The following is a 140,188-nucleotide window of genomic DNA, read 5'->3' as shown; positions in this document are numbered from 1 at the left end:
CCTGAACCCAGTCACCCCAGACAGCAACTACACAGCCTCTGTGGCCCCACTGCCTTTGACTTTGACTTGTCAGTAAAAGATAACCTTTAACTCGACAAGCCACCGGGGACCGGTCTTATAAAAAGCCCTAGCTTAGGAGAAACTAAAGGAACGTCTATATTCTGGGATCTACTTTAAGTTTTCTGTTTTACTTTTGTCAGTATTCTAAGTATCATCTTCTTGTTACAGTTTGATGCTTCATAAACCTTTATAGTCCATCTGTTTTGTCAGCACTATGCCCAAATACAACCTTAAGCTTCAGTGTTTGGATTTTTTTATAGCGCAATTCAACGTGGGCCAAGTTTTCCGTGTCAGAAAAGTAGGAGGGAGGTAGTAGTGCAGAGAATGCTCGTGAGCACATAGCTGAGGAATGTGGGCGTGGATGCCTGCCAAAGGCATATGCGATCCTTATATCCCTCTGGGTGCCAGAAGACAGAATGCGGTTAGACGGCTGGGGCCACATCAGGACACAGATGTAGCGTGAGGACACGTTACTGTACACGGAGTACACACTCTCTGCCGTGTGTGTTCTGGCACATTGGGTTCCAACCACTTCTGAATCTAAAGAAAATAAAACAGTTGCGTAATGTTTTTTTTTCTAGTATTCCAGGGTGTATTTGACAATTAGAAGACTTTCTGTTCTGCAACCAATAAACATAGTTGTTACTTTCAAATACTTATCCAGCGTGCTTGTTTCAGTTTTTCAACTCAGGTGTTTGTGAATTTGATAAAAGGTCTGTCTCTATGCTGATTGAGATAAGAGATGTGTTTTTACTCATAAAACCATTTCAAATACTCAAGCAGCCTTTAGAAAAGACATTACCAAATCCTCTTAAAACCTAAGAGCTTTTAAGGCAATTTGACAGAACTGACAATATTAATTAAAACATTTCTTTCTCAGCTTTTAAAGCAGAGGGAGAATAAAATCACACTGGAGAAACTGCATTTTCTGCAAATATGTAGTGTGAATTCTGAGTGCTGAATGAGTTTGTTGGGAGATGTTCAAGTAGCTGAAACTGAGCTGAAAGTTTAAAACAGCAAAGCACTTGTTAAAGTAGCAAAACACTGGCAAAAAAGTAGCAAAATGCTAGCTAAAAGTAACAAAACCTTTTCTAATACTTAATACTAAGCAAGGCACAAAGATGCTCAAAGAGAGAACATTTCATAAAATTAAAAGCAAACCCTGATTAAGAGCTGGAATAAAAAATAATATAGAAATAGCATAAAGCATTTCTTTTTTTTGCTAAAGGATCAGCAGTATTAGCATTACTAGTAGTAGAATTAACATTAGTGGAACTAGCATTAGCAGTAGTAGTATTAGCACTAGGAGCCACAGAATTAGCAATAGTAGTAGTAGTAGTAGTAATAGTAGTAATAGTAGTAGAAGTAGGAGAGGTATGTTGATTAAAAAAACAATGTAAGGATTTGAAGACATATTATTGTATTTTAATAGAGAATTTGTTTTGTAAATAATGTTAAATATTTTTAAAATGAAGAAAGTTATAAGAAAATCAAAAATCTCAGAGCCTATCTCGTGAATGAGCTGAGTGTTTGGATATATGAAAGGTTAAAATAGCAGAAAGTATGCAGATATACTAAAATCCAAAAAATGTATAGAAAAATTTTAAAAAGGTAAACAACTGTGTGAATGCTGATTCCGCATTCACACAACTATCTGAAAACATAAATCTTTGGCTTTTACTGTGAAGTACTGTTTTGATCTAATCTTTCAGTTTTTTTGTTGTTGTTGTTGTTGTTTTGGGGTTTTTTCTGAGTTATGGGTCACATGTCACTGCGTCATCCAGGGATGAAAAGAAAGAATAAAACCTTGTTTCGCATCAAACATATGATGCATCCTAAAAATGTAAACAAGGCAAACACAAAACCTTTTACAGCTCATAATGTACTTTGTCACACTTATCTTTACCGGATCCCATACAAGCCTGGACGTGCCAGGGAGAGTATGTGTACTCGAGATGATTCCTCAGGGCTCTGCCGATGACACAAATAGGTCTCACAGAGACTTTGGGCCCAAAAGACACACGGCAAAGGGACATGTAGCTAATGAAGAGTCAGTGAGGATGACAGAAATCATGAGCCACCAGCTTCAGAGGAACCATGGTTTCATTGTGTCAAAATTCACCCAACTGTTTTTTTCTCTTTATGATTGTCAAAAATCTTTTTGCTATGTTTTGTCTAAAAAATGTGTTTGAGCTTGTTTTAAATAGTATTTGCACTTTGTAAAAGGAAAATAACAGCTGCAACATCTTATATAATGTTGTATTTTTAATGTTTTGTTTTTACTACAGACAACTGACTATTTTGTTGTTCTTCAGTCTTATGTTTATGGACTGTTCCAGGTAATTTGCCATCAGTGCATGGTGTATTGGGTTGCAGAAAAACAATACTTTTGTGAAACAAAAATGTTGAATGTAACAGGCTGTAAGTGTATTTGTCTTTCAAACAATATACAGTTTTACTGTTCAGGTAGTCCACTAATAAACTATTTTCTTAAATTTATACTGAATCTCTTCTAATGTCGTTGTTCTTTTCAGTACTGCATTAAAGTGTGCAGTGTGGTGACGTCTATTGGCATAAATTCTGAATTGGGAAAAATTGCAAGAAAAAAAGGCAAATGTGATGCAACAGGATAGAGGTACTTTGTAGGATTGTGTGATGTGCATATGTCTGCACAGTGGTGCAGTTGGACAGCGCTGGTGCCTTGCAGGAATAAGGTCCTGGGTTTGAAACTCAGCTGTGACTTTTCTGCATGATATTTCCATCTTCTTCTTGTGTGTGTGCAGGTTTTCTTCAGGTCCTCTGGTTTCCTCCCACAGCCCAACAACAACAAGAAGCATGTTAGATTATTTGGTGATTCCTAATCGCCTGTAAGTGCGAGAGTGAGTGATTGTCTCTATGTGGCCCTGTGAGGGACGGCTGTACTCCACCTCTCATGGATGGATGGATTAAGAGCAGCTACATGGCGTGATTAAAGTTTGTTTATAGCAAAGCAAAAGTAACCAAAAAGAGTTTAGACTCCCCACATCCGAGGTACAGTAAATGCAGCATAATTTGAAGTTACAGCTGGGTGGAGTTAAAGATGAGGAGGCTGGTTAATTTTACTTTCAGCTGGTTCTGTTACACACACACACACGCATGCACACACGCACACACACACCAATCCCCTGCAAATCACTTAAGGACATTTTCAAATGTAGAAAGTGGAACTATTTATGAGTTTGTGAGTTGGCAGCAACTTTAAAAAACCCATGTGTTCTCAAGCAACAAAAAATAGTGTATTTCCTCATTTGCTCCCTTTAAAAATCGTTTTGGCTTGCCCAAGGCTTCTTCCGGTGAACACTGGTCTCTCTTTGGTTGATTGAAGGGCTTTTTTTGGTTGCTCTTAATGTCTCTTTAATGAGGCCAAGTAATTCTCTGTTTGGCCTAAATGCCCTGCTGGTATGCCCAAATTAAACTGCACATAAAGCTGCCACTGTGTTCACCAATGAAAAGGTGCCACCCTTCCCAGCGCCTGTAGATCACCTGTACACGGGGCTCCATATGACTGACGCTGCATTGCATGACACAAACATCTACTTTGGGGCCAACAAACATCACAGTGAAACTGCAGTTTTCAGGCAGAGAGAAAAAGACCCGGAGAGTTTGAGCGAGTAAAGGAGAACCAGATGTAGTTCAGCTGTTGGATAAGTTTAAAGGAGGCAGCCCAACACAGGGGTGGGATTTGTGTCCCAACTTGACCTCTTGTGTAGCTCTGATAAGACACCCAACAGTCACGATATACACTGATCTGATTCTTTCCCTATCGCCATCTCTTTTTTTTATCTTTTCACTTTCTGACCATGATGCTGCTCCTCTCTTTGTAATATATGAATTGCTGGAACTGATTAGCCCCATAAGACTGGAGCTTCCAGGTTAGTTACATTCCACATCAGTCTTCGCTCCTCTTTGCCTTAGTACTGTGACACTCTCCGGCTAGAGAAGACCCCGTTAACTCCTTCTGACATTATTTCAGGACCTATCATCATAGCACGAGATATCCATGTCAGAGAGCTTTGTTTATGTCGTGTGATGCAAACAATGTTGGGTAATGGAGCTAGACAGAGCAGAGTCTGTGAGTGTTTTGTTGAAGTGCTGGCCCGCTGACATCTCAACTGGGGTTCATTAAGAGAGTCTCTGTCTTCCTTGCAACCCTGGCTGGAGCTATGAGGAAAAGACAGGAGTGGATTTAAAGCATTTGCTTCTGACGGATAGAATTTGACAGTCTGGGAATATCTTATGACTAAGTCACCATCGCACAGAGACAATAAGAGGCCTTTTTTCCCCAGCTACACCACAGGCTATGGTTGCTAAAGTCTGTCTTTGTGTTGCTAAAAGCTGTTACTACATGCAATGAGTGTCTATTTGTGGCCATTCACTTGGCCTGCCGATGGATTGCCCACAGCCATGTTCCATGATTTATATGAAAAATGGCCCTCTCCACCCAGCCTGGGTTTGTGGTTAGCTGTGACTGGCACGAGACTCATGGCATTTCCTCCACGGTGATAGTAAGAGAGTCACACACTGGTACGCTCATGGATAAACAAGCTCTTGGAAGTCACACAGGATGTAAACATTTAAGTTTCTAGGGCAAAGTTACAATAAAACATAAAAAAGTGGAGGTAAAAAGCTTGAAGTATAACATCAACACAAAGGAAAAGGAAGGAAAGACAAATGTGTAGCTGACCTCCTGGAAGCAAAAGGTCTAAAATGCTTTAAACGTTGTCAAAAAAGACCAAATGGAAAAAGGATAAACAAATTAAACAAACCCCATCTGAATAAAATTAATCATTTAAAATTAGAGAACTGCTCTGACCTCATTTTGAACTGCAATTAGAAAGACTGAATTTATACTTATTTGGACTGTCTTCCAAAATAAACACAGAAGAAAAACAGCAACTCTATATTTCAAATAATTTCAGAAAGTAATAGAAATTCATGAGATTTCATCTTTACACCTCCACAAAATGTGATATAAAAACACAGAATTCTGAAACTATTTTACTTTGTGTGACTGTTACTTCTGGTAAAGTGTTTTAACTGTTTAGGAACAATGGGATTTTTTAAAAGGCACACCTTATTTCTCATGATCCCACAAAGATTTTCTGTCTTCTGCCACCTCAGTTTTCAAGACTGACAACCATCAGTTGTGGTTCTTTGGTTTTCCACTGAATGATGTTTATCCTCAGTTTTACGGTCACTTTAGCTTGTTAAAGGAGCACACAAGATCCCCCCCACAGCTGTGGGAAGCAACACCACTGTCACAAAAGAAAAATATCTGTCTGAGCCCTGAACATGTAAGGGTACAGAGGGCAATTTCATGTCACAAAACACACTATCAAAGACTGTTGATAGACCTCAAACTGGATGCTGGAAGTTGGAGCCAGAACAAAACCAGCTTCCCTGTCAGCTGGTTCCAGTACAGATTTTAACCTCCTCCATGTAAACAAACAGGACACTGCTGTTTGTGACATTTAAAAAATACACCTCAGATAATTTTCTCCAGGTGTTGGCTCTTGTTGATTCGTATGATTTCTTCTGTATGTTCAAAGATGAATTTTTCTGTTGTTTAGTTGTAATTAGTTATTTTATGTTTGAAAGAAAGGTCATGTGACACCATGAATGTGTTTGGGGGAACAGTCAGGACTTAAAGCTCTGTATCACTAGTGCACAAATACTGGTTTCAAAAATATAACTATACCATGATGTTGTTGTTTCTCTTTCAGCTGCTTCCTTCTGCAGGGGTCGCCACAGCAAGCAAACTCGCATGGAAAATTTGGGAATTGTTTTACACCGGATGCCACTCCTGACACAACCTAGGCTCAAACCTGCAGCTGCAGGAATACAAGACTGTGGCACCATGGATCCGCAGCCCCCAGTTTTTGATACTGATTATAAAAACACTCATAAAGACAATAAACAATGATAAAAAAAATGAATGCACATCCATAGAAAGTTTGCAAAATTTGCAAAAAAAAAAAAACCTGACAAATTATCTTGATGTAAAAAAAAAAACCTCTTTACCAGCAGGTCTAATGATATGATATGACAGTCATCAGCCTTTGTTATGGACAGCCCATACCCAGCACAGAAGTCCTGTAACAAAACACCAGTTGGACCCAGACCAGGGAGGCCACTTCTCCCAATCACACTCCTCAAGGCAAGTTTGTCATTGTCTACAAGAGCATTGAAGTCGCCCAGGAAATGACAGGATCCTTAGATGACACTGCTTCTAGGACACCATTCAGGAACTCCAAGTAGATATTGAATTGCTGTTTGGAGCAGAAGCACAAACAACCATCAGAACCTCACTCACCAGGGAGAACTCCAGTACCAAGGTGCTTATCTACAGGCTCATGAGTATCCCTACAGCTGCCCAACACCTCTGCACCTGGGCAGTTCCAAAGAGGGAGAGTCCAGCCCCTCTTCAAGAGTTGGCTTCCAGAGCCCAAACTCTGCGTGAAGGTGAGCCCAACTGTACTGGGATTGCTCAACCTGACACCCAAACTCCAGCAGCGCTTGTTCCACGGAGGTGACATTCCATGTTCCTGAAACCAGTTAATGACGCAGGGAATCAACACACCCATGGCCTCACCCATGCCTGACACTCCTCTCACACTGCACCTGACCTTAACTTCACTCCCCGCAGGTGATGGAACCACATAGAATGCAAAACAGGATTCTGATTTGCTGTTGTCGAGCTGGTAACCAAAGTTAAGTAGGGTTTCTCGACACAGTTAAACAGGTCCTAAAATGGGCACCCTTATTAGTGCGTCATCAAAGCAGCTCATTAGCTCATAGTTTTAAGGTTTAGGTTTACACATTCCAACTTTATTACGTCTATTTATGTTTCAGTTTAAAGTTTACAGTAATTAATTAACATACATTTAATTACACTTAATTTATAAGTTATTTTAAAATGTTGCCTCTAGTTAGGCTAGTTTTATAAGCCAAAAGTCACGAGTTTCAGTGGCAGGAACAGAAACAATGATGTCCCCTCCTGCTGCCACAGCTCATACAACCACCGATGAAATTATTCATCAGAGCATTTAATTCTGTGTCCCCACTACTCATCTGTGTCATGAGGTGTTTCAGGCTTGTTTACATTTTATCTAGGAACATATCACTTACCTGAGCATGGGCCTAATAATATGCATTCAGGGTACGTGTGGGCGAGAACCAAGTATCAGCAGGACATTTGAAAACAACACCATCAACAGCTCCCAGAGCGGCTGACAAACACTGACTCCTGATCCCGACAAAGCAGCATGTGTGTTCGGAAAGTCTGGCAGCGGGTCGCGGGTCAGAGCAGTTGATCATGTTTCCACCACAGAATTTATCTCATGGTTGTTGTGGTTAAAAATGTGTGTTCTGATAAAAGAGATAACGCCTTTGTCTGGTTTGAAGATGTAAATTTATGTTATAGGTTGTCCATTCAGCATTTTGTAATTATTAACTTTTATATAATCAGACAAATTGTTGTACCAAAAGCAAAAGCTGGATTGTTGTTTAAAATCGAAACAAAAACTGAAAAAAATTTCATCTTGGTTTTGAAAACTAGTTTGCGTATGTGTGTGTAAATGTGTGGCGGAGGCAGGGTGTGGGTGTGTGGGGGGGGAGGGGTATATATTTGTTCATTTGTTTTTTCTAAGACATACAAGTTTGGACTGGAGCTGAGCCAGTTTAGAAGCCAGCCACTTTACCTGGAGTCCTGTTGTTGTTATACATGCTTTGTTTGGCTTTGTGTTGCTGAAACCACCAAGAGGTTCCCTGAGGTGGCAAACACTTGTCTGTCTGTACTTCTGAAAGACTCTGCCTTTCTCAAACACATATCACACTTATAACCTGTTTACAACCAAGCCTGTTTATTGAGAGATGTCCTATTAAGTGTTTCCATTGTCTGTCTTGTTAATGAAATAAAATAAAAAGTTATAAGGTCTTTTTTGCAAAACCAACATGTCTAAACAATAAAGTTTTTTGCCATTACTTTCAATAAAATGTGGTTTACAAGAATAGTGGGTCATTGAGATATAATCTAACACATCTCCACACATCATTTTTTTCTTAAAAATAGTAGTTGAAGACATACATTTTTTTTAATTCTGTTATTTCTTTCATCTCAGTATTACTAACAAGTTATACATTATGTTGTCATTTGTGATCATCATCCTTGAAACATATAAGCTCTGCTGTGGCCAAGGATGACAAGCACGTTGTTCACTAAATGAAAAACTGATGATTTGATATCCAGCACTTTAGGTCCATGTGATGAAGTTTTCCAAGGCAAGATAGTGAACTTTTAATTACCCTCTGAGGTGTTCAATGACTATGATAGAAACACTCTTTAAGTCATAGACATGAGAGAGGTACTCACAACACATATGTAACACAATGTATGTCCAGTTTTGTATTTAAAATACTAATATTGTAATGTAAGATGCACTAGTATTTTAGTTTTTGGATTGTGCAGTTATTTTCATGTAATTGGCCAAAAGAAGCATCAGTCTGAGATGGTAAGATCAAAAGCTGCACTTTTCATTTCTTTTGGTCAATCTCTGGTACTATTTAAATAATAATGAGTGTTTTAAGAGAGATAGTCAAAAAGCATCACCACATCTGAAAGAAGATAAAACTGTCAATGATAGCTCAAAGGGGGAAAAAAAGCTGCTTCAAATCCTTCAACAATGAAAGTTAACCCTAATGTGGCTGGCCAAATGTGTGTGCTCAGAGATACTAAGTTATTGACTTAAGGAGTTCAGGGAGGGGCTCTGTGTCAATAAGATGGCTTGCCCCATGCTGGCTACACTACATGGAAGCTGGGTTGTAATTTGAGGGACTGGCCAGGGCATAGTGCCAGGGAATTAGAGAGGCGGGTGGCAGGAGACATTTTAATTTGTGCTGCCATGTGCAAAGGCATGCACCTCTAGCCTGGGTCGGTTCCTGTGATTAGGCCGGCTAGCGTATTCCAGGAAGGGGGAGTACGTGGGGGGTGTGAGGGGCTGGGAAGCAGCAAAACAAGGGGAAATGAAACAAGACCCAGGAAATGCTATTGACTGTTTGACATGAAGTATCTTAATATGATGATGTGACGTTGACTTACCTACTGTACATCAAAACAAAAACATTTATCAAGAAATCCTCATTCCTCTAACTTCTTTTTGTAGAATCTGTTTATATCCTCTGAAAAAAACATATTTACTCTTCTTTTTTTATTTGTCTATTTTTTTAAAGTCTATAAGAGAACATTAAATGGAGTGGAACACATTAGCTTCTTTGTAACTGTCAGTTCAAAATGTAATTCAGTTCAGTTCAGTTTATGTACACGGGCCCAGTGCCAGTTCACAACAAAGTCATCTCAGGGCACTGTGTAAAAGAACAAAACAAAACAAATCTCAATTCAGATCCAGATTTAATTACAGTTAACAGTTAGTACATTAGGAAATGCCAAGTCATAAATCCTATCTATCAATGGAAACCAGCATATTGGTGACAGTGGAAAGAAATGACTCAATTTTAACAGGAAGAAACCTCCAGCAGAACCAGAACCAGAACCAGGCTCAGGATGGACGGCCATCTGCCTCTGGGGTTTGAGAGGACAGGAAAGAGACACAAGCCCAGAAGGGCTGGTCCAGGTGTAGTTTCTATGGAAAGAAAAACAAAGACAAACAGAGGTTAATGACAGCAATAATTGCTAATACAAACATGGACTAAAGACAGCAGAGTGAGGAAATGTGGTCAGTTTGTCCTCCAGCAGGCTGAGCCTATAGCAGCAGAACTAAAGGTTAGCTCAGGAAACCCAAACCAACCCTAACTATAGCATTTATTAAAAAGGAAAGTCTTAGGCCTGATTTTAAAAGTTTCTACTTTTAGAAACTCTAGGAACCATAAATCAACCTGCAGTCTGAGAGTGAAGGACTCTGTTAGTACTTTGTATGTTAGAAGTACAAAGTTAAATCCTGCTCTAAACTTTACAAGGAGCCAGCTGAGAGAAGCTACAACTGGAGAGATGTGATCTTTTCTAACTCTTATCAGAACTCTGGTGGTAGAATTATAGATCAACTAAAGGTAATTATTGGATTTGCATCAGGTACGTATTGGGTCATTATATGCTATGTACTTTATATATATGAGTAATTACCCAGTAAGTACAGGTAAGTATGGGTAAGTACCTTTAAGATTAGTGGAGATGTAATTTCCTAAAATGTTAAACGATACAATAGTTCTGCATGAGGGTCACAGTTAAATCTGAGTCTGGTTAGCTCATCAAAGAGAACCCACTGATGTAATTCTGAGGATGGGTTTGGTCCAGTGGGATGTGCTGCAGAGTCTCCTGGCTCCGACAAGGAGGGAGCACCTTCATGTCTCCGTGGCTACAGCCTCCCATCAAGGGAGCCAAGCAGCACAATCAGCTAGTCTATGAAAGAAGATGTCATGTTCTTAATTTTAAAAATTGTATAAATTGTGAAACAGCCTCGTTTTGCTTCTTACAAATCGAAAATTCACATTTCATATTTGCAAGGCACTTTAAATTCAGCAGCACAGTTTGCCCTCAGCTGTGATGGATCTCAGGTAATCCTGTGTGACAACTGAGAGCTGACTGAATTCACAGGGGGTTTGTCAGGTGTAAAGCCTTAAAAAAATTCTTTGTTTCCTAGACAATGGGATTATGGGATATAGACAGTGAGATATTTCAGAGCAGTCTGGGTGCGAGGAATGACCTTGTGCTCATTAGTGAGCTGTGGGAGGAAGGTAGCAATTACCACACCAAGTCCCGCAGGAGGACACTGGCAACTCTAAAGGGCCTTGTTAGGTGTGTGACACACTGTATGTAAAGTCCTCACTGTGGGAGACCCATGTGTGAATGTACAGGGTTCCTGGTAAAGAGAGGGACCAAATACGAAGAAAAGAGAAACATGATCTCATGCATAAATTTCTAGAGGAAATGACACATTACCCTTTATCTGTAATGACTCCTCTGCCAACAAGGACAGAACGGTCACTTTACTGTTCCGGAAATCATTGTTACCTCCAAACATTTTCCAAACTTGCTGAGTTTTGAAAATTGATAAATGTGTGTATATCTTATATACCTGTAAATCTAACTTTATTTAGGAGTTTCACTCCAGCGTAACACCACAGTAAACAGATGTAAATTGTAAAAGACAGTTATGTTATGCTGTTCCAACTATGTGAAATTGTTTTAAAATTAATTTTTTGTTAGTTTTAACATATTTGGGAAACATACAATATAAATCTTTATAAACAAATTAAACAAAAACAAATGAAATTCTTCCAAATCTCTCAAACATAAAACAGGACAAGATATGGGGACTTCAGAAGAAATACTAAAGTAGAAAGGTTGTATTTTTACAGTTTCAGAACATCTGTGTGCATACTTTATAGCTTGACACATTTTTCATCATAGTCATTTATTTTTGGTTACTTTGAGTTGGAATGAAGTCTCATTTTTGAATTTAACAGAATTCAGTCTCAGGGAACAAGATGCAGCCAAGTGTTGAACTGACAAAACTGTGGTCGTATAAGAAAGTTTTGTGATAACTGAAGTACACCTGGAAGCTAAATAAACTTACAAGAGAGTCATTAATGAGACAAATCTTTAAATGCATTCAAGGATTTTCTCCAAAGTCATGTTGTGTTTAGTTATGTTTTTTGTGTTTAATTATACACTGAAAATACTATATATATATATATATATATATATATATAATGAGCTTTAAATGCAGTTTTTGTAAAAAAAAAAAGTGTTTACATGAAAAAAATAAGAACTTACCCTTGTATATGTGCAGGTTTATAGTTCCATCTCAGCTAACCTTGTGGCAGAACATCCTTTTGCCAATTTTATATATATTTTTCTTTAAAGCTGCTATTTGGTTTAGGTCAAAAGGCTACTAGAAAAGCTACTGGTTTGGCACAGAAACACTTTAAGGTCCTGGATGTTCCTCACAAAACCTCCTTACATGACAGAGGGAGACAGCCAGCGCTTCTAGCTGAGAATAAAAAATACTCATCCCTGCTTGCTAGAAACGTCAAATGATAAAACCTTTTGTGCTGAGGCTTGTCTTGTAAAAATGTCATTTTAACAGTGACAGAATCACTTGAAGTCCTGTTATTTTCCTCTAACGCTTGTTGGAATTAAATCCCTTTCCTTTTTTTCAACTTGTAGTTGTGCAGCCCTCCTGCACCTCCATACAGGTTTAGAGATCATCTTCCTGGTTCCTCATCAGCTCATAGACATTTTTCAATCATCAGACTTTCATTTTACTACAAACACTCAAAAATAATTATTTAGCAATATTTAAATGTAGTTCCAAGTGTAAGTCTTTAAGAATGTTATCCGTGAGCAATGCAAAAATTCAACATTGTTTGTTGAGTTTAAACATTTGTGTCATTTTTAACATGAAATTCAGTGATAGTATTTTCCCATTTAGGTTTTTTTGCTCCTGAAAATTGAATGATATGGCTAATTTGAATATTGTATTAGTCACAAGAAGCCCACTCATACATTAGTCCAAGTGCTGAGATGAAAAATGTGCACCTGTGTGTGTGTGTGTGTGTGTGTGTTTTGAGAGAACCAGAGGCTGTGCATGTGTGCAAGAGCCAATTCAGTGTTGCTAATGACTGCCTTCCCGCGAGCTTAATCAAAGATTTGTACATTTAATTGCTGTCAAGTCAGCTCTCACCACCTGCCACGGCTTGCCACACGTGTTCACCCCCTCTCTGGGAGCATTTCCAGCTCCATCTATCATCCCTGGCTGAAGGCTGAGACAACACAGCCTGCTGGGCAACCTGTACTCAGCCGTCCAGCAGGGCCCAGCCAGGCCTGCGCAGCATGGCCCCGCGGAGCCTGCTCAGCTTGGAGGGAGGTCTGTCAGCACCTGGGCTTTACGGTTCCAAACTATTCCAGGCTTGATTAAAAACAGACTCGTCCAGAAACCGACTCTGAATGAAGTGGGTGAGATGTGTGTTTTTGTTTTCAGCTCTCACAGAGGATTCACACGGCCGCGTGCAACCTGCTCGCAACATGAGCCGCGTTTCAAAGCAGAGGAGTTCTGAGAGACGCCGCCACACATCAACAAAGCTTCAACTACTCAACTAGTGGGCGTTTTGGATGTTATGAGTTAACTAGTCAACATTTTAGGCCCACCAGTTGACTATTTTATGCAGACTGACGAACTAGTAGGGCCAAATAAAGCATCAACTAGTCAGCTAGTGGGCATGTTGGGAGTTACAAGTTAAGGTCAACAAACTTCAACTAGTGGGCATTTTTGGGCGTTACCAGATAACTAGTCAACATTTTAGGCCCACTAGTTGACACACTGACATTTTTATACATATTAGTTAACGAGTAAGACCAAAATAACCCCATCAACAAATCAACTAGTGGGTATGTTGGGTATTACAAGTTAACTAGTAAGGACAAATTTAGTTTACTAATCACCACTTTAGTTGCACTAGTTGACTACCTGATATTTTTAGACACACTGATTAACAAGTAAGGCCCCCAAAAAGAAGTCTCTTGACTCTTGTTATCAAGAATATTAAATAGATGCACAAACCATTTCTGCCAGCTCTCAGACTCTGCAAGATTTATACAGAACTAGAGTACACTAACTAGTCCTGTCTGAGTTACAGGACTGGAGTACACTAACTAGTTCTGTCAGACAAACCTGGTGGTCGTCTTTGTTCCTCAGTACAGCCCAGGAGGGAACGTGGACCTGATCTGTTATCAGCCTCGGCGTGTTTTCCCAGCTGATGCCCACAGGGCTGGTGTGTAAACGCTGCCAGGCCAGCGTGAGCTGCGCAAAGATTTGTCAGGAATGTTCACTAATGCCTCACACCTTTGGATTTGTGGGACTTTTACAGTCAGACATTGTTAGTTTCCAGAGACTCGTGCATCCCAGGGAGCTGTAGTTTAACAGGGTTCAGTATCAAACGGATCTTGAAAATGTAGGAAGCACAATTCTCCAAACTGAGTGAGGCTTTAATGTTTAGTCATTTTTTGCTGGACAGGATCACAGGATATTTTTCTATCGTAAAAATTACAGCTGATGCCTTATAAAACAACTGAAAAGACTTTTGGTTGTAAGGATTCTGATCCAGTCTGAGAAGCAATAAACTCTAGATTGTTTATGCATTTATTCATCCATAAATTCTCTTAATCAAATTAGCACATTCCTCATGTTTTTTTAATTTGATTTATGACTGACTCATGAGCTATTAACATCTATCCACTTATTATTTTTAATCATCAACAGACTGTCAATATTTACTTGACAAAGCCAAACTGACAGATTTAAAGTAAGGGGATGATAAACAGGTGTAGAAACAGACGTTGAACCGGTTTCACACCTGACCAACAAGCACCGCCGAGGCTCAGGTGTTACATTTAATTCAGCGGTACACCAGTCCTTCAGAGTTTGCTAATTATCCCACACAAGGCTGTAGGCGAGACGGAGGAAAACAGGCCTGACTCGTAGGGTGGGATTCAGCTCCACTGTACGCTGGCAAGTCTGGACAAGGCTTTCTGTGGCCTGACGTCTCACGGGGCTGCAGAGCTTTAGGCAAGATGTAATCCAAACCTGCTCCCAGGGGCGCTGGTGCCAGTAAGCAGGTGGAAGGCTACGGCTCCGTCTTTTTGGACTCCCTGAGCTCATTAGAGCCACATAATTTTCACTGAGGAGAGGAGAATAGGTCTAACAACATGTTTTTTTTTCTCTTTTTTTTCACCTCAAATTCTTTCAATCAAGGTTTTTTTTCATGAAGATTTGAAGCTGTGGAGTGTTTGCTACATTTAAGAGAAAGGAAGTGAAGTGCTGCACATAAAGCTATGCTTATGTACTCTTTCCCTTGTTTCTTCCTCCAGAAAAGAAGAAAATGTTTGGATGAAAGAAATTCCTATAGTTAATCAAACTATGTCAACCTTTTTTAAATGAGTTATTAAACCTGATTGAATTTTCAGATTGGGTGTTCAGCGAGTATAATTCTTGTGACTTAAAACCAAACTAATGATCTAATATTCTATAGATTTTCATAGATTGTCTGTGCCGGTGTGTTTGCTCATCTGTATGTCTGTTAGCAAAATATCTTATGAACCACCAAACAAATCTTAATGAAACTCTCAGAAAGTAATCATTGGATGCACGTTTACAGCTGATTAACAAAATTCAAGATGGCCACCACAGCTACTCAACCTTAGCAAATACAAAAATGGCTATAATTCAGCCATTTGCACAGATAGTGAGCTAAAATTTGTTTTTGGTAGTAGCTAAGAGTCATACTCTGAGAACAAATAGATCATCCAAGTGCTTTATTCAAAATCTTGGCATCCAAGGTGGCACAAAAACAAAAACTACACAGCAGCACAGGATTTTCACACAAGAATAACTTAGTTTGTTTTCATAACAGATCATGAAAGCTTTTTTTGTGTAAACTTCTGGCTGCTGAGTTGAACTACCACATTCTCATGATGACTCCTCATCAAGTTTTTTTTTTGTTTTTTTTTAAAGCAAACATTTGATCTGATACGTTTAAGAATAATACACAAAAAAGCCAAATCTGGATTTCTATATGGCTGCTATATGTTTCATCTTTGCGTATAACATGTGCCGACTTCTGACTCAGTGTTTGTTCGTCTTTCAGCCGAACCTGGAGAAAAACCAGTTCAGACGACGGGGTTCGAGGGTTGCACCAGCTGGCCTCTCCTTGGGGAAGAAAAAAAAAAACAAAATTCAGTTTCCAATCTCATATCGTGACAGCAGATGCTAAGTGAGTGGTCTTTTTCACTGACTCACATATTTGGGCCACCCACATATGAGAACTCTAAGCAAAGATCACGCTCCGTCTCCACGACAACCATAATTCATACCTTCAAAATACCTTTTTTTTTTTTTTTTTTTTTTTTACAACTGTTGGACTGTTGCTGTTTTGTTACTTGTTCATTATCGATATCGATGAGGATTTTCTGTGCTTAAGCAATAAACTGAGATGAAATTAAAGCTTGCTGGACAAAACATCTGAAAACAGATGTTTATCACGTTTGGGCAGGCAGCCAGAATCATTAAAGACCCTTGAAGGAATACATATCGCCCAGATTTTAAACTAAAATCATCTTATAAGAAGAAGGAATGGAGTTGGAGCCATTTTGATCAAACTTTAGAAATTAGATTTTGCACAATTTCCTGCCAGCTAGCTCAATATCTCTAAAACTGGCTGAGTTAAAGCCATTTTTGTGTTGGCTACATTTGACTTATTGTGGTGGCCATCTTGAATTGGATTGACTCCAAAAGTTAAAGAGTTGTTGATGTACATCAAATGATTACTTTCTGGGAGGGTTATTCAGATCCATCCAGTGGTTCATGAGATATTTTTCTAACGCACACACACACACACACACACACAGGAAAATCATTATTACCTCTTTATCTTCGACGGTGAGAGATAATCAAGACAAATTTAAAAGAAACGACACAAATCTTCATAAATCACAATGCAAGTGGAAAACTGCTTCATGGAAGCTTGAGCCCTCTTTTTTTTTATCTAACTTCCTTGTGTGACTTCCTATTTCAGGTCAATCACAGCTTCCTTCTTGTGGATCAAAATGGAGAATATCATACATTGAAGCCAAGATAGCATTTAAGAGAAAGTCAAGACCTTTGGAAGTATGAATGGGAGGAAATAGCTGGAGAGAGTTCACCCACCAAGCCAGTCAAGCAAAAACAACAGCCTTTCTCTGCTCCCGTGCACTCAGGTGAAATACCAGGGCTTGTTTTCTTTGAGTGGATTTGATTTGCTGCCATGATTTCAAAGTGACCCCCACCCCCTGTCGTGAAAACACGGCCCGTTCTGGACCCGGCCCCAGCACCCGGCTTGTTGGGACAGCTGCTCAGATGGTCTGGGCCCTCTGCAGGTTCCGTGATTCATTTTCTGAGTCAACACCACGAACTTGAGCTTTAACCTCAATGCAGCCGTGATTCACAGGCAGATTTGTAAATTTGAATGATTACTCAGATTTATGTGTGTGTATCTGACACGGCCTGTGAAAAATAAATAGTTTTTTTTTTTCTTTTCCAAAAATAGAACACTGCAGTTTTAATTCTTGTTTTTTAGACATCAGAATTTTACCAAAGAAAGAAAGAAAAGAAAAAGCAGTAAGGTGCTTTTCTACCACCTGAAGTGGATAATTACCATTGCTTGTTGCCTGCAATGAAAGAGCAGCTGATCCGGTGAAACAGCTGACACCCCCTCCCTACCTCTCAGAGAGGTTAAACCAACAGCTTGTCAAGGTTCAGTGAGTGTAAAAACATTTACATACCCAATTCATTTCAGCCAGTAAACATGGCAATAAATTTGCCTTAGAAAGCAGAAGTTTGTCAATTTTGTTGTTCTTAAAGGGATAATCTGGCCATTTTTAAAGGGATGTTCTGACAAATAGTTAATAATAGCTAGTACTTTATTGGTCCTGACATCAGTCAGAGCACGGAGTGTGAAGAAAAGGACAGAAGTCTTCCTGGCCAAAGGAAGGCCAAATTTCTGTAGAATTTCAAAATTTTAAAACAATTTTTTCTCAAAGCTACGCTGCATTAGCTAACATTAAACTTCTACACTTTTGTGTGTCACGGTTTGTTTAGTTTGTCGCTGTTTTTTCAACCAAACAACAGCTATATTACTACGTAAATGTAAGCGTGCCCTCAGTCTCTCACCTTGCTAGCCATTAGCCTTGACTGGAGGAAGACTTCTGTCCTTTTCTCCCATTAAGATATATTAACTGGACACAGGATCAGAAGCAGAAACTTAAAGCCACACAGGACATGCACTCCCTAGTGGCTGGCTGCAGTACAATTTTTAAGTCATGTAAACAATTGGCTCTTTTTCCTAACTAAAATATTTAGACAGATTCTCATTGATTCTTGTAGTTCTCACCTTGTGTATGTTCAAATATGCACTTTTCCAGTACAGTTAGCTTTAATGAACTTTTTAAGGTTCAAAGAAAAGTGTCATGTTAGACTGTGACTGACAGTGCCACAGCCTGTTAGTGAGCTGGGACAGTGTGTCTCATGAAAACATGAAATGACTCTGCAGAAGTCAGCCTGCAGTGGGAGAGAACCCTCTCCTTTTTCTCCTGAAACGGGACATTACCAGCACAGATCCCAGTTACACCCATATGACAAACTGGAGAGCAAAAGACTCAGTGTGGCTGATCTGGATCGTTCTGGTTCTGCTCCTCTCCTGCCCAGCTTCCAGCCAGGACCTCCTTCACCAGTCTTGTGTGGGCTGGGATGGATTAATGATGTCAGGCCAGCCGTTTTGTCATGGCCCCTCCCAGTCTGCGTAAAAAGCCACTAATCACCAATCTACCGTTTTCTGCAGACTGCTCCGAGTCCCCTGCTCATGCTAAACATTATTGTTGTGAGTTGTAAGTCTCGTGAATCATATTTTCCATCGACATCCTACTCATTCAGGCGCTACAATGGGAAGGAGTGGCTCTCTGCTGACACACATTCCCACACATTTCTTCATCATCCCTTGTGCAATCAAATGTAGCTTTTTCTCCTTCAGTTTCAGATGTGTAAATTTCTCTCATGACAATGCCTTTGAAAACTCTACCAGTGGGGAAAACAGTTGGAGACTTTTTTAAAAAATAGATCCAACAGTGACTGAAGTCACGACCAGACGTGTTAACGTTTTGATTGGTCATAGATGTCTGTTCATTAAAAGTTGAAATGAGGAAAACCCTGGGATGAAATAAGTAGCCATGGCCAAGAGGGAGGGGTGAAACTCCTCTTGCCTCCTGTCAAAAGTCGGACTTGAACCCACAGGGAACTGTTCAGTTCATAACCACTTGATTGCCAGTGTTCATGTACCTTCTGGACTTGTATGCAGAGCCCAGTGGAGGCCAACAGCTTGATGCTGTCAGCACATTAAAAGGTGTGAATGTGAGTTTTAAAATCTCAGCAGTGTGAAAAGCAATGATTCAGAAGCACAGACTGGCAGCCAAGTTAAAACCTAAATGATAAACTAAGTTCTTATAATTTTATGTACAGCCCAGTACGACTTTCATGCTATTTTGCTTGATCCACCGTCAAGGGAAAATTCAACATAATGCTCTTGTGTTTGCATGTGCCGCTGTGATTCTCTCACCGGCTAAGCTCTCTGAGTGTGTGAGAGTGTTTGAGCACACACTGTAGGGAGTCAGCACACAGGCTCGCTTCACGTGGTTTGAAAGGTGAAGGGCTATTAGGGGAAAGGTGAGTTTGGGACTGGTACTTTGGGTTATTCTGTGACTGCTTCACTGTCCTGCCCCTCTCAGGCCTCAGGTGCTGCCTGAGCATGTTTCCACGTTATGGATAAATATACTTTAAAGGTGTTAATGAACTTTGAAAAAAGAGAGTAACATATACAACAAAGGATCATGGATCGAGGCTCCAACTTGCGTCAATAAGGACTCTGAGCCTCAGCACGACACATGTTTAGTCATTTACAAAAACAGGATTTTTCTTATTTCTTTTGTAAGAATTAATTCTAAGAAATGCATCAATAAACAAATAAACTAAATATATAAATCAAACTGATGGTCTTGTTTGTTTACAACATAGTAAATAACCTAAGAAAAGAAATACAGACGCTTCCGGCTTTGAGTAACTGAGCCGTCGTCGTTGGAGTCCAAATTTCTGACTCCCTTAAAGCACACACTCAAGGCGTTTCCCACGTCTCTTTTAGGATACCACAGATTTTTAGATTAGACTTAAGCACTTCTTGTATCTCTTTCATCGCTTACCCTGTTGTCGGTAGCCTTTTGCTTTCTTGTCATAAAACAAAACCTTTGGGATTTAGGAGTCAACTATTCTGATCAAGAGCCTGAAGTCGGCCTTTCACGAAGTAGGCTTTTATCCCATCAACCCTGCAGAGCTCCAGAACTACAGACATGGGTATCTTGTTCATCCATGAGATGCCATAGATCTTGCAAAAAATAACTTAGATGGAACTGGTCCAGTTGTTTTATGTGACAACAATAGTTCGTCCAACTTTCACTTCTGTAGAAAAGTGTTGGGAGCACGACAGTCTTGTGCAGAGGCATATCCCTCTATCTGATCAAAACTGGTGTTCAAGTCTGCCAAGGGTAGCACTGGCTCTGCCAATTCTTGCTGTGATCTCATTATCAATTTGACTGCTTTGGAAAAGAAACTCTACTTTCAACTGTTTCAGCTAAAAGTATTAGTTGATTATCGGCAACGGTTCAAACTGTGTTTGGAGGAATGTGGCCAGGTCTCGGCTGAACCATGACCTCTGTCTTTGTGATGCTGGTGGTAAAACCATAACAAATTGCTGCTTTCCCAAAATTCAATTGCATCAAAACCTCCTGCCGTTGCATCACCGTCAACAGAGCAGGGACAGATTAGCCATGACCTCGGTGACTATATCAACCCTGGTCTTTCTTCCTCTGCAGAACACATGCACTCTCACACAAACACACAGCTCAGCCTCATCATGAGTGTCACGAGACTGCGCTTTGAAGATGGCCGAAGCAAGGCCACACGAAGGCCACCGAGAGCAAAGACACTGTTCTCTCTGTGAGTAATGATTGACAGAATATTGGATTACTTACAGAGACATTAGTCATGATAAATTTGTCGCATGTTCTTGTCCTCTAGTCTGTGAGTGTGAACAGGTCTGCCTGTCTCACAGGTTTCTGAGTATGATCGTGAAGTGGCAAACTCAATGAACTGAAGATTTGTTGTTTTATTTTTTTAAATCACTTCAGTGTCTTAGCTAATGATCATGAAATCAGATGAGAAAAACAAACAGCAAGGACATTTTTTTAACAACACAAGGAAAACTGGGTCATTAGAGGCAGATTTTGGACAGCGCTCAGTACAAAGTGTTCATACCAGTAAAAGCAAACATGCTTCTGCTGGGAGGAAAAGCTTACACAATGAAATATAACAGCCACACGCAATACTGTACAAGCATTCTGGGGCACCATCAGGGGGTCCAACCTTTTCCTAACAGTGTGAGGGCAAAAGCAGCTCCATCATTGGCTAATCTTTGGCCAGAAAGAGCCAGTCAGCTCCGTGCTCTCCACTCATCCCACAACTATCCAAACACTGAGCTGTTAGCGACTCCGATATGCTTTGTTTATCAGGCCACCTGGACATGCATCTGGTCAGCCAGGGTGTAGGCACTGCCAGATGGGCGTGCATTAATAACCGTATCTTATGTGTCAAAATCACAAATGACAAACGGTGACTTTAGAGGCTGCTCTGAAGCCTCAGAAGCTGCATTATGTGGAGTGGAGTGAATGAAATGCTGATTGGGGTGATGGGAAAGGCAGACAATCAGAGAAGCAAATTAATTAACGAACACTCCTGTTTCAGGTCAGCACTTCACTGAGCTCTCTCTCCTGCTAATAGACAAATTACATAATAGCCTCTGAAGAGAGGGAGGTTTGACATAAGGTAACCTCTCGAAATAACAAAAGAGATGTAGAGCAATAATTGCGAGGCACTGATATGAAACAGGAGGCATCTCAGCTTCATAATGAGAAAGATGATCATATTACATAACTAATACATTTATTCTAATGGCTTTAATCAGAGATGTAAAGGGAGGGATGGAAGGTTCAATTCAAACTAAAAGTTGGGGTAGGATGGTGAAATAGAGAAACAAGGCCTTTTCTGAGTACTGAGTAAGACTGATAAATTAAGTTTTGGAGGAATAAGTGTCCACTTTTACAGAAAGCTTTGTGTTCAGATTTTAAGAGAAGAGCACGGCCTGAGGCGGTTGTCCTAATTGAGAATGTACAGGACAGAGTGTGAAACAAGGAGCCTCATCAAAACAGATAATACATTAACACCACGAACACTGCTGTGCTTACTTGGAAGTTTAGTGTCACAAAGTCCGTCATTTCGTAATTGATTTCCAGCAACTTCCTCTTGGATGGGGTAGGGGTTGGGGGGTATCTGTGTGAAAAGCTCAGAGCTGCAAACAGGAGGAGATTTTCCCTGAAATGTTACGTCACTGACAGAGAAACGTGCCAGTGGTGACAAGATTTTGGCATGTCTTAAAGCGGCAAGTTGATCTTATTTCTCATCTGTGCGAGGTACATTTTAAATTTGAATTTGCGCATTAAGTGTCCTACAACAACAAGCTGTAATAAAATAATACTACTCAGCCTTTAGCAAATATATTCTTTATAAGGACTTCAGATAATTGACTTTATAGCAGTGAATCAACTTAAACTCTGGTGTGACACAAACTCCTTTCTTCTATGGTAGAAAAAAATAGAAATATTGCATTTTCAGTTACATAAACAGCATGAAGGCTGCTGAAATTTGATCAAGAGGCTGAAACACTAATTTAAAGCTAAAAATAACAAAAAGCTTGCCAAAGCTAAATGTAGCAAGAGGTAGTAGCAAAAGGGTAGCTAAAAATAATCAAAGGTTAGCTAAAAGCTAGAAGCTAAAAGTAAGAGAAGGCTAAATACGAGCTAAAAGAAGCAGCTAAAAACTAAAAGTAGCATAAGAAGACAAAAAAAGAAGCAAGATGAAGCCGATTTCAAAGAGAATAATGTTTTTGAATGAACTGAAGAGATCTTAATGTAATTCTATGGGGAATAAATCTATAAAGTTAAATATTTTTAAAAATACAAAAGTTACAAAAAGCAAAAGTCATTGCACCCATCTCCTGAATGAGCTGAACCTTTTGATTTATGAATGCTAAAATAGCACAAACTATACTGTAGTGATTACAGTAGATTGAAAATAAAAAAGTATGGGGAAAAAAAAACACAGGAAGACAGTTGTGTGAATGCTGACTCAGTATTCACATCATAATTATTCATTCTTAAACGAGGAAAAAAACAAACAATATTATGTGATTTCTTCGGCCTTTCTGATCTTTTTTTTTTCTTTAAAAGTTCCTTCTGAGGCAAAAGATAAAACTCAAGCTGAAATAATAGTTTTGACATTTATCACTAGCTACTGGAGTGTGAGAAAAAAAAAAAAAAAGGAATAATGCTGGTATTATCCTTTAACCCAGATTCCTGTTGGTTTCATGCTCCAGCGAGCAAAAGCCTGGTAACTGGTGTCATATGGAGCGGATGATGGGATGACTGTTCGCCGCTGTGCTCACTACTACCTGCCTTTAAGTGGTGACTCCATCACACCTCACATCTGCCAACTCATTAATACAATCAGTAGGAGGACAAGGCTCCCACATGCTGAACCGTGCATGTATTCACCCAGAATCTTAGTGGATCATTACTCATAAAGTGTGTTATTATTCAATGATCCTGCATCCCAAACATCACCCCACCTTGTCTTGTTTTTGTTTTGTTTTTTTATACAGAAGACTGCTGAGTAAAATCACTCTGGCTTGAAAGTTTCTGTCCAGCCAAGCAGACGTGGAAAAAGGGAGACGGACTATTTAAAGGATTTAACAACGTCGCCCAGATGCTGAACTTTGTGGTATTTCATTTATTCCCAGTACTCAATGTCCCGGCCAATGATATCCAAGTAACATCCGGCAAACTGGGGAAATCTCGGGACTCAGTGCTGGCAGTGCTGCCAAGATCAGGCTGGCTGCCATGAACCTTGATGTCAGATAACAGAAATAAAGTGCTGCCTCTCAGAACAGAACCAAAAGTCTCTTATCTTTCCAGCTTCACTGGTGTTTTATTGGAGATGATGAGGATCTTCAGAGATCTGATAATACCTGAAAGTGTCAGTTACAAAGTTTTCTGTTGACAGATTTTTATGGAATAAACTTTGCTACTTCGTATGCTAGTTATATTTTTAAAGATGATTTGTTTACCGTGCTATTAACTGAGCCAAAACAATCATAAATAAACAGAAAAGTAGAGGTTTTTAATAGAAATGCTGTCGGTTTTAAGGGGTATGAAAACGTGGAGAGTTTTCAAACACTGATAAAAACAAGACATTAAAAAAAGAATTCAAATTCAACATTTTAAGAAAACCTTCCTCATAACTTCCCCAAGTATCCTCTACCATAAACACAACTAGAATTTGGAACAAACAAAAATATTTAAGAATCTGTTAAAAAAAGAAAAACATCTGAAAGTTGAATTAAGTGATGTAATTACATATAAACAAACCATTTGCCTCTGTCCACAATAATCAATTTCCAATAATAAATGTGTTTTAAATGTCAAAAAAACTTCTTCAAATGGTTAAAATACCTTTATTTCCATGGCACATTCATCTGGACCAAACTTTTCTGCTTTCGACCCACAAAATTACAGCAGCGCAGACTGAGGACCCTGATTATGACTGGTTAAAGTATAAATGTTGCTAAAAAGTTAAAATATTATACATACAGGCTCAAATTTATGCAAACTCCTTCACTATAAACAATGATATAACAGATCAAATAGAAATATAACAGACACTGAGACAAACTATGTTTGACTGTTTGTACGTTTTGTAATAAAATATATTTTCAGTTGTCGTTAAATTGAATTAAAGCCCGTTCCTTGGTGTTTCATGACCCACAGTGGGGTCCTGATCCTAAATTTGGGAACCAAAGACCAGAAACCTTTCAGCTTGACTCACACAAGCCTTTGACCCCAACATGACAAGTTTAAGCACACAAACATTGCTGATAATGATTTTAACCAAAGATATAATAACAACACAAACCACCTCAACATCTAGATTACTATTCTAATAATTCATGACTACTATATTTTTGCTTTGTGACATTTATTGTGAAATATGTTGAGTTTTCAGTCTGATTATAGAGATCATCTGTGATAAAAATTTTAATTTCAACTAACTTTTGTCAGAAAGGAGAGGCTCAGTTGTTGAAGTGACCCAGATCATTTCTAAAGGCGAATTTGCTTATTTATAAAACAAAGAAAAGTTGCCTCATATGTCAGTATATACAAACAGAATGTTGTGGAAATAGTGAAAACCTTTTTGTCCTGTTGTCAAACAATAATGTGTATAAATGGCCCAGTTGTCCGTAAATGTAACCTCATTCTTGCAGTTAAAAAACAATCCAACTCTGAAGGTTGAGACATTTTCCGTTTTATTCCTACAAGTCAAACATGGTAATAAAATAAACATGCTGTTTGCACTGAAGCCTCTGAGGTTTCCTGCTGGAGCTGCTGCTGAACTTTTCTCGACCACTTCTGTGTGTGTAAAAGAAGACGAGCACCGTTATTTGGATTTTTCTTTCATTTTATGTATTGTTCAAAATTTCATAACATATACAGGGTATATGATTCTTGTACAACAGAAACAGGTAACACAGAATACCTGCACCAGTTAAACAAATGTATCATACACATGGCGTGTGTTTTTTCCCCAAGCACACGTGAAGCTTAAATTACATTTTAACCTTTCTGAGGTCAACAAGCCACTTCCCACATTTCCCAAAAGGAGAACTACTTTTATTTACATTTGTGTTAATATGCTGTACAAATTACACGTCTGCCTAAATGATCTGCAGGACAGTGAGGTGAAGTAAGGTGTCTCAGGACAGCAGAGTCTGAACCTGCTGGGGTGATCTGGGTACCAGGACTTCTGGGTCCTGGTAGGCATTAGTGGGGCTGGTCAGAGCTGCATAAACTTCTCCATACGCTCTGCACACCAGCTCTGTGGACTGACGGAAAATCTGCTCCCTGCAAAAACAGATCAAACTCATGAGAAGCTGACAAATGTTTCTGTGGTTGTTTTAAATCAGTCTGAATCAGAAATGCAAAGTGCTGTTCGACTTAATGACCGATCGGAGCTGAAATAAGAGTTTACTTTCTTCCCTTCAGTAACAACTGTGTGCTCCTGTGTGGTGCATCCTGCCATCTACAGACACTCACCACCACATGGAAGTACAAGAAAAGGTGAGAGCCACAACATATCACTCAAATAAAAACTTTCATCGTTTAAGCCTCAGTTACACAGTTTACCACAATAAATATATTATCACTGATTATCAGATGCAATATATCAAAATATTCATTGAAGAAAGATAAATTACCTTTTCCCCAAAACATGCCGGATATACATTACAGCAAACAATTTTATAAACCATAAAAAAAACAATCAGATTTTATTTTACCTGTTAGGATATTTCTTGTTACTTGATGGTGAGATTTTAAAACCATCAAATTTTCATTATTGATTTGAGTTCAGCTCCTTTTATAAATACACAAAAAACAAAACATCATACTACGGGTTCCCAAATGGTGAACCGTGGTCTGGATTTGGGCCCAAATGAAGTCTCATCTGGACCCAAATCAAGTGTTAAATTTCAGTGGATATATTTTGCAAGGTTTTTCTACAATATTTATTTTAGGCAGCACAGCTTTCCCCACATTCACGGTAATTCATTTTAGGTGTTGCAGCTTTTCTATAATTTAAAGTAATTAATTCTTTTTTCTTTGCGGAGCAGCTTTTCCCACATTTATGATTCATTTTAGTTGGTTCAGCTTTTCTGACTTGTGGTTTTCTCACCCCACAGGGAAGTACACACCTAAAAGGCAATATAGTGAGTGGCTTTCCTTAAAAAGAGAATNTATATATATATATATATATATATATATATATATATATATATATATATATATATATAGTGGGCTTTTTCTAGAGAAAATCTTCTTTAGGCAGGCCTCACTGAGTTTTAACTGAAGGCCACTGCTCTATATCAAATTAGAACATCATGTATGCAGAAAAAGAACATTATTGAGGATGTAACAGTCGGGCTGAAGAGCCCAGTGAGAAGCCTTGAGGACACAATAGAAGCGACTTGGTTGTATTCCTCTCAGGCTCTTTGAATCCATTTTTTTTAAATTGGCCCAGAGAGAGGCTGGCTCCCCAGCAGAGTGTAGAACACCTTATTCCACAATAACACAAATGTGGAATGAAGGGGGGAAAAAAGGGAACATTGCATTACCTTTATTTGTGTGCTCCAGGAGTGTTTTCAGATATGTTTTTGTGTATTTAGGTGAGTGGAGAAACCGACGTGCGAGATAGCAGGATAGAGAGAGGATGAATGATTTCAGGCAACCAGTCTGAGTGAGAAATGGACCAAAAGCTAATTAATGGCATCCTGCACATCAGCTCCCCCATGTCCATTAATAGAGAACATTAACCTGAGGTACAGAGTGCTTCTCAAGCCTGCTGCACTTCCCCGTAAGCATAACTCATAGAAAGAACCCTCCAAAGCAGCAGCCGGATTGAGCTAAAAGCATGTGCGTTTTCTGATCAGGAGGACAAATACAGCCAGTCCTGTTGACCATTCGCTCATTGTGTAGGTGGATTTAGCAATTTAGCATCCAAACTCCATGTGCATTTAGTCGAGTGTTTTGTTCAGGATGCCATAATGATTGCATTAAATCCGGAAAACTAATGAATGTTGACTACTTTTAGGCAAACGTGCCCATTCTATTTTTAGTCCTCCTGAACACGCTCTTCTCCCGGTCATTGCACCACATGATAAAGCAAACATTTCAAATGACGTCTTATTATTCTGTGCTCGCTTTTGCTTACAACAGAGAACGTGAACGCGGTGGACTCACTTGACAGCTGCACTTAGGAGGAAGTTGAGCTGCGGCATCACAAGCGTGTCCGGTGACGACAAGTACCGGTCAAACTGGACCTAATATTTCACGGACAGATAAAAGCACGTGTTTATTGACGGGACGCCTGTAGATAAATCTGCTTTACTAATTCATGTTGGGTGCTCACCATGGCTGCTTTCACAGAAGAGTTGTCCATACTAGGGAGGAGGGACAGAGGACCCTGGGAGAAAAAAAAAAATCACATCATCTTACGGTTCACGTCAAGGACACGGCATTTCAAAAGAAACAAAACTGACTCTTAAGTAGAGAATAATAATAATAATAATAAAAAACCTCTGTCCCCTCTCAATGTAAGATTTTAGATTAAATCTCTGGCCTGAAAGGCAGTGAGCAATTTGCATTCCTTCAAGGAATGTTACGTCTTTAATTTAAAAGTAAGTGAAATGTTTTTCCAAAATGTAAACTTGACATAAGTAAATAAATGTCTGACTCTGTGTAAACCACATGAGGTACTTTTAGGGTAATTAACCATCACTCACCATTCAAAATGGTTACATTAAGTCAAGCTTAAATGCCTAAATTGCCAGCATTAAAACTAGCAAATAAAAGAAAGTACAAGGTTCATTGTGGTGGAGCAGCCCCTAGAGAGGTTTTACAGGTTATAGGCCCTATAACAAACAGACCGAGACAAACTCATCTGCTGACTACAAGACCCATTAAAAAGTATATCCTTGTTTCATCTTATGTAACATGGATTCATCCAACATAAAAAGTGACGTTTAAAGTAGAACAGAGATGTTGGGATTCTTGTTTTTTGCAGACATCTGGGATTTAGTCAGACATTCATATACACAACCTTTAAAAAAGAAACAAAAAACCTAACCCATACCACCCACATAGAGAAGGCTGCAGAAGAATGATAGTTTGTCACTAAGCATTGCATTGAGCTGCAGCAGCAGGAACAGGGTGTGGTGTGTCCTTACACGACCCAAAGTCAAGATTTGCCGGCTAAACCACAACTATGAGTTTCAGTCAGCCCAGAGGCAAAGTGTGTTTAAAAAAAAAAAGAGAGAGAGAAAGGACAGCTCTGGGACATCGGCTCACTTATCTGCACAAGACACTTCTGGAAAAGCCAATATATTTTAATAGAACATGACACAATCTGTCTTTCCCTCTCCTTTTCTCATCTGTAAATCTGATAAAAACGCTATTATGTTCCAACAAAGACGCAGGTCATGTGGTAACCATGGCAATAGTAAAGCCTATAAATACTTCCAAAGCCCAATGAGATACTGTAAACAATACTTCAGGGTCTGTATAATATATAAAAAGGTCCATTAGAGGGTCTGAAATGGAAAAGTTTGAGATGAAAATAGACACATATGTGAGACCTGTTCTGAACTGTGCTCCTGCACACAGTTGTAGATATAACTTAGTCCAGCTCTGGTCAGCACGTAGGACGCCTGCTCGTTGATCAGCGTATCAAGGTGAGCCTCGATCTGAAAAATGAGAGAGAGCGGCTCAGAGTTGATTCCATGCATTGTGAACCAATGGTGCTTATGTTTAATGGAGAATTAACAGTGCCGCTGATAATGAAACTTCTAGAGGAGCTCTTGTGGTCCTCAATTAACAAAAGAGGTGCCAAAAATAAAGGGATGGATGGCGCATTTGAGCAGGAACAACAATACATGAAGCACACCCTTTCATGAGACAGTAAATTAAATCTTTTTAGTAAAAGATTTCAGCTGTGGATTTTAATGAAAGGGACAAGAATGATTAACTATTTTTTTATGAACAATAGGCCTACAGACAACGTGACAGTAAGCTGAGCCATCACGGTGGATAAAGGGGTTTTATGGTTCATCTACTCCTGTCTTACTATGATGAGATGTAGCTTTACTTTCATTATTATCTTAATGCCCTTGATGAATGTAAAAAAATAAAACAGACACATAAAAATGAGAAATATGCACTTTGTGAACCCAATTCTAAAAAAGATTTTGCATAAAATGTAAATAAAAACAGAATGCAATGATTTACAAATCTCAAATCCATAATTTATTCACAGCGGAACCCGGTGAACATGTCAAATGTTTAAACAAAGAAATTGTACAATATTTTAGGCCAAAAATGAGGCAGTTTTGAATCTGATGGCAGCAATACATCTAAAAAAACTGCCTTATTTGGGATGATTGAAGCATCTCCTCTCCTTTTACCATCAGTCTGTAAACACCTAGAAAGTGAGGAGAGCAGCTGCCGGAGGTTTTGGAGGGAATGTTGTTCTATTCTTGTTTAATGTAAATTTCTGTTCAACAGTCCTGGCTCTTTTTTTAAATTATTTTTGTTTTTACTGATTTTTTTGCTTCATGATGCACCAAATGTTCTCAGTTAGTGAGAGGTCTGGACTTCAGACAGCCAGTTCAACACCTCGGCTCTTCTACTATGAAGCCATGCTGCTGTAATGGAACCAGTATGTGGTTTAGCATTGTCTTGCTGAAATATGCAAAGGCTTCCCTAAAAAAGAAAAAGACGTCTTGATGGTTCCTTTCCAGATAGCTGCCTATGCCAGTGCTACTAATGAACTGTGTTTACAGACAAAGATGTGTGGATGTGTTCCTGAGTCCATGCAGTGATGTCCAGAACAGAACCAGACCTGTTCTTAATGCAGTGGCATCTGAGGGTTCAAAGTTCATGGGCATCCAATATTGACTTTCAGTCTTTTGTTCTTTGTGCTCAGAGATTTCTACAGATTCTTGAAATCTTTTGATAATTTTATGAACTGTAGATGATGGAATATTTAAAGTTTTCCTAATTTTCTGTTGAGGGACATTATTCTGATATTGTTCCACTATTTTTAGATGCAGTTTATTGCAGATTAATTTAGAGAAAACATGTTCTAAAATGAATAAAATGTGGGTTTATGAAATCATTGCATTCTGATTTGATTTACATTTTACACAACGTCTCTACTTTTTGCAGAATTGGGGTTGTATATATGTGTGTATTAAATGGGAGCAGACCTGGAACTCCAACATCTCAAGCCTCTTGTCGGTGAACTCAAAGAGAGCCAGAGTGGTTTTCATGACATACAGCGAGTTGACCATGTATGTAGCCATGTCAGCGGTGCCGAGGTTACTGGCTGACACGGTACACAACTGGAGCAGGGGATCCAGGATGCAAGAGAGAACCTGCAAAATATAGGATGACACAGAATGTAGCAAAACCTACTTCACTGTACCTTTTTAAGCATGAAAAAGCTCACATTACAGCAAATGCATGTTTTCCCACTTCTAAGCTACTAGCAACATGGTGGTGTGGCACAAAATGAATCATCTGCTGTTTTTACTTTGAATATAAAATGCTCATTTTGAGGCAATTCAAAACAGGTTTTATATTTGTTTGACTTAATGAAAACAGAGTTACTGTATGGAAAGAAGATTGAATTCTTGCCAATAGATCACAGAAAATGCTGCACTGTGAAACTTTAACAGGTTCAGACTGAAAAGATGTTTAAAGGGAGGTGAGTTTTTTTTAAGAACATTCATGTTCCAGAAAGACATTTTTACCTGAGCAAAATCAGCCTGGCGAGCATCAAGAGGAATCACAGAGGAGTCATGGGAGGCCAGCACCTCCCTGAGGAGGGACAGGGTCTGATTGAGGGATGCTGTAGGTCCAAGGTCTGGGGGGGGCAGCTCCACCTGCTCACACACACAGAACCAGGAGTTGAAGTATAGGATAGAGCACAAACAAGAAAAAAAATCTTTAAGAGGTTAGCTGAATGAATAAACTAACTCCTTATAGCATGATTAAAGCAATAAACAAACCAATTGAGCAGCATTTTAATCAAGTATACATCTGAGCATCAATTTGTAGAGCTTTTGTAATGAAGAGGGTTGTGATTTCACCGAACCCCGCACAATGCAGAACCGCGCAAGGCCACCTTTGTGCACCTAATAGAGCAAATTATGAAAAGGCTGTGTTCCTGGCATTAGCTGGAACTGACACCAAAACCCTGAGGGCATCCAATTTGATTAACACCAAGCTGCAGAGATAATTCTTGTAACTGCTATCGATCAGCACACAGGCACAGCGTAATGTGGAAGAGCTCGTGCCCGTGCTAAGGTATATTTGGATGCCAATTTAACTAAACAGCAACAAGTAAAGAGTTTCTTGGCAGCTAGCACCGTTTCGCTGCTGTGGCCAGGAGGCTGAAACTGTTTACAAGCACAAGTGTTTCAGAAATAGCCTTGTTGACTTTGAGGGTTTCAGACAAAGAGCTAAAATACACAATATGTGTCCGCAGGGAGCAACACTAAACTTCACTGCTGGGCCATTTATGCTTTTTATGAAAGAACACAGCAAACCAACTCTCCTTGAACAACAAGGCTGCTTCTTTTATCTCTTTTTGTACTTAAAGGTGTTTTCTAGTAGTCACTTTCAAATCAAATAAAAACACTCGTACGCCACCTTGTCCATGAGTCTGCTCGCATGGAGACTCAGGCTGTTGAAGAACATCTTCTTACTGAGGAGGTGCATTTCCTCAGTAGTGATGAGCAAAGAAGCAACACTGGTCCCAATAATGGAGCTGAATGAAGATCAAATTAGAAAACGATTGGATGGAATTTAAATGATGGCTTTTTAAAATTATTATTCTAATTCACTCGTCTAATTTAGTGCTCACCAAAAAAATCATTACCTGAATTAAGATCTTTAAGTTACATTTTTAAATAATGGTTTGTCCAAACAGCATAGCAAACGAAAAAGATGTAAAAACTTGTATTAAATAAAGCAAATCAAATAAAAGTGTTACGTTAGATAAAAGTTGCTGGTAAGTCTGTTTCTAAAGCAAATGTTAAAACACCTGATTGTGTGGTGGTAGAACTTCAGCAGATTCGACAGCTTGTAAAGCAGAACAGCACCCGGCTCTGCCACAATGACTTGTTCTATCCGCACCTGAGGAGCAGATCGATAGCAAACAAGTGAGTCAATGAGTAAAACCTGAGAGCGCACAGTATGCAATCACCAGTAAACGGCTCAGGCTTTAATAGGACTGAAAAGTGAATTGGCTGCCCACTTTCAGCGGCCTGCAGACTCCCTCTGTGATGTGCCCCACCACTTCTTGCATGTTCTCCTCCGCACCTGAAATAAAACTGGCCAGGGTCAGATGAGGATAGGCACATCAGCTGTTATAAAACTATTAAGTATACAACTGCAAACCTGATGCCAATTTGGACATAAACTTAGGTAAACATTACAGGGACACATTCAGGTAATTAAGAATAGTGCTATCATAACAACTCAGTGTAAAATAAGTAAACAATCCCTGCTTAAAAATGCAAAATCCAAGTGTTTTGTTATCTTTTTTTTGACTCTGAACCAGATGAGGAACATCGTGCAGCGTATCGTACCTTGTAGAGTGACTTGTTTTAGCAGAGCTTCTAGATGCTCTTTTTCTGAGGCGGTTGCTTGGTGCAGCCAGGCCAGCATGTCCCCAACATACCTGACAGAAGGAGACCAACTTTGTTTTACAATGCATGCTTAAAAACAACCAAAGTTGACCAAAGTGGTGTGCAATAAACCCATTTTAAATTAAAATCAAATACAACCAAAAGAGAGATGTTAAACACAGAATATAAAAGAAAGTACAAAGACAAATCTACTTAAAATAATTGCAAAGTAAATGAATGCGTCTCTAATCTGTATAAAAACCCACCTAAGATTAGTACCTAGGAGAGCGACCATCTTACCATGTCACAATTATGGCGTACTTAGGAGATGGCTCATCAAGTTTTATATCTATCAGATAAAATGTGTTTCTGTTACATAAAGGTGGAAAAAACAACATTTAGAAGTCTGGCAGTTAATTTGCTCTTGGGCTCCCCCTACAGCTGTGGTATGTAACAGCACTGAGTCAAAAACTGACACTTTTGTGTGCAATATAAGTTGCACATTATATCATATACATGTTTTTCAAGCTTGATGAAGCCTTAAAAAGGTTCCAAACTTCAAAAAGTTTGGGCTGATATTTGCAAAACATTTTCACTGTAGAACTTTTTAACATGGAAATTTGATACAAGACTGAGGGGTCTTACTGAGTCTTCTTCTGTGAGGCAGGGCCGAAGCCAAAAATACCAGAATACTTTTATTTTGGTCTCTAATAATGTAACAAGGATGTAGACACTGCTGTCTTAAACTTGTGTATTTTCATTGGACGTAACAAACAGAGTTCAAGTTAATGACTGAAGTTTGTAAAACAAGTTGCAGCGATGCATTGGAAATAAATGTTTCACTGCATCGGTTATGATGTATGTCAGCCTTTTTATACTCTAACTTTATTTAGTTTTCTAAGATTTCATTTTTTAAAAACACATTCAAATGTTTTTTTTTTGTTTTTTTTCTCCCCAGACATCACCCAAACAGCCTCTTCTGGAAAAGCTCAGCTCAAACTGTAAAGGAAAGTTGTGGTTCATAAATGACTGCGGTTTCCAGGACAGTTTCAAACTTGGGAAGAAGAATAATGAATGTCATCAAAATGGGTCAGAAATGCATAGTTTCAAGGCTTGCCTGCTCTCCGGAGCTGCTTTGTGATTGGTGAGTGTGAGGACAATGAGGGGTGAGAAAGAACTTGATGTTCTCAGAACTATAAAGTGGAGGTGATTTTGTGTTCCACACCGAGCTGGTATTCTGAGAAAATCACCTGTTTTTGCTCCTGGGCACAGAAAGAAGAGGATAAGGCCTGACAGGAAACGTAAGCAGACTCAGGCACTTTGTAACCTTAACGCTGACCAGTTTGGAACTTAATCTGATTGACTTATACTTTCAGCCTCCCTCACAACCCGGGTGAGGCATGGGAGCTTGCCCAACCAGTTTACGTGTGTTTTCTGGACTTGGAGAAGGCGTTCGACCATGTTCCTCAAGGTACCCTGTGGGGGGTGCTCCTTGAGTATGGGATTGGGGGGTCCGTTGTTATGAGCCATTCAGTCCCTATACGAATGGTGCGAGAGTCTGGTTTGCATTGTCAGCAGTGAGTCGGACCTCTTCAGGGTGAGGGATGAACTTTGCCTGGGCTGCCCGTTGTCACCGATTCTGTTCATGACTTTTATGGACAGAATTTCTCTGAGCAGCCAGGGGGCGGAGGGGGTCCAGTTTGGTGGCCTCAGGAACGTGCCTCTGTTATTTTCAGAAGATCTGGTACAGTTGGCGTCATCGTGCCATGATCTCCAGCTCTCAATGGAGCGGTTCCACAGCCGAGTGTGAAGCAGCTGGGGTGAAAATCAGCACCTCCAAATCCGAGGCCATGGTCCTCAATCAGAAAACGCTGGACTTCTCTCTCTCTCTCTCTCTCTCTCTCTCTCTCTCTCTCTCTCTCTCTCTCTCTCTCTCTCTCTCTCTCTCCAATTTCCAGAAATATCCAAGTCAAACCAAATTATTTCAGTTCAATGTTTGAGTGTATTTTGACTTTTATTTGTACACAAATTAATTTGTGATTTTAAAGGTGATTCCATTTGATATTTATATATATATATATCCTTTGTCACTTTTAATGGTTAAAAGAAAATAGCTATTTATATGGGACAACTTTTTTTTTATATCAAGGGCAGCTTGTCACTTTAAGCCATAAGCAAAACCAACACACAAAATGCATGAACTTATTTTGTGCAAAATCTTTCTTACCCTTTAAATTGTATTATTTATAACAGTTGCAGTTTTTATTATTATGATTAGGTTACAACATCAAGATGGTTTAGTTATATATAGAATTGAACACAGTTTGACTTGGTATGAAGCCATTCTGCTGAAAAGCTCTGCCTGAAGGCTTAATTCTCCTGACTGCATTTGTTTTCCCAGAATCCACCAGAAGTCCCCATTTGTGGGCTTTTTTTTTTCTTTTAAATTGTCTTCCAGCTTCCAGAGGGAACGTTTAAATAAGACTGGAAATGTACCTCAAAGGGTCATGTGAATGCATCTCGATGGGCCGTGGAGTACCTCCTGGCCCACCGCGGGTCAGGGCGTCGATGAAGCCTCGAACCACAGCACATCTGCGTGCGGTCCCGAACTCGTCCAGGGTGTACCTGAACAAACAAAAGAGAAAGACAGGAGCCCCGGAGCTGTTGTGAAGACTCTGTGGTCTGCTTTTAAAATCAACAATGTAGGCAGCGTTTCCGTAAGGAGTGAGTTTGGAGCAGTTGTGATGACTTGGCAGGAACAGCGTCTGTGACAGACTAAACAGAAGATAGTGTGCCGAAGAGCACTGGTATCCAGCCTCAACAAACCCAGCCGGAGTGTGACCTTGGACACCGTGTTCACAGGAGCAGGTGCACTTCCGACAAACACAATGCAGACAGAAGAAGTGTCGGCCATGAACACACATGAAAACACAGGGTGTGAAGCTTTGTTTTGCTGCTTTAAAGGATAAAATTAGACTCAAGGTAAGGTTCAGGAAGTCGTTTGGAACTATTTGTTCTAAAATAAGAACAAGTTATTTCCTGCTGGCTGTTTACAATTCTGATTTTTAAATGATGTTTATTTGTTTGTATTGATTTCCTGTTTCAGTAACCATCCAAAATGACCAGGTCTTTAATTCACAAAACAGGCAACTGAAATAAAATAAAATGTGAAAAAGATGATGTGAAAGTTTAGAAGTACAATAAGGAAAGTGGTATGCATCTGGACTTTATAGATTTGTGTCGCTACAGACGGCTCAAAACCATTTTAAATGCTTAATGACTTTATGCAAAATAATAGGTTTGCCTTCATCTACTTGCTTCTGTTTGCAGTGAGAAATCAAAGATGTCAAAAAGACCTTCAACAACAACAGTAAAAGATTTACCTTTCAAAACTAATTTAGACAATTTGTTCCAAAACACACTTATCCATTTAGGTATTTTTTAAAGTAAGCTTACATCTTACCAACACGTGAGGAGCAATTTCTGCATGAGGAATGATAAAAAAATGAATGTTTTACATTTATTAAAATTACTTATTTCAATCATATTGTTATAATTAATTTTTTTATAAAGTGCATTAATGCTGATTAACATAGGCAAACTGAACACTGAGTCAAATATAACAACTGTCAGAAACTTGTAGGGATGGTTTGGAACTAAAAAATATTTTAACTCTGTTTCCTTTTCTTGTAAAAAATCTGCGACCTCCTTCCCTGCTACCTGCATGGTGCTGACATTTTCCACTGCTTTAGGCTGTTTGCTTCATTATCCTATAAGCAAGAACTTTATTTTTTTAAGAGGAAAGCAGCATAAATGTCCTTAGGTCTCAATATTCACCTGCTAGCGTCACCTGTGCCTGTAAATATAAAGCCTAAAAAACTGCACATTTTAAGTCTGTGTCAGAGACATAAGAAAGGACACGGTTTACAGAGTATTCTTTAAATAAATATGCCTCTGGTTGTAGGAGTTCTTACTTACTTGTAAAGAACAGGGCGATCCTGTAAAGCCTCCATGGCCTGAGTTAACACAGGACTGATATCACACGTCTCCTGAGTCAGTCCTCGGCATTCATCTAGAAAGAGAGCCAGGAAAACAAGGAGAGAAATTGATCTTTACTAAAGAAAAATCATCTTTTTAGTAGCTTTCTAGTAATCGCTTATGTTATGCAAGGCTCATTGTTGCAAAATATGTTTGACCACAACCACCACGGTGGTCACAAGCAAATCAAAGCACCATCAACATTTTCCAAATACATTTTCCCATTATCTTTTTTCCAAGAAGTTAGACAGTTTGCTTATGCCATATTTAAAGCAACTGACAGGCAGCGATGAAAACTGATAAACACGCTCCACTCCTGACGACCTCACAGCATGAAGAAAACACAAGTTTATCTGTCTTCTTCAAAAATGTACAACTCCCTCTGGAATTGAAACACATAATACAGATCCTTGACAAAACAACCTGATGTACAGAGAAACATTCTCTACAAATGGGAAGGTAGGATCCAGAAGAATTTGTCGTGGACTGGAGGTATCAGAGAAGTCAAAGCAAAAATAGTTTCCAAATGATGGAAGAAAACAAGATCTCCTAAGCCTCAACGGCTAAATTAACAAATAATGTGCTCTTTATTTTGTTATTGCACAATTTTAAGTAGGAGGTTTTGGAGGTCTAAACAGTTTATTACTGTTTTGATTTCAAAGTATGGTTTAAATGTGGAAATTTTGGTTTGTTGATATTCTTTCAGCAAAGACAGTCGGAAAATTGACCCCTATAAGGAGACTTACGCTTGCTTGAAAAAGCAACTGTATCATCGAATACATAAAGAAGTAACCTTTTTCATCATGTTAATAATATGGTTTTGCTTGGCCCAAGATGAATCTTTAATGTTTCAATGATTGAAATTATGTGCGATACTCACTCTGAGCCCAGCGGTAGAGCTGCTCGTATGCCGTCTCCTGTAACACCGCCATCTGCTCCATGATCTCTAACCTGAAACAGGCGCACACATCCAATATCATGACCTGCAGCACAGTGTCAGACCCCAACACTGACGGGAATACTAAACCTAGATAGATGATGGTTTTTTTTTGTCTTTTCTGCTTTTAAGGTTCATTTTAAATAGCATAAATATAAGAAAGAATTGACATTTGCTACAAGAGACTGTCTCTAGTTTCATTGGCATTGGAGTGAAAATATGTAGCCGATGTGAGGCTCACCCTGCAGTTTGCTGATTGGTTCTCAGGAGGACTTTCACATCCTCATGTATGTGTTTAACCCGAGAAAGAACTTTGAAGAAACCCTGGAAAATGTAAAGACACACACAGATAATTAATACTAGAATTAAGAGAATATTCAGACTTTAATTGACATCGTTTGGCAAAATAGTTTTTGAGGTTCAGACAGGGCATTTATTACATATAAGAAATGTAACCTTGTCTTGAAACCGACAGCAGAGGACGCCATTAGTTTCTAGAACCTTAAACTCGATGCAGACCCAAACTGTTGGGTCTCTTTGGATCTATGTAACTTTGTTTGTAAAATGTAGGTGGGTCCAAGGAGATTCTGCTTTGATTATCCAGTGCAGATTAGAGCAAACATGTAGCTGTTGAGCTACTGGGTTCCAGATTCATACTAAACAGTTCTGATAAAATAAAGAAATAAATACACATCAATTAGTATGGTTCAAAACTCTCTTACACTAAATGAAACAAAACATCTGTTTTACAACAAGACTTCTTTGTCATCTGTCTCCATGATGGGAAGAAGATTTGGTCAAATAGGTAGCACAGTAAATATAAATATAACAGTGTAGATTTTGTTGGCGAGGAGGCCAGCGTGAGCTACAGCCAGTCACAAAGTCCTTACAAAGTTTAAAAAAAAGTGATGTCAGTTTTTAACAAAAGTAAGGTGTGAAAGTTCTGCCATTCTGCTGTATGAACCCAATATTAGGTCTGATAGTGCTCAAATCATCAACTTCGGGGTCTTTTCAGATTGGGCTTTGCGGTTTTGAATTTGTAAAATAAAATAAAATAAAATAAAGTTGTGCCACATCACTTCCTAAATTATTACCTAATTAATGAAATAACTGTCATGATCTTTCACTGCTGTAATAAGGTTATAAAATTGGTGACAAAATTGTTCGTGTGAAAACATCACTTTAGCAGTTTATTGGGTTGTGAACGCAGATTATGGTGGAAAAACTGAAGATAACTGACATCAGCAAGATAATATTTGGTACTTGATACTCTACCCTCCTGTTCTGTGGCTGACAGAGGATTGTTCTAATTGAATTTACGAGTCCACATTATGACAGTGATTACCTCTGTAATGGGAGCATCTCGAGCGCCTCGTAGTGTGGCCATTTCCTCATTAGTTAGCTGGAACTTGGCAAGGAAAGCTTGAGCAACCTGAGCTCTGACTTCAAGGCGCTGACTGAAGGGACACACAGAGGGATGCTGTCATTCCAAACTCATCTCACTGTTGCATTTTAACATATATTCACAAGAAAGTTTTTCCCCCTCTTTAAATTTCAGGGAGTTTGAATTTTGCCATTTTAATATATTTTGCATTACTTCAAATTGTGTTGGAAGGCACATATTAATAAAGCAAGAACTAAAATGTTTATTAACATAGAAATCATTACATGTTATATTTCTCCCTAATAGTTCCATACATGACTTACTGTGTAGAGATACAAGGAAATACCTACAAACCCAAAACTAAACCTAATAATATGCTGCAGATGAAAGAAATAAGAATCATAAATGGATCACATTATGATGATCCAAACAACAAGTTCTTTATTAAATTGCATTCTTTAAACTTGAGGACTCAGTAGCTTCACAATGTCTTGATAAATGTACAAAACATATAATAATCTCTTTCCAAAACATATACGTGAAGTTGTTCAAAATGAAAGAATTTAAAGAAAAAGGTATGTTCAGAAACTGTACATTTCAGGACTAATATTAAAATGTTGATGTAAATTTGTTAGAGGGATAAATGTGTGGAATAAGATTGTACTGTTCACTACATAACTTTTAAAATGTATAAAAATCAAGTAGTAAACACATATCAGGTTTGATAATTATTAAGAAACAATTCTTTTCTGTCTTTTTTTTTTAAGTTTGTATCCACAAGAACATCTTTTGTGATTGTTTTTGTAAAAAATATTCAAGATGTGCTGCCAGAATAAAAAAATAAGTAAGGGTGCTATAAAATCAAACTTATATCTCCACTTTTTTCTGTCTATATTTTCTGTTCTCATCATTGAATCTGATTCAGGAGTTCTTTATTTATTTTCTGTTATTTTTGTTTTGGGAAAAGACCAAAAAGCAAAAGCAATATCAACATAGAGTTATTTCCCCTCACTCTCTTCCTTCAATGTGTTTTTTCTTTATTGTTTTTGTATCATATTTGTTTTTCTTTGAATAAAAATAGAGAAAAATTGAAGATATTTGTGCATCTTGTCAACAAGGTGTAATTATCAAAGTACTCCAGCAGATGGCAGTCACACTCTGCTCAAACACACGCTCTTAGAGCCCTGAAATTGAGGCAGCAGGGTGGGACAGAGTGAAAACATAATGTGCAGCAGACAGAAGATAAATAATAGAGGGATGCACAAGAGACAAAAAGAAAGAAGTTGGATTCTGGCCAGGTTTTGCTGCTGTCAACAATAGCAGAGAGATCGCTATCATGTCAGGAAGTGCCTCGAAACAATAGCGACCATGGCAACAGCCCCGGTCAAACAGGGAACTCGACACAGGACAACAGCGGGTCCTCCCTCTGTTCCCATCCCTCCATCCACACCATCCCATCTAAATGCACTCCTTTTTTTATGAAAGCGAGGCCTGAGCAGTAAATCACCAGGTTATTTTGGTGAAGCAGAATAACCTGGTGATTATCTGACCTTTGTTTTTTTTCACATGGCTGCAAAACCGTGCTCAGCCAGCTGGAAGTAAAGGGTTGTAAAACTGCTGCAGAAACCTAGGATTCAGTATTTCTCTTCACATCTCAATAACCCTGGCACACAAAAAGGAACTCAAGGATTCCTTGGCTTTGTGTTTTCTTGTGTTGTTTTTCCAAAAACAAAGAGAGCAGATGCACAGATAAACATGGCTGACGTTCTCAGAGTCAAAACTGCAGCATTAACAAAAATTCTTCTTTCACTTTACGGCTACACACAACTGAATTAAGGAAAATGACCTTTGAAAAGCCACAATTTCATTTAGACTATAAAAACTGTTCAGCTTGTATAAATATGCATGATTACAGCACAATAGTAAGCTAATGTAACAACAAAAAACAATGAACGCATTTAACATTATAGTTATACCATTAAGCCAAACATTCACACAATAAAACCACAAACAAGAACGAAGAGACGGAAACTGAATTATGTAGAACTGATTGGTAACTCGGAAGAAACATATAATTTAGCAAAAGAAAATTAAAATAAGAAGAACCAGAACACCCTGATACCCCACGACAATTACAGTGATCTATAGGAAAGAACAAGACATGCTAATGAGGCCATCCAGTGAATTGAGGGATGCATAAATTAGTAAAACTGCTCCACACTGTGCTTGACGAACATTACAATAAAATCTGTAAAATCTTGTCGAGAGACGAGTTGTAGCCTTCGCATCCAGATAGGCAATTTAATCATTAATGTATGGACTTCTGCAGGAAGCTCTTAGAAATGAAAATAAATTATAGCATCATGAATTGTGTCTAAATGTGGGAGTTTTCCTTTTTTTCCCTCACTGTGGTGAAATGTTTGGGTAAACACTTAATTATACAATTTAATTAAGTCACTATGTCAAGTCAAGCATAACCAGATGAGTTTCAGTTCAAAGCAGTGCTTGTTTTCAGTTGTTCTCTGCTGGAAATTCATTTTCTCTTCATGAATTAAATGAGCTTCCCATACTTGGATACATCAGGGGAAAAGCATTTCCTTAAAACATCAAACTTACAACAGATTCACTGGAAGAAAAAAGGAAGCTTCCCTAAATTCATACACACACAGACAAATACATTTGTTGGCACTCCTAAAGCTCATTAAAACAATGCTTTATTTCTTGAGAAAAGTCATTCAGATTTAAGCAACTATCTGATGTATATCTGCAGGCCTTTAGTATATGATAGAGTAAACAAAATGTTGTTTTTTGGGTTTTTTTTTTACAAAGATATGCTAAAATAGTACGGACAGATTTGTAGTTATTATTGTGTACCAACAAATGTACCCATGTCTGTACAGGCCAAGAGTACAGGTAAATCATGACAAGAGTCTGTACAGAACAGGAGATGACGACAGTTAGGGAGTTCCCTCTAAGAAACGAGCAAGAAACTGGAAACAGTGGAACAGAGGGATAATTTTGTGCAGCTCTGTCAGGACATGACGCATTTTTCTCCAGGCTGAAATAACTGAATACCACAGAGAGACAACAGACTTGGATCAGCAAAGTCACACTGTAAAGTTCATGGAGTTTCTGTGGCAGTGCTTCAGGAGAAAATGAGGTTAACAAGCTTATTAGTTCAATATTTATTTGAATCAAAGTAGCATGATAGAATGAAAACAAGTCTTCAGATTTAGTTTGTTCAAACACAGAATTCCAAACTACCAGTGTCTGCTTAATTACCTCATACAGCTAAACTGATCACGGTTATTGCATTTACCCACCACCACAGCATAACGAAGGAATGGTAAAAAAAAACACTTTATAGTAACGAGGGAATTTCCAATCATCTCATAGGATGCATACCATGTAGGTGGATTATTCATTAGAATCTGTCGGGAGGCATTCCAAAGAATTGCACGGAAAGCTGGCATTCACAAAGCTGTTAGTTAGCCATGCACCAGTGTTCAAAGAGTGCATACAGTTACATCAGAAAGCACACAAAAGAATATCTCACTGCCATATTCTCATTAGCACCAAGCTGGGCTTTGATGATGCTCAAGTGTCATATTACACAGGTTCTATTCACACTCATTGTTCTCTCCGGGGCCTCTGCCCTCTTTATTTATTAATGAACTGTACATGAGTTGTGCTGAGAGCATTTGATTTCTTCAGAAAAATGGGCTCAATAACACAAAAGGCTTAATGTCTGATAATTCATCCGTTTGTGCAGGGACTGAGTTGCCAAGAACACACATTTAGATAAATGTTAGTTGATCTTACCAAATTTATTTTTATTGCACTTTGGCGTGAAGCCATCTCGGCTCACTGGAGACATATGAACAGTTTAGGATTACTTGGAGAATGAATCAAACAGTCATCTCCAGGTCTGGCTGCCAGTGGGGTCACATTGTCAACAAAAACATCCATCCGTGAGATGTCCCAGTTTGCTCCACATGATAACATGCTACACTAATGCAAAGATTACACAGAGCACAGCAGGTGAGCAGAATTACATTTCATCATGGAACAACACACAACATCTATTTAGTGCTCTTGATGACAGCATTTTTGAATGAGCCCAGCCCGACACAACGGAGCCTGGTGTCTGAAACAGTTTTCTACCTTTACTTCTGCAAACTAAAAGTTATCTGCAGCTTCATTCTGCTTCATTAGAGTTGATAAATGACACAGTCACTCATGCAGATAAGACAGCAAGCAGCTAGGAACAGTCCTTTACCAGCTACCAATCAGGAGCATCAACGGAGCCTTGAAAACAGCTGCTCTGCTCTCCCAGCAGAGCCGCCCTGTAAGGGATTCTAGTACAGACAGAGAAATCACTAACCATTGTATATATGCCTTTATTTTTATTATATTGTGTCTGTTAGGTAATTAAGATCATCAAAAGATAACTCTAAATCTGGCTCTGAACTCTGTTAATGTAAAAGTAATAATTTAGTTCCGATGCCTGAATCTATTGTTATTTTTACAGAAACATCAAGTGTGAACAGAGGTGGCAGACCTGACCAGTTGTAATCAAATCACCCAAAACAGATTTGTAGTAACAAGCCTGAACAGCCTCAATGAGACAGAAACATGGAAAAAACAATGGCTCTGGACTGCAGAGGCTTATGTGACCTGAAACAGATCTGACCAAGAGGACTGGAGTAAGAAGGTGCAGGGAGCTGAGTGCTGGGTGGCTGGAGGACAGCAGCTTGCCTCTACACTTCCGCTGGCAGCTCCTGGGAGATACAATTGCTAGAGACAAGGTCAAAGCCAAGTGTGCACAAGCTATCCAATCTGGCTGTGGGGTCATTCTGGTTCTAGGCATGAAAATGTCACAGAGATGGACAGCAGGTCCCAGTGGGAGCACTGCGTAAAGAGAAACACAAGAGCTGGGACCGCTCAGGAGGACATTTATGTCAAACATTTGACTGATTCCACAAGATGCCCAACATAAAGCCATACAAAGTCTGAATTCATTTCCTATATGTGCTCACAGGTGGCTTTAGCTGTCATCTTCTGTCATGCTTATATTCAGAACAAATCTTCTCTTTTTTTAAGTCTTGCTGTTGTTTCTTTCATATCAGCTCGTTGGAAAGGAGGCGCTGATGATGTGCCACTGGAGCATGAATTGCTGTGGTACATCATCGCTGTCAGCAGTGTCTTTGGTCTCAAATCTGCCAGTGCCTCTGCCTTTATGTCAACACACAAGGTCACTGAGTACCAGGATTACATCTGCTCCAAATGCTAATGAGCTCTGTCCCACCCACCAAAACTCCCAGAGGATAAAAATGGGGGTAACATTTTTACACTGCAGTAAACACTGATGGACAAAAAGCCTATAATTACCAGCGAAGGTTCAAAAGCAAAAAATATTTAGAACTTTGAATAATATTTTATCTTTGATTATCTCAGGCTGACATACTTTTAGATTCAACTGAATAAGGCGATAACAAATCAGAACTATTGATCACGTCTGAGCAAAGTGCCTCATCAGAACTCCTCTAATCCTAGTGTATCAGCCTCAGATTAGACAGATTATGTTGAGATGTATCAAGACGGTGGGAAAATGCTTTACCCGGAGAGAGGCAGAAGGCATTCTGACAGAGCAAATAAAGCATCAGCTCAAAGATTCACTCTACTTACAGGCAAAATGGCCAAATTTATTGATTAGAGGAACCTAGATTAATCTTACTGCGAGCCATTCAACAAAACAAACAAACAAACAAAATAAACATAGGTATATCTTTCATAGAAGAAGCATAATCTATTTACATGTTCCCTCAGTGTTACGGTGAGCTGAATATTTATAATCTTCATATCTAATTCTACTGAAAACACAACATCAGCAAATCTCAATTCACACTCAAATCTAAACACATACAGCGTACACACAGGGCCTTTGAAGTGTATCTCAAGGCCAAACATCAAGACAAATAAACCAAATAATGTTTCATTAATGATGACTGCTGCCCTCCTTACAATATGTGAGTATACAACTGCAGAAATGATATTAGTCTGCCTCATGAATCTTTTATTCCTCCTCTCTCATCTCTGCTCACCAGCCCTTCCTGTGTTGCCTCAAATCTCTCTTTCACTGATGACACAGGAAGTCTTCAACTCATTAGTGCCTTGACTTTAAAAAGGTCCATGTCTGCTTGTATCAATTTGGATATGTTAAAGAACAAGAAATTAGATTTGTATATAATTGAGCAAAAATAATAATGTTTTAATCTAAGAAGAAATAAATATTTGGTGCAATAACCCTAATTTCTTTCATCACAGCTTTCATGCGTCTTGGCTTGCTGAAATGTAACGTTCATTTATTTCAGAAATGTTTTAAAAATTCTAGACACAAAGTAAAACCGCAAAGGTAAAAGATTCTCTTCTACAGGGTATTCCTCTAGTGATTCATTCAACTATAGTGTTTGAAATATACATGAATGAGTCGTGTTACAAGGTTTGGATTTACACACACACACACACACACACACACACAATTCTACTGTTTTAGAATCAACTCACTTTTCTCCTTGCAGCTTGTTGGTTTTCACAATGAGGTCTTGAGTTTGCTCTTTTGCAGCCTGTTGAAGATGACATACGACATTTTAAAGCACGTTTTAAAATGTCTTTTAGTAAAATTCAATAAGTCACATAAGTAAAGTAAAAATCTGATGTCAACATCGAATTAATAAATTAATCTCTGTTAAATTCCTAATTTCAGTTTAAAAAAATATTCTAAATAACAATCAGGAAATTTATTACCATACCTTTAGTCTGTTGGTCATTTCTTCACAACAAGTGCTCATCGCCTTAACATCCTCGTTAACACTTTCAAGCTCCTACAGAGACAGAAAAGACTCATAGGACCACTACACACTGGGGAAGTATTGGATTAGAGTACCGATTAGCCATTTGTCATTGAAAGGTATCAGAGCAGCAGTTTTTACGTGGCATCAGCTACACTGCAATACAACCGCCGAGCAGCAGCCACAATATGGCACCTGTTATGATGTACAGGCCTGGAAATTAAAGATGTCTGAGCACCAACTGCAGTTTTCTGTCATCGGGTGGTAAAAGATTCTCTAACAAACCACCTGGCCAGCGCCAATCATTCTTTATAGATGCCACAGATGCTATAACAACCACAGATATGAGCAGATATGAACAAATAATCCAGCCATATAAAACTTAATCATTTCTCTCTTCTTCTTCCCCCCCACCCTGGTGCTGTGCGGTCAGTCACGTGACACAGCGCTGACATGAAAAGTAAACACTAAAGGAGCCGAGTGGAAAAAATGTAACCCCATTTGGAAAATCTCTGCAGCAACAGGGACAACACAACTTTATTTTTGCAGAAAAAAAGAGCAATTTCCCTGTGTGAAACTTTTTCTGACAACAATACACAAGTGGTCATTATCTGTTAGGGGTGTTAGTATCATCGTAGCCAGCAGGATAGTGACATAACATTTTTAAAGCATCTGAAGCCTAATTATGAGCATTGCACTGACACAGAGTTAGGCTCAAATTGTTCAGAAGTAACATTATGAATGGAGATGATGATTCAGTCTGGCTGAAGGAGTGTAAAGAACTATTCCCAACACTGAATGTGGTTACAAGGAAATATGTCTGCATTCGTGCAACAAGTTGTAATAATAGTAATAATAATAATGCAAGTATTGCAGTGAGACTTGATATTGGCTGGTCTTTATTTTTAAATTACTTGAATCGGTATCAGAAACAAAAACAAATCTTGATTGGGACATCCCTAACACACACACTCAAACTTGAGAGGTGTTACAAGCTACCTAAAGAAATGTGAGTTTATTACAGATTTTACAACTATCAGTTTTAAAATGACAGAATTTTAACTATATTGGAAGAAAAAAAAGGTATTTAGAAGTAGGTGCCTTCTAAAATAAACACCAAGAAACAGTTTGGTTAAATGTGAGGCTGAATAAAGAGAAAACGCAGAGACTAATTTACAGCGTAATCATTGCGCTCCTGATCAACAACACACTGTTTTGCGTAGTTAAACAATGAAAAGTTAGTGTTCTTTAAAGCAAATAAAAAGGAATTTATTGCGAATCTCTTATTACCTCTTTCACTTCTTTAAATATTCGTGCAAACTCCTCGTTGATGGTAAGACTTCGCCTTTCTATGTCACCTCGAAGATTTCTCCTGGTGCGCAAACTGTTTTCATTGAAGAACACCGACAGCGCCTTCAGAGCCTCCAGCATCTCCTGAAAACACACAAAACGCCATGACCGAAAGTCACTAAAAGTGTTATAACAAGTTTAAATCATAAATAATCAAGATTTACTCAAAACTTTGTAACATATGACTGCAATTTAGTATCATTCTCATTCCATTAAATACATGGCTAAACCAAATCAAACCAGAAATGTTTCGACTCAGTCTACAATAACAAGCTGCAGATAAGTGCACATTAGTAAAATAATACACATTTATCTTGCTGTTGAGATTTAATTGCGACTAAGGGGACTCTATCAGCTCTAATGGACTGATTTAGCTGCTGTTAGCATCATGCTAGCAGGAAAGTAAACTCTTCCAACTCACCTTGTCATTGTCAAGCCTCGTTTCTAATATTTTGTTGAGCTTCCTCGACAGCGGGTTATTGGGCTGAGAAGGCACATTTGAATTCGATGATAAAGTGGAGCTGTCCGCTGTAATTTCTACTTTACTACTAGCCATTGTACAAACACTCGTCCACGTCAACTCTTCCGAAGGCTGTTTTGGTCCGTTTGGAATTACCGTCCGGGTGGAGTCCACATTCGGAGAGCGACACAAGGTTCCGCTCGGTTCCGACTTATCTAATTATCTAAAAGCAGTTTATTGATTTCTGTTGAGACATGACACCGGATAATCTTTAATGTCAGTGCGCAGATATTATTTTTATAAGTTGTTCGCACATCGTAAAGTAGTTGCCCCCAAAACATTACTTTTATTTTATGTTATTTTTTTATTGTAATTTGGAGCATTAGTCATGCAATCCAATCATTTCACTCTAATTCAAACTTTCATGCAAATAGCTAAAACATGTGTTTAGCGAGCCAGGCAAACTAAGACCCTAAATACCCTCAGGAGGGAGGGGAGTGAAGATTAATCTCAATGTGAGTTTAGCTTGCATAACGGAGCATCTCATGCAATTTAAAGCTTGAAACTCCACACTCTCCAGTTTTGAATTGAAAAACCTCCTCGGATGGGAAGCGAAACGTTTTCTCGTACAGTCTAGCTGCTTTGCTGTTAAACTTTTAAGATTTGACATGTCCTTGATGACTGATAATTTAGACCATTTTATTGTAAATATTGTGTAACTAATATTTATTATTTCTGTTGACTATTTATTTATTTTTGTTTGTTTATTGTTTGTTTTGCCTTTTATTTTCGAAATAAATACAAGTAAACCGAGCTAAACAGGTCGTTCCTACTTCTGCCATGCTTTGTATGGATATTTTATTGTCCTTTTATTCTGGTTACCAGTTGATTTTATATTTTATTCTGTTGAATTGTAGACTACAAAGCACTCTGGTTAACCTCATGTGCTTTAGATGTGATATAACTATATAATATATATTTAAAAACTGAACACTGACGCAACACTTAAACGCCGCAGTTCCACTTCTCTGGTTTTCGAGGCGCCCGTGAACGCAGCAGGAGCAGGCAGGACGGGGAGCAGCGCTGGTGCGTTCTGAGTCCGGCCTCTGGGTGGGGATTTGTGTGATTGATGGTCACCTCCCAGGAGTGCTTCATGGACTCGCCCCCTCCCCTCCTCCTCTCTCCCTCCCTCTCTCCCTCTCTCTCTCTCTCTCTCTCTCTCTCTCTCTCTCTCTCTCTCTCTCTCTCTCTGAGCAGGAATGAAATCTGGAGTCCGGTCAGTCCGTCTCTCTGCGCCGCGGAGGAGTGAATCATTTATCGTCGCCTGCGGTGACAAATATTAACGAGGAGGAGGAAGTGATCTGTGTGCGGATACTGCGATCACTTTTTTCATTATCATTATTATTATTTAAAAAAAAGGATTCCCCCCCTCTTTGCTCGATCGTAATTATTTTCATCTTTTTCTCGACTGGAGAAAAGTTTGCGTTCAAAGCAGCTGGAGTCCGCAGATCCGATGGGAAGAAGCTCCTCAGCGTCGAGCGCACCTTGTACCCGAAGTCTCCCAACATGTAAGATTTTTTTTTTACCCCCTTTATTTGTTGTCCTTATTTTCATTCCAGCACATAGTGTGTGTTCCTTGAGGTCACCTCTAATCAGAAATCGCTGCATGTTCCTGAAGAAGTGGCAGCTCCCGCAGGGACCTGAAGTATGTTTCCTCAGCTGTAAGAAATATCCAATATCCGTTTGGGTTGTTCTGCATACTTGGCTGTTAATTAACTTGTCATATGCTGCATTGTTTGAAGTTTCACCACGCCATGTGGCTGTTATATAAAGTCAAAGTTTATTGGACAAACGAGTCTGTAGTTTTTATGTTCAAATATGAGACGACAGGGTGTTATTATGACAACAAAATAAATAAATGAAGAAGTTTAATCACTGCTATTCTTTTCATCCCCTCTCTTGTGTTAAAAATGCATTAAATGCAGACTTGAGCTAATCTTACTTACATTGATCAGATTATTGACTGATCTGAGTTTGTTCATGGCAGTGTTTTGTTTACTAATAATCACAATTATGTTTGAAGGCACTAATAGTAAAACGCTTCCCCTGAACCATATCAAATGGTGCAGTTTGGAAGAGTCTACTCCAGATGTATTGAATGCAGTTATACAAATGCAGGTACGCACTCAGTGTAAACAAGCGGAATCTTCTGAAAACTGCATGGAAGCTGGAGTCATGTGATCGACCTACATTAAGCTGGAGATAGTCTGTGTAGGTCAGGGGTCTGCAGGCTTTGTAATCCAAAGATGCATTTATGGCCTTTCATTTCTTAACTAAAATATCCAGCGCTTCAAAACGTCCTAAAACTGTGATCATCAACTGGCGGCCTGCGGGCCTTTTCCAGTTTGCCAGTGGTGGTGGATGTGGCCCCTGAAATAAGCACAACACAACTCATTAAGAGTTTTTACTGCATATAAAAACTCTATTCCTTATTACATTATAAAAACTATATTATAAAACTAAAAATCCATAACAAATTGTTGACATTTATCTGTACTTTTACATGTTAGGACAACAAAATCAAACTTATGTGAGTCTCTTCTATATTTGCAGAAAAATGAAGTATCCCAATTTTAAAAAAAATAAAGGGTATATTTAAAGTGAATATAAAAATAAGGTCAATTTGTTGAGCATTTATTAGATAATTATTTGTGACTTATTGAATTTTTTAAAATAAAAACAGGGCCCTTCATTTACTTTAACTTTAATAATTGTTTTCAGCAAAGTTAAGCCTTTAACTTTAATTCCTGTTGGTATCAAATAGACCTGCCATGTTTTTTTGCAGAACCCCTTATTTTAATGACTTGTCATCTGTGATGTGTTTGGAAAACTGTGCTTTCTGTTTTCCCTCTCGGCGACTTGCCTTAAAGGTATTTAAAAAATGAGTTTTCTGGTGGTTTTGAGAGAAAGATCACACTGTGGCTGAAAGTTGGATTAATGAGTCTATTAGCACAATCTGATGTGTTTCCGCTTTTATAATATTAGTATCATTCAGATATTTGCAAAAAAAATATTGTACATGAGAACCAAAACCAGCCTTTTCTGTTGTGGTTATCAAAATCATTACTGGAGGGTCAAAACTGCCCTTTTTGATACTTGGTGTTATTCCAAATTATTGGACAGATGATGAATTTATAGTAACAGGGAGATCTATCTGGTTTTCTTGACGTTACATGAGCAACAACTTGTTTGCCCAGATGATTTGTGAGTCAGTGCTCAGTCTGGCTGCTTCTCTTCCTCCTGACAGGGATCCAGAGTCATTGAGAAGGTGAAGACTGCAAGTGTTAAATGCTCACTCCAAGCCTTCCAGCAACACAGCAACTGCTCATCTAACTGCTGTCCCCTCAGTGACCGTGTGAACCACTCGTGGACTGTTTACAATGGCGTCTAGTCTGACGTGCACCGGTGTTATCTGGGCCCTGCTGTCCCTGCTGTGTGCTGCTGCCTCCTGCGTTGGATTCTTCATGCCCTACTGGCTGCTGGGAACGCAGATGGACAAGCCCGTGTCCTTTGGCACTTTTCGCCGCTGCTCCTACCCGGTGAGAGACGAGGAGAAGCAGATCACGGTGATGCTGGAGCAGTGCGGCCGCTACGCATCCTTCCAAGGCATCCCGAGCCTGGAGTGGAGGATCTGCACGGTGGTGACGGGCGTGGGCTGCGGCCTCCTCCTGCTGGTGGCGCTCACAGCTCTCATGGGCTGCTGCATCTCTGACCTCATCTCGCGTACGATTGGTCGCGTGGCCGGTGGCATCCAGTTTGTTGGAGGTGAGCACAGTGATGTTGAGTTTCTGTTTGCCCCTGCAGCCAGAGTCCATGTTGACCTGAGATCACCAGGCGCCTTCTCTGGTGTGAATAAGATCTTTGAATCTTTAGCAGCACATAACCTCTTTTATTACAGTTTGTCGATTATAATACACTCAAAATTCAATCAAATATTGAGAAATTAAAGAAGTTTTAATTTAGCTGAGTTTATTTCAAACTGCTTGCAACACAACATGAAACAAAACCCTAGTGAGAAAAACAAAATCCATAAATATGGCAGTGTTTTTCTTTGGCCATCAGCCCTGCTGTCCTCCCAGAAAAACCCATGTTTTCCTCTGATTCTCAGCTGTGCAGGAAATGAAAAGTCTCCCAGTGAGCTCTTGGTTGTAGCACTTTCTGAAGGCAAGTCTTTTCATATTTTTACTTATAAAACTTTAAAGCAACGCCCACAGTCTTCTGCACATTGGAATTTAGCATAATTGTCTGAAACATACTTGAAAAACATCAAGCGGGATTCTTAATTAAATATCGGTTGTTGTGTTTGGTTTTGCTTTGTTTAAAAGACTAAAATGGACTCTTGCAGCATGGAACTGGAGAAAATGTATTTTCTGTGAAACAATAAGTGCTAAATGAGTTTCTAAAATTTGTTGAAGAACGAATTGGTAACTGAATCGTTGCAGTTGAATCAACGAGAACAGAAGTTAAATCAGCAAAACAGTAGCTAAAAGCTCAAGTTAGTCATAAAAGTTACAAATACCAAAAGTCATACTTCACTATTACTGATTGCTCTAAACTTATGGTTCAAATTACACAAATAAGCAGAAGTAATGAGTCCAAAAAAGAAAGAAGAAGCTGTAAACAAGAAAACAAAAGTGTGAATGCTGACTCAGCATTCTCACAACTATGGTGCAACATACAGTAGAAAAGAATCTTTAAACAAGGACCAAGCTTTATAAACATTTCCTTTGTTTGGATCTGTGCAATAACATTTTTTACCCTTTTTTATGACATTTGGCATCAATTTGTAACTTGTGTTTGTACTTGAGTGAAGTCATGGAAAATCACGGGGGCCTCAGAAGATTTGAAATTTTGCTCTGTGTTGGAGTCCGAGTCAGAATGTGGCCCTTAAAGTTGAAAAGCAGCCCACGCCCGTCCGTCTTTCTTCACAGAAGCAGACTGCTGTGTCCACGCTGCAGAAGCTGTTTTTATTTGTTTGTTTGATTGCGGTAAGCGGGCCCCGGGTTGGCTCGGCACCAGCTTTGTTTAGGTGTGCTGTTGGTTTTGCACATGTGTACTCTCGGGACATGAGGTCTGCGGGAAGTCTTCCACTGAAGCTGCAAATTTCTCTGCTCCAGTTTGAGAAGCTGTGGCGCTCCAGCCCTCTCATTAGCTCAGAAAACGTTTGCTTGCATACCGTGGCTCGCCACTCTGCTGTTTACAATCCCCATCACTTCGGCTTGGATTTAAAAATGGGACGGGACCGAGAAGCAGGTTGCAAGCAGATTTGATAGAGCTGCTGGGCTTTTTAGATGAAAAAAAACAAAAAAAATCTACAGAGGAGTACCACAGAACTCTGTGTCCTAATTCTAAAAGGCTTATAGCTTCTTAGGAACATCAGCATTAATGATGTATAATAAGGAGGATGATTAAGGTGAAGACTGGTTGGGTTACTCAGAAACCTACCCTTTTATATAAGGGAAGCTTCTTTTAAGCTTCACACGCAGCGTTACAGCAAGCTGCTATATTTGGTTGTAGGATTAAAAGAATTTCTGTCTGTCTTTCTTGCTTTTTTTTTTTTTTCTCCAGACTCACAAATCCAGGCACGCATGAATTTAGACAGTGAAGAAACCGAAGAAAGGCTGCGTACAATACAAGAGACGCCGCTCAGGTCTTTTCATCTTGAATGCTAGGGAGCCAAAGGGCAGAGATGTCTCAGAAGGGCTAATTGGAAGTGACACAACTGAGAAGCTCAGTGGGCTGTTGCATGTATTGTCTTCTGTCACCTCTAAAAAGTGCCAAAATATCCAGGCGGGCAAGGGAAGTTGAGAGAGAGAACAAAAAAAATGGACCCAATGATTGAAACATTTGGCATTCACTTCTTATTAACGGAGAATCTGGTTGATAAATAAAGATCTGCACAGAAACAGCCGGAGTGGGGGCTGAGAAGTGTGATCAAATCTCGGTGATTAGCAAGGAACAGGGAGAGGAAGCAAATATGATGAAGAGCAGAGGCGAAGTGAGCCTCGTGGTTCACTGTTTGATCACAGTGGTGTGCTCCTTTTGTGTTTTCTCTGACCCTGTTGTGGACCACTAATGAAGAGCTTTTTGCCAGTGGAGAGGGCAGAGCCTGTGGGCTGCATGCTGCAAATAAAATACCAACTTGTAATTTATCTCACACCCATGGAACAGATTAAAGGTGAAAGGATTTATCAGAGCCTTATCTCATTAGCTGCTGCCCTGTCAAAAAAAATAACTTCACAAAAGCTGTTTTTTGTTGCCGGAGCTGGAGTTGGCACCGTTTTTTATTTTTTTAGAGTTCACTAAAGAGAATTGTTTTAGAGGTTGTAAATTGCTAATAGCTGTGGATTTTCTGTTTCTGTCTCAAACTGTTTTGGCCCAGAAATGAAAGGTTTAATAACTTTATTTGGCTGTTTCTGCTTATCTGCAGTGACACAAACTTTAGTACAACTGAGGCACAGACAAGCGACTCGGACGTTTAAGGATTCTTGACTCGGATTTGGTTGTCAGGGATTTTGTTTTTCGCCCCCCTACAGTGGCCTGTCATGTTTTTTAGGGGCTTCTCAAGCAGAACTACACAGCAGGAAGAAAGCTTTGGGAGGTTTGGTTTTAACAGCCATGATTTAGACACTATACTTTTCTTTTTCCTACTCTGCATTTCTTCTCAACATACATTATCCTGTATAGTCTTTTGTGCCCACTGTAAGAAATGAAATCTTAGATTCACTTCATTTAGTGATGTCAACAGGTTCCACTGAGCTTAATTGTTTAAATATAAAAAAGTAATAATTATTTGAAGCCGTGTCTTAGCTAAATAGTTAATGAAAGGAAATGAATTCAAAAGATTTTGGAATCTCTCTGGCCTAATGCAGCTCTTCAAGAATAAGAAAAGCACTTTTAGACAGTCTTTATTCAGAGTACATCTTAAGCAAAATGGGTAACTTGGATTTAATTAGCAGTATTTGGTTGCTCTTATATCTCATATTATTGCTCCAATTCAACAAAACCTGCTTATTTTGACTGTTAAAAAGTAATGAAAAGCTTTAGATTCATGTTAAACTGCATAGCTCAAACAGCATACAGATTAAATCTTTTAGAGTTTACTGACAGGTTGTTCAGGTGGTTTTGACATTTTGCTATTAGACTGCATAACATTTGCTGACACTTTGACAGCTTCTATGATTGGACATCAACATCTAAATATCGGGGACCATTTTTTGTGTTTTTTCGTATTATAATAAGTTGTTATTTCCATTCAGGTTATTTTTTTCTGAGCAGTGGGGCACTTTATTGTCTTCATGACTTTGCAATGAGTACCTTTTACCCTGAGGCATGACAAACAGATGAAGATCATAGTTTTTAAACTTTATGCCAACATAAAGTTGCTATGAAGTGACTATAAGAGCTGGATGTCATGTTTGCAGGAGGAGGTGATTGGGAAACAATGGATGCCTTTAGTCATGTTCCAGAGAGGAATTTATAAAGAAAGCTGGAACTAGACTGTGCTTGTTTTTATGATGCTGTTAAATAAATTTCATTGTAGAGGTGAAACTGATCTATAAATTATCTCAGGTTTTTACCTGTTCTGCTGGATTCTCTTTACCCCTCACCGGCTTTCCTGTTTATTGTCTTTCTAATCTTTCTTTGTCTTACTAACGCCACAAAGGAACTGCTGTTTTTGCACCAAATAGCTTCAGATTTGTTCAAAGTCTTCAAAATATTTGGAAGTGCTTAACTCCTAGCCGAGGCTGCCTTTTAGATCCGACTGCTGAACAGGTTGCAGTACCGGCTGCGTGTTCTGAATGGGCTCCGACATCTGCGTTTTGTCTCACATCTCAAAATCTCGCCCGAGACGGTCTAATTCACTTACTTTGTGTGACTGGCTTTAAGGGATTAATACTTAGACTTGTGATAAAGCCAGATGCCAAAGCCAATGATAGCTTAAAAATGAAATCTCCAAATTAATTTAAAACTGGCAGTAAAACGGTGCAAAGATGCCAAAAGGAGGGAAGAGTGGCCTACTTTTTATCACACTGGATATAAAATCTTGCCGCTGTATTTTCAAAAATAATTAAAGGCCTAGCATTCCTTGAAGTAATGCATATTGCCAAACATATAGTGTTGAAAATAACATGATGTACAATCTCATGCAACATTGTGAGATGTCACAGTCATAGTCTGTGTTGATAAGGATTCACATCAACTATCACTCCAAATTTTATCTCAGTATCTGTAAAACTGACTGAGTTAGAGCCATTTTTGTGTTGGCTAATGTTCAGTAGCTGTGGTGGCCATTTTGGATTGGATTGACTCCAAAAGTTGATCAGCTGTAGTTTTAAATCCAATGAGTTCTTTCTGAAAGTATCATTAAAATCCATCCAGTGGTTTATGAGATATTTTGGTAACAGACAGACATTTTTCCACACACAGACAGTCAAAAACATTATTGCCAACTTCTGCCTTTCAATGGCGGTTGTTAATAACAGACTAATTAAAGTATTTTTGTTTGGAAAAAAAAATAAATGTAATAGAATCTCTTTTCACCAGTAAAAGAATAATATTTTAGAAATAACTTTGTTGCTGAATACAAAAAAATCCCTAAATTTTGAGGAATTTAGGTGAAAACGATACTCATTGGTTTGCTGATGTTCATTTATGAGTTGCAAATGAGGATCTAGTTTATGTTGCAGAAAGCTGTTGCCCTTTTGAGACAGTCAATCAAGTCAAACAGTTTGGATCCAAAAAAAGGTCAGCAGAGCATTATTGCTCACATTATGAGGAGCGGGGATAAAATATCATTCCAAAACATGCCTGAATCTCTCAAAATATTGTGTTGACCTGGTGAGACTGTCAGTGTGACTGAACTCATTTTTGTGCTTGATAAAAATGTCAGGCGTTATAGCTGCCCAAAGCCGAAGGGGTGTGAGTTATGGTTTATTGAGGACATGTTGGAACTGCTGAGTCCTCAGAACCGAAGGTGAAATAACAAGACGAACACTGCGATGCATGACGGGCTGCACTCGGCCTTTCCTGGGAGTTTGTTGGGATGGGATTCGGGGCAGATGCAGCGGAGGTGGAAACTTATGTGGAGCTGTGTCCCTCGGGGACGAAGACGAGTTTGAAATAGCTCAGTGCGGCATGAAGGAAGGATGTGGTCAGCAGGGAGTCTATAATCCAGATTCCTTTGTCATTGTTTTAACAGTTTGAAGAGGAAAATTCAGTGCCGTCACTGTAGGATGAGGATTAATTTTTGATTAGAGTCGTTTAATGTGTATTACATTAAATATCAGTGCAGAGCTTTGACAGTTTTTTTTTTTTTTTTGATGATGAAGTGAGATCAGAAAAACATGGCGATTCTCATGCGACTTGTCTCCCCCCTGTGAGCTCTTTCAGAGGAAAATGACAAACTTGTAATTCATTTGACATACATTCGACTTTTGAACACTTGCAAGGCTTTAGTCCTTTTTATTTCTTCAGAAACAATCTGACAAGCGGATAAAGTTTCAAACAGATTGGACATACAAAAATAATTTAATAGAAGTTCATAAGACCTTATCAGTGTGAATTTTTTTTTCAGAACATTCTCGCTCTTATCTCTATATTTTTCACAGGCTTGTTGGCAGCTTTGGCTGAATGTGGCACACACAGCCTCCGCTACAGCTGCAGCTGATCTGAAATATCAAATAATTGGCTGCGTTGCCTTTTGGGAAAGCTTCTCCATTTTGTTTTCTGGTTGACTGGCTGTGTTTACACCCCTTGTGCCAGCCACTTGTTTGCCCACACTGATGTGGAATGTCAGGAAACGAACAATGTGAAACCTGCTCAGAGGGTATTAGCCCCAAATCCAAAAAAGTTGGAATGTTGTGTAAAATTTAAATAAAAATAAAACGCAATGATTTGTAAATCTTATAAGCTTGTGTTCTATTTATAATGGAACATAGTAAACATTTCAAATGGTGAAACTAAGAAATTATACATTTTTTATTGAATAAAAAGGTAATTTAGAATTTTATGGCAGGCGCAGTTCTTCAAAAGAATTGGGACAAGGCTTTTTTAAAATTGTACAATATCTTAGTTTCAGCATTTGATATGTTTAGTACGTTCCACTTTAATTAAAACATCAATTTGAAGTTTGAAAATCATTGCGTTCTGTTTTTATTTATATATATTTTTTTCTGTTTTATATTATATTTATATTTGTCAACTTTTTTTGGACTGGGGTTGTACCTGAAACGCAGCCTATTTCCTTTGATGCCAATTTCATTTCCGCTGTTCCACTGAAGGTGACCTGTTACGCGCACGTAATACAGAAGTCTGCTCATGTGCAACTGAGGCCAGATAAAATTAACTTCACCACGTCTGTCTGCACCTCTTTTGTGGCTCAAAGGGTATATCAAGGGCACGGACACGAGTGATAAATATAAAGACATGTCTATAAATTACAGCTGGTCGGCCTTTATGGCAACTATAACGCTGCCAAGGGCGATTTGGCATCGTCTTGTGTTGTCCCATGTCAGAGCCGTAGCAGCGCAGCCAGGAGCTTTGTCCTTGTGTCGGCTTTGTGAGCACTTGCCAGCTGGATCCTGCCCAGTCCCAGAATGTGTGCTTCCACTCCCCCTCTCACTTCCAGCACTTCGTTTCAAGAGGTAAAACAAAATAAAATCCATATGAGGAAGGCTCTGGGATGAAGAGCTCATCTTTCTGTCTGGGACAGAGTCTCTTGACACTCATTGTTTAATGGTGTCACATCATAACACATTTCAGGGGATGGGGGATAAACATTTCCTGACACGTTCTTTTACATCTAAACTTATCTGTATTCTTCCTTCCTCCTCTTTAGCCTGCCAGTTCAGTTGGATGATGATGAACTGCACTGTCTTGACTGTCATGTAGGCATTGGATAAAGCTAATGAGACTGCAGCAGTGCACGTGTTTAAGGGAAGAAAGCCAGGACTTTTTTGCTGTGGACAAGAACCTCATGTAATAGTGTTTAGAACACTCTCTTGCTCTTTATTGCTTATGTTTCCGGTCTCTAATGGTTATAAAGTGGATGTCTCTTCCTCTGGGTTGATTGATCACCTAAAGTACAGACCACTCTTGCACTGTAATACGCTCATTCAGCCCAGCAGCGATTTTTTTTCCCCCATCTCTACATACAGTTCCCTCAAAACCCCCACCGACAAGACCACAAGGATGTTTGGAGTCAGAGAGCCGTGAAACGTAGCCTGTGCGCCAGAGGCTGTCTAACCTCCCTGGTTCTGAAGTCTATCCTCACGTTTTCTCCGGATGAACTAATTTCTCCCTTTTTGCCCTTTCACCACTCTGTTACTTCAGTTTCCAGCTCTCTCAGTCTTTAACTCTCTTTTACAGACTTGTTTCACCTCTCCCCTATTTTTGCTTTCCATCCACCCATTTGTGTCCTTCTCTTCCTTTCCTCCATCCTGTTTCCTTGTGTTCCTTTCCCCAGAGAAGGTCAGTATCTAGTGACCCGAAGAGTGGACCAGGATCTTGGCAAAAAAAAAAAAAATCAGTGAGTGAGACAGTAAGAGAGAAATGAGTGAAAAGCCTAGAATCAGCAGGGATTTAGATTTGTCAAACAGGAAATGGGGAGAACCAAAGGATAGACAGAAGGATTTTTGCAGTCTGCCCCTCTGTTAAGTCATTGTTTTTGCTGCTATAGCAGCAGGCATGCTGCATATTGGGGTTGTTTGTGTTTGTGTGTGTGTGTCTGTGTGTGTGTATGTTACAGGGCACAAAACCATTCCAGAAAACGTGTCTGGTGTGTCTGCAGTCATGTCTGGCAAACTGCAGCTGTAAAAACAGAAACCATGGGAGCTTGGCATTAAAAAGGAATGACTAAATTTAGGAAATTCCTTTGGTTGTGATCAAATCATTATTTTTGTTAAATAATATGATTTATAAAAATAAAAATTGAGCAGCATAAAAATATTTTATTATTATCACAAGTTGCCAAAGGCAGAGCAATAATGTTTTACCTGTGTCTGTGTGTGTCTGTGTGTATGTGTCTGTACTTCATGAACCACTAAATGGATTTTAATGAAACTCTCAGAATGTAATCACTGGATGCACATCTACAACTGATTAACTTTTGGCAACAACCCAATTCGAGATAGTCACCACAGCAAAGTGATCACAGCTAACACAAAAATGGTAACAACTCAGTGGTTTCCTTTTAAATGTCTAATCAGTAAATCAAGATTACTTAAGACCTGCACTGTTTTTGTCATAAGTATGACAGCAACCAAGCTTTTCATACTGCCACTTGAAGAACTTTTTTTGTTGTTAATTTTTATTAAGAGAGTTTTCATCAAGAAACATTTCGAAATCACTTTCCACACTGTACGTATGAATGGCTCAGGGTCACACTGAAGTGGTATTCTCACTATTATTTTCTGCAGCCCTGAAGATTTTTTTTTTTTTTGACTGCAGCCAAAAGAACGGGTAAAACCTCTTCTGGCCGTTCGTTAACAGAGTTTCAGATAATGATAACTCAGGCTGATAACAACTACGCTCATTACTATAAGTGCACCTAAAGCCTTGTGAGTAAGAAACCAATCAGAGGCCTTTATTACATCGACTGTTCAATACGTTTGAATACCTGAGAGAATTAAGCCTGTGTTTTCAGCCACTCTCATCCACTGCCAATGCATATTTTATGCACCTACAGCTGAAATGAATTCTCCTGGAAATATGACAATATGGTGCTATAAGAATGCTCTGAGGAACGTCACATTATACTTCACTTACATATCTGTGAGAGAGATTAATGCTCACAAATAACTTACTGAATTCCATTACTTTAACAGCCTGATAAGCCATGAATATTACATTTTGCATGTATGAAAAGCACTTACCATCAGTATAGTTGTGCTTTTGGCCACATTTTAAAATAATCATGCTGAAATAATTGAAATGACAGTGCTAAAATTTTGTTTTTTAGCAGGTACATGGCCTTTCCCTATTTATTATCCAAGTTCAGAATCTTTACATACTAATATTAACTTTCTAACTCTAAGCAACTTAAAAATGAAGCTAACAGAGATCTGATTATTATTGTAGGCCAAATCAAAGTACTGAATAAGATAGTTTTTGCCTCAACAAAAACGATCCGTTAAGATGCATTTCATTGAATCCCATCACAGTCTTCAATTTCATCTATGGTCCGTTCTTGATTTTATTTCCTAAGAAACATTGCTATGTTGAGTTACACTTTATCCCGCTCTGAACTCGAGCTCGTTATTCATGCATTTATTGCTTCATGTCTCAATTTTGCCAACTCTTTGTTCACTTGCCTTAACAAAGCCTCCTTGGATCATCTGCAGATTGCTGAGAATGATTCTGCGAGGCTTCTTAATAAGTCCTCCAAGAATTCATCTGTTACACCCTTTCTATTTCAGTTGCACTGGCTTCCCATCAATTTTAGAATCCACTTTAGGATTCTGTTTTTGACTATTAGAGCTCGATGTGCCAAGCACCAAAATGCATCATTGAGTTTTTACATCCATATGTCCCCAGCAGATCTCTGAGGTCGAGTGCACAGGACCTGCTGGTAATCCAACACACAAGGCTGAAAACTAAAGGAGGCAAAGCTTTTGCAGAGGCAGCCCCCACAATCAGGAACTCTCTTGAGAGCTTTAGATCTGTGGACTCTGAGATTTCTTTGAAAAAGCAGCTAAAGACTCGCCTTTTTAAAGTTGTTTGTTCAATTCAAGTCAAAGTTTTGTTTGTTTTTTAAATCTTTTTTTTTTGTTTTGTTGTGAAGCACTTTTTGATATTGTATTTTGAAAGGTGCTATATAATTAAAAAAATATTTATCTACTTACTTTGCATAGTCAAATGTTCATTCTGGGCCTGGTTCTACTGGAGGTTTCTTCCTGTTCAAAGGAAGTCATTTTTTTCCACTGTCACCAACATGCCGCTCAGGATTGAATTTAATTGAAATGGGATGAAGCAGTAAACTTACCAAAACTACCATCTGTTTTGCTAATGTAAATAATTCATGATGATAGACTACTTTTTTCCTGGGGCCTTCTCTTCTACATTATTGGAAAGAACAATCCTTTACCACAAAGAGAACAAAAAAAGCGCAGTTGTTAACACACATCACGTCTTTGCTGCAGACACCTGAAACAGTGAGTACATGTGAGTGGATGAATCACCAGGCAGACAGATGCTTAACAGATGGTGCAGGCTCCACTTCTCTGTAACAGAGGTGACACACATTGTGGAGGGCATGTTTGATGTCACTGCTGGCGCCTGAGCCTACAGTGAGCAATACTTTACTCATCTAAGAATACAAGAATACCCCCTCTTTTAACAGCAAAACAAACAAGAGAACAAAAACGAAAACTTGCCATCATTACCACATGTTTTGTCCTATAACAGATAAAAGGGGATAATGGAGAAGCCCGCATTTGACCTGTTAGACACCTCGCAGCCATGACTCGGCTGAATAAATGTATAAGTATAGATTGGCTGTAAGTCCTGTGGGATAAAATTGTTTGCTCAGTATTCATACCTTGTCTTACAGTCTCAGAGGCACCCTGCCTTTAACACTCCAGTTAATTATCCTGCTCATCCCGGAGAGGGGAATGTGGGGTCAATAATTCTTTTGTGTTCCCTCCTGGTGGGTCAGATCACGGGGCAGTGAGAAATTGCAATAGGGTCTGGATATACAGAGTCAAAAATCCCAACTAAAAGAGCAGCATAGATCAGAGAGAAGTCTATATTTGCTGAAAACATCCTCAACAATTTCCTGTCCTTAGCTTCTTTTCCCTCAAACTGCTGATGCATACAGGCTTTGTGCTGCAAATGTCCGTGTCCTAAGAGGCAGTGCAAACACCCACTAATGTGTGAGTCATTATTTTTCTTTTAGCTTGTGAAAGTCTCATTAAATTTTACTCATGTGAGCCAAGATTCCTCTGCATCTTACGCCTCAAAGATGCGTGGAGAGGCTTATTTGTGTGCTGCTGCTGTTTTGTGCAGAATTAGATCAGTTTACTTCTGTGTAGAGAGGTCAAACAGCCAATTGTCAGGATGCTGCTAGACATTGACAGGTGAGGGAGGTGTAAAAGGCAGCTGAAGATCACATCAGCGATAGATGTGCACAGGCATTTGTCTGTCAGAAGTCTCCCGCTGTCTTTTCATGACCTGATGGCAGCAGTTGCATGTGCGAAAGGGACGTTTCATGTGTAAATTTGTTGTTTCTTGTAGGTGATATATATACGAATTCATATATATATATATACACACACAGCTACATTTGGCTGAGTGTATTAATAACCTGTCTGCTGAGGCCTGCGTCTGTCTCCCCTGTCTGCCTCAAGGAATGTTGGGAATTTAGGGTGAATGTAAACCGTTCTCTACTGCCAGTCACTGCTGGAATATTGAAAGTAGAAATTTTAAATAAACATGCTGACATCAAGTTTGGTTTGTGATTTGAATGATAACGGAGTCAATGATTTTCCCATTACGAATTCAGCTCGTGTAAATTAGAAATGACAGCTCCCTTGAGTGTTTGTATGTTTAGTGATCAATACAAAGAAGAAAGATTTTGAAGGACAAACCATTTGCATTTTTGTAAGCTTGCCATGAAAAAAAATACACCAAAGGCACCTTGGTGCAGTAATAAGCAAAATGTCACTCCCATCATTATCATGAAGCGACAGCTTGCAAATGTGCCGCATAAAATTATGTCTCAGGGAAAAAATGTGGATGCTTCCTTTTCTTTTAAGGCTTACAGAACCTGGAGAGTAATCATCACTTTGTTGCTTGTGGCCATACTGGTGCAGACTCTGGGAGGTGTTTTTTACTGTTTGGGCGGAAGTTAGGTTTGCTTTACTTCCCAGGCTCTCATTCCAGCTGGTCAGCAGCAGCTGGGTGGGCTTTTCCCATCGGATCCGGTTTCCACAGCAGCATGAGGTGCCGTCCCACAGGACAGACTGAGAAGAATGTCAAAACCTGGAGAAATCCCTGGAGTATCTGGTGCTTAAAGGTTGTATCTCACTGGGCTGTGATTGTTGGGAGACCAGTCAGTGACCCAAAATTGCAGGAAAATTGTAAGAAAATACACAAATTTTAGAGGTGATCATTTCTGTAAGTAAACAGTAAATCTGTTAAAATATGTTGGTAATTTAAATCTATAGCATTTCTGTGAAGCTTTTAAGTGCCTAAATATTATGGCGTGTAAGGCAAATAATTATTTAATGGCACTTCTGATCAATGCACTCCAGCGTTAAAAAGAAAAACTTCAATAAATATGGATTGAAGTTCATCAGATTGGACAAATGTTATTTTTTTAAGCTGCTTTATTTAGCTGTTTTGGGTGTCAGTCATAAGTGTTAGTGATAGTAAACTAATTAAATCATTACTATATAGCATGAACTAACATCCTTAAAGGTGAGTTACAGCACTTTTTGTCCCCACTTCAAGTTATTGAACATGATCAATACTCAGGGGTCAGGACTGCAGGCCTTTGAGATGTGCACAAGATAATTGAGAACCCCTCAAAAGTCACAAAATATTCTGGAGACTCCTCTGTGAATAAACTAGTCGCAGACCAGTGAGATACAACCTTTAGATAAGCAGGTTGAGATACAAATGCGTTTAGATTTGGAAGCAACACAGCACCAGTTCCCAAAGTCTATTTTTACCCTCCCTGGGTAGATTGTTTTCAAGCTTCAACAGTTAAACGGCACCATGTTGACTGGCCTTTAAGTGAACTTGAAAGAGAGAAAATGTTTGGCAACTGCAGGAAGACATAAACAAAACCAGCACAAAAAAGTTCAAGCCACCCATCAAGTATCTGATCTAACTAGCAGGCTAAGGCTGCAAAAGTGCTCTCTGAAATAAAGAGGCCCATGATGGGATTCACTTCACTATATGACAGAGTGGCTGGTTTCTTTTTGAGGCACACAGTTCAAATACAGTCTTGTGTAAGCATAACACAAGGTTTCTGGAATGCACAGCTTCTCAGAGAGTTGGGGGAGGCTATAAACAGTACAAAAGACTGCTGGAGCCATATTTGTATGTGCTGGTGACGATCAGCAAAAGCCAAATATAGGATTGTTGTGGAAGAACTATATAGTTTCCTGGGTTTGGAAGCAGTTACAGATGAGAATACATTTTTTTGGTACCCTTCCACACTAAAAAAAACAAAAACACAACTATTGTGACTGGCCAAAAAGATTATTCTCCCAGAAACTTTGTGGCTTGTCAACATGTATTTTGGTGAATTCCTGTCTTGGTTTCTGTGTTTTTCTGTTAATAGTTGAAAAATCCAACAGATGATACAATCAGAAAGCAAAGTACATAAACTGCAGAGTTCAGCTTGAATGGTTTTGGATGTTTTCTTTGGGTTTTTTCTCTACCATCTGCACTATCTGTCTGATTAACCAGGGGTTGCATTTCCTCTTGCGCCCACATCCTGGGAGGTTGATTACAGTTCCATCAACCTTATACTTTTTAATAATATTGGCAACTGTGGTGACAAGAACATGAAGCTGCTTGGAGATAATCTTGTAACCTTTACCTTTAACATGGATATCTATAATATCTTTAATGGTGCCGACAAGTCTGTCCATACTGTTTTAGCATATGCTTTGTAAAATAAACAACAAATCTTTTTTTTTGTTTTCACATACTGAAGCCATGCAGATTTACAATAGCCAATTGTTTTTAACCAAATCCCTTTTTATGAAAAAAGAAGCAGTTTTTTATTCATTTGTACATCTTTATATAAAAATCTCATATAGAAACAGTTGTTAATAAAAAATAAACTAGTACTGGAGGCTGAATGAAAGTATTGCTCCGACATATTGGGTTGTATGCAGTGTAGAAATAGCTGCTTGGCTGGTGGCAGATGCTGATATAAGCAGTGATACCATATCTCTTTCCTCACCTGTTATGAAAGCAGAGAACATTAGCAAGACAATCTGCGCTCTATGCCCACTACGCCTACTCACCTACCACTTTCATGCACTTTATTACCATTAGTCACATATTCCTCCTGGAGTGTTCACTTATTTCCTGCTTCTCTCATGTGTATGCTCTTTTTTGTTTTAAAAGAAACAAAATACCACAGAAAACCAAAGTAAAACTTGAGTTCTGCTTGTTTCCAGTGGGAACACTGTAACAAAGGAACTCTTTGATCCACCAGAATGACTTTGCTCACTGCTATGTTTCTGGCTTTGGACCATTGTGATTTCCTTGCTGCTGTGCTCCTGGGCCTGATATAGTGGGTTCCCCACTGCCATGGCAACTTGGATCTCGTTACATCAAAATGTTAAAGGAAGTTTTTTTCCTGGGCGTGATTTAGATTCATACCAAGGCTCAACCCAGGGCTGTTTTTAATCACATATTCCCGCTACTGCTTGAGCTGGCTCACGAGTTGAAATCTCTTGCGGGAGATGGCGTGGATCAGCTTGAAATGATTAAATAAAAGATATTTTCAAGCTTTATCGGCTCGCCAACATAATGAAAACACCAATCTTCACTGAATGGCTCCAAGATAATGCAAACAATGACCGCGGCCATTTGTCTGCTTTGTGGTGTGGCTTTCATTTTGAATAAAGCCTCACAAGGTGAAGTAATCTAAATCCATTCAAAAGTGAAAATGGGATCAAATTTATTTTATTCTGCCAGTGTCTGAGCTGTTTAGTATCTAGTGTCTGCACAAAGTATTGATTTCTTTTTTAAATGAAAAGCATGAACCCCCGTCACAAAGTCCAAACCCTGGTGTAATTGTCTAACTCATCCACCCTCACATAGGTGAATTGAAAGTGAAGCAGAAAGCTTTTAACAGAGACAACTAAAGACAAGGGTGTCACTTGTTAAAGTGAAACAGAATGTTGGATTTCCAATTATATGTGGAGCCCAGTCCTGGGAAGCTAAACCACATCACACCTTTACTAGTGATATCACTCACACCTCCTTATCTGCTACACTGCCAGCTAGGGCTTGATTATTACTGAATGTGCCACTGTCCTGACAGTGGTAACTCTAATGGCAATCCATTTGTTGGAATCCCCCCTTAAACAATCCCCTCACCTGCTTCCTTTAACCTCCTGTCTCTCTGCGAGACCCGTAAATACAGGAAAACCAAAGTCACGGCTTCGCAGTTCAAATTGAATCTGGTTCATTCATAAAGCACATATTTAAGTAATAATTTCAAGGAAAAGCTGCACAACTACAAGTGTGTTCAGCTGATTTTCTCATCTTTATAACAATCCATTGGATCAGTAACTGGCCGACGGGCTCAGAATAAAGAATAGCATGTTGGAAGTCAGTGTTATTTTTCCCCTAACATCGTTGAATCTCTGCAAGAGCTTCTAGCTCAAGACGTGAAATCCGTCAAAGCTGTTCAGCTCAACGTGTTTTTGACTGAACATGATGCGCCTTTACCACCTGACATTTGAAGATAACCACAGAAAGTAGGAGGCCGGCCAGAGTGTGGGCTGGAGAACACAGCCGCATTCATGACGGATGGCGAATGGCTCATCATGTGCAAAGGGGGAGATAATAGAAGTTGAGAAGTCAGGCCTGCTGATAACACAGTACAGACTGTCAGTAACACAGTGGAGTGGACAAAGTGTGGGTTGTACTGTGGTGATTGCCTGCTTGATATCTCCACTTGCATCTTTTTCTCACAGCTGACTGGCAAAGAAATATATTATTTTCCTGCTTCTGTAACTGCTCAAACTCTCCAGAGTGTGATGGCAATAACAGCTACAATAGAGGTGGGTTAGTTTGACATCAGTCATCTTGTAGTTTTCACCAAATATCACACATATGCAGCAGTGACATGAAGGTTATTCTGAAAGACATCTGGAACGCACAAAACATCAATAAAAACAGCAACATCTACGTGTCATACAATGGCCTTCAATACCCAGCTGAGTTTTGGTGAGTGAGTGTCTCTTATTATCTCAGCATCATGTCGTTCAGCCTCCATTGTGTCCAGAGCTCTGCAATAATTTAGTGTCTGCTTGCAGGCAGTGCAGTTGAGATGAGTTAGAGATTATTTTGTCTGTCAGTCAAGCAGAAAAACTGCTTAAAAACAATTTACTTGCTGCTAATGTGTGCTTGAAAATTGATTTAAGTAGAACTTTATTGAAGATCTTGACAAACCTTTTGATCAGACTGCAGTCTTTGATGAAACTCAAGTGGCTTGACAGGCTAAATTGGTTTGAAGCTGGTATCTACATACTAAATATCTTAACATTTTCATCACCCAACGCTAAAGGCAAAAGGCAATAATATTTATGACCGTTTGCATCAACCAATTAAAAACTTGAAATATATACCTTAACAAGAAAGAAAAAATAGCTAGAGAAAAACAGTTAGATATAAAAGTCAAAGTGCTCACAATTTTTATAGTTGTTTTTTTCTGATTTTGGAGCTTTTATATGTCTCATTTAAAATTAACAATCCCTTCATCTTCTTCATTCATTTTACCTAAAGAAATACCACAGAAAGATGGTAAATATATGGTTACTGCTGATTCCACGGCTTTGTTCTCTGTACTTCAGAGATACTCATTGTGAAAGACTTCAGAGGAGCGGAGCACTTTTCTCCTGCCAGTTGTTGGCTGGCTACTGGCAACTGGTGCGTGGAGATTTCCCCAGGCAGCATACATTCAGTTTGAAGAGACACATTTAGTCCACACGTACACCACTTCAAACTTCAAACAGAAAAAAAGGCACTGGAGCTTTACAATTGATTTTTGTGTGGTCACTGTGTCTTTTCATTGCTGATTCTAGTCAGTGTGGTTTCATGTTAAAGACAGTCCTTACAAAAAGGGAACTAGGTTCTTTAAAAATTGCTTGTGATTTTCTTTACAGGAAAGAAAAGCTTAGTTTCTGAAATCTTGGTGGAGGATCCCCTGGGTTTTTACAAGCATCCTTTTTCTTGCAGGCAGCTGAATAAAACAACTAAGAAGAAGAAAGTGAACTATCAGAAGTTTAACGATGTTTTAGGGTTTTTCGTCACTGTAGGCAAAGTGTTCAAACAGTCGATCTTCCCTCTGCTTATTGATAGGCTCTCAGCAGGGGGTGGCTGAGTTGGGAAGACACCTGTCCCGGAAGACAACGATCTGGAATTGTGATCAAAGCTTGGATCTGTCAGCTGGAAGCCCACTAGTGTCCTCACTGTTAGCTGTGTTGCTTTGAGCGTCCTCTTTTCTACTTAGTGAGCTCTGTGGTAAGGCATGCAGGAGGCAAATAGAAGATGTGGGAACAGTGGAGGGTGGAGACCAACACAAGCATGAGCCAGGCCCAGGCTTGTGACAGCAGCCTCCACAGGACCTATTGATCTGTGAAAAGAGATCCACGGGAGAGCTGGGAGCTCATGAGAGAATTTGACAATCCAACAAGAATTATGTGCTTTGCTGTGTAGCTTCCATTTTCTTTACGTTTCAGAAGTCTTCATCGGCATTCTTCACATGCAGCATTTGGTTTCTTTCTGACACCCAGCCATTGACCTTACCCGTTTGTCTTTAAAATGCACCAAATGATTGATCCCACACCATGTGTCCTGCAATTACAGATCCCCACTCACACCCTGGCTAAACATATCATCCTCTGACATCCTCCCATCTCAGCCCTTTGTGATAATTACCCCTTTGCCAGACCTTGAGCTTGAGAAGTAACACCTCACCAAGGGCAACGTGTCGTGTGCAGAGCTGAAGTGTGATTCATTGGCATGTATATGGTCGACCGTATATCTTCAGGGAAGAAGTAATAGGTGGTGGTAGTAAAATGAACACGGTGAAAATGGGCTGCTGTCATTTGAGTACCCACTAATTTGGCCTCTCACTGTTTCTATGAACCAGTTGGGAATAGGATCCATTATTATTATTATGTATTAATGGATTCAACTGTACTAATGGCAAACTTAAGACTTCAAAGGGGGCTCATGTATTTTTTATTGATGTATACATTAGGGATGTCTCAATCAAGATTTTTTGTCCCTGATACTTATCGAAGCTATTTAAAAATAAGGATTGGCAAATACCAAGGCCGAGTTTAGTACTTGCATTATTTTGAATTTATTACAGCACAGGCCTTCAAAGTACAAATCACAAGTTTTTTTGTTTTTTTTTTCATGTACATCTTAGGAAGCCCTGGGTGAGTTCTGCTGTGTTGGGAGGGCAGGACTGTGGCAATAGCAGCTCCAAAAGCCTGATTTCCTCCACCACAGAGATGGGTTGGTCATCCATAGTGATAAATTCCATTCTGCAATCCTTTTTGCCTTTTGAAATATAAACAATCTTAACAAAACAAAGAGGCAATGACATAGGTTTCTGTTACTCACTTCTTTAAAAGACCTCTAACTGACACAGCACACAAGTGAGAAACGGCAAATAAAGTCTTTGATTTGAAGCTCAGCATTAGAATTAGCTCATGCTTTGGTGGCCAGTTTCTGTTCAGCGGCCCGCTGCTGATCTGCGGCCTGTTGCTCTTCGGCTACCTGGTGTTTGACGGTGCGGTGCTTGCTACAGTCCAGTGGCCTGTTGCTGTTCAGTGGCTCCCTGCTATCTGGCAGTTTGCTGATCGCTTGTGCATAGCAGGCTGTTGCTGTCTGGTAGCTCACTGATTGCTACTGTCTAGTGACCCACTGCTATTGGGCAGCCCACTGATCACTACTGATCACTACCAGTTGCTGTCTGGCAAATGTTATCATTATTTAATGTTAAGATTAGCTCCTATTATTTTTTTCAATCACCACATTGCTTGACCAGGATTATCTGAATGTGTTCTTTCTATTACTAAATAGAGTAGTTCTAAACTTCTCACAGACTGAATAAAGTAGTTGCTGCCTCATTTAAGAGACATAGAAGAACACTGCACTCTTTCTACCATCCAATTGCTTTCTGCTGTGGAATGTCAACTGTGATGCAGACCTAATCTGCCAGGCTGATAGTGAGGAACCTACAGGGAGCCCGGGGGCCTATAGGCCCATTGCCACTGCCTCATTCGTCTTTGAGACAGGCAGAGACCAGCCTCATGCCTGTCCTGCTGTGCTTGCATATGCAGAGTTATGAGAGGATGGTGAACCCATAGCTTTCACATGGTCACCAGCGGCCTTTCTCAAACCGCCAAACTCTCTTGGTGAGCGTGGATAAGAAAATCAGTAAAGATGGCCTCTTTCCTTGCAGCCTCCTCCGAGGCAACAAGCGAGCGTGACCAAATTCGCACACCGAGGTGACAACAAGTAAATAGCATGGGAGGCTTCACTGTTTGTGCAGTTTCCTGTTATCCTGCCTGCTGTTTGTTTAGTAAGCTGCTCACACATCACACAAACATGTTTACTGAAACAACATTTAATTTTTTTTTCTTCTTGTTGTAAGTTTCTGTCATCACTTTTCCATATTGATAGCTTAGAGCAAACAACCCAGTCTTGCAGCCATACAGATGGTGCAGAAGCTGCTAAAGATGCTGCCCATCATTGTGTTTGCTCTTTTTTAGAACAAATAACTGTCAGCCAGTCATTTAATTGCTTCTGCAGAGCAGAATTTTTATTATCGCCCGCCACCGGAGGCAAGAAGCCATAGTGTTGCTTTTGTTTTTTGCTTTTTTTGATGAGTGTGTGTGTGGGTGTGTGTTTGTTTTTCTGTGGCATTAGCAAAATATCTTAAGAAATGGTGGACAGATTTTAATGAAACTCCCATAAAGTAATCAATGGATGTGTACCTACAAGTCATTAGCTTTTGGAGTTACCCCAATTCAAAATGGCCACCACAGCTAATGAACATTTGCCAACACAGAAATGAGTAGTAGTAATGTAGCAGTAGCTGAGAGTTATCCTCAGCACATACTCTCAGAGTGATTTTCACAATGTTGCATGAGTCTGTGCATAACAGTGCCTTCAAGGTTTGACTAAAACAGCTACAACTTCTCAGCACAAGATGATTTTAAGTTTAAACTCGTTCAATCTATTGTCTGTTTTTCAAGACTTGTGTAACTGAATCTTTAGAAAGGACCAGGGAGATAGTTTTTACACAAAGTCAACTTACATCATATTATTGGCTCATTGTTTCTTTTTATCTAAAAAAAATTACAATAAACAATAATGCTTTTCACATTGCAGTTGAAAACCAAATTATAGAATAATAAACTCATTCTTAATAATACAGTTCCTTGCTTTAACGGTGCTTAAGAAAGTTCTACTGAACTGCAGGAGACAGACGGTCAGCCTTATGGCGACTTGTTTTCTTTGGCGAGCACACTCAGAAAGTCTTGCAGTTGTGGTTAAATGAATGACATGTTGCCTTCCACAAAGAGGCAGAGCTCTATGTTTGCTCCATTCTAGTGGAAGTCAAATACAGCTTAAGTAAACCCAAGCCCCAAATGTTGCATAAAGTAGTTAAGCAGCCTGTTTCAACTGAAGCCAGATGATTATTTGATTAACAATTACCCATCTTCTGCAGAAAAATAACCCATGAAATGAGGCATTTGACTTAGCAGCTCACTTTTCACCATCCTTTCCCTAATCTCTTTTTTCTTTCTTTCTGTTTCTAGCTCACTAAGTAAAAAATACATTAGAGGGAAATGAAATAAGAACATTTAAAGAAAGATTTGAACTGATTGTCAATCATGGGTGGAATATCACATTACCAGTTGTCCATTGAAAAGACTTTCCTTCCCATTAGGAGGTATTATGATACTCTATAAAATGTAGTTATAGTGGAAATAGGCTCGTGTCTGGGCAGCTAAAGTGGTCAAAAATGTACAGGAAACTTTTATTTTGGTGTTTTCATCCTTGAATGTAATGCCTGAGTGTCAGTATATAGAGTTATTTCATTACATCAGAATATTCTCTTTCCTGTGGAGTGCATTAAAAAAAGAAAAAGAAACTGACACCCACTCTTGCTGCCTTTATGGATCCAAATCTTTGAAAACCTGCAGAACAGAGAGTTAAGATGGTACTTAAAAAGCTTCCTCCTCCTCCTCCTCCTCCTTCTCCTCCTCCTCTGTGCTCCAAACAGCCGCTCCTTTACCTCTGCTGTTTCCCTCTCCTTTTCAGGGGCTGCCGAAGGTTGATGGGATCTGAGACTGGGGGAGGGAAAGGGGCTTTGGAGGCCGGCTGTGGAATCTTTACATTCCACCAGAGAAAGTGGGAGGGATTTTTTTTTCTTCCCCCCCTCCTTTCTATTTTTTCTCCCAGCTATAGCATCATAAACTGTGCAGCAGCTGGTGTCAAGAAGACAGAAAGAGAAGAGCGACGCCCTGCTATCTCGCTTACCATCTCCTTTAAATAAAAGCCAGTAAGCAGAAAAGGATTGTGGGGGGGAGTAGGATGGGGAGTGTTTTACACTAAAGAGTGGAAAATGTGGCACACATCCCTACAGCAAATCACCAGATGGAGCAGATCTAAATCAAGTTTTTCCTGCTATAAATACAACGGAAAACAAGTTGACAGGAGAAGTAATAAGCAGCAGCAGATGCTGTGGTCAGCCTCTGTGTATTGAGAGGAGTGTTGTACTTCCATACTTTGCATTTCTCTTCTTAAGTCAACCATGAAGGCGTGCAGTTCAGCATGGACCACAGCAGAAGCAGCCCTGGCAGCAGGACATGCCATCAGACCAGTGACTGTGTTTCCACGGTCTCTTTACTGTGGAAAAACAGTTTGTATCCAATGAAAATTAACTCGGGTGATAAAATGCTGCATCCACCTTTATGGCCGAGCGATATTACAGCAGGCTCAGTGCCTCATTACTCTGTCATTACACGATAAACAAGAGGAAAGCAGAGGGAAAATTCAGTTTTCTTCACGAGTTTTATAATTTTTGGGATAGGTGTAGCAGGTTCTTGTTTTGTCGGCCCGCAGGGATCAATTAAGCAATTAGGAGGAGGAGACAGTAATAAGACATGCAATGGAAGGTCCATGTTTCACAGGAAAACTGTGTCAAATTCATCACTGCCTCGTGTTTACACGTTTATCACTGGCATATTACGCCTTGTAATCTGTCGCAGATGTCAGGGGTGGTGCAGGCTCTCCATCACACCCTGCATCTTCACATCTTCACGCTGTAAACTGTGAGAGCTCATGGGAGGATCGCAGGCAGATTGAATTAATTACAGAAAGGCAGAACTTTCAGCACATCTTGTTCCATTTCTTTGGTATATACTTTTCTAATAGTGTGAATTTTAGCATTTCTTTTTTATGAATTTTTTTTTTGCTACTTTTAGCTTTTAGCTACCCTTTTGCTACTTTAGAATTTTTAGGTAAACCTTTGCTACTTTTAGCTTGTATTTTTCTACTTTTGACTTTTAGCTTGTGTTTTGCTCCTTGTAGCTTTTAGCTGGTGTTCTGCCTTCATTCAGCACTCAGCATTCATGCTGCATTTTCACAGAAAATGCAATTTCTCTGGTTTATAGATGGATTGAAGCACTAGTCATCTCAAAATGGGAGAACATTTATTTCAGTGTCTTGTTGAGATGCCTGTGGAAAGATAAAATGCAGTGGTGACACCTATCCAGTGAATCTGGGCAACAAGGGCATGAAAAGTAATCACAGGGTACAAATAACCATTTTTATCTTTACATTATAACACATGCTATGTGTGGCTGTCTAGCCAGCAGGGTGGGGTTAACGTATTTGCAGCCTTCTTTCCAGCGTTGGTTCCACACTTCCTCCCACAAACTGGTTGTATTGTTACACCAGTGGTGCCAAAATGGGATAAAACTTTTTGTCAGATTTAACTAAAGGAGGGAAATGTGTTTACTTGGAAGAGGTTGGGGGCCAAGTGTTCACTTTGAGTTCCCAAGGTGATGTGCAACAATTTCAGTCTGGTAGTTCAATATGCACAAAAATAGTGCTACCTGCACCCTGTAATTTCTGTGTTTTGGAATGAACAGCCTCTTTTCACCGCCAAGCCGCAACTTTCACTTTGCTCTGTTTGGCCGGGCAAGAATTTTAACCACGCTGTGCTCCAGCTGACTGACAGAGCCCTCCTTCACTCATGTATCACTTTCAAGTCGCCGTGCACTTTAAAGGACAAAGTCTCTATTCACTTGTCTGAGATTGGTCGTTCCATTTTCAGCTTTCAACAATATGAGTCATGTAGCTGCAGAGTCACAATACTTTTTATATTCACAGCACTCAGCTGAATTAGTTCTTGACCAAGTGTTAAAATAAAAGGAACATCGTCCCCTGGTGACATAATTATTAAACTTACTTTTTTCACTGGTCCTGATATTACAGTACTTTATAGCTCAAAAATGATCATTATGTACCATACTCTAATACAGAGCAGAAACCAATTAAGTTCCACTTTATGAATCTTATTTTATTTCTAATACAAAGTGTGTTTTCTGTAAGGAAATCTTTTTTTTATTTGATAAGAATGTCTTTTATATTCAGCTTTCCTGCATAATGGTTTTTTTTTTCATTTATATGCTAAAAAACAATCCTCTAAAATTCTGTGTTTCAGTTTATTTCTACTCAGGTAACCAAATGATAAAGATATCAGTGTGGTGCTAATGTCCAAGAATATATCAAATGGTTTTTAAATATACAGTTTAGCAGCTTGTAGCACTCTTTGACAGTGATTTCATAAAACAAAAACGCATCTGAATGCATCTGAAAGGGTTACAGCTGGTTTAAGCATAGCTGTGGGAACATTGTTGCTGGGAGCAGATGTGAATTTGTGGGACATAATACGAAAAAAAGGCAATGAAATGCACACTTAAATTGCACATTGTCTTATCTAAGTAGGGACATTAAAAATTAGCTGTACTGTTTACAAAATTGCAGTCATGACCTAATGCTAATCTGTTCATTTGTTTGTTTGTTTTTTGAGGGTTTTAGACATTTGTAAATTTTGCACAAATATAAACAATAGCAGGGTGGGTTTATGTATCAGACTTACAAAAAACAATAACATCAAAATATTATTAGAATTTAAACAAATGCCAGCCCTAATGAAATCTGTTTTTATTTGTTTGTCATTACTATTTTAATTATGTATTTGTCCCCTGGCATCCATCAGGTGGTGTTGCATCACCCTTCTCACATCATTGGTTCATTTAAGTCATTAAATGAATCAAATCAGATTTCAATACAACACTGGTCTGTTAATTAAAGGCTTTAACAAACTTGCTGGAAAAACTTTCAGGCTGGCTGTGTAAAACATTCAAGCCACTAAAAGTAACATATTTAAGCTTGTTGAGCAGACAAAGTTATCCATCTTGGGGTTTAATCTAACTTCTGTAAGAAAAAAAGACATTTATTCCACCTGTGAACATCACTCCTGCACAGTTACTGCTATTAATCAGATGAGAAGCCACTATAAGACACTCCTAAGTGGTTCAACAGAAGGGAACTGGACTTTTTCGATTTCACCACTAAGGATTGTCATGACACGGATGACTGAGAATCTACACCAACCTATTGCCTTGCACTATAAGACTGTTTAGGTTCTTCTATGGTTACAGCATCCTCATCATGTCACCAAATAAGATGGATGGGAGCGGCTGGGTTTATTAATTTTAAGACATAAACAGACCTTCACTGTAGCTTAAATGCTTTTATTAAAGGTTTTTTCTTATCCATTTAGCGCAGATGCTGGGTTAATATAAATAGGTGTTGGTTTCATTCAGACATGAAGCTGCTGTGTTAAAAACCCATTAATGTCTGAATGAGGGCTCAGGTAAACTGTGCTGAGACACTAAATAAGATGCAATCATTTACAAAGAGGTTGTTATCTCCAAACCCTCGTGAGTTTTAGAGGCTGAATAAATGTACCAACTCTTGTCCGGTGTCCATATACATTTTCATTAGTTTTTGCATTTGTGTGCTTGCATTTTAAGGTCACCTTACATATAAAGTGGTTAAAACCTGTATTTTTTTTATAGTTTTAATAGAAGTGACATTGGATCCCTTAAAGAAAACATCCTGAACAGAGGCATTGCCTCACAGAGTGCTGCCTGCCTCGCTGGCCTTGCCATATGGTGTTAGTGGAAGAGCCAGCGCCTGGGGAGGATGCACCCGTATGGTAGCAGGAAATAAACATGCACAGCGGTATAAAAACAAAACAGGAGGGACAGATCAAGAGTCCTCTCTGCAATTCACTCAGCAATAGTCATATAAGTGCATACAGTATGACAGAGACAAATGAAAGAGTTTATTAAAACCAGCAAGGTCAACAGTGGCCTTTAAACTAAATTAAAAACTGCACAGTATTTTATCTGTCTTTCAACGTGAACTGATGCCTTTAATGCATCTTTCATCATCTGCATCTCTTACTTCCTTTTTTATTCAAACATCTGATAAAAATTTATTTTCCCTCCCAGGCGCTTCTTATTGAATTCAGCCTTTGCCGTGATCCCATCGGTGACACTGCAAGTCAAATGCGCCGTCTGTTCACAAACGCGTATCTGTTCTTTTCTCAGTTCCTCTCTTGAAAAGAACGACGGTGGAGCGCTGTTGAGAGAATTGCTGAAGGATCCAAAACCCGGCCTGAGGAGTCTGTCAGTAGCAGTCAGTGGGTGGTTGAGTATAGGTGTGGGTGACTCTCCTGTATTATGACTGACCTTTTCATAACAACTCCAAGGATTTCGAAGCCATCTGTGCCCTCTGGGTACTTCTAATCCCATTCCTGCTCCTCTCAGCAGTAATGGGTACCTTAAAGCTTTGCAATATGTCCCTGATCTCAGTCACATGGTTACACTTGCAAGAACTCACTGCTTTCTTTTGTTTTTGCTTCTTCCATTTGTCATTAAGTTCTCGTGTGAGTAATAGAAATGTTGATAGTTATTTAGAAAATTATACAAACAAATTTACTGCCGATAGAGTGACATCTTATGATATCGTACAAAGTTTCACGAAAAGTTATTTTTTAAATTTGACCAAAACAGCTATAGTTCTGTCAATTCTCAATATTAGATTATGTCAGTCTTAAATTTTGGCCTAAAAGGCAGGAGGCAACATGCATTCCTTCAAAGAATGCAACACCTTGAGTTTTCTCATCCCTTGACCCCACAGATTTTACCTTTGAAGTGCTGCTTCCTTCCTAAATAAAACTTCTTTGTCTTGGTATGTTTATTGACTCCCCAGTGCTGTTCTGTTGGTGCATCTACCCTGCGTTTCTCTGAGAGAAAGAGGAATAAAAAAAAAATCTTTTCAACACAGAAGAGTCTGCTACTTGCAGAGAGAAACTCCATGACAAAAACCAAGCATCGTGCACAAAAGAATTTCAAAATGCCTTGAATAAAGAGGCCACAAACTGCGATTTACGAATTAATTCTCACATTCCAGGCGATACCTTGTAAGCGTGCTCATTCTCACACTTCGGTGCTACCTTCAAAGTCAGCATTATTCCTGACGTCTGTGATCAATTCTTGGCATTCCCTGTCTGTGGCAACTTAATTTCCACTCGTGTCATGACAACTCGGAGACCGTGCGACGTGTCAGAAGGCTTTAGCAATTTGTTTTGTTTGACACTTGCTTCGGCAGCTCCGTTTCCTGTCAGGAGTACTGCAGCTGCTGGAAGCCTTTCTGATGTTTTTTTTTTCTTTTCTTGTCTATTCACCTCATTTTCCTTTTTCTCCGGCTTCCCTTGTGTGGAAAACCTGATTCTTATGCCCTGACTCTGTTTTGCTCCTCTCCCCGTGAGTGAGAGACAGCAGAAGATCAAAGAAATCCTCCAGAAAGAAGCTTTATGATATGGCACAGATTTCTCTCAGGGATATACCATATGCTGTAGACTACAAAACAGCTCTTCACACTCTTCCCTTGATATTTTTCATAGTAATTAGTTTTACAGCAAACACACTGAAATTAGCGTAGGTTTAAAACTTTAAGTGCAGCAATCAAACCCTTGACATGAAAGACAAAGGCATGAAATGCAATACGAGGATGCATTTGCGCCCCTGTGCAATAAATCTCTCATAATTTGAATTTATTTTCAGAGATAGGAGGTAATGAAAAAGGGATGCAGTATATCAAAGTGATAACAGGAGGATGAAGGAAACTCAGAAGATTGACAGTCCGGCAGTGAGTGGAGTGCAAAAGCCAAACTTTACTGGATCGTCGCAGCGTGGCTGTATGCACCGCCTGTGATTTATTATTGCAAAGCTCTCATGCAGGACAGTTTTTTTGGTGTTTTTTATTAATCTGGCTGAAATGTGTAAGTGCTTCCCTGAGGAATGATTCATCACCAGGTTGCCGGGATGCATCCAGAGCTCCCCCACCTCCCAAATGTATGAAGTGCTTGAGCAGCCTGAACTAGTTCGCCCAACCTGGTGTCTTCCTGCTTTCTGCTGTTCATTTGTCTCAGCATTGATTTTAATTGTTGAGGAGCTGGTGGTGGGGGTTGAGGTTTGAGGGATGGATGGTCTACAGGTTGCGACGGCTGATCTCATTTGTATTTGTTTGGGGTGTACAAGTGTAAACGTGGTGTTATAAGACCGAACAACAACTCTCCCTCTCAGTGATGAATTGTGTGTGATTACCTGGGCGGACAGCCAACTTAAGAGTCAGACTTTACCTTTTTTGAAGCACAGTAAATTCAAATCTGTGTATGCTGGCAACTACGGATGTGTATTTTTTGAAACAAAAACAAACTTAATTTGTCCGGTAATTATTCAATATTTCTTTAAATATTCAAAGATGCTGCTAATCTTGCTTCCCCGGAACCTTTATTCTCTTTCATTTTTACCATTTTGATTGATCAACATCAATGGGGTGGGGGGTCTATACAGCATGATAATAAAGCAATATATAATAAGGTGGGTGATAAGGTGATAATGAAGCAAAATACTACAGGCGTATCACATTGGAGAAAATATTGGATTGTATATCTCCCCTCTGTCCTTTTCTGTGTTCTGTTTATGTCCAGTCTGTCTGGTCCATGCTGCCTAATTGATAATTTATCTTCTAATTTTAGTTTTAAAAATTGATTTTTAAACTGAAAGTCTACACTGTTGGACTCAGCAGGTTATTCTGGAGGCCATTCCTGCATTTGATAGAATGACATGCCGAAGGTCCCGCGTTAGTAGTGGTTGTATAGGTGAGCTAAAACCAGCAGAACAGGCCCGATCACGATCGACAAGGTGACATGATAAATCTACTGATGAATGCAGGCATTGACCTGTCCCGCCCCATGACTCCATAAAAGTAAAAGACTGAGAGTGAATCATCCAAAAACCTTGTTAAATTCCATTTAATTGAGTCAACAAAACAAATACACAAGCAATTTAATTATGTCATTAACATTATTTATTAGTAGGAACTATTTTTGGAGGTATGTTTTTTATATAAGGGCGCTGCCCCACCTGCCCTTATGAACCGGCCGTGCCTGCTGGCAACAGCACAGCATGCGCAAATAAGATCTGAAGAGCGAAACCCCCAAACCGCTGTGTGTCTAATCATCAGATCAGTAGCAGACTAAGGACAGGGTGACCTTCAGGTTTGGGGGAAGGGGTGTTTTTCCTCTGCACAGAGTTACACAGGGGGCTGAACTCAACCTCCCCTCCATCAAGAATTCTCCTGTTCCCAGACACCAGCGATTGTGTCTTAATGAATTCACTGAATACTAATCAGGAAGCCTAAGTCCAGAGGGTGGGGCAGGGCTTGACACAGACAAGGTCCTCTTTAAATATGCAGACATTTTTTTTTCTTCTTCCCGCCATCACCACGTTACACTTTATTTAGAAAAATATGACACTCAGATTGCTCGAATTCCCATCATTTAGTCCAGTTTGTTTGCTGTGTTGCCGATGCTCTGACGTGCTTCATCTATCACTTAATACACTTGTTTGCCTCATTATGACGTTGTGGCAGCTTGGTTTTGATTAAGCTCATGTCTTGGGGATACCCCGTGATTGTTTCATTCTCACTGCCTTCAAATCACTCCAATTGAGCGTGGATATATTTCGCTGCTGAGACCCAGTTTGTATAAATCTTTCAGCACCACTGACCAGAGGTTATATCTTATAGCATTAATCAACACTCACCAGACTTCTAATCTTTTATCCAAGTCCTGTTAGCCCCATGGACAAACACTTTATGGCTCAATCAATCATGCTGACTAGCTCTGAAATGTCCACTGGTACACTCTCGACAGCCCTTGGCAGGCTATTTAGTCACTAGGAGGCTGCCATAAACAAGCTGTAGTAATCAACATTCAAGACAGAAAAAAACATGCCTGAAAAGTAAAAGTTTGGACATGCAGTCAGCAGTGATTCTGGACAGTTCAGTCATGCAGCAATAATGAAACTGATTCAATCAGGGAACGTTTATGAATGTCGTTTTTGGACAGGGATTGGAAATTTGTGGACATATGACAGTAACTTTCCTGCTTCATGTCCAAGAGCCAGATGATAGCACAAAGTCAATTTTGGTGTGAAATTGCACAGTTTATCCCATAAAGCTGATCTCTAACACATCATTAGTGTTGCAGACCCAAACTTTTTATCTTTTAAGCTCTGAGGAGAGTTGCTCATGTTCATGAATACTGATGGAGGTTTAAAATGAAACTTTATGAAGCCCCGATGCCTCGCTGATACAAGTTGAGGTTTGAAAGTAACTTGAGTAATTGAGGGAGCTCACTGATCATTTTCATCTTAATGTGAGACATGGTTGTAGTTTAATCCTTTCCAGCTTGAAGTCTCAGCAGAAGACTGTACTAAATATTTGGAAAATAGATCCAATAGAGTAGCAGACAGTCACATCTGTAGTTGTGTTTATGTGTAATAGTTGTTTTCCTCTTTATGCTTTCTTCTGTATGTTCTTTGCAATCAAACTACTCCTGCATACTTTGTGCTATTCTAACCGTTTATATATTAAAATGCTCGGCTCAGTCAGAAATCGTGTGCAAGGATTTTAGTTTTTTGCAACTTTTATACTTTTTGCATTATTTAACTTTATTCATAAACAAAATTTTCCATGGAAATACACAGAAATCACCTCAACCCCTTCAAAAATGTTATTTAAAATCTACTTCAGCATACTTGCTATTTTTCTTCTCATAATGCTCCTTTTAGCTACTGTTTGGGCAATTTTTAGCTTTTAGTTGTGGTTTTGCACATTTGAGCTTTTGGCTACAGTTTAATTGATTTTAGCTTTTAGCTACTGTTTGGGCAATTTTAGCTTTTAGTTGTGGTTTTGCACATTTGAGCTTTTAGGTACAGTTAGCAATTTATTCTTCAACAATTTTCAACATTGAATTCTCTAGTTGACAGTTAAATTTCAAGTGAGTTTTATAAAATGTCTCACAAAAACTAAAGTAAATAAATTCAGTTGTGCAGTGTGACAGTATGGATTATGTTCCACATGGTTCTGATGAGCGGAGAACTGATTAGTAGAAACAAATGAAAAAGATGCAAACAGAACAAGCTGCCTTGGCCATATGACAGATTTTCACACAGTATTCTCTTTGTTCCCTTGAAACAGAAACAGCTGATAGTTCATACGATCCATCATGTGGTTACAGTATGTTGGCTACATCACGGTTTTTTCCACCTAATATATTTTCATGTCTTGTTATGTGCAAAAGGAATAAATGAATTTGGATTAGTTTAATGTGGCTGAATACACACATAAAAATAGGAGCGCTCAATTATCGCATGGAAATTGAATTCATTGTTACCTGTAAAATTTACTGTCAAGCTGTATGGTTTGCATCAAAAATGCATAAACAGGAGGGATCAGATTTATATTTGTGTTTCAGTTTTAACATGCTTTGATCATAATAGAAATTTTTGAAAGGGAATTCATAAATTCTAATTTACCACAAGTAAATATATTTTCTTTTTTCTCTCTCCCCTCTCTTCTTCTTTTTTTTTTAGTTTACTCTAATTCCTGACTAGATATTCAGATTTTTCGGAGTCATTTCTTTCTGCTCTTCTCCCTTTCTCCCATTTCTGTCTTTTATTTATCTATTTTTTTGCCCATGTGGATTTCTGCTTCGATTTTGAGAAAAACATTCATAAAATATGTTGTTTTTTCTTTAGCATCACAACCTCGTGTCGTTTTGGCTTTGTCAAGCTCACATTTAGCTAACCGGCACCCATCTGCTGCTACTTTTCTTCTGCTGCAATTAAAAAAGATCCTGGTGAGTCACTTTAATACATTTCTAGTAAGTGTATTAAATGTGTCAAGACTTTTATCTTTTATGTGTTTTCAGAAAAATTAAATAAATAATAAAACCAGCAAATTTATGAAATATTATATCTAGGCATTCTTTACCGTTGATTGTGAATCGAGCTTTTGGCAGTGACAGCTGCAATTCTTTCAATGCATTGTTCTCACGTATTGCTTGTCTTTTGTTTTTTGTTTTTACTTTCAGACATCTTAGTGAAAAGGTAGTCTCCAAAGGACTTAGGAAGCTATTGATTTTCTTTCGTCTTTGTGCCCGTGCTATAAACTGAGGATCATATGAGCCACTGACTCCTAAAGCATGAATGCTGCGCTGCATGATTAAAACCACGTGTTTGGAAAGGATAAAGGTGTAAAAGTGTTTGCTGTGTGTTGAGTGAAGCAGAGTGAAAGGAATCTTGGCCAGAATTCAATTCTGTCAAACGTTATTATTTCATTAGATACACATCATACTGAATAAATGCTCTATTGTTCATCATGCATTACGTCAGGGTTTGTCACCTTTTCCTAAAACAGACGCAAGAGTAGGAAAGCAAGGAAATTTTTCACATATAGCTGTGGGTGTTTTTAGTTTTTTTCATAACTCATTATCACCCCACCTGCAAGTACTCGACTTGAGAGTTCACATTAAGCTAGCGTGATTTCTTTAAATCATTTAGATTCAGTTTGGGTACAAGCTCGAATGGCAGCTCACAGCTGTTTATCAGGACATACATTTTGAGCAGAAACCTTTCAAAAGGGCCAGTAGTCTCAGGAAGAATCAATATTTTGCACCAGTTTGGAAAAATGGCCTCAGGTTCTGTACGTTTCATCGTGTTTCACCATATGACCTAGTTGAACACCAAATAGATAAAAAATATATCCAGTGCCTTGAAAAATTATTCATAAACCTTAAACTTGTTCACACAAACTGCATAATTGTGAAGTGGAAAGAAAATGATGAATCGTTTTCAAAATTTTATCCAAATAAAAATCTGAAAGTGTGGCGTACATTTATATTCAGACCCCCTGAGTCAATTCTTTTTAAAACCACCTTTTGGTTCAGTTCCAGCTGCAGGTCTTTTGGGGTTTGTCTCAACCAGCTTTCCACATCCACAGACTGAAATTTTTGCCCATTCTTCTTTGCTAAACAGCTCCAGCCCAGTCAGATCAGACAGGGAGCGTCTGAACAGCAGTTTTCAAGTCTTGCCACAGATCCTCAGTTGAACTTTGACTTTCAAACACATGAATATGTTATGATCTGAACCGTTCCATTGTAGCTCTGTTTGGATGTTTCGGGTCGTCGTCCTGCTGGAAGATGAGCCTCCGCCCCCGTCTCAAGTTTTTTTCAGCCTCTAAAAGGTTTTCTTTCAGAATTGCCCAGTATTTAGCTCCATCCATCTTCCCATCAACTCTAACCCCCTTTCCTGTTCCTGCTGAAGAATACCATCTCCACAGCATGATGCTGCCACCACCATGTTTCACAATGGGGATAGTGTGTTCAGGGTGATGTGCAGTTTGTTTTGCATTTAGTTTGTCCATATGTTTACTTTGTTTCTTTTTGCAGCCATGTCTCTAGGTTTGTAGTTGTCCCATATTCTTTTTTACATTTTTTTTTATTTTTGGATGTTGAATTGAACAGTGAGATGTTCAAAGCTTGGAATACTGTCCTTGAAAATAGCCCTGCTTTAAACTTCCCAGCAATTTTGTCCTTGACCTGTCTGGTGTGTTCCTTAGTCTTCATGATGCTGTTTGATCACTAATATTTTGTAAGAAACCTCTTAGGCCTACACAGAGCAACTGTATTCATACTGAGATTAAATTACACACAGACGTACTCTATTTACTAATTATGTGTCTTCTGAAGGCAACTGGTTGCTTTGGATTTTAATTAGTTGTATTAGAGAAAAGAGGGCTGAATACAAATGCACAACACACTTTTCAAACTATTATTTGTAAGAAAAGAAAATTAGAAAACCATCTTTTCCTTCCACTTCACAAATATTCTCTACTCTGTGTTGGTCTATCCCATAAAATCCCTGAAAATACTTTGAGATTTGTGGTTGTAATGTGACAAAATGTGAAATAGTTCAACAAGTATGAATATTTTTTGGAGGCGCTGTAACGCTGACATCATTTTTTTGTTCATTCATGGTTTGATGTTGTGCTTATGAGTTCAAATTACTTCCTAACTGCACATTCAAGACAACAACAAGATACCCCAGAATTTATAAATCTCACAAGGCTTTAGTTTCTTCAGCAATGTTTTCCTCCATGTAATGTGTTTCAGTTTGCCTCCCTGCAACATAAACAGAATGATAATGGGAAACCGTATAAAGTAGAATTGGTAGCCTTTTCTTGACATCTGTTTATTTTCAATCTATGGAATCACTCAGGCAGAAATAACTTTTTATCCTTGAGCGGACAGGATAAAGCAGATATTATTATATGATTATAGGATCACTATTCCAATCCAATACCATACAAAATGCATTGAGCACGTCCTGCACAGCCTGATCCCGGCCTCTCCCTTCTGTTGCCCCATTGTACCGCTCACAGATTACTTGACATGTTATATATTGTGCTCACCTTTCTGCTATTCTCTCTTTTGTAAGGTCTCTCAAATGTCACAATAACAGCGTGTAATGAAAGAGGAGCTGCTCTAGCTTCTGTATTACCTTATTCAGTCAATGCAGATAAGATAACTTCTAAGAGGTTATTTCTTCTTTACGATACATTAAACACCTACAAGGCCACAAAAAGTCACACACTCATATCTTTTGTTAGACCCCTTTTAGCTTTGAATATGGTATGGCATAATTTTAACTGTTTATCTGTTGTCACAAAGTTTATTTCAATTCAGAGTTGTGTTATTTATTGATATTTATCAGAATCTTGTACTGATGATGAGCGAGTCAGCTCCTTGTGTGAAGTTTGCTCCAGCACATCCCAAGGATTCTCAGTGGGGTTAAGTTCCCGACTCTATGGTGACCAATCCATATGTGACAATGATCTCATACTTCTCAAAATAGTCACAGAGCTGCTGTGGGTGTTTCAAACTCATCTCGAACTCTTCATGATTTCGTCGAGGGCATCTTCAACCCATCTCAAGAGCACAAAGCTATATTTTGAAATCTTCACAAGAGCTTTCCTCTGACAGAAAATATATCCAAGTCTAAAAACCACTGACAAATAATAATGATTCAAATCTGCCTATCTTCATTGTAAAAGGGAACTAAAGCAGATTTAATCATAAACATGGCGGCAGCGTCCAACGTGGGGAAATAGCTGTGGTGGGTACAATGTGGGTGAAGGTGGGCAATGTGCATGACCTAGATTTCAGTTTTGCAAGCCATACCACAAAAACACGCCGTGATTTTTAAAAATTGTGGCAGCACAGCTGGCTGGTTGCAACATTTCAGCTATATGAGCATGCTAGTGCCATAAGTGAAGCTAAATGAAAAAAGTGATCATTTTAGTATCAGCTGACTTCATTTCTGCTTTATAGCTGATGAACTGATTGAACCCCAGATGATAACACTGGTAACACACACACACACACACACACACACTGATACTGTAGACACCAAGCACGATGGGTGCATCACTTTATCTCCCATCATTTTTGAACAGAGGTATATCTGAATTTATCAAAGTGCATTGGTTGGTTGTTTTTACAATTTAATCACAAGTTAGAAGACACATTCCCATGCAAGTTGAACTGTGTATTGAGCATCAATAACACACCTTATAAAAACTGAGATTTTTCTTTTTTACAGATGAGAACATGGATATCTTCATGTATTAATGGTAAAGTGAAAACTATCAGCAACATATATTTGACTCAGCTGTACATAAGGACTCCCAACAAGTGAAAACAGAATGCTTTAGTGTGTTCAAAAAGGAACAACATTTTCCTATAAAAACAAACAAGTTTCTAGTTGTTTTTTCTCTGCACTAATCAAATAAGGTTTAAGTAATTCTCATTTTGCTTGCGGATCGATATTTGTTTTCTGGTATTTTAGTTGATGTCCTAAAATAATAACCATCTCCTGAGCGGGATTTAATTTTCTTTCTCCAAATATTCAAGTAAAGTCACAAAAATGACATCAGACAGATGTGTGTTCTAATTAATTCATTTTTAAAACTGGTACCTATGTCAAAATTTCCTTCATGGCACATGAGTAAAAATGTGGGTTTTAGATGCAGCATAAGAACACATTTATTTCTTATAAACTGCTTTTTACCTCTTGTAATTTGTGTATTTTTAAGCTCCATTATGATGCTTCCTCTAGGGCTTTTTAATGGTTGAGAAAGGGCCTCATGTCTGTTGAGATTTCCTTTTTTCCTGAATGTTTTTGTTCTTTTAAATTCCACCCACACACTGAAATCCTGAAAGTAAGAGTGACCTGTTAGTTTGGAGAATATTTGATTTTTTGGGAAGAGGTTAAGGCTGCTTAAACTCAATCTAGTTCAATCCCCGAGGGTAATAAGCTAGACTGATGTGTGTCCCACAAGAAGGCATGAAAGCAGTGGGGTGGGACTTTAAACACAGCCTACAGAGTACTTAGTCCACTTGGCAGTGGGAGTCACTTTTTGCTCGATCCCTGAAGCGTTGCATTGTCTTTTTGAAAGGAGGCTCTTTGTGTTAACAGTATGAAGCTGCTCACATGATGAGCCCCAGTAATGTCACAGAGGCATTTTGATGCCTGGCAGTACTGTGAGGAGGATACTAAAACATTCATTGCAGATTTGGATGCTAGTAACATGAAATTACAGCATCAATTGCAGCGTCTTTGATATCCATCTCCCCAGAAGGCCTTGCATTAGCTTGCTTACAGTTCATTATAAGGCATAATTAAGGAAGGAATTCTTTGCTTTAGGCAGATTCAGACTTTTGGACACGTTCCCGACTGTCATGCTTCTCTGTCAGGCTCTGTCAGTTGGAGAAGGGTGTAGCTCAACACATCAGACGTGACCCAGTTAGAAAAGCTACACTTCTAGGACCTTAGAATGTGGATCCTACCCTGAGGAGGATATTCATACCCTTTGGCTTTGTTGTTTGCATCACAAGTTCTCCTCTTCATTTTACTCTTCTCTCCAATGGAGAGAATATTAATTCCTTCCTAAATTAAATGCCAAGCTATGCTTATAGACATGTCTGTAGAAGTGTTTGAAGACATTCATTTTTTAGCATGTTTTCCACAATTTTTTTTTATATGATTACTAAAATTCTACATTATAGGACTGAAAGATCTTTGCTCAGATTTTCCCTAAAGCTGACTTTACCAAGTCTTAATCCAATACTGTACTTACATTATTTTGCATTTTTTACAGCACAGGCTTGCAGATTACTTACCATAAGTACATTAAAGTTATTAAAATCAATGTCATCTTGTGCTTGACACCTCAGTAGTTTTACATTGCAGTGAAGATAACCTGTATTCATGGTGTTTCTTAAGTTGTTTTTTATCAACAAGAGAAAAAAAAGGTGTTTGTGTGTGTGTGTTTTAAAGTTTTTTATACATGTCAGGAAGCCATGTTGTGTTTGGAGGGAAGAATGTACTTTGGCTCCAACAGCTCCAAATGGCAACAAAAACTTATTTCCTCCATTACAGTGATGGGTTGGTCATCTAAAGCAATAAATCCACCTGTTCTGTAATCCTTTTTGCCTTTTGAAATAAAAACAATAATAACAAAACAAAGAAAAATGTTTCTGTCACTCACCTCTTTAAAAAGAACTTCAGCTGATGCAGCGCCCAGGTGGAGAGACGACAAAAAGTGATTGTTGTGGAGCTTAGCGTTGCATTAGCTTATGATCCACCCACTGCTGTTTGGTGGCAATTACTTAACTGCTGTCCTTTTGTATTTCTAAAATACTTTCATTCCGCAGACATGTTGGCACGTTGCATCACAACAGCTGCCATATTACGACTGCTGTATGGCAGCCATACTGCAGCACGACTGACGTAGCACCATAAACAGCAGGTCAGCAATAACAAAAGAAAGAGTGCTGCAGCTACTCTGATGCCAAACAAAGAAAAAATGGCTTGATTGGTACTCTGATCCCATACCTGCGATCAGATCAGGACATCAAAAGCTTTCTTTGATATAAGATGTTGTTAAACCTAGACTTTCACAGAAGAATTCTGAAAAATGGAGGCAGCCAAGTGATACCAGCAAAGTATAGCTAATGTCAGGAGATCCTGATACACAATAAATGCTCTGGATGCATGCACTGTTTTCACACTCTTATGCCTTTGATTACAAAAGGAGTGTTTCATGCTGTTTGGTGCTTCGGTTCCGGCTTCAGCTGATTAGCCTGCACCTGTGTGGCACATAAGTGGTTAAATTTCCAAAATTTATACAAGAAGCGTTTAAAAGTAATGGAGGAACTTCTTATTTTTCCCGAAGACTGTTGCTTGCCTTTCACTTGGACTTTTAAGAGGGAGTGAGCTTCTTGAGGTGGATGTAGGCGATTTATTCCAGGAAAAAGAGTAAAACAAAAAAAACATCCATGCCCCTGTGTAAAAAGTTATTGCTTCCCACATTTTCAGGAAATGTTCTCTATTAAAAGTTATTTGCTGCATACTAAGCTCATCCCATTTTCAGCTTGTGTGACTTCCTTGCACGGCTTATTGCTGCTTAGCTGTAGCCCTAACGCTCTTTTAGACCACTGCTTAATGAAGCAGGACTTAATTTTCCTCTTGTAATTGCTGTGTTTATTAATTGCTGGTTTTAGTAGGAAGCTGTGTGACAAATTAATAGTGTGATAAGATAAGAGCAGCTCTTAGCCGAATGCCTGTAGCAAAAGCGCTGAGCAGATCAATGAAACACAAACGGCTAGTTTCAGCCGGGGGCCACGCCTGGTGACTGATGGGTGGTCAAGGAAAGAAATGAGACTGTTGGAGGAAAGGGGCATGAGGCGAAGAGGACACACACACTGGGCACCATTCTGGGTTTAAATGTAGCCTTTTTTGATATAATTATGTAGTCAAAACTTTTAACGGTGTTTAAAGTGTTTACATTAATGATTAAAGTTGACTTAATCTTTTCACAGCTTTAATGTTTAAGTACTTTGTTAGCTCTTTGATTGTCAGATCTTCTTTTGCATTCCCACTGTTTCTCTCAAACTGGGACGGTGGAGCAAAACAGCATCTGCTTCATTTGATCTCATCCTGAAAGGAGTTTAATTCGCTCTGCTGCTTGTTGCTTCCCTTTGTAGTACACCTCACAACATTTTGGATTCCAATTTGCTTGAAAAACAATGACGGACAGTTATGTCTTTGCCCATGTCTGTCTGTGTGCGTGTCTGCCTGTTAGCAGAATATTTGCACATAAGATAGATGTGCACAGAGAGCCAGTCAACAGAACAGTCTTTACTCTGGTGCCAGAAATGATCTCATCAAACTTTGCTTTTAATTTAATAGCAACCTAACGTACAGTGGTGAAATATAAAATGTTCCAGCTCATAAATAGTCAGAGTTAGCAATAAACCAAGAAATATGTTACTGGTGCAACTCCAACTCAAATCTTTAAACATGTAAAAAGTGTTTAAAACAAACCTAGGATGCAGATATTGGAAACATATGCTATGGCCATTGTAAAAAAATAAATAATAAACTTAGCTGGCAGGCTAGGCAAAATTCTGAGAAAAATCTCAGAAATTCTGACGTTACTGTTATATATTCATGTGGAAAATCTGGATACTCTCATATGTTGGAAAGCCTTAAATTTGCAGGAAATAATGTCAAGTTTTTGACATTATTTTAGAGGGTTTTTTTATTTTAAATTTAAGAATTTAATCCTGCAAATTTTGAGTTTTTGTATCTCAAATTTATAACTTTACAATATCATCCAAAGATTTAAAGGATATCATAGTTTTACTCTATAAATCTTTGGATTTAATCATAGAAATCTGGCCTTTTTTCAAAATTAACACTTTCCATCACATTATATGACAATAATGTCAGAATATCCTAGATTTTTCTCAGAATTTTGCCCTGCCTGCCAGCTAGGTTTATTATTGTTTTTTAAGTGTTTAGAAAATTTGATTTAAAAAAAACATTGTGCACTTAAGTTGCTTATTTTGAAACCTTCTGCATAATTTCAGGAAATTAATTTAGACTTTTTTTAAAGTTGTTTTCAAACAGACTATTTGCTGTTTGTCTTGTCAGACGAAACATCCTGAGGCTTTCTTGTGAATACAACCAAATATCTGACTGTATGTAGCAGTTTGACCTTTTCTGGGGCTGATAGTTGTCCTTTTATTCACGTCAGAGTGAAGAAAGGGAAACAAATCCGGGGTTCTTTGTGTCTTTGATTTCCTGTGTTTGACATTGAAATTTCAAAGCTTACAAATTACTGAGAAACCTAAACTAAGCTGGATCCTCGGTGAGGTCATATGAGCCGCGTCTGTCAGTTTCTGCTCAGTGTTTTGCAGAAAACCTACACCAGCAGCTGTGCAGTAAAGTATTATTGATGGGAAATATTGACGTAGTAATAATAGAAAACTAATGAGTAGACTATTGGCTAAATGACACCATCCAGTCATTAGTTGCAGAATGTTTTTATATGCTTCACTGTGCACATCACATATCACACATTCTCCACATATTTTATAAATCCCTCATGTTTTTTTTTTTTTGCAGCCCCCCTCTGTCTAACCACCTTTCTCTTTTCAAATGAAACTTCAGATACTCATTGTGCTCATGAAAAAAAGAAAAGCGCCTCAGCTTTGCCAGCAGACGTGCCCACATCGCTGTGAGCTCCGGTAAAAGCGACTGTGTTGATCCAAGTTGGATAACAGACAGAATTGAAACATGATAAGAAAAGCTGGCCTGCATGCTAAACATGCTGATGTGTGCCTTGTGTTTCAAGTGAAGGAGCAGACATGCCACAACATGCAGACGTTCTTCTGTCGACAGACGAGGCAAACAGGCTCCAGAGGCTGATGTGACACTGGGAACTTGTGGTTATGGTTTTTGATTTTAAGCTCAGAAAAGCAAAACGGGGTGAATGCAAATACTGTCAGCCACACATTAATATTTTAACAGTATCAGTTTAAATTGGTCAGAATTACCCTTTTTTTTACTTTTTGTTCCAATTTGCTGGAAAAAAAATAAGAATAAAAGATAAAATTGGGTGTACAAAAACGTGGCACATGCCCTTTTCCATGCATAACTTGTATCAATAATGAAGTGACTATGGAAGTGTGTCCAGCCTTATGCCAGCTTCCTAGCTGCGTGTGCATGTTTCTACTTTTATTGGTCCATTGGCAACACTTACAGGGTATGCTGGGAAATTGGTAATAATGTGAAAACAAATATTCTACACACCAATGACACATGATGAACAAATAATGCATCCACATTTAAGCAATTACATGAGTCGATATTAAAGTATATGCAAAGTGGTTCAGAAAAACACCTTTAACACCAACGGCTTTCGCCTTATTAGAGGATATTGCCAATGGCGCAGTGTGAAGAGAGCAAGTATTTAGAGACCAAGAGGATTTTCTGACCCAAAATGACAACTGGCTCATCAGCCACTTTAGGTGTCCAAGGGCAATCCTGCGGTCGTCGTTCAAGCGCGACACGGAGAGGAGCGCAATTTGCAGCAAGAGCCGTTTTTCCTAATGTAATTGAAGTTATCAACTGTGCACACACTGCTAAAAAATGCGCCATCACAGGATGAATTTGTTTATGTTAACAGGAACCATTTTCATTCAGTCAATTTACAAATCATGTGTGATGTGTAAATGCAACTAGCCAACATTGTGAAAAGGTGGCCTGGTTCAACACATAATTCATTCATTCTAATGAAAAGCATAGTTAGGAACAGACTATGAGCTGGTATGATGTGGGATGGGGCTTCATGCTGAGGAAACACATTTATTTATCCTAATTTTGACTAAAAACTGTATATGGGTTGACTTCAGACCAGAAACAGAAAGTTGAAGCTGGAACAGAACCAGTTTCCCTGTCAGCTGGTTCTCGTGAAGGTTTTAAGCTCCGCCCCTGCCATGTAAGTTAACAGGAAGTTGTACTTATTAAAAAATAAAGCCCAGGTCAGTTGTTGACTTCTATTGTTTCATGTAGTTCTTACCTTGCTGCTGATGTGTCACCATGATAGTGAGCAGGGTGTAGGCAGGACTTCAACTCCACATCACCAGACGCCAATTCTAAAAATACAACATGGCAGTTTCTGTAAACCAGTTTCTGCTGGCTTCAGTTCCCAACAACAAGAGAATGTGGGAACCCCTTGTTCTCTCAGTATGTCTATGATATTAACCCCCTTAATGCGGATCGAGCCATATGTCCCCAAACATACTGTCTTTATGGCACCATTGCTAATAAGCTGTTGAAGTGAGTGACTTTTAGCTTTTTTTCTGGTTAAACTCCAGTTTCAGAGCATTCTACCAAGCCCTGAGTGCCTCTGTGTTTACAGTAGCTATGTCAATAAACTCGAGTAAAGTTTGAAATGCCTCGGCCTCAGAAGTGTGCTCCCGGCATCTCTCGTGGTTTTTGAGGAGAGAAGCCTCACACGTGCAGGGCATATTGGTCTATTTAAATGGAGGCGTGTCAAGGGAGGTGTCTCATGTGCACTCAGCTCCTCATTGATCCTGCTTGGATTTATGCATACGGTTTCATACATCTGCACTTTTCTCTTGCCTATCCCGTTTTCTAAATTTAAGTGTATGCCATGTTTCAGTAGTCTTTGTACATGAGGCCCCAGGTGACGTTCCTCTCACATTTTCATGCCTCTTTTAGGTGATCCTCCAAGCCCAAAAGGGAATGTCTTACATTAATCCAGCTCATTCAAGCCCATCCCCTTTCCAATTCCCTTGCCACCAAAATTCTCTCCAGCATTAGCAACAGCCCTTTCCCCCCCACCCTCCGGTGCCCTCTCTGGCCTCCTGAATGATAACCTTGAATAGTATTGTCTCGGGGTATGAAGGAGAGTAAAAGAAATTCCTTGACAGAGAGCATGAAGGCTTAACAAAAGGCATCAGCACTCCGCAAATCAGCACTCTGGGATATGAAAAAAGGGCAGTTTTTCATTCAGGTAAAAAGCTTTGACAGAAGAAAAAAAAAAGAATGGGGACCAATAGCTCAGCCCTCGTGGAATAAAACTTTTCTCCGTGTGCCTTTTTAAACCATTGAAAATCCCCTCTCAAACTTAGCTCAGCTGCGTGATGAAATCTGAGGCAACAAGAGGCTGAATAAAGATTTCTACATCAGAGCAGAACTCATAGATTGAGTGTTGGATACGTAGGACTGGTGGTATTGAGTTGAGTCCATTTAACCCACCTCCTACTCTCGCTATCTCTGTTCATACAAGAGTCTTTCTTTGGAGCCATTAGACTTGAGATAGTTCTGATAATGACCACGTGGAGATCAATTGCAACTCGATCCGTGAACAAGCTGCCCTGCCTCATGGATTCCGCACCACACCGCACTCCATCTGACCCTTTCCTCTTCATCCTCCTCCCCTCTTCCACTGAACGTCATCAAACATCAGTTGGCTGCCATGGCAACGGAAGCGAAACTCCAAAATGCGGCAGAAAAAAATCGTTAAAGGCAAAACGCCTGCAAGAGAAACAAACAGTCCTCCCAGGTCTGTGTTGAAAAAGCAGCTTTTGAAGTCCCCAAAAAGCTGAAGGCACCTTAAACTTTCAACTAAAAGTGCGATTGATGCGTCTTAAAGAAAACTAGTTCTTTGGATTTCCTTATAAACTTTGAGAAAGGTGACTGGTGTTGGAAGATTTTACACATTCCTTTTTTCCTACGTGTCATGGAGCTGCTGCGCTGCCTCTAAAGCAGCCCTCTCTTGAATTCCCCCAACTATCCTTTTGGCGGCTCGGTGGAGTCTTGCAACAATTTCATCATGAGACGACCATCTGCTCAGAGCAAAATTAAGTTGTTCGTGTCATCTGAAAGACGGGGATTTCCTGCACTTTGGGAAAAGAAAAGAAAGACGTCAAAGATCTTAATTGTCAGCACTTAAGAGACTAAGTTCAAACTTTGAAATCATTTCAACAAATTCACTTTGCGTCAAAAAGATGATGAAGATATTAAGTCTAAATTTTAACCTGTTTTCAGGCCATGAAATTCTCTTTGTTGATGGAACATTATGCCCTTATTAAAATTTTCGATTATTTTAGCCCTCTCACTAATTTATATTGCAGTGTTCAGCTATGTGAACCCATTTATGCAAATAAGTAAATAAATAAATAAATGCATGATATACAACCCCAATTGCGAAAAAGTTGGGACCTTCTGTAAAATGTAATAAAAACAGAATTCAGTGATTTGCAAACCTCATAAACTCATTATTTATTCACAGTAGAACATAGTAAACACATCAAATATTAAAACTAAGAAATAAAGTAATTTTAATTATTTGCCAGCAACCCATCTCTAAAAAGTTGGGACAGGGCCATGTTTACCACCATGAAGCATCTCATCTTCTTTTACCGACAGTCTGTAAACATCTAGGACCCGAGGAGAGCAGCTGCTGGAGTCTTTGGAGGGAATGTTGTCCCATTTTGCTTTGATTTCATTTTGTTTGTTTGAGACGTGTTGTTGCTATATAATTCAAAATTACCTTTTTTTTTTTTTTCAAAGAATACGGTACAGTTTCTTACTTTAAACATTTGATTGTTTACTGTGTATATGGGTTAATGAGATTTGCTAATCCTTTCATTTCATTCTGTTTTCATTTACCCCAAATTTTCAGAACTGGGGTTGTAGCGTTGGGCTTGTAATAGCAGTGTTCAGTTGCTTTTAAGCGGAATCACAATGTATTAAAACCAAAAGAAAAAAGTGACATATTTCCAAAGCAGGCACAGGGAAAAACATCATTCAGACGGAGCTCATTTGTAGTCTGTGATAGGAGGGTCACCATCCCGCTTGCGATAGCTGACAAGCACATGTGAAATGATACAAATCCCTTGCGTCTGTTTGTGCAAACTGTGGCGTATTGGTGTCATCTTTGGTAATAAGAAGGACGTGAAGTATCTCTCCCCAGCAGCATGCATGCAGAATCAGAGCCTAAAGGTAGTTGCTTCTGAGAGCACCACATGTTTTTCAACAACTCAGCTCACAAACATGTTGTGAAAGAACGTCTTACACTCTCAGTAATCTTTTTTTCCCCACATCCCAGTCTCCAGCCTCCCCACCTCCAGTTTTCAATAACCCACATAGTGAGTGTGGAGGATGGGATTTGATGGAATTAACCATTCCAGAAAAAATAAATAAATCAAATAAATAAAAGCTAAAAGAGAGGAGTGTGGGACCACATTTGCTAATGTGGTTCAGACCTGTTCAGACCTGAATTACACCTTAACGATTTGTTCATATTTTTATTCATCTGCCCCCGCAGCGATTTGTCTGTCTTAATAGTGTCATGGTGAAAGGAAAGTGCTCACATTGATTTCACCCACTTAAAATGATGCAGGTTCTGTGAGTTCATTCTCAAAAACAATGGGAAAATGTGACAATTCATAGCCCAGCCTCATCAGATGCACAATAAAAAGTCAACCCCTGTCTTTGTTGTGGCAAAAAATCCCCCCCTGCTTGTAAATGTAGAGCAGTGTTGGGATGTAAGAGTCGTCCTCATTATCTGACCTGATCTGGAAACTATGTTGTAAAAGTTTGTTTTCTCTTTCCCATTCTTTTCTTCAGTGCTCTCAGAGCAGAGCAACTTTGTGGTTTTGATTGTTTTTGGCAGTCTGTGAACCTTGATATTTTAAACAAAAACATTCCTCATCGGTAAGAGGAAATATAATGTCATATCTTTGTAAAACAGAGCCACATGTTTTTTTCCCCTCCCCATTTTTCTGCAAAGAAATTCAATTTGATTACATGCTGCTGCATCGCTGCCTTATGCTTGAAAGGGAATTTTAGAATTTGTTTAATATTAATCATGAATATATAACCGTGTTGGCATGCTTTACAGTCTTTACTGTTACAAATCCGAACCAAAACACAATGAATAAAATTATATAACTCAAAATATGCAAATTCCTGTGTGTGCTCCTAAATGCAGTTTTGCACTTCACAGATTAATGGGTGTTTAAGTTCATCAGGGTAACCAAGTGTCTGCTCGAAAAAAATTTACATCTTCTGCTCCTGTTTTACTTTTACTGCACAGCTCAGCCAGAATAGGTCATTTCTGGGGGGAGAAGCAGACTTTTATCTGAAATTCTCCTAAAAGTCTGAGGAGAAATGGGTGAGTTGTTGCATATATGAATATCTCGGATCCTTTCTGATATTCAGCTGAAATGACAAAGACTTTGCCAGGAGCTTTCCCTGTTCAGAAACAGATAAATTTGTCGGTACCCTTCTGCAATCAAACAAACACAACTATCTCTGAAATAATTTGAAACTGACAAAGGTTTAAAGGTGTCCTTCATTAGTTAACACAAGTCAGACTTTGCTTTTGATTATTGATTTAGTTGAATATTTCAAATAATTAGAGAAATAACATTTTCTTTGAAAGTACAGTGAAGCTGATTGCTGAATAACTTTGCTGATATTTACTAAAGAAGCTGAAACTGAGTTGTTAAGGCTAAAAGAACAACAAAACACCTGCTTAAAAACGAAAAGCAGCAAAAGGCTAGGTAAATGCTAAATTAAGCAAAAGACTGCTTCAAAGTTTAAAGCAGCAAAACAGTAGCTAGAAGCTAAAAGTAGCAAAAGGCTGTCTGAAAGCTAAAAGTAGCAGAATGGTAGCTAAAATCCAAACAGACAAACATAGCAGCTAAGCTGACGCACATTTTTAAAAGAATCAGGGTTTTTAAGGAATTGAAGAGATCTTGATGTATTTCTGTGGGGAAGTATAAGTAAATATTTTCAAATGTTGTAAAATAAACAACAAACTATTTCTTTTCACATTTTTTGTTTGCTTTATCCCAAGCTAAGGGCATGCAGATATACTTTAGACAATTGCTTTTAACTGAATGACTTTTAAGGAGAAATGAAGCGTGGTCTCAATGAGCTGAAAGGGCACCAACAAATTCGTCTGTGTCTCCTCCATTCCCCCATTCTCATCAGTATGCCAGAGTTTCACTGAATTGATTTTCTACCAGCAATACCAAAGTCAGCCGCTCTGTTTTTCTCCCAGAACAGCATCAGTGAAATCCGCTGTCCTTTTGACTTTGACGGGGGGAAAACACAGATGTCTTTTTCACTTTTCCCACTCCACCTCAGACGTTAGCCAGTTTGTCCAGCCCGTTTCCATTAGCATGTGGATTAATTCCCACTTGTTATCAAGTGTAGATGTAATAAGGCAGCCCTGGATGGTAGGGCTAATCACTTTGGCAGGCGGTGCTTTCTTGCCGTCTTTTTTGCTCGGCTGCCATCCTCATATCCCAAAACTGATAGCAGGGCAGACGCATCAGAGAGGATTAAGCTAATGTGATGGCAGAGCCACCTACCAGGGGCCCCCACAGGATAATTTTAAGAGACAGTCCTTGACATTCAGGGAATAACTTGTCAAGACCTGGCTACAGGCAAATATTGAGGATATTAATCCTTAATGTAATGGCCTTGACTGGAATTTGCTCTTGTCTTTGGGAGCAGCTTTAAGCGCAGTCATAAGTCTCCTTAATCACTGACATAAAGCAGTCCCTCAAGGATTCTCCTGAGTTTTACAGTAATTATTGCACACCAAAAATGCTCCTGTTTTTCACTCTTGCCTGCGTGAAAAATTGCCAAGCTATTTGCATAATGTTTGTTGTTAATTTGCAGGAGTTTTATGATACGCTGGCAGTGAAGCTCTTTGTTTTGTTGCAGGGAAAAAAAAAAAGTGAAGATGTGTAAAATCACAATCCGTATCATTTTACAAAGTATTGTTTGCCTTGAGGTGAAACTGCTTCGTCTCTGCCTCTATTTCAGCTGTTTAAGTCACACCTTTGTCTTTTTGACGGCTTTAATTAAAGCACAAGGAAAGAATCCACAGATTTAATCGAGTTCTGCTTGATAGATATCAGGATGTAACACTGATACTAAAAAACAGAACAACTAAAACATGCGGGTGTGCGTTTTTACTCACACTGATTAAAAGATTCTTAAATAAAAGGTTTTCTTAAAGGAATGCATATCACCCACCGCCTTTCATGCCAGAGTTTTAGATTAAGATTATCTTCTCTTGAGAAATGATGGAGTTACTGTATAACCATTATGGTCAAATGTTGAAAATAATGCATTGCTCAGTCTCATGCAATACGGCGAGGTGTCACACTCAGAGTATGTGCTGTAAATGACTCTCAGCTACTGCCACGTGGAATTTTAGCTTAGCATCTGTAAAATTGACTTAGTTTTGTCCATTTTTGTGTTGTCTAATATCAATTATCTGTGGCAGCCATGTTGAACTGGATTGAATTCGAAGTTGTATCAGTTGTAGATGTACATCAAATGATTACTTTGTGCCAGTTTAATAAAAATTCCTCCAGTGGTTCATGAGATATTTTGGTAGCAGATAGACACAGGCAAAAACATTATCTTCCTTCTTTCCCTTTCTGTAATGGGCGATAATTGTGAAAAACCACAGAGACCATCCGTGAAACAATTCTTTAAAGAGCCTAACGATGAGAGGTTGTCCTTGCTGCAGGTTTTCTCCTGTCAGCTTCTGGCCATGTTTTTGTGATGAGTTGTTTTTCTGCAATTCCCTGACCGTTCTTCTTAATCTCGTCCTCAGGTCTGCTCATCGGGTCCGGCTGCGCGCTCTATCCACTGGGATGGGACAGTGAGGAAGTACAACAAACCTGCAACAACAGCTCAGACCAGTTCAAGCTGGGTAAGATGTTTGTTAAAGAGCCTGCGTCACACACAGACGCCCGAACACACAGGTCCAAACTACACACGTTTCATGAAATTTGTTTTGCTGGATGTTTTGTTCCCAGAGAAGAAGAATCCACAAGAGGGAGTTTTATTGGAATCCATGACAATATGTCTTTTCTGAGAACTGACACACATCTTTCATGCTGTCATCAAGCTGTGATTTCTTGGCATTTAAAATGCACAATAAAGACTCATCTGATCCTCCAGTAGCTGCTGGTTCTATCTATAAATATGTGCTGAGAATAACTAGGAGCTGGGTTTGTGCTCTGTATGCAGCTGGCGTTAACAGGACTACCTCACAGACAGTAATATGCTACTTTATCAGGCACCAGGGAGATGGAAGAGCTTTTCATCTCCCAGCTGCTGCTATTTTTGATGCTAATCAAATAGTGTTCAATGTTTTTCTTCATTTAAATATTTTATTAAAAAACACAATATCAGCAAACTTCGGATAGGAAAAGAAAAGAAAGAAATTATTTAGTGTTATTAAATGTGATAAAGTGAAAAAAGTTCTATTTGAGTTTTCTTATTAGTGTGGCTGCTATGTGGGATCAGAACTGACATTTAAAACTTTAATTATCATCAGTAAATGTATTTTTTTTAGTAGAAACATTTTGTCCAAATGGTAAATCTGTGAGGCTGTTTTGTTCAAACCACAAAATATCAATATCATTTATTATAAACTATCATTATCCACAGCTATGTTCATTTTAAACTGAACTACAAAAGTTTGGATTGTTGCAGAAAGTGGATGCTGAGTGCTGAATGTCTGCTGAAATTTACTGAAGCTGAAACTATCAGAACAGAGGCTCGAATGAGCAAAACAGTAGCTAAAAGCTAATATCAGCAAAACCATATCTAAAATTTTAATTTTGCTAAATTGTAGCTAAAAGCTAAAAACAACAAACCCATAACTAAAACTAAAATGAACAAAACTGTAGCAAATAGCTTATTAGCAGCACCTTAACTGAAAGCTGAAATCAGCAAAATAATACCTAAAAGCTAAAATGAGCAAAATTATAGCTAAGAACTGAAAAGTAGCAAAACTATAGCCAAAAGCTAAAATGAACAAAATGCTAAAAGTAGCATAAGAAGACAAAAATAGAGCCAGTTTGCTGAAGTACGTGTTAAATAGAACAATGTTTTGAAGATATTTCTGTGTGGAAAATCTGTGTAAATAAAGTTAAAAATTTTGAAAAGTACAAAAATTCCAAAAGGTCAAAGTCCTGACTCACTATTCCTGATCGAGCTGAACGTTTTGATATTTGAATGGTTGAAATGGCACAAATTATGCAGAAGTTGTTGGACTCTAAGAAACACAGAAGAAAGTGGAAACAGGAAAACGATGGTGTGAATGCTGACTCAGCGTTCACACAACAAACTGGGCTGAGTCACCAGAGAATCACCAGACAGTGAAAAAACACATTTTTGGACTATTTAAAAGAAAACTCACCATTTTCTTGGGATGTTTTATCCAACAGACTAAACCTTTTCAGCCTCTAGACTCCCACAAACATGTTTTTGTTTTTGCTTTATAAGAAAAGTAAACCCTCCTTGCGATGATATGCTGTGTAAGTTAATTCCTACATGCAGTGGTATGCTGACGCCTGGAACAGTTTAATCTCTATTTCTGCCCTAATTTTTGTTTTATATTTTTTATTATTAGAAATGGCCTGTCAAGCATTCAATACCAGCAGTGACATGTCGGACTCCTCTGCCATATTCTGTCCGATGAAAAACAGCAGCAGTATTTTCACACTCTCACTTCTGATGACAGGAGGCAGATAGCATCAGCTACAGAGGAGCAGCAGACTTTGCAGTCTGTACTAGCCTACAGCATTATGCATTTAAAGTGAACAAACACGTTACTACAGCACAACTATTCCATCACCTTTTAAGTCAACAAGCCTTTAGTCTTTTTTAAACTGCCTCATGAAAGCTGCAGATATGTGGGGAACAAACTATTAGTGATATTATTCTTGTCATGTAAGGAAACCAATAGACCTGATGAGCTACAAGTGACTTGATTAGAGCACAACCTGCCCTACTTTACTTCAGATTGGCTGATTACATCATTATTTTTAAACCTAAGCAGCATATTGAGTGATGCCAACGAGTGGCAGTCAGTGGCATTACACCTGTATTAGTGATTTATTTCAGAAGGACCTATAACAATCCAGTGCTTATTCAATTAGAGGAATGTGTATTTGGTCCAGTGGTTCAGGAATTAACCACTCACAAACAGATATGAGGAAAAACATTATTGCACCACCTTCGCTTCTAAATGGCAGGTGATAATTAAATATAAATGTGTATTTCACGATTATATATAATGTGTATTCCATATCCCTTTTTTATTCCTGCAGTACACCACTTCTCTATGTGACTATTTTTGTCCTTCTACATAAGAAAAAAAGGTTTTGCGCAATTGAACACGAATCAATATATTTTATTTTGTGAAAGTTTCACTAACTGCCATGGGACTCTGTTGTTTTGTTTGTAATTCCTGTGACATATTACCCAGAAAAGATGGATGAGAGATCAGAAAACACTGACAACAAGACAAAAATAAAACAAGTATGTGCCAGTTCTGTTACTATAAATCACAACAACACAAGTTTACAACCAAGTGTGTGAAGAACTGTGCAAATACCAGAGAAACATGTTTGGGTCTTCGACATGTTTCCGTCCTGTGAGTTATAACTTCATGCAGATTAAAGCGGCTAATTTATCAAATTAGATACAGCAGGACCTTCAAATTAGCATAATTTGGAAAGATTTAATTTCCTACATATATAATCACTGACACTGTTATCACAAGTAATTACATTCCATATCCAGTTTCATTTTCTGATTTTTCCTCATTGTTGATAAGTTTGTTTCCATCCGTGTGCCGTTTACCACTCCCATCAAATTAAATTTTCTGGAGCTACGGCCGAGTTCTCGTTAGCGCCATATCAAGCTGGTGATTTTCTCTCTGTCGAGCAGCGGATTTCCCACAAATGATGTGTTTGCCACGTGTGAACTTCCGCTTCATTAATTCATGTCTCATTTATTAACCATGAGCAGAAAAGTCCACACTTGACAACTTGGAATGGTGTTGTAGATCACAAATAATGAGTGTGTTTAATTTAAGGATCATCAAACATGAAAAGAATAAAAATAATCCAAATTATTGCTTTTTAATTGCCTGCCGCCAAAAAATGTTTTATTCTGCGTCTGTGTCAGTCTGTTGCCAAAATATCTCATGAACCACTGGGTAGATTTTAAAGAAACTCTCAGTTAGTAATCATTAGATGTACGTCTACAACTGATTAACTTTTGGAATTGATCCAATTTAAGATGGCCTCCACAGCTAATCAACCTTGACCAGCACAAAAATGGCTCCAACTCAGTCAGTTTCACAGATGTTGAGCACAACATCTGGTGATATTCCATGAGATCTTCATTAACATTATTTTCAAAATTTGGCCAAAATAACAACTCATTACAAACGAGAGATATAATGATAAGATGATCTTGGTTTAAAAGGCAGCAGATGACATTAATTTTTTCTTAATAGGATGATAGATTTTTACCCTCACAATGAAATTATTTACTTGAGAACTAGCAAACTAGAAGCACGTTTTACAAATACTGTACAGTGTGTGTACATATTCTTTAGGACAAAAAAAGTGTGAACTGTAATGAAATGACATTTGAAGCTCTAAAGATTCTTACTTTTGACCTTTAAAATCAGGATTTTACAGTGAGAACGAAGGTGTTATGATTTAATGCAACACTTCTTCTCGCTTTTTACATCCTGCTGGTATTTATAGGCCTTAGCTAAGCCAGAAATTCAGAAAAAAAAATAAAAAAAAAGAACTGAATCAAAGGGATGTGTCTCACCTTGTGTCAGAATGTTGCCTCTCAGGATTTTTGTGGATTCGTCTTTTTGTTTTTTGTGCCTCCAGTTTGCCTTCAGAAGTTATTTACATACACCTGTCACATACCAGGCTGTTTGCAAATGGGGTTAAACTATGTTCTTTACATTTGTTCGAACAATTTTCTCAAGCTGAAGGGAAATGTAGGAGCAGCTTGAACAAAAACGTGAAGCATCTGACCCCATTCTCTGTGCCGAACGCAAACATGTCAAAGCAAATTCAAAGACAGTCTCAGGACATGCCATGGATTTAATCAAACATATGTTTTAAATTAACTGGAAATTCTATCTCTAGACATGAAGGATCTTTTGGATTTATCACTGATTAACTTTTGGAGTCAGCCTGATTCAAGACGGCCTTCACAGCTAAGTGATCTTGGCAAACAAAATGAAACTCAGCTAATTTTACAGATATTGATGTAAAATGTGGTGTGGTAGTAGCTGAGCATTGCCCCCAGTACATATACATGTTGCACATCATTTTGGCTTTAAATCTTGGACTCAACCATGTTTGCCTTATGTGATCACACAGGATGACGCAAATAACACAAGTTTGCACATAATGTTATTTTTAAGATTTATCAAACTGGCTACATTTCTCAACGTAAGATGATCTCAGTCTAAAACTCTGACATTTAAGGCAGCGGGTGATATGCATTCCTTCAAGAAAATTAAGGCCTGTAATTTTATTCCAAGTAATTTTTTCAGCAGTTTTGCTCAAAGGAGTAGACATACGTACAGAAAGATGTTCAGTTTTCTTCTAATATCTGATGAGTGCTCTGGCCAAAAGCATATTTGTGCAGTTTTTCTTTAAATCCATTCTTGTTTTGGTTTTTTTTTTCAACATTTTTCCTAACCACTCTGCTTTGGCTCTGCAGGCTCCTGTCAGATCGGCTGGGCGTATTACTGCACGGGGGCCGGTGCAGCCGCCGCCATGCTGCTGTGCACCTGGCTGTCTTGTTTCGCCGGGAAGAAGCAGAAGCAGTACCCCTACTGATTAGAGTACCGGAGAGACGGGGACAGACGGAGACCTCGGGTGGTACGACAGAAAGGAAGAGGACTCTGTGGACCAGGACACAGCACATCAGGCACCAAAGACGTCAAGTCATTCTGGTGCTCTGCACATGTTGGGACACTTCTCATCTGACAACTGCAGGGACTGTTTCATAATTCAGCACACACATGGCTCTGAAACGTCTGAAAGATGTTCTTAAATGAAAGATGTATGGACCAATCTTCTTTGTAAAGTTGTTGCGTTACTTCTTATTTTACAAAGAGTATTCTCTTTCTTTATTTTTTGTCGTCTTCTACAGCAGTGGTTCTCAAACTTTTGTTGCTCCCTCCTATGGAAAAGGAAAAAAATTACAGGACCCCATATCAGCTCAACAAGATATCTTTGATTTCAAGCAGCATTTTTGGCCATAGTTCTATCAACATTAATGTCACGTGATTGTTCAAGGTTGTATAGTGATGGCCGCCATTTTGAGGGACCTAAATCATGTAAGCAACACGAGCTCCTGTAATAGAAAATGCCTAAACATTGTTTCATTTACTCCTGTGACAACAGGCGTTTAACTAAAGATGAAAATGGTCAAGAGAGCCGTAGTTTCTACATACTTCAATTTGCCCAAACGCAGCCAGAGAGGAGGAAGCAATGAGCAAATGGCTACAGGATTTCGACCCTATTACTAAAGCTGCATCGGGCTCCATCACGTAATGTGAAATATATTTACGCCGGCAGAAATCTATTTGCACAGCGGCGCATATAAGGAGTAGATCCACCCTCCAGTTGCCTGACATTTTGGTCCATCTTCTCTGATCCTTCACAAAAACAAATCAGAGTGCAGCAGCATCTAAACATTATTTCCACTGGAAATTAAAATAAAATAAAAATTGGAGCAGTCATGGTCCCACCCCCCACAGTTTGAGAACCACTGTTCTACAGTCATTGTTGTTTATGTGATAGTGTGCCCTGTGATGAGCAGAAAAGTGATATTCCCTCATTGTTACCTGAAGTGTTTCCATTTCCTCTTTGTCTCTCATTCTTGCCTTAAAAACCAACCTGAAATGCAATAATCCTTGTAATGTAAAGCAGTTCATCACTGGCTGCCCGCCTCCTCAACTCAGACTTTTCAGATCCCATAAATATAAGCAGAGTTTATTTAACACATTCATAAGATATACAATGTGTACGGTAATGTATTTTATCATGTTATCACGTGTTTTGTATTCACTCTCAAATTATTCTTTGTCACGTTTTATTTGTTTTGTTTCTTTTGTAAATAAATGTTAATGAAATCCGGTTTTGAAGGTGTTTTTTTTTTTTTTTCAGCCTCGACAACATGCCCTGAAGGAAAATGGGCAGGCCTGCTCTCACATTCCTAAAAAGCTTTTCCCACGACTTCTTTATCTCAGGAGCATTCCCTCCATACGAGAGTTTTTTTTCCCCCTCTAATCAATAAAGACGATAAGGATGGCCAGCCTTGTGAATTTAACTTTTTTTCATGCTATCGATGAGGCAAATCCCATGTCCTCTAGTCAGCGTATTTACCTTTTGACCAGGTTTTTCAACTTCAAAGCCTCTGAGTTTTGCAGACAAAGCCTGAGATGTAATCATACCCTGGGAAATTGAGCGGCTCTGCATCTGACAGGCTACCAGCTTAATGTCAAGGGGTATCTCAGAGTTCGTCAACCTGCTCACGAAGTGTGAATAACAATAATGATAACCTCTTCGTAGCTGTTACCTCCGCTGTGTGTGTGTCATTAGAGATGGGAGCTGCACCCAGCCTTTCTCTTACTATTTTTAGCTCCTGCTGTGATTTTCCTCCTTTGATTAACAAACACCATACCCATGCCTGTGTACAAAGTCAGCTCATTTACAAGGCAGCTGCACTCAATGTATTTGGCCCTCATTAGCAGTTTCATTTTCTCACAATGCTCAGCACCAAACAGATAATGGAAACACACCGCCTTTCTCTCCATCCTCACTTGAGAAGTATTTTCTCTGTGCATGCTCTGATGTTTAATGTGTTAGCGTGGCTCCTCAGTGTTCTTGTCTCCTATCTCAGATCTGCTGTTGCCTACTGATATCAGCAGTGATCGTTACAGAGAGTCAACCTGATGTCTCATCAGCAGAGGAAGACATATTGGGGTCAAGTTGGAGCATTTCCCAGCTTTATGCCGGCAGCTGTACCTCAGACTGACAGAGCGCACAATTCAGTCTGAAAACCTGGCAGCTGATTGTTTTAAAACATGCAAAATGTGCGCTAAGTGGAAAGTTCAGCGGCTCTCATAAAGCAACATCAGAATTGTTGGAACTGATGCTATTTAGACTGACAAGTGCTCACACTCACTTTGTGCTCCATCTTCTAAGAACTGCACAAGGATCTGAGGTATAAACTAAAACTTTCTTGTAATTTAGAGTTTCAAATTCACAGAAATTGAGTATCTGATGGAGTCAAGAGGCAAAAAAGGTTGCAGAGCTGCATAAAAGTCAGACCAAAAACATAGCAAGCCTGAGCAGCTCCAAAAGGCTATGATAGAAATCTGTATTGAAAAGTTAGTTGAAGTGAAGCCAAATCAAGTTAACAAGAGATCTCAACTTCATTTTTAAAAGTACCAAACAAAATTTAATGTGTTTGTTGAGAAAGGTATCCATCCAGCCATTTTCTGCCTCTTATCTATGGTTGAACTGCAGACACATCAGGTCCAGGGCCCGACTGGAACGTCTTGCAACTGACCTTTTGATGAAAAGCAGTGGCTCTACTTTGGCTACACCCAGATAATGGAGCTCCTCACCTTATCTGTAAAGCTTGTTGCATTATCCACAAGAATCTAGAAAATTGTTTTCTCGAGGTGGCAAGAACAAGAACAAAGTTTGTTATATATATATATATATATATATATGCAGTTGGTCTTTCTGTATCTCTGTTAAACATAACCGTTCCCCCCCCAACACTCCCATCCCCTATACACACACACCTTCATGCACCAATTCACAAAAAAGTCCTGATAATTGAAGGTCATACAAACAGGCTGCTATTACAACAATGTGGTCTGCTTACTCTAATGCTAGATTCAGATTCAGTCTTGATTCAATAAAGTAAATTGTGCAATTAGGATTCTCACCTTGAGATATCCTTATTGTAGAGCAAATCTTTTCTGGCTCATGTAGGTATACCTAATATGCCATAGCAGGACAAAAAAAGAACAAGTTTGTTCTAACCAGAACATTTCAACTGTTTACTAGCAGTTGGCAAACATTACAGTGAATTACCACCAACAACAAATGGTAAGGAGTGTGGATCAGGGCAAATCTGTTTTTCATAAGACCATTTACTGCAAGATAAATTAACATAAACCATCTGATCTTTCCCTTAACATTTTTATGAGAATAAAAGTCACTTATTTCTTCTAGACTGTTAATCAACTTTTTTGTAATGTTTTGTTGTCATGTTTGCCCATTCTGTGTGATGTGTTCTTAAAGCACAGTATGACCCACAATACTTATTAACTTAATGGACACACTGCCCATGCTAAGATGTGCCAAAGTTTTAGCTAAAACATTTTGGGAAATACCTTATTAGTGCAGAAATTGTATTTTATGCCTGTCTAACTGCTAGCAAAATTTTCCCTGAAAATAAAAATACTGAGCTTCTGAAGGAAAAAAATAAAAGGGAAGCCTAAAAGAATATCTACAGCAGAATAACTATCCTGGTTGGTGGTGCAGGCAAGCAAGTTGTAGTAGGCAGGCCAATAAATATCTAAAATGCAGGACCAAAAATAAAAATAAAATCCAAAGGCAGAAACAGACCATAACAGAAGCTAACAGTGAAGATCTGTTGACAACAACATGAGGGTGTAAGTATTGGGTAGGTTGATGGAAATTGTGCAGCTGAGATGATTACAGACGGCTGACAGGTGAGAGGAGTAAAGCAGCAAGAGGGAGATGGGGGAGGCTAGGGTAATGGGAAGGGCAAAACAAAAAACACACGTGCAAAGAAAGTTCTGTAACTGGCAGAAAATAAAACCTACAGAATTCACTGAAGCATCACCAAGAAGTAAAAAAAGAATACCAAATAAAACTAAACATGCCAGACCATAAAAAAAGATTATCAAACAGGCTGAAAAAAAGAAACTAATAAGTTCAAACAGGAACATTTAATTTATCAAACACAAAAACCCCTAAACTCTGACAGGAACAGCTTCTGGAAATCAGGTCCTTTAAAAATAGAAATAAAATCCAGATACATGACCTTAGAGATGCATCAACCCTTAGCCAGTTTATTGACTACATGCCACATTTTTGGCTAAAAGATCTTTGGGAATCATTTTGTTGGTGGAAAAAAGTATTTCATGCCTGTCAGACTGTGTTATTGGTGACACGTTTTATATCTAACTGAAGGGACGAGGAGAAATTGTGTTTTTGTGAGTCATGATAAATAAAAAAATGTTCTTTACTTGTACAGGTTTATCCCTTGAGATTTACTGATTTTTATGTTGGACTGATTCATAAGCTTATGTTAAATGGTTTTAAAAAAAAACAGCAACAACAAAAGGATTTTTGAACAAAGTCAGGTACAAGGAAAGGACTGCAAATGACCACAAAAAACCTTTGAAAGACATTCAAAAACAATTATATTTTTCTTGCTTGAAGCAATAAATAGAAACGAGGGGCAGCTCAACCTCTTTGCTCAGCACAGGGTTCCCCAGTTTGGATGTTTTTTTTGTTTGTTTGTTCATTTACCTGTGATTTCCTAAGTTGCTCTGTATTGAGTGATGAATCATCTTTAGAGAGTTCATCTCTGGCAGCCAGATAAACACATCCACATCAATTATTTCTAATTAATATTTTTCCCCTGATGGTACCCAGGCGAGGTAATTGCTGCCCTGAAGTCCAGCTCTGCTTAAAAAGAGATTTTGTGGCAAACACTGCATAATATATTGCTGCAGGAAAGCAAGAGCTGGAACAGTGAGAGACTGATCTGTGACTTTCAGCAACCATTCACGGACTTATCCAGTCATTCCTAAATGACCTGGAATAAAGTGGATTGTTACTGAACTGTACTGCAATGGACTGTTTTGTAACCAGCTTGCCAATTTCTGTCAGTTGTGCTGAAATTCATTTCAGCTCAGTTTCATTCATTTTTCTATTGCATCTTTTAAAGAAAACAGTTATCTCAGGCTTCTGCACAGAAAAAGCAAACAAGTCCAAATCAAATCAAATTAAATGCATTCTATTCTCTTTCACTCCGGTTTAATTATAATGCAGTTCAGTTCAGTGCAGTCAGAATCATGTTACATCATATTAGTCTTTACTTAAGGTAATTTAAAAACACTAAAAATATAGACAGATTGCATCAAAGTCACAGTCTCCATTCTCCAACCTTAAGGATGCACAGGATGGAGAAACAATTTAGAGGAAGAAGTTCACTTTAATGGGAAAAGAACTCCAGCAGAACCAGATTTCAGGAAGGCAGCCATCTGCCTCTGTGAGAAAACAGAAAAGGGTTGGCTTTTTGCTGTGATCTGGTAATTTCTAAATAAAACTGAATCAAACTGAACATCCCTTGGAAAGATGTTTCATGCAAAGTATAAAAATATACAGGCTCAGTGTAATTATTCCAAAATCTTTGAATTTACTCAATGTATTTAAACTTGTGTTTTTATTGATTTTTGAAAAACATCACTAGTTTCAGTGAGTAAAAACTGCAAAACAAAATCAACATCCTTAACTTTTTGGAATTTTGAAAGTCACTTTGTTCTTGTTAACCATTCAATCTTTTAAATGTGAATGTTGGAAACCATGAAAAATGCCTCTGATTGTGTCCCAGTAGGACTCCCAGTTTGGAAAGTATTAAAATAAAACCCCCACACACGTCCTTTTCACAATTTATTTCTAAACTTCAGCACAACTCGGTTCTCTGCTTAAACGAGCTGCCAATCAGCTGCATTTTGTGCTTTCAGAGATCTGACACGCGCCGTGTTTAAAAGGATGGGGAAGTAAAGGGAATTCATGATAACATGCAGCAGACAAACCAAATCAGCAGAGAGGATCAGAGACTGTTTCTCAAAGCTCACACACCGACAGAGACGGATTACAGCTCAAGGTTCACTGGTCCCTCCAAACACCCCCACCTCTGGGATGCATGGGCTGCGGTTAGCAGAGCCTCGGAATTAGTAGTTTGTTTGAAGTTAGACATAAAGATAAAGATAAATGGGCACACTGGCAAACAATATTTGAGCAAGAAAAGATTATTGGGTTTTGATGGTGATAATGTTTAACTTTTAAAGACAACGTACACATTCACTCACCAGGTGGAGGTTATAATTTGTTTTTAGATGAGTCCCATCACAGGCATGGATGATTCAAAACAGAGTTTTAAATCTCAAAAAATCTATTTTCTTAAGTGTAAGTCTAGTCCAGTGGTGGGCAGTCCTGGTCCTGGAGGGCCACTATCCTGCATGTTTTACTTGTTCCTCTGCTCCAACACACCTGATTTGAATCAATGGCTGATTATCAGGCTTCTGCAGAACACAAAGAGGTCATTTAACCACTGAATCAAGTGTTGGAGCAAAGAAAGAAGTAAAACATGCAGGCCTTCATTTGGTCAGCCATTAGCCTAGCATGGATTAAGACTTTTGCACTTTGCTTCATGCTCTATGAACAATATCAGGGCTGATCTCTTTCCCTTTCAGGGACTCAGCAGAGTAGTTGCCAGGTGTCCAGGTAGAGTTGGTGTAGTTGAAACAAGCTGTAAGTCAACTGACTTCAGTAAATGCTTTGAAACATTTCATTGGAGTGTTGGTTTTCAGCGATAAACACTCTGCTATTCACATCTTCAATTTTAAGTTAGCAGCCTGTGATTAAAATGATTATTTTTTGACATATTACTGAGCACTCCTTGTTGGACATGAAATTATCTAATTCAGTGTTTGTTTTTGTAAAATAAGCCAAAGTTATTTAAATTAGTAAATTTGTGTTTCTGAGTCTGTATTTCAGTTTCTCAGAGTTTTGGATAAACGTCAGAAGCTTACAAGCTGCTTCCTGGAGAGGTGCCTAGAGATGCTCTCCTCTAACACTCTCACACACACACACACTCACACACAGGTGTTTCCAATTCTAGCTGATTACGCCTCTGCACAGGTTCACAGTTACTGGAGCGATGCTGCTCATTACATCAGGTCACTGGAGTCCGGACCAGGCCGCCAGGCATTTTGACTTACAGCAGCAGAAGCTCAGGGGATCACAAAAACATTAGCCACGGCCCAGTTCCATTCAAGTGGCCTAGTAAACCATGACAGGGCAACAGCAGGCCAATATAAATAAAAACAGAACCAGGAAAATAAAACACTCTTGCAGCTCCTGTTTTTCGATGTCTGTAGGTGGAAAAAGAAATGTTTTGTCCTAAGCTAGAATGAAGGAGGCATGATGTCACATCGTTTTTATCCTTTTAACACAATTAAAAAAATAAAAATAAAAATTACAATTCTGTTTGTATGCAGTTTAACTTCAAGGTTTATAGTCACACGGAGCAGAGCTGCTCTTAGCTTGAATGTAATATCTAAAGTCTGAAGCACAGACAAAAACTCCAGCCCTCCCACGTGAAATTATGGGAAAATCTTTTCTGTCTCTTATATCTTTAATTAGCTACTGCTGCACAAACCACAAGCAGACCTGAGCTGTTTCTTTATGTAAACTCAAAAATAAAGTATTTCTTTTATGGACCAAATGATTTTAAGAGAAAAAGTCAAGACACAGAATATCAACAAGGCAAATAACGGGCAACACTGCAGCAACCTTTTATAAAACAGCATGGAAGAGGTTTTATATAAATACGCAAAAATAAGTTCCAGCTACAAAGTTTGCTTTGTTCTTAATTCAAAAAGACGAAAATTGCAGACCCATTTTCTTGTTTTGTGAAAAATATTAGGTTGTCTGGTAGAATTTACCTCCATAAATAGCTTTCAGTGCGTGGACCTCAAGATGAAGGTGAAATACAGAATAATTCAACAAAACAAGAACCCTGCAGCCGTGCTCTGCAAAGCAATGGGGATATTTTACAAACCACTGTGACTCAGAGTTACACAGAGTAAAGTCCTTTAGTAAAACTAGTAGTGCTGTATTTACTTTAAAACTGTAAATAAAATCTGAAGCAAACTAAACAGAAATCCACCAGAAACTATTAGGTTGAAAACTAGTGGTTAACTGACACAGGCTTCAACAAATTTAAACTCTTTCCAGTGATTTGAGCTCGTGCTTTATTGGAAATAAGAAAAATAAGACATCTGAAAATCATTGATTCATTAAAGAATAATGCTATAATATAAAGAATAATAATATAATCCTGTTTTATGGCCATCTGAACATCAGGGCCCTTTGGAAAGTCTCTTCTTAGGCAGGAATTTCACACAGGTTTAATGTTTGTGTCCAACAGTCAGATATATCATCATGAGTTAACCTGTAAGGTCATTTACATACAAGCCTTTAACCCACCTGTAGAGGCAGTGAGCACACACAGGTTCAGTCCTGCAGAACAGTTATGGTTCAGGTGTGCCGCATACGAGGACTTGAGCTCACGTTTCTCCTGTCAGTCCTGTTCAGATCATGAAACATTAAATACAGCTACGTTCTTCCTCCTCATCCTCATCCACAAAGCTGTCCAAAAGAAGACAGCAGTGTTATAAAGTTCATGAGTCTTTCAAAGTATTGTTTGTACATAAAATGCTGTGCAAAACCCACCAGATTATTATCTTCTTAAATTAAGATAAATACTTATTTTTTTCTTTTTAACTAATTTGGTCATTTAGATAATGAACAATTAAAGAGAGTTTATTGTTCTTAGACTGCCTGACTGTCAGTTGGTACCATTTTTATTTTTAATATGAAGATATTATTCAAAGATTGATCCTTACATTTAATGTTTGTAGAAGTTAGTTATGGTCCCAACAAAAATGAACTCCTGAGAAAAAGAGTTAAAGCTCAATACAAATCCATCTCTAAAGAGCCTGAAAGAGACAGATTGTGCACATATAAACCCTCCTGTATCTACATGCTTCTCTCACATTGTCAGATATTAATATTCATGAGCTCACCGTCAGGAGAACACAGAGAAACAATGGCATGACTGCCAGGGCTGCAGGGAGAAAGCCTCTGCTCGCTGGTGAATTGTGGTTCGGGCATGTTTGTCTGCGCCTGAGCCAGGACGGCTCGCCATCATTGATAGAGAATTTAATTCAGAATTATTCCAGAGAATTCCAGAGGAAAATGCCAGGGCATCTGTTCACAAACTCCCCCAAGCACTCAAGTCATTTTACCAAAGAAAGATTAAAGACGGGGGAAGTTTTTAAATAGTTGAGTCAAAGTCCTGAGACCTTAAACCAGCAGGATTATTGGGGAGGGATTTGAAGCCTGCTGGTCATGTGAGGAAATTCATCAATGTCTCAGAACTTAAAGTGTTTAAAAGAAGAGGCTGAAATTCATCCAGGTTCATATGCAGGACTGATCAGCTAGTAATCCTAGAAGGAATACATATCGCCTGCTGTATTTCATGACAGAGTTTCAAACTATTATTAACATGTTGAAGAACTTGTAGCTGTTTTAGTCAAACCTTAAAACCAACATGACGAACAAACTCATGCAAGATGCCACAGTCAGAGTGTGTGCTGAGAATGACTCTCAGCTACTACTTCGTTACATTGTAGCTCAATCTATACCTGTAAAACTGGCTGAGTTAGAGCTGTTTTTGTGTTTGATTGGGTCAATTAGCTGTGGCGGCCATCTTGAAATTGTTTCACTCCAAAAGTTAATTAGTTATAAATGTATATCTATTTATTAAATTTGTTCAGTGGTTTAAGAAATATTTTTGCTAAAGTTACAGACAAACAAATGTGGGCCTTTTTGCGTTTGATTTATTTATTATTCTTTATTTAACCAGGTGAATCCCATTGAGATCACAGATCTCTTTTTTAAGGGAGGCCTTGGCCTGAAGGCAGCCAAACATGCATGTTTTTGGACTGTAGGAAGAAACCAGAGTGCCAGGACAGAACCACACAAAGACCCCAGGTCCAACCCAGGACCGTCTTGTTGTGAAGCAACAGTGCTGACCACTAAGCCGTCATACTACCATCTCGGGATAAATAGCTCCAAGGTGCAGCGATACTTCAGGTTGGTCAGACTTACTCAAAACGCTTTCTAATCCCAGAGTTTGAGGAGATCAGAAAAACTGTAAGCATAACTTTGAGATGAAGATTGTGTAAGTGCACGCCCTGTATTATTCAGGATGCTGTGCAAAGATCAGAGACAGCAGCTGGTTCAGGAACAAATCCTTTAACCCCATATCAAACCTGCAGGAAGGGGGAGAGACCAAACAATCAGGTTATCAGTAATCTCATCCAGAATTTCTCACAGCAGATGTTCTTTCTCTATAAAATAAATAAATAAATAAATAAATAAATAAATAAATAAATAAATAAATAAATAAATAAATAAATACATGTAACCTCTCAACTTATTTCTGACTCACTGACACTGGTTCTTGTCCATTCTGACGATTTTGTTCATTTTTCTTTCTCAGTACATTTTNATCACTGACCATCGATTCACTTCTCCTGTGGAAGTTTGATCAGTTCAGATTTTTGTTTTTTTGTTGTTTTTGTGGTGGAGTGGCTCCAAATTTCAGACACAGCTGACTGGAAACAGGAAGTGTTTGCTCGAAACAGGCTACACACCGGTGGACACGGAGCTGTTTATGACCGATAAGATGCTGGGATTCACTTTATCGAAGCCCACCTGGATGGAGAAGCGCAACTGGAACAACAGTTTGGGATTGATTAAAATATGTTATCTTGTAAAAAATAAAAGCTGTATGAAATAGTGATCCATGATTTGCAGGCAGTTGTTAAAGAATAAAAAAAGACAGCGTGTTTCTCCTGGGTGATTTCTGTTTTGCAGCGTGTTGATAACAGAGTTCATTACAGCAAACTGAGGCTCCGTTTTGTAACAGTTTTTAGATAGCGCCCCAGAAAACGCTGGTCTTGCATCTTCCCCACATTAATCTCATATTACAGTCCGTTACAGGGTCCGTGAATATTATCACTCCTAATTGTCTTTTGTGTTCAGACTCTATGTTCTCTAAGTAGAAACAAGGTTGTGAAATCGAATTTTTTAAACAGTTCAGCGAAATGCTGTTCAGTATTTAATGGAAACTGCCAAGTTAACACACTTTAAAAAGCTCACAATGGAGAGTGCCTGGAGATATAGATTGTGAGATCTGCACGTTAATGGTGCTGAATATTTAGTCTTTCGGAGCGGTAAAGCTGCTGTGACCAGGTTTCACTCGTGTTTGGACGCACGGCTGCGGCTCAGATTCGAAGGAGACGCCAGCTTGAGTCTTACAGCAGACATCTGTCAGGGAAATACCAAAGACGAGACCTGTTCTTTTCCTTCCAACATTCTTCTTTTGGATGCAATTCAGAAAACAAGATGGAGTTAAGTGTGAAAATAAGAAGAGGCAAAGAGGCAGGTTGAGGTTAGCTTGTTTGTTTCATCCTGAGAAAATTTATGTCTTTGATGCAGTAGCTTAAAAAAAGACGCTCAAGTTTATTTTATCACAGATGTCCAAAAAGGGAAGCCAAATTTGCACAGAAAAATATACTTGGTAATGTATTTATCTTTATGGTCCAGCATTATATGAACACAAATAAATTGGTTTGTACTCTTTTCACAGATAGACGGACGGACGGCCATTACCAAAAACATCACCTCCTCGGCAGAGGTAAAAAATAAATAAAATAATGAAACTGGCCTTGACAAAAGACTACAATTTTGTCTCATCTGTCCAAATGTCATTCAGAAGCTTTGTAACTTGTCAATATTCATTTCAACAAATTCCAGTCTTGCTGTTTCCCTTCACCTCGGAGGTGATGTTTGTAGTAATTTTGGTTTGTTTGTTTGTCTGTTCTTAAGATTAATCTTAAAAAAAAAAACTAATTAATAGATTTTGAATAAATTTTCAGGAAACAGGGTTGGTACAAGAAACAACTGATTTAATTTTGGTGGTGATCCGGATCATGACTCAGATTGGACTATTTTCTATGACCTTGGCGAAGGTTTGAGCTCTCTGAGTGCTTCTAGTTTACAATCTGCTTTCAACAGTGGTTTCCTCCTCAGTCATTTTCCATTAAGTCCACTTTGGCTCAAACAGTGACTGATGATGCGATCTAACACTGATGAACCTTGACCTTGGAGTTCACCTCTAATCTTTATGGAAATCATTCTGGGCTCTTTGGTTACCGTTTGTATTATCCGTCTCTTCAACTTGTCATCAGTTTTTCTCTTGCGGCCATGTCCAGGGAGGTTGTCTCCAGTCCTGTAGACCTTAGACTTCTGAATAATCTGTGCAGCTGTAGGCACAGGAGCATCCAGCTGCATGGAGATGGTCTCATAGCCTTTACCTTGAACATGCTCGTCAATAATTTCCTCTCTAAGCTCCTGAGACAACTCATATCCCGTCTCTTCAGTCCTTCATGGAGACAAAGGAAACAGCCATGCACACTCACAGTGTTTGTGGGAGGAAATAGGCATACTTAAATTAGAAACACATATATGCGGGAAGAACATGCAAAGTCCACAGAGACGAGCCCCAAGCAAGATTTGAACCTGCAACCTTCGTGCTGTGAAGAAGGTCTCTGGTGGTTATGCTGTCAAGCAGCCCAGAGGAGGTATTTCCTCCCTGAATTTTAAACACTTTAAGACAAGAAAATCACAAAGTTTTCTTTATTAAATTATAAGATTCAGATAACATTTCTACTACCACTACAACTACTACTATCAGAATGAGCAGCAGGAGAAGAAGAAAAAAAGAAAAGAAGGTAAAATATCGTTTTACTTCTGATCAAAGGCCCAAACTAATCGTCCACTTGCACAAACGTGCACTAACGTGCACTAACCCAACAAGCTGTAGAAACATTTAAATTCAGCTTCCTGGAGAAAATGCACAAATGTATATGAAACAACAATGTAAACAGAACATCTATGATTCAAACCATTTCTATGAAGGAGCCACGCTTTAGCTTTTACATTTTTATCATAGTTTTTTTTTTAGAAAGTAAGCTTCGTATACTGTATGTTTTTCCTGTAGCTCAGTGTAAAACCTTTAAAGTATAAATCGATAAACAACAGCAGGGACAATGAGCCGAGAAGGGTCCCATATCCGAGATAATTATCTGAGGATCAGCATCATAGTCCGTGTGTAAGGATAGTAATAAAATCTTCATAAGGCTCAAATGAACCTTAAAATTTAGTTCAACTCTGAATCATCACACAAAGTGATCCACTGCACAAAAAATAAATAAATAAATGAAATATAAGCAGCTCTGGTTACGTAATACTGTGGAATATTCTCAAACTGATTCCAACCATTTCATTTCACTTTTATTCATTTATTCAGCTTGAACTGAAGATGTGGACAGTAATTTGGAGCATGTTCAGAGATTCCTCCACAAAGTGAACATAAAACGACCTCGCTCCTCATAACTTCCTGTTTTTATGATCTAATTTCTTGTGAAGCCTAAATTTAAAGTAATATGTTCAATGTGATAAAAAGCATCACTTGAGTAGTTACGGTTTATTGCAACAATATCTAACAGAGCCACACACAAATGTGTGTTCAAGCTCTTAATATTACAGATTTCTCTTGTATTTAATATGTGTGTTCACATTTAGAGACAATAGATTTCCAGCTGTTCTAATTTGATGCCTTTCAGTATAATTAGTTTAGAAATTACATTGGCAGGATTTTTTATTTGTGTTATGCTTTTATTGTAAGAACAAAAAAATTAAAACAACTAGAAGCATGATCAATTTAATGGCACCAGGAGTTAAAGTACACAAAAACAAATTCATTTGGAGCTATCAAACTGCAATAACTTTTTATGGATCGTGTCTTGTAGATATAACCGTGCCTTTATATCTGACTGAATTTAACAAGCTTATACACAATAAAATCTGATGGGTTAACAAAAAAAAAAAACAACAACAGGCTGGAGTAGTTTGAACTCAGCAGAGTTTGGTCATCTGTTGGAACCAGCATAATGGGTTAAGTTGGACTGAAATGAGTAATTTGTTGAATTAGAGCAACTAAAGAGTTGGATTATTAGATAATTCCAATTGGATTGGATTGGATTGGATTGGATTGGTGCTAGCTTGTTGGATCTAACAGCTAATAGCATCAACTAGCACCAACTATTGCTTTTTTATAGGAACTCAAACTGACTAAAGCAAACTAAAATTATTAACAAAGCCAACCAGGTTAAATATATTTTTACGAGTAGTTTTTAACCATCTGACCATTACTTTTGACATTATAAAGCAGAGGTCCAGTCAGGATCAATGTGGTCAACTTCTGGCCTAAAAATGCCACCTGTAAGGAATGATGCAGCTCATCTTCGATCCAACCACTTGGTTACACTTTTTGACCCAATATTTAGTCACCCAGCAGTTTCAGCCCAGCAACTGAGTTACCAAAACAACCCAGCAGTTTTAGAGTGTATCGTGCAGCTTGCCTAAATCCTACTCCGGAATATTCTGATCTCATTTATTTTAAATTTTTATTGCTCCACAGCTGTTCGCAGCTCAAACAAGACAAATTGTTTGGCATTTAGAGGCTCTCTGAGAACCAGAACACAGCAAGAGCAGTGCTGGTTCTTATAAAACATCTTTACTGCACCTATTATATGTCAGAAGCAAACCAGAGGGATAATCTTCATCTAAAACAAAAAAAAACAAACACATGTGCAGTTTTGAATATTATTTAAACAAGTTTTACTTTAACTGTTAGGTATTTTTATTTGTCTTTGTGCATATTTTCTTCTTTATTCTGAGTTTAAATAATTCCAGATGCAAACTTTATCAACTCTCCACCCATTTCTCTGGCGTCTCTCAACTAAAACTTTTTTCTGTCCGTCCTCAGACCTAATGAGACATCTTCTGACATGACGAAAAGCTCAAAATGTCCAGCACATTTCCCCGAACAGCTTGTGCAACATAATCCAGATGCTGTGAACAAACTGCTCCGCCGTGCCTTATTACTGTCTTTATTTCCCTGCTGCGGCCGGTCATTTGCTCATAGGTGGAACCAGGGCAGAGCCAAGGAGAGAAAATAAATAAATATAGGAAGGTAATGAGGTAAATGTTGCAAACTGGACTCAGTATGCCATTCTGGCTGTGCTGCACTTTGCTGCTCAAAGAATTCTCCTCAACACTTATGGAGCATATTTAAACTCTTTGTATGAATTTAGATCCAAAAACAGGTGCTACTGAAATCAATTATCAAACCATAATTTACTAATCTTTTAACGTATGTGGCAATTTTTCATGTTTTTCAGATCAATTAAGGATTATTTTAGATCAGAGTATGCTTCGTATGCGTAGAATGTTATGTTTTCTTCCACTTTTTGTTTTTTGTTTTGAATAACAAAGCCAGAATAATAAAGTATAATTGTTATAAATAACAATGAATTACAAACGTAATCATCCGTCTTGGCAACAATTTGGAATTTAATTGGATTCTTAATTTGATTAAAAACAACAATTCTCAAAAAAACTCTCCAAATTAATAAAATTAAATGGGGTTTTGTTAGCAAGGGTCAAATGGCCTAAACTTGTCAAATCATTTATACCTGTTGTAGCGGCCCCAAGAATCAACACCAGGGAAACAAAAACAAGCAAAACTCATCATGAAGACCAAGGAACTCTCCACACAGCTCAGAGACAAAGTTGTGGAGAAGGACAGATCAGGGGTGGGTTATAAAAAATAAAAAGAACAATGATGCCAACACAACAAACCTGCCAACAGAGGATCGTCCACCAACGTTTTCAGAAGGAGGGCATTAATCAGAGACACCAGGAGGCCAAAGATAACCCTGATGGAGCAGCTCTTCTCCAGAGACAGGAGGATCTGTCCATTGGACCACTAGAAGAAAAAAAAACTAATTTCTTCCCCAAACATGTGGAAGAAGGTGCTGCAGTCAGATGAAGCCAAACATCAGAGACAACACTGAACCTGAGGCAAATCTACCAGATCTCATCCTGCTGAGAACATCATCCCCACGGAGACGCATGGATGTCCACCTTCCAGCAGGACAACGAGTCTAAACACTCTGCTGAAGCAGTTTAAGGAGAACCTGTTAAATATCCTGGAATGACCCAGACAAAGCTCAAAACTCAATCCAAACAAGAATCTCTGGTTTGATTTAAAGACTGTTGGACACAAGCAGCACCCGTCCAACCTGAAGGAGCTGGTGGACAAAATGGACAAAACGTCCAGAGGTTAGATGGACCAAGAACCCGGAGATGGACCTGAGGAGACTTGATGCTGGAACTACTGCAAAGGGTGGTGACAATGAATGCAGCATTTTTCTGTTTTATATTTTTTTATAATTATTTAAATCATGTTTATCCCCATTTAACTTCTTTAATCTGAAACATTTTTTTCTCAAATTATTACTTGTAAACAAATTTGAAATCCAATTAAATTCCATGCTGTAACGCAACAAAATGGAAAGATTAGCCTAAAGGGATTAATGTTTTTGCAACCCTCTCCATTCAGTTACTATGGAAAATGGAGACTTTGATATGATTCAGAATGAAAAGAAAAGAAAGAAGAAGACATTTAAATGAAACATCTCAATCTGATGATTTATATACCAGGTTTATCTTCTACAAAAAAGATCATTTGTTTTAAAGTATTTACCAGTTTATAAATTGTTTTACATCAGATTAATATTGGTTTTAATTTCTTGATGCAGAAATACCATAAATCTTTATAAAATAATAATTTTACTTTAAATAAGAGAAACTTCATTTTAATTTTTATTTTAGTCAGAGACATACATGTATATAAAAATGAACTGCTTTATGTTGCAACCCTTCATCAGCTGAATACTTGAGCTGTTTATTCTGAGGCCAAAATAAAGGTTAAAAAAACTAAAAGAGTTGGATTTCGATCCTGTAGCTGAAGACGTTTCGCTGTCCTGGATGGCGGAGAATCTACACCAGCACGTTTATTCTGAGGCAAGTCTTGCAAACTGAGCTATTTGGACTGAGTTTAGAGTTTCCACGAGGCCCTCTAGTGTCAGCAGAACACTTTTTATATTTTCATCTCTCCCTAATTTTGCAACCAGTCACACTGGCTCATGTCCAGAAGTCTCCATCTTTCTGAGCTAACATCAAGCTTTCCCATCTGTGTCCAATTAAAGGCCCTTACATTGATGCCACTGCATGGGAATCTGATCTTCACGGATTCACAGTGATTCTTAGTTCGCTGCAAAAGTGTCGAGGGGAACATTTTCAGCCAGTCCTTATTACATTTCTATCATGGCCATCTTTTTTATTTCTGTCATGATCCCTTGATCCTGCAGCCAGACACAGTCTGCCCACATCTTATGTGTTTGATTGGCAGTTCTGTCAGGAGAGAAGCATTTCCTTCCTCATTTTGAGATCAGTAACTAAGTACATCGCTAACAGTGAGCAGGGACCACTCAAGTGCTTATTGATTTACCTGGCAGCACATGAGGCCCACAGGCAATATGTTTGTACAGCCCCAGTGTTATAATTTTCAAAGAGTTAGTTTAGTTTGGGAAGTCTGAACTTTTATTTTTTAAATAGTCAGAATACAGTCTTCTGTAGGCAACAGATTGTAGGTGGAAAGGGACCCAGCAGAAAATGTCACATTAGAAAGGTAAAAATATGAAATGCATATTGCTGATTGCTGTTCATATCAGAGTTTTACTCTGTGATGGGTAGGGACAGAGTTACAGCCATGTTGGTCAAACCCTATAAATGACGTTATATCTGATCTCATTCAATATTCCAAGATGATGTGTGATCTCTTAGCGCTTAAAGTATGTGTTGAAGGTGACTCTCGGCTACTACCATAGCAAGTTTTAGCCTAATATTTATAAAACCCACTGAATTACAGCCATTTTTGTGTTGGCTGTGGCTGCCATCTTGAATTTGGTTGACTTCAAGAGTTAATGAGTTGCAGACGTATAGCCAATGATTATTTTTTGAAGGTTTTAATGAAATTTGTCCGATGGTACACGCTAACAGACAAACAGTGTTGACGCCAAAGATTTAAACAAAGTTGTTGCTCAAAGTGAAGCACTTCAAGTATGTGTTGGGGACGACTCTCAGCTACTACCACACAAAATGTTTGCTCAATTTCTGAAAAACTGGCTGGGTTATAGCCGATTTTGGGGTTTGCTAAGGTTGCTTGGCTGTTGTGGCCATCTTGAATGGGGCTGACTCCAACAGTTAATGAACTGAACATGTACATACTGTGATTATTATCTATGAGTTTCATTAAAATTGGTCGACTGCTTCATGAGACATAAGGCTAGAGACAAATAAACACACAAACAGGTAAAATATTATTGATAAAACTAGATATAGGAAAATACATGTGAAATGGATATGATTCAAAGATAACACCACCGTATGCACCTTCAACATGTAAAGTAAGTCATTATATTCCTGTCAAACAGGACAAACTGGAGTTAATGAAGCTGAAACTAGAAGTTGTGTTTTGGCGCCATCTTGCGGTCGATCCCGCGCACTACATCTGCGTCGCTCTTACGTCATAAAAAAACAAGGAAGTACAGAAACCAAACAAAACGGCACCAGCGTTCATTGATAGATTTGACCTCTGTTTGCACTATAAGAGAAGAGTTAAGGTAAATAAAAACAAATGCTAAAAGGAGAAAGTTTTATTTTTTAAAATGAGCCAAAGGGTGTATTTATTTTTCTGTGGTCTCTCTCTTTGTTTCTGAAGAAGCTGAATGGAGAGGTACTCCCACCTGAGAGTCATTGGGGAAGGGTCTTTTGGTCGGGCTTTGTTAGTACAATGTAAAAACACTCAGGAAAACTATGTGCTCAAGGAAATTCAGCTACCAAAGGTACGTAAAAACAAAAATAGTTACACAGCCTGCATAATGAAGTTTGTCTTCACCTTTGTTGTGAAAATATATTTAAAAAACAACCTCCGTGTTGTTTTCAACACTGCATATAAAGAAACTAAATCAAACTCATGTGCTCTGTTACTAACCCACCTAATTACAGCCCACACACACTAAGGCAGTTTGTTTTGCTTAACTGCAAATACATTAATGTTCCCATTTACATTTTTATAGAACCAGTTCAAATTGGACATGTCAAGAAGAGAAGCTGTCCTGCTGTCCAAAATGAAACATCCTAACATTGTGGCCTTCAGGGAGGCGTTCGAAGGTAATCTCACACACCTTTAAAACCTATTACATGATCTTTTAGGAGATACAGTTGTGATTGTTTGAACTGTTGAATAGGAAATGTGATTGTGTTTGTTCAGCGGACGGCCTCCTGTGTATCGTCATGGAGCACTGCAGCGGAGGAGATCTGCTTCGGAGGATTCAGCTCCAGAAAAACACCCAGTTCTGTGTGGAGAATGTAGGTCATGAACACCTGCAGCTGTTTTTATTCTGTCGTCTCCACGGTTTGTTCCTGTAGTCGTCAAACAGTGTCGTTGTGTTGCCAGATCCTGAAGTGGTTTGCTCAGATGTGTGCAGGTGCGCAGCATATCCACAATAAGCGCGTTCTGCACAGAGATTTGAAGTCCAAGGTACAGTAACATGAAGGTATTGTAGTTCATAACTATTAATGGATTTTATCATGAATAAGGATGTCATCATATAAACAATAAAGCAACCTTATTGTGTGACTGCTGATTCAGCATTCACACTATTTTCTTCCTGTTTTTTTTGTATTTTTCCATACTTTTTTATTTTTTTGCTGTTTTAACCATTCATATAATGTCTCTAAACGTTCAGCTCCTTCAGGAGATGGCTGCTATGACTTTTGGTTTTTAGAACTTTTATAGTTGTCAGAATATTGACCTTTACTTACAGAACGTTTCTGTTAAAATACACTGAGATCCTTTCAAAACCTTCAAAAACACTTTTCTCTTTGAGATCTACTTCACCATACTTCTAATACTACTTTGCCAATGCTTTGACTGGTAAAGCTAATCCTGCTTTTGCTAGTATTACTATAGTTATTGCTAATTCTACTACTTCTAATTATACTAATGCTAACACCACTAGTTTAGTTGTTGCTAACCTAACCTTTAACCTAAGCCTTTAGCTACATTTAGCTTTCAGCTCAGTTTCAGCTGTTTCAGCTGTTTCAGCAAAGTCATTCACAACTCAGCGTTTCGAAGTTCTGTTGGAGTTTTGGGCAGAAGATGCATTCGCTCCCTTTAAAATTTCTTCTTACATTTTCTAGTTAGATAAATATTGTTTTCATTATTGTTTCACCAGTAAAATTAATCTTTTTTAAACCAGTTAATGTAGCTGGTCAGGTTTATTTATGAGAGAAAGTCACTAATTTAGTTTCCTTCCTGGCTGAATGATGATGGGATGTAATTAGTAGTGGACTACATCATCTCTCACTTCTACACATCCTTTTTGCCATAGCTGGCTGCTCCTGTGCTCTGCCTCGTATTAAATAGTCTCTTCTCTCTCGTTCCCTCACCCAGAACATTTTCCTGACGGATGACGGTTCCGTGAAGCTCGGGGACTTTGGCTCCGCTTGTGTTCTGAACAGGTGCTGCTGCTGATGGAGGGAATATTCCTCTCTCTAAACCAATTCCTCAGTTGGATCTGTTTTCAATTTGACTCTAAATTTGTCGCAGCTCCAAAGCGTACGCTCAGGCGTATGTCGGGACGCCGTATTATGTGGCGCCAGAAATCTGGGACAACAAGCCGTACAACAACAAAAGGTACGTCACAACGACTGTAGGCTGCTTGTTCCACTTGTTAATCAAACAATACCAGGATGAAATAAACTAATAGAAGAAATAATGTGCTTTTGAAATCTTTTCAGGTGAAGTAAAACACAAGAGGACGGGAAAGAAATTTGTGTTTGAAGTTTGCAGACAAATTTATATGACAGTAATAACTAGCAGTGTGTACAGCTTTAATTACTTCACAAACATTTATAAGAAATCAGCACGATGTATAAAAACAGGCAGGAAATAAAGAGAAGATTAGGAAAAAAAACAATCTAAAAAACTCTGTAGTTTTCAGCTCGAGCTGTAAATAAAGATGACTGGTGCTCAGAACCAAGAGTGTAGTTTTTCTTTTTTTGTTTTATAACTTTCAGTCAGTAATAAAAACAGCGTATATTCTTGGATTTTTCTTTTTGATGTAGAGCATCTGGAAGCATTCAGCTACTTGTCTTACATGCAGGAAACTGCTCATTTATTTTCGACCTCCATCTGAAATGAGCTCCCCCCTCAGAAAAGATTTATTAATTTTTTTTGCACGGTGATGAAAAACTGTTCACTTTTTTTCAGTTTTCCTGAGCCTGATGTGGTTTCAGCTTCAGAATCCTGCAGATCACACATATTGAGTGTTAGTTTTCAACTTTGACCCCAAATTCTGTAAATCATAAATAATTTATTGCAGGACAGAACCCTTCAGGTGTTTACAGTTTCACTTTAAGACCCAGTCATGGTACGAACCAGGTGCTGTGTGTATTAAAGTGTATTATGTGTGTGATTTTATTTGCATTTTATACAGAATCCCATATTAGGAGACGAGCTTGTGCCAGATGAGCCACAGACGTAAACACTACTCCATTTTTTTTTTCTTTTTTTGAGCTTCAAACTGCTTGCTGGAAAACAGAAACTGTCATCCTTCGTGACCAACTGTTCACTCCTGAATGTTATTAAATCCATCAGCTCAGTGCTGATGATGTGACATACGTAGTTTGTATTTCTGGGACTGGGTCAGCACATGATGAATGTCTGGTGTGGATGAATAACTGCTTCTGTCTTTGTGTGTCCTGCAGTGATGTGTGGTCGCTGGGCTGCGTCCTCTACGAGCTCTGCACCCTGCGCCACCCGGTACGCCCCCCTCCCTGCCTCCGCACACTGCGTGCCATGAGTTTAATCTGGGCCTGCTCGCAGTTTACAGTTTACAGTTTACAATCACAACAAAAGTCATCTCAGGGCAATATCGAAAAGAAAAACAAACAAGCTCAAATCAATTATGAATTCAATTCAGGAAGCAAGCTTTGTTGCATTTTCTCTTTAATGTGGTCCCCCATCCTGAGCAGCACGTTGGTGACAGAGGAAGGGAACAACTCCCTTTTAACAGGAAGAAACCTCCAGCAGAACCAGAACCAGAACCAGGCTCAGGATGGGAGGCCATCTGCCTCGACTGGCTGGGGTCTGAGAGGACAGGAAGAGACACAGACAAACACAGAAGGACTGGTCCAGGTGTAGCTTCTATGGGAGGAAAAACAAGGACAAACACAGGTTAACGATAGCAATAATTCCAAATCCAAACATGGAGAGTGGAGACACTAAAGGCAGCAGAGAGAGGAAATGTGGTCAGTTTGTCCTCCAGCAGTCTGAGTATGTAGCTGCAGAACTAAGTCAGGAAGCCCAAGCCAACTCTCACTGTAATATTTATCAAAAAGGAAAGTTTTCAGCCTGATAAAAGTAGACAGACTGTCAGCCTCACAGACAGAAACTGAAAGTTGGTTCTGAAAGAAAGGAGCCCGAGCTGAAAGCTCTGCCTCCTATTCTAAGTTTAAAAACTCTCTTTTCAAACGCAAGAAGTCTGCAGTCTGAGAGCGAAGTGCTCTGTTAGGAAAATATGGAACAAAAAGATCTTTAATGGAAGATGGAGCTTAGTTGTTGAGAGCTTTGAATGTTAGAAGTAAGATTTTTACTGAATTTTACAGAGCGCCAATGGGGAGAAGCTAAAATTGAAGAAATGTGATCTCTCCTCCTGACTCCCATCAGAACTCTGGCAGCAACATTTGGATCAACTGAAGACTTTTTAGAGAGTTTTTCAACATCTAGATAATAAAGAATTACAATAGACCAGCCTAGAAGTGATAAATGCATGGACCAATTTTTCTGCATCATTTTTGGGTCAAAATGCTTCTAATTTTAGTGATATTAGTAAGGAAAAAAAGAGATTTTTATCCTAAATTAAATAAAACGTATTGTTCCAAACACCTGAGGACCTCCATGACTAACTCTGGTGTATGAAGAAGATTCATCCTTATTAACACAAACAAACTGGAATCTATCAGTGTAAAATATTGCAGCTGTCATATTACAGCCCAGCAAGGCGTTGTTATGGATGATGGAGGCCTGGAAGGATCAGTTGAATCAGTGGATTTTCCTTGGCTCAGATGATGCAGTTTGCTTTGTTTTTTCAGGGACCTTCACCCTTCGTTTCCTGTGTTCAGTTCCAGGCGTCCAGCTGGAAGAGCCTGATTCTGAAGGTGTGTCGGGGCGCCTACCCTCCCCTCCCCAACTACCTGCCCTACGAGTTGCATTACTTGATCAAGCAAATGTTCAAGCTGAACCCAAAAGACCGGCCGTCCGTGCGCACGATCCTGACCTCTCACCGGGTTTCCAGACTCCTGCGTTCGCATCTGCCCTCCCGGGTGAAAACACAAGATTTGAGTTGTTCGCTCACTGGATCTTGAAAGGATTTTACTGCTTCACAAACAGCATGATGTGTGTTTTAATTTACTGCACTGCTTTGAATCTTTTACAGAGCACTGAGACAGAGCAGGAGAGGAGGCGTTTAGGTCGATGGAGCAGAGAGGAGGGAAGAAAAGTGGCTCATTTCCTGGGAGAGAAGAGTTTAATGAAAGCATCAACCACAGAAGGTAGAGTCAAGGTCAACAGTGTTCTCAGAACGACTTTGTTTTTAAGAAAATAAACAAAATGATCCCTACTAGGTGTGGATTTACCCAGAAGCTCCTATGAAAGCCCAGAGCCGGAGCCTCGGAAGCAGTGGGGGTGTGAGCCACCAGACGGCGTGCTGCAGATGTTAGCCAGTGCCAGCCTGATTTCATCAGACAGCCTGGCATCAGCCCAGCAGACTGGCTCTGTCCAAGGAAGTATGATAGCAGCAGCATTTTTATTTTCCTGGTATGTATAAAAGAAGGACGTGGGCTGAATCTTCTGTCCCTGTTTTTCCAGGTGTGTCAGATGATCCAGAAGAGCGCAGGCAGAGGAAACGATGGGAGAGGGCTCCTCCTGAGAGGCTCCTGAGTCTGCTGGAAAAAGCTCAGCTCAACAGAGCTTTTAGCACCTTTTTGATACACAGAGGAGGTATTTCGATGTGTTTTTATTTTTATATAAAAGCTGTGGAGCGTATTTAAAGCCTACTTTTCTCCTAAGCACCTTAAAGCACCCTTAATGCTTTTTATTTTCAGATAACAACCCTCTGATGGGGCCCCTCTCTCAGGCGCAGGGTGATGACACAGACGGGCCCGAGCCTGGAGTGGCTGAAGACGAGGACAGACTGCAGCCGCGCTCAGATGATGAGGACACGTAAGACTCACTGCTGCATTTAACATCATATCCACCGTATTTACAGATGGTCCAGAAGACCGCAGGTAGAGGAAACAGTGGGAGCTCCAGTTGGGCGGTTTCTGAGTCCGTGGTCACGCTGTTACCAAAACTCCTCATGAGCCACTGATCTAATTTTAATAAATGTGATCACTAAATGTACATCTACAACTGATTAACCTTTAAAGTAAAATCTACATTAGCCAACACAAAAACGGCTAAAACTCCTTCAGTTTTACAGATATTGAACTGAAATTTGAAGCGTTAGTAGCTGAGAGGCGTTCACAACACGTCCTCTGCTTGTTTTCTGTTTAGCTGTTCATCAGAACCGTTCAGACAACTGAAGATTTAGCAGATTTTTCAGTTTTGCAGAACATTTTTCTTTAACTTAAAAACGCTCTTAGAGTGTTTTCAGTCGTTTGACTGAACGTGAGCAGATGTTTGTTTTCTGCGGTCCCTCCTGCTGCCTCTGACCTCTGACCTCTGTCACATCTGCAGCCGTCAGCAGCGACCTGCCGCTGCTGAAACCCGGGCCTGCAGCGCTGCCCTGTCTCCGAGCGTCTCACAGATAATGTTCTGGCTTCAGATCATCAGTTCCAACATTTCTTCATTCATGTTTTCCTCTCATTCTCATTCCAGTTGATTTTAGTTTCATCTTGCTTTAGGAATGCAGTCCGGAGCCTCTCTTTGTTTCATTTGGATGTGAATATCCTCGACCTGAAGCTGAGAGTCTAAACTTTGAGCGCACTTATCATTCGGCTGTAACATGAACATATTTTTGTTTTGTTGCTAAAATAACAGAAGACATTCCTGATATTTCTGAGCCTTACTGCACGTCATCACCTGGTAAAATAAACACACATCACACTGAATAATAAGGTGCATAAAGAGGAGATTAGGAGGACCTGCTGGGTTCTGAATGTGTGGAATGTGCTGGGGTTTGTACCATTTGTGTATTTGACCTTTTATATGAAAGCCTCGTTAAAATGCAGTGTATTGTGTGTTTTCTCTCTTCTCACAGGGACTTTGAGGAAGAATCTTTTTGTGACTGGATGGATGAGATTGAGAAAATGTTTCTGGAACACTAAAGTCTCATTCCTACGGAGGTTTCCCACTCAAACAGCTGACTTTATTGTTCTTCACGTTTATAAAAAAAAAACACATTTCACAAAAAAATGTATGTTGTACAAAAGACCTTTCGATAACATAAATTATTTGTGTTGACTTCAATAAAACCCTAAAGATTTCAGCTGATTTTTGTCATAAAGTCCCTGTTTGTGCTGTTTTTTGATTGAAACAGAACAGCTGCTGTTTGCTGCTCAGACCAGCAGTGATAACGTTCTCAGAAGACCGAAGGGCATTTTAGAATATCGTGTTTGGAGCTTTGGGAAAGCAGGAAATACTAAACTCTGCCTGTGTTTTTTTTTTAAAGTTCATTTCCTCTTTGATATCAACTGTAGACTGAACATGTTCAGCCTTTTATATTGTTTGGCTTCCTCACTCAGAGAGCTCCTAACAAACCTTCCAGCCTTTGTCTTGTGACAAAACAGATGAGTTTCTGTTTTCACACCTTAAATGATTATTTACCACTAGATGGTGTTGCAACTACTGATGAGAACTTTCCAGACTTTCAAGATTTTTTTTCTCAACAAAACTTTATTGAATAAAACAAAAGACACGTTCAAACATGAACCGTTGACTAAAATAAACATTCTCCTGCATTCGCACCACTATATTATCAACCAGTTAATCAAACTGTGTTTATAAAGCATCTTTCATGCAACAAAATGTAACACAAACTGCTTTATACCAAATTTAAACAGAAAAGCAACAAACAAGCACACAAAAGTTGTAAAATGTTTCAACATTAAGACTGAACGAATTGAAGAAACTGAATTTTGTGACTCAGGAAACACTAGAGGTTGGTATAAAAAGATATAAAACGCACAAATCATAAAAACAACAAATCTAGAATGTAAAGATGAATAAAACCAAGACAAAAACTAAAAAAGTGGAAGTAAAATGAAGCAAGTGTTTCTATTGTTTCCCTAAAAATAAATAGAAAAGTAGCTTAAACTGAGTAAAGAACATCTAATGAACATCTACAACTCATCAAACTTTACACATACTGAGCTAAACTTTAGTGTGGTAGAAGCTGAGAGTTATCCCCAGCACATATTCCAAGCACTGCACACTGAGGAATATTTTGGCTTCAGACTTTGGGAATAATTGTTGGAATCAAACCTGCTGGGTAAACATCTCATGAACCAACTAATCTGAATCAGTCAGAGCTCATCCGAGGTGTGACTTCAAGACATTACTGTGTATTTTTAATTGTTAGTAGTATATAAGTAAAACTTGTTGGTGTCTGATTTTTTTTATAATGTACAAATTAAAGGTTTCCCAGTGTGCGGTAGAGTGGGACAATAGAAAGCCCACAGCCAAGCCTCGCCCTTTACATTTTGGGCTGAAAAGGAAACGGCACATGAGTCAACGAAACGGTAAAGATGCTGATTCACCAACAGTCCTTCCAGAGATGGATTATCCTGCTGGCAAAGTTTATGTAATAACTGAAACCTCCAAACCTCCTATTGGCTGACAGGAGAGCTCCACGCTGACAGTTTTTCTGAGGAAGCTCAAGGCTGCTGCTCTATGGGGTTCCATTAGTGCCAAAAATATGTTTATGTGTCTATGTAAGCCGTGTATGTAGCATGCTTATGGGGTTCCATTAGTGCCAAAAATATGTTTATGTGTCTATGTAAGGTGTGTATGTAGCATGCTATGTGTATGTTAAGTGATATGTAAGGTGATATGTTAGGTGTATATGTTAAGTGACATAATGATATGTGCGGAACATAGACACAACGCAGTATATAGGCATGTTACAATACATATACACTTAACATATCACCTTTCATATCACCTTACATATCACCTAACATATACATAGCATGCTACATATACGCCTTACATAGACACATAAACATATTTTTGGCACTAATGGAACCCCATACTGCTCTGCTCTTATCTCGAAATAATAATGAATTCCAAACCAGGACTCAATACTTCAGCACCCTCTCTGCTTTTTCAAAACTATTTTTCATTTCCTTTTGTAACCCCCCCCACAAAAAAAAAGAAATGTTCATGTTCAGTGTCAGTGCAGATAGAGATAAAATGGAGGAGCACAGCTTGGTTACAGTGTTGTCGTGCTCTGTGTCCTGCAGATAGGAGGATCTTCTGTTTGTGGTCGCGTCGTATTGAGCCCTTACAGCTCAGTTTAGCCTAAAACAAAAATGTTCCTCAGCTCTTATTGCATCAAATGTCAATGACGTGCTGCCTGAACAAAAATCAAGACACTTTTTATTTATTTTATGTTAGTTTCTTTACAGGTTGAGAGATGTTTTTGTTCCCCGAATTGAGGTTTTAAAGATCTATTTTCTATAAAGAATGTCATGCTGCAGCAGGAGGTTGGTGAAAATGTGAAATTAGCTTCTGTTGTTTGCTTCAGTAACCTACTGTATGAGACAACAGTGGTTTGCGGGCCGGCACCAGCAGCCACGTTCTGCGGATGCCCAGTGGGTGCTTTTGTAAATATGTTTCCTTTTTTTTTTTGACTGCTGAGACAAAAAGCATGACATTAAAAAAAAAAAAAACAATGAATGAAAGCTCATAAAAGTGTTCTCCTTAAAATATTGAGCCAAACAAGCGGATGAACAAAGGCTTCCTCTTGCAGGAAGGATGTGAAGTTATGTCTGCTGTATCATAACTGAGCCAAAAATGGAGTGTCTGCTCGAATCCGCTGTGTGACTCCTACACAAGCTGCTGGGTTTGTGAAGCCAAACTGAGCTTCAAATTCAAACAGTCTTTCTTACTCAGCGTTCTGTTGTTGTGGCACGTGTAAGCTTGCAACCGTGTGCTTCTTGTGAAAGATGAGCAGAACCACAGCACCGTAGCTCTTGTGACAAACCTGTGAAAACTAACCACACCGTGTGATGCAGTGTTTCCTTCTCTTTCTGTTGTTGCTTGCTTTTAAACATGCTACATCCTGTATTTCAGCCTGTGCTCTGTGAGTCACTGTATTCTACCGCTTGGGCGGGTGATCTTAAGTGAATCACTAATTCTCTTCCTGCTCATTCTGGTCTCTTATCAAACGAAGCACAAAAGGCCTCTCGTTTTGCCTCTCCGGCAGCTCGTCCACTCACGCCTCGACCCTCAGCTGCTGTCATTACTCTTGATGAAATGTCAACGCCTGCTTTCTGTAGCAATCTCTATCCCCCTTTGTCTCTGATTTCATGATCTGCTTTTTCAGTTTCACTCAGGAAGAGCACTGCAGATGCACAGTGACCCAGTGATCTCTGTCTGGCTACTGATGCTCAGAAAGTCGTTTTTCTAGCCAAACGCCGCGTTGTCTTTGCAACCCTTTGAGAGGGTTTCTTTGTGGTTTACGCAGCTCCATTCATTTCTGTGGCATATTTGCATTTCAAGTTGACGTTTATAGCGTTACTGGTATCTACCGGGCAGTGAAAGCTCCTACCATGAGTCACCCGTTAAAGAGAAGTTCTGTTTATTCTTTGTGGGGAGCAGTTCTTCCTGTTAATAACAAAGCACTTAGGCCCTGCAGTTGGGAGTTTCTATCCAACTATAAATGTGAGGGTTGTCATTGTTAGGATTATTTCTAGCCCTATACGGTGACCCTTTATTGTCTGCTGTCCATGTTTTATTGCTCTGTACTGCAGCACACAATCAAGACTTTTGTGGTCCAAGCAAGAACATTTTTTTTATCAGCAGCTCAAAGTAAAAAGGTCATACTATTGTTTTTTTCTGGTTATTTTATTTTTCGTACATTTTTTTGCAGTCTAACAACTTCAGCGTATTTTGTTCTACTTTAGCCAATCGAAACATTTAGCTCATCCAGGAGATGGGTGCCGGGACTTTTGTTCTTATAAATGAGATCTTATCAAAAACCTGTTTTTGTTTTTATTTGTTTCAGCATACTAGATCTGTTTTTGTCTTCTCATGCTACTTTTAGTGTTTAGCTGTTGTTCTGCTGCTTTTAGCTTTTATCCAGCCTTTTGCTGCTTTTAACTTCTACCTAGCCTATTGCTAATTTCAGCTACCTATTTTTTACTTTACCTACATTTTACCTTTATCTGATCTTTGGATGGTTTTCCTCGTTCTTTGCTACTTTTAGAAAGCTTTTTGCTGCATTTAACTTTTAGCTAGTCTTTTACTACTTCTTTTGTTCTCTTACCTTTAACTAGCTTTTGCTACTTTTAGCTTTTAGCTAACCTTTTGCTGCTTTTAGCAAGCATTTTGCTCATTTAGCTTTTAGCTAATGTTCTGCGCCTTTTAGCTTGAACCACTCAGTTTCATTCAGACCTCAGAATTCACGCAGTATTTTCGCATAAACTACCATTGTTTTCTAGTTAAATTTATATCTTGGGTGAATAAAAGTAGAACCCGGCAGATATCGGAGCTTTTTGCAGTTTTCAGAGTTCTTGTTGATTCCAGATGAGACGCCACCTTCAGCTGGGGTTCCAGGCTCCGCTGGTGCGTCTCTCTGCCATCCTTCCTTTTAGCCAATAATAGATCAGCTGCAGACGAGACCAGAAGATTTATTAAAGGACCCGGAAATTGAGTGTTTTTGCAATTTCCTAAAAGTATTAATATATATTTTAATAGATGTTGGTGAAATGGGACCACATGTTTGGCTTTAACGTCTCACATGTTCTCATAAATGCACTGATCTGTCTAATACTTGGAAAACCATTTAAAATGCCAACATCTTAATGGTGCAACAGAAAGAGGAGAATCTTAGTTTAAACAGGGGTGTCAGGTTCAGTAACACAGGGGGGATAAATTAAAACAAACTGATCCTAGCTGGAAGCTAATCTCTTTTATTATATTCATAAAAAAAGACATAAACTGACCTTGATTTTCAGATATAATATGTCAAATTATTTATAAAACATTACAAATTACCTCTGTCCAGTGACATATAATGAACCATAACAAAAGAAGATATAGTTTAAAAATTAACATTCATGTCTTTTCATTCTCTGTCTGCAGTGTTTTCATTTCTTATTGTTTTAGATTCTTCATCTTGTCCAGACATTTTTCAATCATGTTCTTACTTGTTATAAAATGTATTGTGATTTCATTACAATCCATCAAATCAGCTAAAATACCTCAAAATCTCAGTTTATTTATTTTTTCTTTTTTTTTTTTGGAGGGGGGCAGAAACATATATGTAGAAAATATGAATTTAGGCAGATTCTCGGTTGTTCTGATGCATATTAGTACATGTCAAAAACTTGACTTTTTTTTCTTGGCAGCAAGTTTATCAGTGAGAGATCCATTAGCCACAAACAGATGTGCTTTGCTGCTCTTTCCACATTAAAAAACAAAAAGACTGAATTTTTAAATTTGAATTTAAATCATTCGTTAAATGGTTAAATGCCATGAGAGGACTGCACAAAGCAGTTTTCTAGACTCAATCAGGCACAGATTAGGTCTAATAAAATTTAAATATCATTTAAAATGATAAAATGATTAGAAGGGCCTTATGTGGTCCACGGACCTTGAGTTTCAGTTTTTAGAAGATTGAGTTTCCTTCTCAGGAACTGCTGTTTTGTTCAATCCTTTAATCCTAAAGTAGCATGCTTGCTTTTGCATCTAGGTGATGCAAAAGCAAGCATGCTGAGCTGATAATCTTCTGCAAGCCTCACCAGGAAACTCTTGCAGCCACACCCGAACAAGTACAGACATCAGAGGCTGCCACCACTCCTCAGTTTACGCACCGCCTCAGCACCTCATCACCTCAGCTCCTCACCACCTGAACATGCTGCAAACCGGTGAAGATGCAAAGGAGCACAAGCATGGCTAAACTTAGTCATTCGTCTCAAGTCTTAATTTCTTTAAATAAATTTTTGTTTTGTTTGAGAAATGTATTAGATCTAGAGGAAGATCCGCTATCAGCAAACTGATACCATCTTGTTAAAAAGTACATCAGTTAATGAGATCATCCATTTCCTGCTGTAGCAGTGTTGCCACGCATTAGCTGAGTGTGGGGGGGAAATCGTTTAGCCATGCAGATAGTGATGTGATGATCAGCCTGAAGATCATGAATTATAACCTGAACAAAAACATGCTGTTAAGAATCGTTGTGGCTGATAAAAACCATTGACGCATTCATGAAAACATTTCCAACAGTAAGGATCGAATGAAGCTGTGTTTTGTGCAAAGAATGTTTTCATTTGAGATGTTTATGGTAAAAAAATAACAAAAAAGGAATCAGTTATCACATTTATTAGAATCCATTATAATAACATCTAAAGGAGTAAAACTGGTTATTTCTGTTGATATAGTAAAGTGTAGCAGCAACTATTAACAAAATAAGCAGAATAAATATAATCATTTGAACAAATTCAACACTGTAACAAAAACTTCAAACAATTTTTAATGAAGGCATATGAAAGTTGTCAAAGACTTTTGCACACAAGTGAAAATCTCAGTCTGTGTGTAAATTTTTTCATCAATAAAATGACATTTTTCATGTGGTTTAGATGTGTGGTTGTTTTTATGTTGTTTAAACAGTTCATAGTCTCTTTTATTTCATACATCATTTATAGCACAGGTTTCAACACAATAACTTAATAAATAGTGACTATACCTGTCAGGAACGGCGGAGAATGAGACAAACCCAAAGCGCAGACTCATAACGAAACGAAAAATTAAAAAAAAAAGAAAAGAAACAAAAACAAAAGCTGACGAGGCAGCAAAAACTAACCATAACACAAATCCAGAGAGAAACAAAAAGGCAAGGCGAGGCAAGGTAAGGCATGGGAAGGGAACCAGACAACAAGAGAAGAGAGACAAGCAAACAGCAACAATGAACCAGCGGGTAAGTGGAGGAGATGACCGGGTTTTAAAGACAGAGGATGATTACGGGAAGTGGGCACAGGTGAGTGATGGCAAAATGCGGGCAGGTGGAGATGGGCGTGGCAGGTAAACAAGTGCTGACTTAGGACAAGTGGATGATGACATAAACGGGCAACAAACAGGAAAACAACAACAACAATAAACCAAAACCAAAAGAAACCAGAAAACAAAACACTGAATACAAAAAGAAACACACCGTCAAAACAAAACCTGACAACACCATCCTTTTTTTAAAATGCTTGCATTTCTTGTTCTAAAAATTTTGCACAAAAAAGTGGGCTGGAACACAAGAAAGACAAAAGCTCTAAAATGAACATATATTTCTAAAAGCTGCACAGCCAAGTAAAAAGCGACTGAAATAAAAATATAGACTGTTAATAATGATTAAAACCATTTATAATTAAATGTATGTCAGTTTCTGATCAGTGAATTAGTAAATCAGTGCCTGCTGCAGTAAAGCTGCTTCATCACTTTTTGTTTTTGCCCGACATTCCACAAGATAATTTACTTTCTATTTTCAGTGTCAGAGGTAAGACGTGCAAACTGCATGCCGAGGGTGATTTTCTTTAAAAAACAAACCAAAATCCTCACTTGTTGAATTGACAAAGTTCAGTGGCTCCCCGTCTTATCTGACCGTTCCATGACTAATTGTTTGGTCTGTTTTGGAGCGGGGCAGATAACCTCGGGGCTATCGATGAGCCGCGTCCCGAACCCTTTCCACCCTTCAGGCCTTCGTGTTAATAAATTTCCTGTATTTCCTGCATCCTGGTTCAAAAGGACACAGGGGCTGAATTCTAAGCCCTGTCAGCATAATCAGTTTTTTTTTTTTTAGCTGTATGCATAAAAATCTCCTTTTAAAGACAGGAACTAACAACACATAACAAAAGTGTATCCTTCAGACAAATAAAGGCAAAACTAAATCTGTTGTTGCACCAGGAGGCTGATTTCTGCTACAGAAGGGAGGCAAAGTGTTGTGAGGTCTTCAGGACCTCTGTGGAAATTCCTCGTGTGGAACATGCTGACCTCATAGCCGACCTGAAAACATCAGATTTGAAGTGTGCCTGTGCTGCAGAGTGTTGTTTTATGAGTGTTTATGGGGGGCCATGCAGGCGCCGCTAATCCTGCCACGAGTCTGATGAAGCCACTGTAAAGCCTAACGAAGGGCCTAGCATTTCTTGAAGAAATGCATATCACCCACCGCCTTTTATCCAGAGTGTTAAACTCAGATCATTTTATGATATAACGGACAGAAATAAAGCTGTTTTAGTTAAACCTTGTAAATGATGTTATGCACAATTTTGGAAGATTTATTAGCACTTGGGGTATAAGAATGAGGCCGACTCTCATCAAACTTGAGCTCAATGTCTGTAAAACCCACTGAGTTGTAGCCATTTCTGAAGAGATATTTTGCTAACAGACAAACGGGGTTCACACCAACAGTTAATACCAAAGTTTTAAGACGTCATGCAACGAACAGTGCCCAGAATATGTATTACAAATTACTCTCAGCTACCACCACACCAAAGTTTAGCACTATATTTGTTAAATATTTGCCATTTTTGTGTTTTCAAATGTTGCTTAGTGCTGACTGCCATCTTGAATTTAATTTACTCGAGTTATAGAAACTCTTATCAGGAGATATTTTGTTACAATGTCAGACAAAAAGAAATACACAAACACGCGTAAAATCTATTTTTATAGAACAGATACAATGATAGTATTTCACCTTCTTTTTTAATCCTTTGCGTGTACAGCGGCTTGCCGATGAGAGATTAGGGGGACTCGGCAGCACTCACAAACTGAGGCAACAATAAGAAGAAAAAGGCTGTTGTTCTGTTGTTAGTTTCTTTTTATGTGGGCGTGCACATTCAGAGTTACCCAAGAAACAAGTTAAGTAACACACGTACTAGGAAAGCCACTTAACTGTGTTCAAAACTGGACATTGCAACATCACTTCAGATGCTGCAGAAATGAACAGGCTGTTGTTGTTTTTACTTGTTACCTGGTTACTGTAGTATCACTTTCACCGAGTGGTTAATCTCATACCAGAGACTAGCTACAGGAAAAAAACATTCATAACTTGACATAAGCTGCTCGTTTACTGTTCAAAATCACAGGAAGTTTTGCAAGAACGACTCGCAGCAGAGAAAACACCAACCTGTTCTATTAGAGAACACACCCAATGTTTGTTCTTGAATTCTTTATCAGTTTTTAGAACCATGTCAGTCAGACTGAATCACGCATGTGAGGAGTGGACTGTGTGTGCAGGAACTGCTTTTAATGTTTCCACAGATTAAATCTGCTCATGCCAACTTTAATAACATATGAGGAACAATGTGTGATCGTTTTTCTGAGCCTAACAGTAAAAACCGGTGGGAATGTCTGTCTTCCTTTAGGGAATATTCCAAGTCAGAACTTTAACCTGTCGTTTTCCCTTCAACCCCCACCCCCCACCCCTCTGTCAAGCTGGGACTTGGGACTTTTGAGTTTAAAATAACACTGTGGCAGCGCCACCAATGCTGTCATACCTCTCTCTACACACACACACACACACACATTAAAAACTGAGGTTGTAGTGTAGTGAGGTTGCTCACATGACAACATAATTTCCTTGGTTACAATCCAAACACTCCTGCTCTAACTTTTCTGTTTGAGCAACCAAGTTGTCGCTTCGGTTTGGCTCTTGGCTCATGAGCTCATGACACACAATCAGGTGACAACAGGTTGGATTCTTGGCTGAAGGTAAGGATGTATCGGATCAATTAACACAAAAACAATGAC

At 38.9% G+C, this 140,188-nt stretch overlaps 3 protein-coding genes and 1 long non-coding RNA gene across 7 annotated transcripts; 3 read left to right on the top strand and 1 right to left on the bottom strand.

Moving 5' to 3' along the window:
• The first annotated feature begins 20,570 nt into the window (after nt 1-20,570).
• On the top strand, nt 20,571-23,851 carry LOC112450521. The gene is made up of 3 exons (XR_003039168.2): nt 20,571-20,684; nt 23,152-23,263; nt 23,461-23,851. It is a non-coding gene; the product is annotated as an uncharacterized LOC112450521 (long non-coding RNA).
• Nucleotides 23,852-25,295: 1,444 nt separating this feature from the next.
• Nucleotides 25,296-48,215, bottom strand: cog6 (component of oligomeric golgi complex 6). Its single transcript, XM_017416262.3, has 19 exons — nt 48,081-48,215; nt 47,600-47,743; nt 46,271-46,342; nt 46,026-46,084; nt 39,420-39,531; nt 38,316-38,398; nt 38,018-38,088; nt 37,078-37,171; nt 35,596-35,724; nt 33,061-33,152; nt 32,727-32,791; nt 32,514-32,605; nt 32,120-32,237; nt 31,219-31,350; nt 30,673-30,840; nt 29,044-29,151; nt 27,819-27,872; nt 27,650-27,729; nt 25,296-25,756 (listed from the first exon to the last, which is right to left on the bottom strand). The coding sequence occupies exons 1-19, from the start codon at nt 48,213-48,215 to the stop codon at nt 25,609-25,611; spliced, it is 1,956 nt and encodes a 651-aa protein (XP_017271751.1). The 3' UTR covers nt 25,296-25,608.
• A 1,141-nt stretch (nt 48,216-49,356) lies between these two features.
• Nucleotides 49,357-106,351, top strand: lhfpl6 (LHFPL tetraspan subfamily member 6). The gene is made up of 4 exons (XM_017416263.3): nt 49,357-49,687; nt 51,427-51,944; nt 99,984-100,082; nt 104,927-106,351. The coding sequence occupies exons 2-4, from the start codon at nt 51,560-51,562 to the stop codon at nt 105,043-105,045; spliced, it is 603 nt and encodes a 200-aa protein (XP_017271752.1). The 5' UTR covers nt 49,357-49,687; nt 51,427-51,559; the 3' UTR covers nt 105,046-106,351.
• Nucleotides 106,352-123,678: 17,327 nt separating this feature from the next.
• On the top strand, nt 123,679-130,720 carry nek3 (NIMA related kinase 3). 4 transcript variants are annotated; one of them, XM_017416272.3, is made up of 14 exons: nt 123,679-123,782; nt 123,881-124,004; nt 124,239-124,332; nt 124,433-124,530; nt 124,619-124,702; nt 125,618-125,685; nt 125,774-125,860; nt 126,934-126,988; nt 128,350-128,385; nt 128,664-128,778; nt 128,851-129,012; nt 129,095-129,226; nt 129,331-129,448; nt 130,488-130,720. In XM_017416272.3, exons 2-14 carry the CDS (start codon nt 123,888-123,890, stop codon nt 130,552-130,554), a joined length of 1,233 nt encoding a protein of 410 aa, XP_017271761.1. In that variant the 5' UTR covers nt 123,679-123,782; nt 123,881-123,887; the 3' UTR covers nt 130,555-130,720. The 4 variants fall into 4 exon arrangements, with proteins under 4 accessions (XP_017271761.1, XP_017271760.1, XP_024861730.1 ...); XM_017416271.3 differs by having other exon boundaries at nt 128,350-128,550; XM_025005962.2 differs by having other exon boundaries at nt 128,320-128,385.
• The last annotated feature ends 9,468 nt before the right edge of the window (nt 130,721-140,188 follow it).

Source organism: Kryptolebias marmoratus, linkage group LG2 (assembly GCF_001649575.2).
Source record: "Kryptolebias marmoratus isolate JLee-2015 linkage group LG2, ASM164957v2, whole genome shotgun sequence".
NCBI classification, from domain to species: Eukaryota; Metazoa; Chordata; class Actinopteri; order Cyprinodontiformes; family Rivulidae; genus Kryptolebias; species Kryptolebias marmoratus.
This window is presented reverse-complemented; position numbering and strand designations above follow the sequence as displayed.

Coding starts and splice junctions, on each gene's coding strand:
- nek3 (XM_025005961.2), top strand. CDS start 123,888: ATGGAGAGGTACTCCCACCTGAGAGTCATTGGGGAAGGGTCTTTTGGT. Junction 124,005..124,238: donor AGGAAATTCAGCTACCAAAG/GTACGTAAAAAC, acceptor ACATTTTTATAG/AACCAGTTCAAATTGGACAT. Junction 126,989..128,319: donor TCTGCACCCTGCGCCACCCG/GTACGCCCCCCT, acceptor TTGTTTTTTCAG/GGACCTTCACCCTTCGTTTC.
- cog6 (XM_017416262.3), bottom strand. CDS start 48,215: ATGGCTAGTAGTAAAGTAGAAATTACAGCGGACAGCTCCACTTTATCA. Junction 46,085..46,270: donor AAATGACCAACAGACTAAAG/GTATGGTAATAA, acceptor CATCTTCAACAG/GCTGCAAAAGAGCAAACTCA. Junction 37,172..38,017: donor GCTCTACCGCTGGGCTCAGA/GTGAGTATCGCA, acceptor CTCTCTTTCTAG/ATGAATGCCGAGGACTGACT.
- lhfpl6 (XM_017416263.3), top strand. CDS start 51,560: ATGGCGTCTAGTCTGACGTGCACCGGTGTTATCTGGGCCCTGCTGTCC. Junction 51,945..99,983: donor TGGCATCCAGTTTGTTGGAG/GTGAGCACAGTG, acceptor TCTCGTCCTCAG/GTCTGCTCATCGGGTCCGGC. Junction 100,083..104,926: donor CTCAGACCAGTTCAAGCTGG/GTAAGATGTTTG, acceptor TTGGCTCTGCAG/GCTCCTGTCAGATCGGCTGG.